Source organism: Mobula birostris, chromosome 2, assembly GCF_030028105.1.
Source record: "Mobula birostris isolate sMobBir1 chromosome 2, sMobBir1.hap1, whole genome shotgun sequence".
Classification (NCBI taxonomy): Eukaryota; Metazoa; Chordata; class Chondrichthyes; order Myliobatiformes; family Myliobatidae; genus Mobula; species Mobula birostris.
In genome coordinates this window covers 225,533,733-225,677,911 of record NC_092371.1, presented here as the reverse complement: position 1 = coordinate 225,677,911, position 144,179 = coordinate 225,533,733, and the positions used below count along the sequence as shown (strand labels likewise).

Genomic DNA, 144,179 nt, shown 5'->3' with positions numbered 1-144,179 from the left:
CAGCACCCTGGAAGCACCCAACCACAGCCAACTCATGAATCCATCCGATATCTTCGAGCCTCCAACCAGTCCTCTGACACCGAGCACCAAGCACCATCTCTGCCAAATGCTTCGACCCCGGCCCCAGCAACGGGCAATAGGCAAAGCCGAGGATTTGGGGCCTTCGTCTCCGGAGATTCTCGATCGCACAGTAGCAGCAGCAGCGAAGCGGGCATTTCAGAAGTTTCTCCAGATGTTCCTCCGTGCTTCTCACGTCTCAAATCAGGATTGTGCACGGTACCTACTTACAAATATGATATCATTTCAGAGCGGCCACGCACGCTGCGTCACGTCGCCATTTTCTCCTCCCCTCCCCTCCCCTCTGAGATAAAGATAAAGAGTCCTTGAAGGTGAAACCATCGATTGTGGGAATATCAGAAGTAAAATGAGTGAGTTATCCCTTTTCATTCAACAGCCCGATGGCTGAGGGGTAGTAACTGTTCTTGAACCTGGTGATGCAAGTCGTGAGACACTTGTACCTTCTACCTGATGGCAGCAACAAGAAAAGAGCATGGCCTGGTGGTGAGGGTCTTTGATGATGGATGCTGCTTTTCTATGGCAATATTTCGTGTAGATGTGCTCAATGGTTTGGAGGGTTTTACCCATGATGTACTGGGCCGAATCAACTACCTGTTGTAGGATTTGCAGCTCAAAGGCATTAGTGTTCCCATACCAGGCCATAGTGCAGTCAGTCAGTACACTTTCCACTACATATCTTTTGAAGTTTGCCAAGGTTTTGAAGACATGCCAAATCTCCGCAAACTCCTGAGGATGTAGTGGCACTGTTATGCTTCCTTTACAATTATATTTATATGACGGGTCCAGGACAGGTCCACTGAGGTAGTGACACCCGGGAATTTAAAGTTACTGACCCTCTCCACCTCTGATCCTCCAATAAGCACTGGCTCTTGGACCTCTGGTTTCCTGAAGTCTACAATCAGTTCCTTGGTCTTATTGACATTGAGTGAGATGTTGTTGTTATTACACCACTCAGCCAAATTTTCAATCTCCCTCCTGTATGCGGATTCATCACCACTTTTAATACGGCCCATAACAGTGGTGTTATCAGCAAGCTTGTATATGGTGCTGGAGCTGTACTTAACCATGCAGTCATAGGTGTAAAGTGAGTAGAGCAATTTCCTGTGGTGCTCCTGTGCTGATGGTGATTATGGAGGATGTCTAATCAGGAGCAAAAATAAACTGCTCATAGAATTCAGCAGGTCAGGCAAGATCTGTGGAGGCAGGAGGGGTGTATCAGTATTTTGGGTCGACTCTGTGTTAGGACTGAGGGGAATGGGTGAAAAAAGATGGGACTTGGTTTATCCTTTCATAATTTCTGGCAGATTCCTCTTACTGACTTGTTGGACTGGGCACAGAATTCTACAAGACCAATATGCTAAAAACTGTTCTGAATGCCCCTTTTTCTCTAGAGCGATGTCCCTAACTTGTTTGAAGGCTCGGGGAGAAGAGAGAGAAGGTTGCTGTAAGAGCAGCAGAGCACTTCATCTGCCCCAGCTAACAATGCCCTGGAGCAATGCTGGAAACTCCAGCCAAGCAAAAATACTGTGAGGTAATAGAATTACACTAGAGGTGTGATAACATCTGTCTTTCTTGTTTCCTCCATGAGTTTATCATTCTCTTGCAAATTCCAACACATTACAGAAGCTCCCTAAAGAATTCCCATCCTGAGAAAATGGGTTGAGATTTTATACAGAGCAAGGCAATGCTATTTCACACCTTGGCATGGTAAGTACACTGTGTAGCTGACATGTTAATAGCCTATTTTTTCAAAGTTTTTTAAAAAGTTGTCATTTTATGTTAAGCTTTCTAACAAATCTTTTATTACACGGTGCAATTTTTTGTATCTGTGCTTATGTTCTCAGTTTGATTTTTATTTACACAGTTTATCTTCTTTTGCACATTGTTTGTTCTTTGAGTGGTCATTGGTCATTGGGCGATCAGTCTCTGCGTGTAGCTTTTCGTAAAATTCTTAACTTCTTTTTCCCCCTGCAAGAAAATGAATCTCAAAGTAGCATAAGGTAACATATGTACTTTGATAATAAATTTCCTTCAAACATCGAACTTAGTATTTCTCAGAGGATTGTCCTAGAGATATGATAGTGCTACATTTACTTTTCAATTGGAAAAAATGTGCATCTAACTCCTCCTCACTGGCAACACACAAAATTTTCCAGTGGTTCCTTGCTGGTTGAGACCTGTATTATTCTGCACGGCACTGAGCTGGCTGTATGTATTTCCAAAGGAGGAGAGGAAGTAAGTGTGCTAAGCCCAATCTTTAGAACTTTTTGGAAAAATCTGGTTGGATTTATTATTTTTCCTCTAATTTTCCTGCAGTGCTTCCTTACAGTGAGTTAGTAAATCAAATTGAATAATTTTTTTCAGGTTATCGTACCTTTTACTGAACTTAGACTCTATCTAAATACCTACTGTTTGTTTAGTATTTTTGGAAGGAAATCAAGAGAGTTCTCGGAAGCTTGGTTCTCAGCAGAAGACTCTGTTAACAAGTATATTGAACTGGATGCAATTCATGAACCTGTGCATCTGTGGGATTGGGGTTGAGGGGTGAGCAGCAGATACCCAAGCAACCAAAGCTCACAACAACCAATAACCAAGGATACGGGCCAAAGGTGATCACTCAGCTATCTGATTGGCTGGGGCCCAGTGGAGACTAGTGGCCAGCCTATCAAACAATAAATCGGACCAACATAAATGCAAGAACTCGGCAGAAACAACACCTAATTGCGCACTGGTGATGGCTCCTCAACGAGTGACAAAACCTCCCAACTTCCCCATTCTGAAGTCCACAATCAGTCCCTTGGTCTTTCTGATACTGAATGTAAAGTTGATATTTGTGACACCACTTAGCCAGCTGATCTATCTCGCTCCTGTACACCTCATCATCATCATCTGAGATTCTACCAACAGCAGTAGAGTTATTATTGTATTTATGGTTTGAATTGAACTGAATTGACTTTATTTCTTACATCCTTCACATACATGAGGAGTAAAAATCTTTACGTTACGTCTCCATCTAAATGTGCAATGTGCAATCATGGTATTTATGATAAATTACAATAAAGAGAACAGTCAATGTAATATAGAGTACACTCAAATCAGTGTGAGTTCATCAGTCTGATGGCCTGGTGGAAGAAGCTGTCCCGGAGCCTGTTGGTCCTGGCTTTTATGCTGTGGTACCGCTTCCTGGATGGTAGCAGCTGGAGTAGATTGCGGTTGGGATGACTTGGGTCCCCAATGATCATATGGGCACTTTTTTACACACCTATCCTTGTAAGTGTCTTGAATCATGGGAGGTTCACAACTACAGATGCGCTGGGCTATTTACACCACTCTCTGCAATGTCCTGCGATTAAGGGAGGTACAGTTCCCATAGCAGGCAGTGATGCAGCCAGTCAGGATGCTTTCAATTGTGCCCCTGTAGAAAGTTCTTAGGATTTGGGTACCCAAACCAAACTTCCTCAACCATCTGAGGTGAAAGAGGCGCTGTCTCCATTCCTCCTGTAATCCACAACCAGCTCCTTTGTTTCTGCAACATTGAGGGAGAGGTTGTTCGCTTGACACCACTGTGTCAGAGAGGTGATTTCTTCCCTGTAGGCCACCTCGTTATTGTTTGAGATAAGGCCAATCAATGTAGTGTCATTGGCAAATCTATTTAGCAGATTGGAGCTGAGGGTGTCAATACAGTCATGGGTATACAGCGAGTAAAGGAGGCGACTCAGTACACAGCCCTGAGGGGCTCCTGTATTGAGAGTCAGAGGGTTGGAGGTGAGGGAGCCCACTCTTACAACCTGCTGGTGATTTGACAGGAAGTCCAGGATCCAGCTGCACAAGGCAGGGTCAAGGCTGAGGTCTCTGTGCTTCTTGTTGAGCCTGGATGGAACTATGAGCTGTGGCTGGCCATGTAGCCATGAGTGTAGAGAAGAGAAGTGGTCTAAACACACATTCTTGAGGTGCACCTGTGCTGTTACCAATTTCCCCCGGGATCAATAAAGTATGACTATGACTACGACTATGACTATGTTAGTCAGTGAGGAGGAGATGTTATCACCGATCTGTACTGACTGTGGACTTTCAATGAGGAAGCTGAAGATCCGGTAGTGGAGAGCAGAACAAGGGCCCAGGTTCTGAAGTTTGGTTACTGGCACTGAAAGAATGATAGCATTGAATGCCACAATGTAATCATTAAACAGCAGACTGACGTATATCTTGCGGTTGTCTAGGTGATCCAAAGAGAGTGGCGAGCCAGTAAGATTGCCACTGGTATGGTGGTAGACAACCTGCAGAACATCCTAGTCATTGTTCAGGCAGGAATTAATTCCAGAAATATTCAACTTCTCAAAGCACTACTTCAGATAAGTAGATGTAAGCTCTTCCAGGTGATAGTCTTTGAGGCAGCTCATCCTGCTCTTCTTGGGCACTGGAATGGTTGCTGTCCTTTTGAAGCTGGTGGGAACCTCAGAGTGCAATAGTGAGAGGTTGAAGATGTCCTTAAACCTCTGGCAGGCCATCTCTTCTAAGACTTGGATGAAAATCTAGGAGCTAAAACCAAGTGCTCACATGGACACACCCTCTATTTTAGTTTTAGTTTCTCCTTCTAGATTGAATAACTACTATCCTAGTAGGACAGAAGATACCTTTATTTGTATGAATCAGTTTCATGTATTTTCTGCAACTATTGGTTCCTCCTCTTTGAGGCAGAGCTGATAAACTCTGTAATAAATCTCAGCACCATGCAAAACTCTTGCTCTTCATTTTCCACTGCACCAACTTCTTTGTCCAAATGGTTACATCTAGCTAGGGATTGGGTGGTTTGCTTATTTTCAAGAGACTTAATCTGCCAAAAATCTCAATTCTTCAGTTAGCCTCCTTGATGGTTTTCTTATAACCAGAGCAGTCCAATTTTTTCATACCTCTAAAGTTCAAAAGGTTCAAAATTCAAAGTAAATTTTATTATCAAAGTACATATATATCATCACGTACAACCCTGAGATTCATTTTTCTGCAGGTATACTCAGCAAATCTATAGAATAGTAACTATAACGGGATCAATGAAAGATCAAATTGAGTGCAGCAGACAACAAACTGTGTAAAATGCAAATATAAATAAATAGCAATAAATAATGAGAATCTCAAGACCAGTTTGATGTGTCCCAGGTAGAGAAACTGAGTTTTAAGACATAAAAAGAAAAAAAATGATCTCTTCCTAGGGATGCTGCCTGGCCTGCTGCATTCACCAGCAACTTTGATGTGTGTTGCAAAAAATGATCTCCATGGTTTTATAGTTCTGAAGACAAAGACAAAACCCAATTTGCGTGAGTCAGTCACTAATTTCACTATAAAAGAACTATAAACTATACATGTAAGTCTTACAGCTGTGTTCAGCTGACAAAGAAACCATTCATACATTGTTTGTAATGACAACCAGGAGCAATAACAGAATGAAAACCATATAACTTAGCTTCCATTTATCACCATAAACACAGGAGATTTGTGCATTAATTCTATTTCTACAGAAGCATGGCTTCCTTGTGGAATCATTGATGAGTGCCACATTTGAATCTGTGGAAGTGAATTAATTTGGGTCTGTTTTTCCTTCCATTTCATGCTCTTTGTCACCTAATAGAACATCTTTTCAAGGCCTCAAACACACCTATTAGAGCTACTGCATCACAAAACCTGAGACTCAAGTTCAGCCTGACCTCAGGTCTCTCTGTATAGAGTTTGCCTGTCGTCCCTGTGACCACATGGTCTCCTCTGAGTGGTCCTGGTATCCCACCACATCTCGTTTGACATTATTTCATTCTCCTTCACACTTGTGTACTGGATCTTGAGTCGTTGCAAATTAGTAGGTAAACTGGCCTCGAAGTTGTTGCTAATGTGTAGAGGAGTGTCAGATCCTGGGGGAAGTTGATATAACGCGAGGAGAATTTTTTAAAATGGCATTAATGTAGGATGACTATGAAGGGGTCAATACACAGTCGGCTGGAAGAACTCGGCAGATCAAGTGGCATCAGCGGGAGGGAAGAAGTAGTCGACGTTTCGGGTAAAAACCCTGCCACAAGATTGAGAGTGGAAAGAGGGTTGGGAGTGGTAAAAAAAAGGATTGCAAAATGAGTGGTAGACTAAGGATGGGTGTAAGCTGATTGGCAGGCAGTGCCAAGTAGATATAAATGGGTGATTGTTGGCCCGTGTAGATGTGATAGTTCGAAGAGCTGTGTTCTTGCCGAATCTGTCAATGATTCTATAAGTCCTACAAAATGGATTGAAAAAGCTTATATTCTGTTTGGTTCTTTTTAAAATTTTGAATAAATCAAGGAACAAAGGGGTACTTAGGGCTACGTAGGGATATGGAGGGATGTGGTGCATGGGACTATACGGAATAACAGTTTGTCTCAACTAGATGGGCAGAAAGGGCTCGCTCCTGTGTTGTAGTGTTCCATGATTGCATGACTCAATGACTCTAACGCACAGTGGATCAGGAAATGTGTCGAAAAAGTTCTACAAACACAGTATATACGATGATAAAATAATTTATATTTCTTTAGCACTTTGATGATCTGACATATCAAAACATCCAAGGTGCCTGTATACCTGCTCATTAATGCAAATAAGCAACCAAGAGACTATGGCAGGTGGACAAATACCTCCTAAAGAGGTATACTTTAAGGGATATCTTAGAAGAAAAGAAAGTGGATATAGCAAAGGAATTCCAAAACAATGGGTCTTAGCAGGTAAAGACAGAAGTAAAGTTATTAAATTCAAGGATAATCAAGAGGCCATGACTGAGATCTCAAATAGAGAATAGGAAAGGGAAAGACAAGGCTATTGAAGTTTATCAGGAAAAGCATAAGAATTTTTTTTTAAAAAAGATGCTGCTCAACAAATTGCCAGTGCAAAAGGGAACACATGTAAATTGAGATTATAAACCAATCAGCCATAATCTTACTAAATGGTGGAGCAGGCATGAGGAATCGAGTGACCTGATCCTGCTCTTAAATCATATTATTGTAAGCCAGAAAACACAAGGGTGAATAGAGAATGACATGAAACAGGCAGCCAGATTCAGACAAACTGAAGTTTACCATCAATGGGATGAGGGAGTCCGGGCAAGAAGGTTGTGGAACAGTCAGATCGAGATGTGGACTTCAGTGGAGCAGTCGTTGCAGTAATGGCAGCAGTCAGTAGTGTTGTTCAGGGGTAGAAGGAGATGTTTCTTGGTCCTGCCGTGGATATATGGATCAAAGCCTATGGTACACTCATAAGACCGTAAAATCATAAGATATAGGAGTAGAATTAGGCTATTTGGCCCATCAAGTGTGCTCTGCCATTTCATCATGGCTGGTCTATTTTCCCTCTCAGCTCCAATTTCCTACCTTCTCCCCATATCCCTTCCTGCCCTGACTAATCAAGAATCTATCAACCTCTGCCTTAAGTATACCAATGACAATGAATTCCACAGATTTACCACACCCTGGCTAAAGAAATTCCTCCTCTTCTCCTTTCTAAAAGGACTTCCATCTATTCTGAGCCTGGGGCCTCTGGTCTTAGACTCCCCCACAATTGGAAACATCCTCTCCACATACACTCTGTTGAGGCCTTTCAACATTCAATGGGTTTCAATGAAGTCACCCCTCATTCTTTTGAATTCCAGTGAGTACAGACCCAGAGCAATCCAACCCTCTTCTTATGACAAGCCTTTCAATCTTAGAATCATTTTCATGAAGCTGATTTGATGTCAGCACAACTGCTCACAGTACTCCAAGTCAAGCCTCAGCAGTGCTTTATAAACTCTCAACATTACATCCTTGATTTTATATTCTAATCTTCTTGAAATGAATGCTAACCTTGCCTTCCTCAACACAGACTCAACCCGCGCATGACATCAAGTTTGAGAACAAGCCATTCTGTTTCATACAGTAGCCAGGAAAACAGACGATGTCAGTAACTAGAGATTGCCAACAAATAAAGTCTTCTATCATCCAAATGCTTTGCTGGAAGAAACTTTGGAGTATGTGATACTGGATTACAGACAAGCAATCTGACGACATAGAAAGAGTGGAGGTGTTGAGAGAACTGCGTGTTGACAGAGTACATATGGAAATCAGCAACTGTTCTGGACGCTGCTGCAGAGCACAGTACAAAGTAGTGTAAAGCCAGTGAGAGTCACTGGATGACATCATAGGAATTTAATGTGAATTTATAAAACAATATGTTCTTGTTTAACACATTGTTCAATTTAAGCTAAAATGAGCTGTACCAAACTAAACATCTTACTTTCATCTACAATAATATGGACATTTTCCACAGGTCTGATGAACTAATCTTTCAGAGAAAGAACAGAAAATGTGTAATTTTTTTTTGATTCCACTCAGAATGGGGGGGATGAGGTCAATAGGTTTGAGTGTGGATATTCTCTTTCCATGAAACTCAGCGACCAGTTTGTTAGGTACATCTTGATTGTTAATGCAAAAATCTAACCAGCCAATCATGTGGCAGCAAATCCATGCATCAAAGCATGCAGGCATGGTCAAGAGTTTAGTTGTTCAGACCAAATATCAGAATGGGGAAGCAATGTGACATTGGCTGTGGAATGATTGTTGGTGCCAAACAGAGTGGTTTGAATATCTTAGAAAATGCTGACCTCCTGGGATTTTCACACACAACAGTCCCTAGAGTTTACAGAAAATACTGCGAGAAACAAAACATCTTTAGCATGCAGCTGTACTGTGGGCAAAATTCCTTTTTAATGAGCGAAGTCATCCCTTTTGAATGAGATTCAGCTGACAGGAGTGCCATAGTAATTCAAGTAAACAGGCATTACAACAGTGGCGTGCAGAAGAGCATCTCTGAATGCACAACATGTCAAACCTTGAAGTAGATGGGTCACAGCAGCAGAAGACTGTGAACATACACTCAGTGGACATTTCCACTCAGTGGAAAAGTGAAATAAAACAGAAGTTTTTGAAAAGCTAAATGACAAACTGCCAATAAAAATAAAATAATACTGAGAACAAATACAGAGTCCTTGATATTGAGTCTGTAGATCATAGAATTAGTTCGGAGAAGTGGTGAGTGAAGTTACCCACTCAGGTTCAGGAGTAGGGTAATAACTGTTGCAGAACCTAGTATTTGGGACCTAAGCCTCCTGTACCTCTTGCCCGATGGTAGGAGCCAGAAGAGGGCATGGACTGGATTGTAGGATCTTTGATAATTTCTTGTGGCTCAAAATCAATGTTCTCAATGGTGGGGAGGACTTTGTCTGTGATGGACTAGGCTGCCTCTGCTTTCTGTAGATTTTCCATTCTTGGGCATTCACGTTTCCATGATGCAGCCAGTTAGGATACTCTACACAGTGCTTCTATAGAAGTTAGTCAAAGTTCTTGGTGACATGCCAAATTTATTTTATTTATTTAGGGACACAGTGCATAATAGGCCCTTCCGGTCCAATGAACCGCTCCACCCAACAACACACCCATTTAGCCAAAGTGTAATCACAGGACGATTTACAAGAACCAATTAACCTACAAACCGGTACATCTTTGGACTGTGGACTTTGGACTTTGGACATCTTTGGAGTTTGGAGTTCAAGGCGAGGTACGTATAGACACCTGACAGATGAAATTGGAATTGAACTCCAAACTCCAACGCCACAAACTGCAATAGCGTTGTGCAAACCGCTACAGTACCAAGGTGCCGTGCAATCTATATAAAGTTCTAAGTAGAGGTACTCTCATGTGATCTTTGTGATGATGCTTATGTGCTTCCCAGCACAGATCTTTGAGCTTTGGACTCTCTCCACCTCCATTCCTCTAATGACCTCCGGTTCTTCCTCTTGTAGTCAATAATCAGCTCTTTGGTTTTGCTGACATTGAGCAAGAGGTTGTTGTGGCACCACTCAGCCAGATTGCAATATATCAATACTGATTAAAAAAAGAGATATTTATGGTCATCATCACCATTATGTGCCGTGTTGTATGACACGGGCAATCGTGGTCTTTCCATGACTATTCTTGGAAATTTTTTCTACAGAAGTGGTTTGCCACTACCTTCTTCTGGGCAGGGTCTTTACAAGATGGGTGATCCCAGCCATTATCAATACTCCTCATTGTCTGCCTGGCATCAGTGGTCGCATAACTAGAACACCAGCTGCTCGTGTGACCCAGATCGGGAGGTTAAGCAGGTGCTACACCTTGCCCAATGGTAACCTGCAGACTAGCAGAGGGAAGGAGCACCTAACACCTCCTTTGGTAGAGACATATCTCTAACCCACTACCCAATATTTATGGTATTGGATTAAAAATAATGATAGGTTTTAGCTTCTGTACCAGTTTGCTGCCTAGAAATCCTTAAAGCATATCTTTCAGGTGGTGTACAGTTATGATAAACTCTGGAAGTCCAACTCTACCTTACTTTCGATCGTCTTGTCTTTGAGGATGTAACAGGTGTAAACCAACTTAAGCTGATGTACAAAATATCTTTATTCATTGTTACCATCTAAGTTCCATACTCCTATGTTCAAGGGAACTTCCCACTAATGCTGAAATTTCTCCTGGTATCAAATACAAAAGAGGTGAAGATTTGGTGTAACAGGTCTACTGTAGAACTCATTCTGCCTGATGGTCTAGAAATAAGTGATTGGTTCCACCACCCAAGGAGGGAAAGCACGAACAGCACGTTTTTGTTTATTTTCAATACCTCTTTGCAATTTCAGTATAATTTCTCATGCTCAGGTTTTATGCATGTTTTTCATGAGTACACTTTAGCATCTGATCAAAATTCAGAAAGCATGAAAATAAAATAAAACATTTTGTTTCAACCTCCCATGCTTATCTACCTCTGATAATCTACTTTTCCATAAAAAGGTGCTACATATAATGAACATAGTGTACAAGATAATGAGAGATATTGGTCATATGGCTAGTCAGCGGCTTTTCCCCAGGGCTGAAATGGCTAGCACAAGAGGGCATAGTTTTAAGGTGCTTGGAAGTAGGTACAGAGGATGTGTCAGGGGTAAGTTTTTTACGCAGAGAATGGTGAGTGTGTGGAATGGGCTGCCGGTGGCGGTGGTGGAGGTAGAAACAATAGGGTCTTTTAGTAGACTCCTGAATGGCTACATGGAGCTTAGAAAAATAGAGGGCTATGGGTAAAGCCTAGGTAGTTTTAAGGTAGGGACATGTTCGGCACAGCTTTGTGGGCCAAAGTGCCTGTATTGTGCTGTATGTTTTCTACGTTTCTATGTTTCTTTGTTTCTAGGAAAATTATAATCCCTATTATAATTCAGTAACTGACACCACATGTTTTGTTTCAGTAAATGTTACACTTTTTTCTCCATCTCTATGTTGATTTTGAGGCACTAGTTTGCTTTAAAAGAATTTTATTTTAATGATTGGAGTATAAAGATGTAGTAAAACACAATGTTTATTACCGGAATCACAAAAGAAATCTATTAAGTAGATGAAATTTGTCAGTTAGCAATTCAGGCCAAAAGTGATGATAGAATTTATTTAGGTTTATTATGCTTATAGCCACAGTTATCAGAATCAGAATCAGGTTATCACCAGCATGTGACGTGGAATTTGTTCTCTACATTTTCTCTATAGTTAATATTGATGGGAGAAAGAATTAGGTAACAAAGTTAATCGCAGTTTATATAATTTATTTCAATCCACAAATAAAGGAAATTGTTAATATGTATGTTCAATGAATTAAGAAAGTAACATGAAAATTAATTACATAATATCTTATTAATAGGAACTAACAGACAAAATAAAATCTGCTCGGGTGTGTTGCTCTGCTGGGGTTGAGTAGCCAAGTATGCGCTTGGGTCCAATGCTGCCGTGCATTGCAGAAGATGAGTTATAGTCATCTTCAAGGAGGCAAGTCCGTTGTGAAACTTCCCTGTTTTCTTGCATGGAGAAAATCATCATGACCCTCCTCTGTGTACTCGAAGAAATAATTGCAATGTAGATCCCATCCAGCTGGAGTTACGCTGTAAAATAAATCCTAGATAAATTGAAACCAGACTCAACCACTGTACATGACATTTTTCAACCTGCTTAAGAGAATTTACGTGATCGAAATCAATATGATTTAAAGGTTGAATCAGCAATGCCCGTTCCATTGCAGCCCAGTTAAATAGAACAACAAATATTAGGAATAAACTCTTCTCGGGCTTCCAGCCAGGTACAGGTATCAATTATCCAATGTTTTGATGACAAACTCTCCCATCTTCATCAGGGATGATGCCTGGGAATGTCTAGTTAGGTGGTATCTATACCCCTGTAGTCCATCCCTCCTGATAAGGTTAGTCCTTATCCAATCAGGTTTCCATTCTCCCGCCTTCTTTATAATCGAATTCCAGTTCTGACTTAGAACGAGACCTTCGCCTTTGTTAAAATTCTTTTCCTTAGTGTTATTTCAATGGCTTCCTTAACCAGGCAGCCCCAAAAGCCACTGGGGCGGCACAATAGTTTTGTGCCATCGAAGTCAATCCTATGGCCATTGAGAATGCAGCCTTCTGCTACTGCCGATTTCTCCAGGTAAACCAAACGGGTACACCTCCTGTGCTCCTTGATGCAGGTCCCATCTGGCCAATATACACCGCTCCACATTCATCGGGAGTCCTGTAAATGCCAGCCAACTGAGTCCCAGGTCACCTCTGACCTGTATAAGCTGTGATATGAACTTCCTTATAAGTTTGTGGATGGGTTCAATCCAGTGTTTCTTCAAGATCCTGTCGATCCTTCCAAAAACTGGAGATATAGGGAAGACAGGCAATAGCGATGGGTTCCTCCTCATTGTTAGTTTCCTGGTTTTTCCGTCGGCCCTCTTAAGGGCCCAATTGATTTTGTTAACCTTGTAGCCATGCTGAAGGAACGTTGTGTGTAATCATCTTATTTTCTTGGAGGGACTCTCCTGGTCCAAAATAGTTTACTCAAGGTTAATCAAAGTAGAAAGAACTGCTCTACATTGGGAGATGTGATGATTGCTGTTATTGTTGAGGTATAAATCCTTGTGAGTGGGTTTCAGATAGATGAATATTAGATTAAAATGCTCCCAGGACCTCAGATTAAAAATGAACATCACAAACCCAGTGGAGTCACTTTCCCTCCAGGTATGCCTCGAGGATCTGAATTAGGGTGTTAACTCTTTTCCGACTTTATAAAATATATTCAAAAGGGAATCTTCTCAAACTAATGAAACAAATATATGTGTATGAGTTCAGATCTTAGATGACAAATAGTTTCCTGTTGTAACCCATCGGGGATTTGTTCTATTGCTGGCAGATGTCTTTCGAGCTGCATCGTTCATTTGAGGAAATGTAATTCCAACAACATAAATTTGTGAACTCAACACTGTGCCATGGGAGTAATCCTAGGGACTGTTGGTCATGAATTACTGACGAAGAACGGCCAATGTCAGAAAGCTGTTGCAAAAGTGAATATGTATAAGGATGTGTAACAAAAGAAGTTCAATATAAAACAAGGTCTTTACCATTTGGATCAATTTGGATTTCCTTATATGTTAGCTATAGCTGCTAAAAGTTGAGACAAGCAACGTGTGTCTAACGTGTGTGTGTGTAGCTGTGCACTCATCTTTTGCTACCAGTACACAAAGAAATTTAAACTGGCCTCAAAAGGTTGTCACCCTCTACCTCATTGACATGTTAAGTATATTTCACGATCGTACACAATCACGTTTCCAGTTTCTGATGCGAACAATGTTGACAATGCGGAGTTTGCAATGATTGTCTGCAGATTTTAGAACTGGCTTATTTATACTGTTTTATTGAAGAAATTATTGATTCGCTATGTCAAATTCCAAAGAAGCAAAGGGCGTGAAACACAAAAGTACTGCTTGTTCATTTAAAGTGTAATGTTTTATTATCCTTAGAATTGCTTCAGGTTTACTTCCACTAAAAAATTCAGTGCACACATGTCATTGTCACCAGGCAAATAAATTGCACAGCCAAAGATTTTTGTACAAATTAGAGGGAACATTGCAGACAAGGACCACTCTTTATTACCAAGCAGGGACTTTGTCATTTGGAAGAGTGCACAGTTTGAGAATCATAGGAATAGATTATTTTCCCAAAATCAAATTATTCTCGGTACATAGATAACAGGAATCCAGAGTTATAGTAAAGCAAAGCTCCCATCACAAAAACAGAATTGGATAATTGCTGTAGGACTCCCAGACAGCTACTAAATGGTATTTATTCTGTAACCTATAACATCCACCTCCACCACTGCATCTCAGAAACTTGGTAGTGTGGCGCTCTGCTCGCGACGATGGATGCTCCAGGAGGCATAGGTACAGAATTTTATCAGATTATAAATGAGAGATAGGAAAAAGCAGGCTCGGGGTGGCTCAGTAGCACAGTCATTAGCACAGTGCTTTACTGCACCAGCAACCTGGGTTCAAATCCCTCCACTGCCTGTAAGGAAGTTGATCACCGTAAATTGTCCTGCAATTAGGCGAGGATTAAATTGGATGATTGCTGGGCAGCACAGCTCAAAGGGCCAGAAGGGCCTATCCCTTGCTGTATCTCAATCAATAGATAGATAGATAAATAAATAACTACAGGCCAAGAGGTCATAGAGGTGATTACAGAGATGCTGGAGCAGAGGGTCAGGAGTCTGGAACAACTGCTGTCTCTGGAGATTTTGCCTTAAAAGGAGTCTTTTGCACTATAGTAATTAAACATAAATTCTGGAAATAGACAGCAGCACACACAAAATGATGGAGGAATTCGGCATGTCAGGCAGCATCAATGGAGGGGAATTAACAGTCAATGTATCACACACAAAATGCCGGAGGAACTCAGCAGGTCAGGCAGTATATCAGGCCAAGTAACTTCATCAGAACTGGAAAGAAAGGGAGCAGGAGCCAGAATAAGAAGATGAAGATGGGAGAGAGGAATAGCAACGCCTCATAATCTATCTGATTAGTCTCAACCTGTTGGATGAACATCAATTTCTCTGACTTGCTGAAATTTTGTGGCCCCCCCCTTTCCTCTTTTTCTCTTCCATTCCCCATTCTGGTAACCCACTTAGCCCTTCTCTTCTCTTTACCCACCCATAACCTGCTTCTGGTACCCCTCCTCCATTTTTCTTCCATGGTCCAGTGAACACTGTCCTCTCCAAAAGACTCCTTCTTCTTTAGCCTTTTACCTCTTCCACCTATCAGCTCCAACTTCTTGGTTCATCACCACCCACCCACCTTCTCCCTCACCTGATCTCGTCTATCACCTGCCAGCTACAGCCCTAGCCCTAATCCTAGCCCTAACCCTAACCCTAACCCTAACCCTAGCCCTAGCCCTAATCCTAGCCCTAACCCTAACCCTATCCCTTCCATCACCTTCTCTTCTGGCTTCTGCACCTTCCTTTCCAGTCCTGATAAACCACCCCAGCCTGAAACCATAGATGCTGCCTGACTTGCTGTGTGTTGCTCAAGATTTCCATTATCTGCGGAATCTCTTGTGCTTATGATTTTCTAGAACTTAGGCAACAGGACTGTGAAGAAAACATAGAATTTTTTTTTGGCTTCAACAACTTTTTCTCTGAACTTCTGTGAAGGTCCACTGATTAGCTACCTGTTCCAGCTGACTTGTTGACACCAAGAGCAGATGTGATGAAATCTTGAAGGAGGGAAATATATACTGCTCCCATTCTGGTACTCAAAAGATGTTGGTTCAATGTTTCCACGAGGTTCAATAGTAATTTATTTAATCCATTAATCTGTCCAAAGTGAATCACTGTGGTTCAGAGTGAAATCTAACATCTGTGTGCAAACCTTATCAGTAGGACTGGTAAGGTCCCATTGTTTATTATTGCGGGGCCCAACCCACATAATCTGTGTAGCAGCTGCACCTCTGTACAAAATAACTCCAGACTTTCTGCAAAGTTGGTATTTTTTCCTGATGGCCTCAAACCAGTTTGTAAGAGGAAAGCAGTTCCCTTCTCATAATCAGACCTATGAGATTTTCCTCTCTGCCCTGCTCCCCAGCTGAGGAAAAAACCTTCAATACAGAATTCTCTTCTTGGTCATTCCTCCCATTCTCACCTGCTACTTCCCACTTGTATTGTTCCTGTATCTCACAAAGTATGACAAGCAGATTGTCTATCTTCACACTGATGTTCATATGACCATTCCTACTCATGAGAATTGCAGGTCTCTAGCTGTGTTCTATAGGTTACAGGCATAGACAGGGACCCAAGGAAAAGAGAATGCAGGCAGGTACTCTGATATCATCAAGATTCCAGTAAAATAATGAATTATATTTAGAACAACACACGTCAAAGTTGCTGGTGAACGCAGCAGGCCAGGCAGCATCTCTAGGAAGAGGTGCAGTCGACGTTTCAGGCCTGCACCTCTTCCTAGAGATGCTGCCTGGCCTGCTGCGTTCACCAGCAACTTTGATGTGTGTTGCTTGAATTTCCAGCATCTGCAGAATTCCTGTTGTTTGCGTTTTTAAATTATATTTAGAAAGCAGTTTCTGCTTTCAGGACATCCCCAAACTTATAACAGTCAATAATGTATCTTGAAAGTGTGAATATTGTGCAGGACTCAATTTACGCACAGTGTGGTCCCACAAACAGCAATGTCAGAATTACCAGGTAATCTGTTTTGGTGATAGTGATTGAGGGAGAATAACTTATTTGCTTTACTTGGAAACAGTGTTTTGTAACCTCTCACAACCGTTGAGAAGACAAAATGATCTCCCCTTCCTTTTGATCAAGGTCAATTCTATCTTTGTCATAGGCATCCATGCAGAGAGTGAAAATGCCATACAGGGTACAAGAGCCTCAGGACTCGCACCAAAAGTTCAAGATCAGTTATTACTCCTCGACCATCAGGCTCTTGAACCAAAGGGGATAACTTCACTCAACTTCACTTCCCTCATCTTTGAAATGTTCCCACAACCTGTGGACTGACTTTCAAGGACTCTTCTTCTCATGTTCTTGATATTCATTGCTGATTTATTTATTATTAATATTTCTTCTTTTTGTACTTGCCCAGTTTGCTGTTTCTACATTCCGGTTGAAAGCCCTAGTTAGGTGGTTTTTCGTTGATCCTGTTAGCTTATTATTCTATAGATGTATTGAGGATGCCCACAAGAAAATGAATCTCAGGGTTGTATTTGGTGACATATATGAATTTTGATAATAAAATTTACTTTGAACTTTGAAATTTAGATTTTGCTGTAGCAATACAGTATATAACAAGAGGAGGACTAAAATAGGTCAACATGAACTTAAACTAATGTAGCTTATACATAACTTATATAATTTAACATAGTGTTTGCAAAATAATGACAAAATAAATCTAATGATACTAGTGCAAGATTGAGAGAGAGAACAATTATATAGTCTAAAGTTTCAAGAACCTGATAGTTGCTGACTGTCTTGAGAATGCAGCTTGGTGTGCATGAAGTCTGCTTGTTCACTGTTTTTGGTGCAGATGAGAATTACAAAGCTCAGTGGTTTAGTTATACGGAAAGTACATGTGAGTGGCTGCTTTGGGATAACTGAAAATGACCACAAGTGATGCACTTAGAGTTGAGAAGTGGGGAGGCCCCACAAACAATGAAAGGGTGTATCATTCTGAGAAGCCACATGAATAGCAATAGTCGCGTGGGGCTATGATGCTATGGCTAAAAATCTGTTGGCCTTATTGATCAAGTGACACAAAGAACCTAAAGAGCTTTGCACTGTATTTTTCTTACATGTTCTCTTATGAATTAAGTTTATTTTTTAAATAAAAATTAAGTGGAAAGCAGCAATGAAGTGGTATGAAGATGTGAAGATGCAAGACCTGTATGTTTGATGTGATGAGGACAAAGTGCTATGAGGTGTTACAGCAAGAGAGTGAAAGGCTGTGAAAAGAGAGTGGTGTTAATGTATGGTGTGACAAAACAAAAGAAGAGGCAAATGAAATGATAAAGAGACGTGATGCGCGTCAAGGGTGACAGAAGTGTTGTCGAGTGTTGTTGACAGCAATGGTAAAATGAAGAAATGAATTCACTCCTGCCATTTGAGGTGTTGAACCACTTATGACTCTAAACTCAAGTCCTCATGATAATGCACAGGTCATTGATATCTTGGGCTATCTCACTCCAGGCCTGTGTTTGTGATGTGAAGTTATTCCTGTGGCTGCTGGAGTAAAGTACTTTCCTCCTTGGCCTGATCTTCTTGTTTAAGACTTCTGGGGAAACATCAGAAATAATAGGGAACTTCCCACCTTTCGTCAGGGTTAACAATGAACTCTGACACCAGAGGATGTACTACTACTACTACGTCGACTCAGGCCTAGGGGGCCAGCGTCGGGCGCCCTCCCAGGACTATGGTCAACACACTCCTAGAAGACAGCGGTGCGGCTAATGTAGGTGAACTGAACACACTGATGAAGGAGAGGGAGAAGTGGAGAGTCCGTCATCGTGCCTGACGCCGGCCAGAGAATGTAACCTTATTAGAAAACATGCATCCTGCTTTAAATTGAACATAAAATACACAGCAGAACAGGCCCATTGGTCCATAATATCTTTGCCAGCCATGATTCCAATCTAAACTAATCTCATCTGCCTGCACACTGTCAATATCCCTTCATTTCCTGCTTATTCATATGTCTGTCTAAATGCCTCTTAACCCCCACTGGCTGAACCTTCTAGGTACTTAGCCGTCTTGGTATAAAAAGACCCTCACTCACAAATGTCATTTAAACTTTCTCCTTCTTACGTTAAAGCTATGCCCTCTACTATTTGTCATGTTCACCCGGAGGAAAAAGGCTCTGTGACTATCTACTCTATCTTTGCCTTTCATAATTTTATATATTTATCAGATTGCTCCTCAGCCTCCTACACTCAGCAAAAACAATGAAGTTTAGCCAAACTCTATTTTTAGCTAATATACATTCCAATACAGGAAACACCCTTGTGAGACTCTTCTCCAAACCCTGCACATCCTTCCTATAATGTGGTAATCAGACTGCTCACAATATTTCAAAAGCAGTCTAACCAAAGTGTTACAAACATCAAAGTTGCTGGTGAATGCAGCAGGCCAGGCAGCATCTCAAGGAAGAGGTACAGTCGATGTTTCAGGCCAGGACCCTTCGTCAGGACTAACTGAAGGAAGAGTTAGTAAGAGATCTCTTACTAACTCTTCCTTCAGTTAGTCCTGACGAAGGGTCCTGGCCTGAAACATCGACTGTACCTCTTCCTCGAGATGCTGCCTAGCCTGCACTAACTCTTCCTTCAGTTAGTCCTGACGAAGGGTCCTAGCCTGAAACATCGACTGTACCTCTTCCTCGAGATGCTGCCTGGCCTGCTGCGTTCACCAGCAACTTTGAATGTGCGTTGCTTGAATTTCCAGCATCTGCAGAATTCCTGTTGTTTGCGTAAACAAAGTGTTACACAGTTTCAATAGGACATTCCAATTTTTGACGAAGCCAAGTGTACACCATCTTTACCATTCTATCTACTTGCATTGCCACTTTCAGAGAACTATGAACTTGCACCAGACGATTCCTCTCAACAGCACACTCCTAAGAGTTTTGCCGTTTACTGTATACAGATAGTTTCCTGTTGCATTTGACTGCCCAAAGTACATCACCTCGCTCTCACCTAGATTAAACACTATCTGCCATTTCTCTACCCAAATTTCCAACTGATCTGAACCCTGCTGTATCCTTTGACGTACTTTCTCACTAACTATAGCTCTACCAATTTTCAAGTCACCTCGTGAAAGAGGGCTGCTTTTCCAAGCAAGTTATTTATTTATTTGCTTGTTTAGCGATACAGCATGAAGTAGAGCCTTACAGCTCTTCAATCCCCACCATCCCAGCAACCTCTGACAAACCTGATTAACCTTAAATTAATCATGGTACAATTTACAATGACCAACTAACTGACCCGGTACGCCTTTGGACTATGGACCCGGGAAAAACCCATGCATTCCACGGGGAGGACGTACAGCGACTCCTTACGAAACAGCGCTGGAATTGAACTGCAAGCTCCGGGACACCCTGGGCTGTAATATAATCATATAACATATAACAATTACAGCACGGAAACAGGCCATCTCGGCCCTTCTAGTCCGTGCCGAACAGTGTCACACTACCCGCTACACTACCGTGGTACGCAATTTAGTGGATAGCTCAGTTAAATTCAACCTTCATGATTGTACATTGATTGAATAGATGTGGGGATGGAGGTGATGCGGGGGGAGGGGGGGTAAGAGATTGTAAATCCAAATTATCTGGACCTGTGACAGAAATCTAGGTGAAGGAAGGTAGAATTTTACAATAACGATTGAGGACATGCACAACTACCTCTCCCACAACAACTTTCCTCAGAAGAATCAATGAAGTATACTAAAAATAAAAATAAATTAATAAAAGCTTATTGCAACCTAACATCCCTAGTATTGTGAGTAATTTCCTTTAATTTCTATTAAAGCTTCTTCAATATTTTAATAGTATCTCCTTTCTCATGAGCCCAATAAAGAGAAAATAATGAAATCAATAGCAAATTGTTCAGAAATTATTATCATTTGGTTCAAATCTCAAGAGGCAAGTGACAGAGGTAATGATTTCTGTATTCCAGACATGAGCTGAAAGGTATCAGTGGCTCTTCAACATTAATAGCAACACACACAAAATGCTGGAGGAACTCAACAGGCCAGGCAGCATCTAGGAAAAGAGTACAGTTGATGTTTTTGGCCGAAAACCTTCAGCAGGACTGGAGAAAAAAACTGAGGCGTAAATTTAAAAGATGGGAGGAGGGGAGAGAGAAGTATAAGAAGTGCAAGAAAATACTTAAGAAATAAATCAGGAGGGCAAAAAGAAGACATGAGGTTGCCTTGGCAGTCAAAGTGAAGGATAATCCAAAGAGCTTTTACAAGTATATTAAGAGCAAAAGGATTGTAAGGGATAAAATTGGTCCTCTTGAAGATCAGAGTCGTCGGCTTCGTGCGGAACCAAAGGAAATGGGGGAGATCTTAAATAGGTTTTTTGCGTCTGTACTTACTAAGGAAGCTGGCATGAAATCTATGGAATTGAGGGAATCAAGTAGTGAGACCATGGCAACTGTACAGATTGAAAAGGAGGAGGTGCTTGCTGTCTTGAGGAAAATTAAAGTGGATAAATCCCCGGAACCTGACAGGGTGTTCCCTCGGACCTTGAAGGAGACTAGTGTTGAAATTGCGGGGGCCCTGGCAGAAATATTTAAAATGTCGCTGTCTACGGGTGAAGTGCGGGAGGATTGGAGAGTGGATCATGTTGTTCCGTTGTTTAAAAAAGGGTCGAAATGTAATCCGGGAAATTATAGGCCGGTGAGTTTAACGTCAGTAGTAGGTAAATTATTGGAGGGAGTACTAAGAGACGGAATCTACAAACATTTGGATAGACAGGGTCTTATTAGGGAGAGTCAACATGGCTTTGTGCGTGGTAGGTCATGTTTGACTAATCTGTTGGAGTTTTTCGAGGAGGTTACCAGGAAAGTGGATGAAGGGAAGGCAGTGGATATTGTCTACATGGACTTCAGTAAGGCCTTTGACAAGGTCCCGCATGGGAGGTTAGTTAGGAAAATTCAGTCGCTAGGTATACATGGAGAGGTGGTAAATTGGATTGGACATTGGCTCGATGGAAGAAGCCAGAGAGTAGTGGTAGAAAATTGCTTCTCTGAGTGGAGGCCTGTGGTGTGCCACAGGGATCAGTGCTGGGTCCATTGTTATTTGTCATCTATATCAATAATCTGGATGATAATGTGGTAAATTGGATCAGCAAGTTTGCTGATGATACAAAGATTGGAGGTATAGTAGACAGTGAGGAAGGTTTTCAGAGCCTGCAGAAGGACTTGGACCAGCTGGAAAAATGGGCTGAAAAATGGCAGATGGAGTTTAATACTGACAAGTGTAAGGTATTGCATGTTGGAAGGACAAACCAATGTAGAACATACAGGGTTAATGGTAAGGCACTGAGGAGTGCAGTGGAACAGAGGGATCTGGGAATACAGATACAAAATTCCCTAAAAGTGTCGTCACAGGTAGATAGGGTCATAAAGAGAGCTTTTGGTACATTGGCCTTTATTAATCGAAGTATTGAGTATAAGAGCTGGAATGTTATGATGAGGTTGTATAAGGCATTGGTGAGGCCGAATCTGGAGTATTGTGTTCAGTTTTGGTCACCAAATTACAGGAAGGATATAAATAAGGTTGAAAGAGTGCAGAAAAGGTTTACAAGGATGTTGCCGGGACTTGAGAAACTCAGTTACAGAGAAAGGGTGAATAGGTTAGGACTTTATTCCCTAGAGCGTAGAAGAATGAGGGGAGATTTGATAGAGGTATATAAAATTATGATGGGTATAGATAGAGTGAATGCAAGCAGGCTTTTTCCACTGAGGCAAGGGGAGAAAAAAACCAGAGGATATGGGTTAAGGGTGATGGGGGAAAAGTTTAAAGGGAACATTGGGGGGGCTTCTTCACACAGAGAGTGGTGGGAGTATGGAATGAGCTGCCAGACAAGGTGGTAAATGCGGGTTCTTTTTTAACATTTAAGAATAAATTGGACAGATACATGGATGGGAGGTGTATGGAGGGATATGGTCCGTGTGCAGGTCAGTGGGACTAGGCAGAAAATGGTTCAGCACAGCCAAGAAGGGCCAAAGGGCCTGTTTCTGTGCTGTAGTTTCTATGGTTCTATGGAGAGAGACACACAGTGATAGGTGAAACCTGGAGAGGGAATGATGAAGTAAAGAGCTGGGAAGTTGATTGGCAAAAGAGACATGGAAGAAAGAAAAGGGGGAAGGAGCACCAGAGGGAGGTGATGGGTGGGCAAGGACCACACCTGGAGTATTGTGTGCAGTTTTGGTCCCCTAATCTGAGGAAAGACATCCTTGCCATAGAGGGAGTACAAAGAAGGTTCACCAGATTGATTCCTGGGATGGCAGGACTTTCATATGAAGAAAGACTGGATGAACTGGGCTTGTACTCATTGGAATTTAGAAGATTGAGGGGGGATCTGATTGAAACGTATAAAATCCTAAAGGGATTGGACAGGCTAGATGCAGGAAGATTGTTCCCGATGTTGGGGAAGTCCAGAACAAGGGGTCACAGTTTGTGGATAAAGGGGAAGCCTTTTAGGACCGAGATTAGGAAAAACTTCTTCACTCAGAGAGTGGTGAATCTGTGGAATTCTCTGCCGCAGGAAGCAGTTGAGGCCAGTACATTGGCTATATTTAAGAGGGAGTTAGATATGGCCCTTGTGGCTATGGGGATCAGGGGGTATGGAGGGAAGGCTGGGGCGGGGTTCTGAGTTGGATGATCAGCCATGATCATAATGAATGGCGGTGCAGGCTCGAAGGGCCGAATGGCCTACTCCTGCACCTATTTTCTATGTTTCTATAAGGTGAGAGAGGGGAAAGTTGGGAAATGGTGAGGGGGGAGGTGGGGCATTACCAGAAGCTCGAGAAATCGATGTTCATGCCATCAGGTTGGAGGCTACCCAAATAGAATATAAAGTGTTGTTCCTCCAACCTAACATCACGATAGTGAAGGAGGACATGGATAGACATATCAGAATGGGAATGGGGAGTGGAATTAAGATAGGTAGCCACTGGGATATCCAGCTTTTTCTGGCGGACAGAGCATAGGTGCTCGGCAAAGCGGTCTCCCAATCTACGTCAGGTCTCACCGATATACAGTAGGCCACATCCGGAGCACCGAACAGAGTATTTGACCCCAACAGGAGAACAGGTGAAGTATCACCTCACCTAGAAGGACAGTTTAGGACCCTAAATAGTAGCGATGGAGGAGGCGAAGGGGGAGGTGTACCGCTTGTTCCGCTTGTAAGGATAAGTGCCAGGAGGGGGATCAGCAGGAAGGGACGAATGAACAAGGGAGTCACATAGGGAGCAATCCCTTCAGAAAACAGGAAGTTGGGGGAAGGAAAAGATGTGCTTGACGGTGAGATCCCTTTGGAGGTGGTGGAAGTATCAGAGAATTATGTGCTGAATGCAGAGGCTGGTGGGGTGGTAGTTGAGGACAAGGGGAACCCTAGCCTGGTATTTTGGTGGGAGGATGAGGTAAGTAAGAGCAGACATGTGTGAAGTGGAAGAGGTGCGATTGAGGGCGGCATTGATGATGGAGGAAGGAAGCCCCTTTCTTTGAAAAAGGAGGACATCTCCTTCGTTCTAGAATGAAAAGCCTCATCCTGAGAGCAGATGCGGCACAGACTGAGGAATTGAGAGAAGGGGGTGGCGTTTATACAAGTAACAGGGTGGGAGGATGTATAGTCCAGGTAGCTGTGAGAGTCCATGGGTTTATAATAGACATCGGTGGATAAGCTGTCGCTGGAGATAGAGACAGTGAGATCAAGAAAGGGGAGAGAGCTGTCAGAAATAGTCTGCCTACCTTCAAAATTAATAGACTCCTTTCAAATTATTTCAATCAAATCATCAGGATATATTCCACCAAGTAAATCAAAACTGTTTTTCCAAAGAAATGGAAACTAACCCCCCAAAAAACTGTGATGGGAAAATGAAAAGTAAATCTTATGGTGTTATTTTTCTCCTTGCCCTAGAATGTATATACCTAAGACAGTAATAGCTACAATTTGAAGAGACCAGTGCATCAGGTGGGACACCTCTGCAATATTATGAAAGGACAAAGAAATATTACTAATATTAGAAAACTAACATCCTCTTCTCTCTACAACACTGGCACCCACAAGCCAGGTGAAAAATTGCCCAGGTAGGACTTGTTCAATGCATTCTGGCTAATCGCTACCCCATCAATCAGTCAATTATCAGCAAAGTGATGGAAGATGCCATGAACGATGCTATGAAGTGGGGCCTACGTGCCAAGAGCCCTCCTAGTCATAGAGTCATACAGCATAGAAATCGGCCATTTTCAACCAAACCTCTTAAATTTGCAATCAAACCCATATCCACCACTTCTGTTGAAAACTTGTTCCACACTCACACCACACATTCTGAGTGAAGAAGTTCCCCCTCAGCTATCCCTTTTCACTACCCTTCATAATTCCATATCTCTCTGTCAAATCTCTCCTCATTCTCACTTCCTGATGCTCTGTGGAGTTTCGCCCGAACCACCTAGACCCAGCCCTCATCATAGCATTGATCCAGAGAAGGACTGAAAACCATTTCCCTTGTCAAAAAGGCAACACTTGACTGAGAGTGGCATTAAGGAGACTGGTAAAATGATGTAAGAGGGCATTAAACTGAAAGATCTGTGCTTGCTTAGCTCACACAAAAGGAAGACTGTAATAACCATTGCAGATTTATTATCCAAGCCTTCGCATACCACCGCAGGAGCTCCTCAGGGCAATGCCCTGGACCATTCTATCTACAGCTTCTTCCTCATTGTCCTTCCTACCATCACTAGGTCGGAAGCGGAAATGCTTGCTAATGATCGCGTAATGTTCAATTTCATTCGAAGCTCCAAGAAAATAAAACAGTCCATGTCTGTGTGCAGCAAGATGTGAACACAATTGTTGGGTAATGACCAATTCCAGCATTAGAGAATATGACGACCAACACGTGGCATTCAATTTCATTTCAAGTAGAGCACCCCTTATCTGAAATGCTTGAGGCCAGAAGTGTTTTGGATTTCAGATGCTTTTGGATTTGAGAACATATAATGAGATAGCTTGAGATTGCCATCATTTCTGGCTTTCTGATACCAGTAAGCAGTCTTTGGTTTACGGTTGTTCATTATACGCATGTACTGATGTAGTATTTGAGAGTATTAGATTTTCATCAGTGATTATCTTGGCAAACTCATCAATTCATTTCTCTGCTGCGTTGTGATCAGCAGATGCTTTATCACCACAAATCTTGAAAAATTTAATGCCATGCCTTCTCTAAAATTTCTGCAACCAGGCTGCTGAATATTTCCAATTTCCTTCAATTTTCAATTTGTCGTGATAGATCTTTGCTTGTTTCATGATCAGCATATTGTTAAGCAGCATATGTTTACTTCAATGCTGACAAATCCACTCTTTCAATACAATATTAAGATCTTCACTTTTCATTTTATGCAGTGGTCTTCTATTTGTCATTAGCTTCTGTTCATTACTTATGTGAGGTTGCTTCTCAGAACTATCTATGGTGCACAGAGACCTGTGGAATTTTCCACTTGTGACTTCAGTCCATGCTCAAAGATGTTTCAGAACTCAGAGGCTTCCAGATTTTGGAATTTCAGATAAGGGGTATTCTATCTGTACTATCACTGAATCCCCAATGATCAACACTTTTGTGGTTATTATTGATCAGAAACTCAGTTGAATGAGGAACATTAATAATGCAACTCCAACAGCAGAGATTGAACTTCCTTCGGCAAGTGACACAGCAACTGAAACTCCTTTCTGCCATCCAAAAGGCACATGTCAGGAATGTGAAGAAGTTCTCCCCACTTGCCTGGATGAGTGCAGTTGCAACCACATGCAAGAAGTTCAGCACTATCGAGGACAAAGCAGCCCTTTTGATTGAAGCCCCATCCACCACCTTAAATAATTATTCCCTTCACTGCTGCCACACAGTGACTGCTATGGGTATCATCTGCAAAATGCAGCCTAGCCTCTGACATCTCCAAACCCATATTTTCGAACACCAAAAGGACAAGCACAGCAGGTGCATGGGAACACCAGCCCCTGCTGTACAAAGTGGAAAAGTGACAGAAACACTCGGTAAGTCACACAGCATGAGTGGAAAGGAACCAGAGTTAATTTTCAAGATGCTGGAGAAAGCTTTTCAGAACTCTACAAGTTCTCTTCATCACACAGATTCCTGACTTGATAAAGATATGCCAGTCCTAAGTTAATGCTGTATGTACCTGGATTTCAATCTCCCATGGTTCAAGCATTCCATTTAATATCACAGAATGTATACAGTACACAACCTGAGATTCTTACTCTTCACAGACATCCATGAAGCAGACAAAAGCCCCAAAGAATGAATGACAGAAAAAACGTTAGTGCCCCAAATCCCTCCCCCCCCCACACACACACACAAGCTGCAGCAAAACATCAACCTTCCCCCCACTTGTTCCAGCAGGAAGCAACAGCGCTGACCACCCACGAAGCATGCAACAGCAAAGCTCCCAAAGAGACCAGGATCTGCAGTCCAACAATTCAACATGCTACAGGTTCTCTCTCTCTCACTAACGAAGGACAGTGAGGTGTCGTTCCACAGCAACAGGGGAGACCAAGGAAACAACTCACTGTTTTGATGCTGCAGTCTGTAGCTTTGCTTTTTATTCTGAGTTTCTCAGACTCGAGAATCAGCAGCAACCTCCTCCTCACCACTGAGAGAGAGAGAGAGAGAGAAGTGATTGCCCAAGTGCAGAGGCCTCCAACAGCTTCAGCAGCTGCCTTGATGTTTCAATCTCCCACAATGCCTCAGTTGCCAACACCCATGAGGAATTGAGTCCACAGGGCCACGCTAGGCCACACTGCCAGGCAGCTGTCTTCCAAGCCGCTCCTGGAGATATTGAAAATGGCTAGTCAGCAGCTCCGGGAACGGGAACCCACCACTGTAAGAACCACATCTGGAGTGCAGCTGCAGATCACAGACACCAACAAAACCCCAGGGTATTGTGAGAGTATCTTCACTGGAAGTCTTCTGTGGTTTAAGAAGGCAGCTCAGCGCCATCTTAGTAACACAACCAAAGTGCAGGAGGAACTCAGCAGGTCAGGCAGCATCTATGGAAAGGAATAAAGAGCCGACATTTCAGGCTGAGTTACTTCATCAGGTCTCACTGTCAACAATACACAGATTCCAAAAATATATATAAAAAAAGAACATGGTTTTGAGAAATGGGGAAATAGAACAGTGAGCCAGAATTCTTTTCTAGGGCAAAATACTGGAATTCATCATTATGCATACAGATACAGGGCACTTAGAAAATCAGAATCATAATTAAGATTAGACAAAATTATTAATATTTCATAAAGGGAAATCTACATTTGCCCAGTTTAATTTTTTAAGGTGGTGAGAAAAATAAGGTGGAACCAGCAAATGTATTTCTATGAGCAGAAATGAACTGGTTGTTTTTAGATTGGCAAATAGTGGAGATAATTTTGGGGATTTTGGCTCACACTATTTACCTTAAAGATTTACACACAGTAGCCACTTTGAGCCCATCCACCTCAAGATTTGACATGTTGTATGCTAAGAGATACTCTTCCGCACATCATTGTTGTAACACATGGTTATTTGAGTTACTGTCATCTTCCTGTCAGCTTGAACGAGTCTGGCCATTCGCCTAGACCACACTTGTTAATAAGTTGTTTCCATCCACAGAGCAGCCACTCACTGATGTTTTATTTTGTTTTTCGCACCATTCTCTGTAAACTCTTGAGATTGCTGCTCGTGAAAATCCCAGGAGATCTGCAGATTTGGAGTTACTCAAAGAACACTGTCTGGCTTCAACAATCATTCCATAGTCAAAATCACCTAGACCACATTGCTTCCCCATTTTGGTACTCGGTCTGAACAACACTGAACCTCTTGGCCATGTCTGTGTGCTTTTATGCAGTGAGCTGCTGCCACATGATTGGCAGATTAAATATTTCTATTAATAAGCAGGTGTACGGGTGTACCTAATAAACAGGCCACTGAGTGTAGGTGATAAAGTAAATTGTAAAGTATTTGAATTTGTTGGTGGTACAAAGGCGGAAGAGTGAACCTTCGGGAGCAGAGAGACTTTCAAGACAAAATAATGAGTTAATTCTTTGAGGGAAAAATGGCAAATTGTGAGGTTAGCCATTTAATTGCAAGAGGAGATTATTTTTAAATGGTAAATGTGCTGTACAGGAGAATGAGGTGTGTTGGCTAATTAGACACAGAAAATTAACATACTTGTACATCAAATAATTAGGGAAGAAATGACACGTTAGCATATTTTATAAGGGGCTGAAGTATATATGTAAGGAAATCTTCCTGTGATTGCACAGGGTGGTGGTGATAGCTTAGTTGGAGATAAGCATGCAATTTTGGTCTGTGCAATCCATGAAGTGTAGATTAACCAAATTAATTAATGGGATGAGGCATTGTCCTACAAGGAGGGTTTGAGTAAACTGCATCTAGAAGTGCAGGAATTCAGGAGAGTGAGATGTTACTGCTCCCAGTACAAGACCTAAAGGGGATCAAAAGGTTAGATGCCAGGAGGCTGTTTCCATCATCTGGGGAGTCTACCATGAGGGACAAAACCTCAAGATAAGAGCTACGTAATATAGAACTAAAATGCAGAAATATCTTTCAAATTATCTACCCTGTGACTTATCAGTGCATTCAAGTCTGCAGTTCACCATTGGACACAATTAGGGGAGATGGGAAAGTGGACAAGGTACTGTTCACTCAGAAATATTGAACAACGTAGTGACCATATACATATTATATGCTAGGGTGTTACATTTTTAAAACATATTTTTTAATCTGCAGGTACAAGAAATAAATGAAGAGATGTTAGTGCACTGAACAGATAGAATAGCATCCACACAGAGAAGAATAGAAACACTCGCCCAGGGATATGTTCTAAAATACTGCTGCACAGGGGCAATTTGTTTTGATATTTTTGGGGGATTATTTTTATGGGTTGACCTTAGCAAAACTTCACGGATGTAAGAATGCAATTCAGCTTCGTATCTCCAGTTGTGCAGTCCATAACTAGGCATGGTAACAAATGCTTAGTTTACCAGACTAGCAGCTAGAAAGAGAGTTCATTTCCCACCACAGAAAAAGGGAATTTTAATTCAAAACAACGGAATGAATCTGAACTTTCTACAAAAATGTTTGCCTCAGTAGCATTACCATGAAATTACTGGAATGTCATTAAAAGCCTATCCAATTCACATGCATGTTTGAAGGTAAGAAATCTGCTGTTCATACCCTGTCTAGTTTATACATGGCTCCAAACCGATTAATCTGATTGACTTTTAACTGCCTCCACAGTTTAAGTGCAATTAGGGATGGACAATAAATTTCCAGTGTTTTCTATACAGTATCTGATGAAAAAATAACTAAGCATATGCAGAGGAAGATATTCTGCAGAGATCTCCCTGAACCTACTAACAGATACTCTGTATTCTCAAGTTTAGGGTAGGATGGTGACTTCTGCTCACTAGAGCACATATGACTCTGGAGTCCAGGCTGCACTAATACCTTCACTCACTACCGCAGTCCAGTGGGGCAACACAAATTTCTTCATATCTTCCAGATCTCATGGTGGGAAATCTGTACACTTAATTGTGGCAAACTGGAAGCAGTGCATGAATGAGAGAAATTGGCCTGCAAGGAAAACGTAGGTGGAAATTTATTTAATTTATTTTTAAGTGCATATATGCTTTCAGCCACTTACTAACTTGCTAAATAATTTTTATTTTTACGTTCACTCCCAAACGGTTTCTGAGTAATTTTGAATGCTTAATTGAACGTTCAATAACAGAACTTTAGGTTGTCAGTGAGCAGGATGTAGATACACTACCAGCTGCTAAAGCCATTATGTCAGTGCATTCAGTCTATTGCACTGGGACAGACCTTGAATTACTGAAAGTTTTGCTGGCTTTACAATGTGCCAGTGACCTACACAAAACGAAACACGCTGGGGCAAGGGCAGGTAGCCACTGATCGCAGGGTCAGTGGGAGGTCTGCTCTGTATTCTCCAGAGACATGCGCAGCATTCTGAACCACCACCGTGGTGATGAGGCGAGAGCTCTTAAAGTGGTAGTACTCAATTGTATCCCTTGCTGGAATCCATTGGATTATGTGAGGTGAGTTATCTGGAATATGTTGAGATGGGCATGGGACCATAGGGATCATTGTAACAAAAGGATCTGGAATGTAGATCAGCTGGCGCAGTGATGACTCCAAACATAAGCACTGCCTTGGAGAGACACAAGAGACTGTAGATGCTGCAATCTGGGGCAACACACAATCTGCTAGAGGAAGTCATGGGTTAAGTAGTATCTGCAGGGGAGAGGTTGGAGAAGGAATTCAGGTTCCTCTCTCACCCCCTCTCTCTGTTCACCTTCCTATCACCTTCCTCTGGTTCCCTGCTCCTCCACTTTCTCCTATCGTCCACTGTCATCTATCGTTTGGAGCTTAGAAATATAGGGGGCTATGCAGCAGGGAAATTCTAGGCAATTTCTAGAGTAGGTTACATGGTCGGCACAACATTGTGGGCCAAAGGGTCTGTAATGTGCTGTGGATTTCTATGTTCTATGTTCAATCAGATTCTTTCTTCTTCTGCCCTTTATCTCTTTTATTTATCCTAACTTTGAGTCCATCTCCCTTCCACCACCCCCTCACTTTCTACCTCACCTCATCTCACCTATCACCTGCCAGTTTGTACTCCTTTCCCTGCCCCACCTTCCTAATCCGGCTTCTTCCCCCTTCTATTCCAGTCCTGATAAAAGGTCTTGGCCTGAAATGTCGACTGTCTAATCACATTCATTATAACAAATTCCTCAACTAAGATCTAAGTAATGGTTTATCACTTTATATCTCAAACAACTGGCACTATTGCCTACTTTTTGGACTTTTTTTGTGTGTTCATGTGGCTCATGTTGTTTTTTTGTCATAGTTGCCTGAGACAAAGCGGCAGCTGCAGTATCCAATATGAACATCTCAGCCTAAAACATCAACTATCTCTTTGCCTCCAAAGATGCTGCTTGATCTACTGAGTTCTTCAAGCAGTTTGATTTTTGCTCCTGGTTCCTGCATCTGCGTTTCTTGAGGGTTCATGTGTGTTATGGGGATTGATGTCATCACTGTGATCCCTATTGGCTCTCCGCGAAAGTCGTAACTGGTTGACTGCTGCATCTTCAATTCTGTTAAACTGTTCTTCAGTTTCTTATAATGGAAGAGTAAAAATGTCTTCCCTGTATGATCAAAGCATACTGTGCAGTCTTTGTGACCTCTGTGTCAGCTAACACTCCCTGTAAATTTTATTACTGCTGTGCAGACCAACCACTGCTCTGAGCAGGAAATTTTTACATGGCCTGAAAACTGCACAGCACTTTTTTTTTGTAACATGCTTACTATGAATATTTAGAATGAAAAATTGAAAATCATTTTATTTATTAATTGAAGGGTATAATGGAATACAGTACAACAAAGAAAATCCTTAACGTTTCGTAAACTTTATCTCGTCTGTCTTTATTCCAGCTGTGTGGCAACAAAGGCTATGTGCGCGATAGCATTTCAGGTACTCCGCAATAGTGCACCCATGCAGCCCAGAGGGAACAGTGGCAGCACATCCATGGGTACCATCATCAATTCATCAATTTCATGAACAAAATGTGTTATGCCATTTGTGACTGACCTGCTGTTATTTTTGTTAAACATCTATGGAAAGGAGTGAACAATGACATTTCAGGTCGCGACCCTTCTTCAGGACGGGGAAGCTGCGCTCCATCCTTTCCGATGCTAGTGAACCGTCTCGGTCTGACACGTCAACTGTTTATTCCCCTCCACAGATGCTGCCTGACTTAGTGAGTTACTCCAGCAATTTTGTGTGCGCTGCTGTTTTCGTAATATTTCTATACCATGTAAAATTGTCAGGTCCCAACAAAGTCGTAATAGGTTGACTTGTGGCATTGTAATTTCCATTTCTTAAAATGAAGAGTAAAAATGTCTTCCTTGTACTCGGGAGGCAAAGGGCATCAAAGCCTATATTGATAACACTACTAAAACTCAGCACACAGGACTCCAAGGCGACAATAACTACACAGGCTTCATAAGCGTTCTGCAAGCCGTATAAACCGTTCATTCACTACATGATTAACAGGCAATTGAAGTGATTGCGGACTGCTGGACAGTATTTGTTCAGCTGTTTGGTATTGTTTTGCTATTACTGCCAACAATTTCCTGTTTCACGAATCCCGATGCATCAAAAAGTTCTACCAGGTGCCCCTTTAACAGGTCAATATTCAAATTTTGAAAAAAAAAGCACGCAACGAAAATATTTCCCCTAAAGCGCACCTTTAATGCTGGTGGGATAATGTGCATCGAATGCACAACCTCAATACCGACTGAATTGATAGTATTTCTTCATTAATTCATTCTTGCTACTTTACTACAGATTCCTTTGCATAGGGCAAGGTTCCCCTCCCTTCTCAATCTAAGGCTGATGAGTCCACTTTACTAATGGTCCCCATCAATTAGAGAGAGAGCTAGTGAATGGTGTCCTGCTGAAGGTGGAATGTTCTGTTAGTTGTGTGACGCTCATGAAATACTACCTAATACTTTCTTAAATGTATGAAACGACCACCATAAGGCAGGATTCCTATTAACAGATTTCCAAGTATGAATGCGTGCGGTATTAGGAGAGTTAATGAAATCAGCGCAGAATTTAATCAGCAGAAGGGGCGAGGCCAGTTGATATTTACTGAAAAAAAAGACAAATATAGTAGACAGAGCCTTATCCTGACTAGTGGAGGTTCACTGCGCTAGTTCACGTCATATGATCCGCCGGCTCCTGTTCCCCTCAGTCATATCGCCCTCAAGAGTGCGAAGGACGGCAGCGCTGTTCTGAGAGAAATCTCAGTGCTCAACTGCATACACGCTTCACACTCACTCTCACTGAACGAAAGCGGCAGCGACTCTGTAAATAACCCACAGATGTCCAGCGATTAGACGCAATGACTGGTGTGGATCCGGAGAAGTTTAGAGCGGCACCGTGAAGCATTATCGAGAGCCTCTGGCACAAGGAGGACTTCGCAATTCCCGTCTTACTGGAAAGGGCTTGGATTGGTTTATCCAGCGTGGGGAAAGTCTGAAGACATTTTCCATTGCCTTTTTCTTTAAAAGTGTTAAGGGGAAATGGCACAAAACCAAATCTGATAAAAAACTGAAAGGCCTGTTTAGTTAAAAAATGGTTCTGTTCTTTGAGTTAGACTGCTGATCTAATATTTTTTTTCTCTGATTTAAGGATCTGGATGAACTGCAATCAGATATCTAGAACATTATTCCAGAAAGACTTACCCAAGTTTTGAAAAAAAAATTGGCATTTGTTCAGACTGCTGAAAACTGGATAGCTGTGAAGGTGTTAAATGTGACAGTTTTTAAGGGGTGTCGGCAGAGCAGATGTTGACGGGACCTGGTCTGGGGCTGTCCAAGGCGTTTCTTTTTAAAGAGGTGAGACCCCGGCTCTCCGAGATCTATGAAGAGGGTTCCAAAACACTTGGCTGCAAGATGTTACATACAACTCGGGCCAGTGATTCCGGGGCCCTCCATCAGATCTGTCTACAAGTTGTAGCATTATAGATTCGACTTTTTTTTTTCGCTCGCATCTGCATCAATAAGTAGTGCCTGTCTGTGCGGCCGAAGATATCCTGGATTTGTTCCCTGCTAGTGTGCTCCCGACTTACTGCAGTAGTTGCTTTCAGGAGCCATCACCCGCAGGTTACTATGCAATTTCAACTGATTTCTGTGGTTCTAATTTTATTAAACTGCATTGGCAGCCAAAACGCCTCCAGAGGAAGGCGCCACAGACGAAGTAAGTTTGATTTTTTTTATTACTGCTACACCTGTTTGTTTCCTGATACGTTTATTTTCTTTATTTCTCCTCCCCCCCCCGTTCTGTATTCTGATTCTCTTTCAAATGTTGTCGTATTAAAACACTTTGAGGAACTTCAATTAACTTTTCTGTCAGTGGACACTTCAATACAATGGATATAATAATCTCTAAGCAGCGTGTAATATTTAAAAGATACCCTTTTCAAAAAATCTTGCGTGCAATTTGTGCCCGTTTGCCGCTCTCCGATCTTCCATTACGTTGAAACGAAAAAAAAGTTAGTGCAAAAAGGGTTTTAATAATTAAAACTTTCTGTACTAAGTTTTTAGAATTTCACCTTTCCCTCTAAACGGCAGGATTCCTATCACAACGAGGTCCTTGTCAATTACAAACAACAGGAATTCTGCAGATGCTGGAAATTCAAGCAACTTTGATGTGTGTTCCTTGTCAATTACAGATCCGTTTCAATGCAGCGAACTAATGAGTCTGGGTAGATATGAAACCAACAATTCGCTATCTTAATACCCATATCTAATCAGCAGATTTGCGGGGAAAATGGCAGAGATACATAGAATCAAGGGGACGATGGGCTGTTATATTGTTAAAAATGTTTAATTAAATAAAATTAGCTGCGTATTGCGGATCCCTATGTTCTTCTCCGGAAGGTTCGATGGGGTGTGAACTGCCCTAATTCGAGACCTTGAGTACCTGAGAAAGGGAGATGTTCCCAGTCCATAGGACACATTGCCACCATCCAAATGCTAAAAACATCCTTTCTCGTCCGATAATAGTTTTTTTAAAAACTTGCAGATCAAAGGTACGGGTAATCAGTTCGCCAAATTCGGACCAATAAGCGTGTACTCCTTCATCAGATGGAGGTCTGCGGCTGAGAGAGTTTTTGTACTTGACACTTCGCTTATCGCCATGAGATCGCGAAGCTAATGTGCTTCAGTTTGACTGCAGAGTATTTCTGTGGTCAACGACATGTAATCTGAAACTTAGTGACAGACACTCCTCGCAGCTGGACTTCTACCCCTTAGTGCAGGGTAGAAACTGAAATAGAACGTGTCTCCAACACGTTTCCATAAAATTAAGATTTTTAGTCGCGATATCAGTTTTCTTTTAGATAGAAATTAATATCAATGTTAATATGCCAAAAGATTTGACTGGACACAATTCATCGCATTGAGGAAGATTCAAAAGAAAAGATTTTACATGTTTAGCAAGGCACACAAAACATGCAATATTAATTCTTTTTAAATAAAATGGCTATAGAGATCGAGGATTTTAGCACGTCTCCACGCATGGCCAACCGAGGAATGATTGTTGTTACAGATTTTACTAACGCTAGGAAGAAAAAGATCCTTAATAATGAAATCAGTGATTGATTAAAATCTTCCTCACTGTTTGAGCTTCCCATCTTTGTGCGATCATTTACGATCACATGGCCCGCTTCGACACATAAACTGAGCGCCTTTCTCGTGTTGCGACTATGACACGAGAAACACCATTGTACAACGAGCGGGCTTTAAAGTATGCGTCTAATCGCGTTCACCCTCCCCCGGAACACATTTTGTTTTTTTTAAAGGCAGTCCATTTGGTGTGTGCACGTTATCCTATGGAGATGTTTTCATTTTCTTTACGTATCTTTGATTTGAGTATCTCGGAATCACGTAACTTACTCGAACGTACCTAGTTCCACGAAAGAAACAGTCCAGCATGCAATTAGCAGCAAACCAGTTCCGCCGGGTAATGTTCTGGGACGTCTCCATCGGGCTGAGATAAGCCTCTGTGTTTAAGATCACCTAATGTTAAAGGGTAACACTGGCAACCGTGTTGTTTCTGAGAACAACGGGGCGAAAGCATAGCCAAGAGAGGCGAAGAGCTAGACCACAGAGTGTGGAATACTCAGGCCAGCACTGGCGTATGTAAGTATAGGTAGCAGGAGGAAAGCAGGTTAAAATATAACTTCACCATTGGTTACTCAAAGTGGGAGACGGTGAGCGTTTGATTCTTGATTTCAGAGAGCACTGGACGGGTGGCATCATGAAATGACCTTGATTTTAGTGGGCAGCGCCCGGGGAGCGATCGGAGGGTGAGAAGTTCACTGACCAAGAGAACAGCAGTGAATGAAGCAAAGAGATGACATTGGACTCAATCAGTCCATCCACAAAGAACCAGTGAGCGATGAGACTATACGCTTACTGAATGTGACATATGGGCCAAAAATCCCAGCTACACTTCAGCTGCCGTAACTTTGGCAACGCCATTCGTATTTCTATGCCATATATCCTCCAAAATAAGGCTTAGTTATGAACACTGATCTGGAGGAATATTTTCTGCCATTCGCGGCGGCTTCCTGTTAAATCGTTACACAAGCGAAACTATATCTCTTCCCTTTACTATTGTTGCATCAGTGTTACAAAGTGTACAAATGGAGTATGGGACCAAGTCGCAGGGGTCCTGTTTCACAATCATCGCCCACGGGCTTAGCCAAGCAGCGGCGAGTGTCGGGAGGAATTCCCGCAGAAAGAGCGAGAGCGCCTGTTGCCCCGAGACGTTCCCGTGGGCTGGCTTCGCCAGCAAACACTGCTTGAAGGCCTATCCTTAGCGCGTTTTCAAACATAGGATCCTATGAAACCAACACCTACTGCGACATCTTGTGTTCTAAAATGTTATTTCTAAACGTGCTTCCGCGACTGCCGAGAGGAGAGCCCAATGTCTGGGGCATGTACAATTACCACGTTATTAGCCACTCCCTGGAAAAAAAACGATCCGTTCATATGGAAACCCGAAATCCCTTTAAAGCTTGTAAGAGGCGTTCTTTTTAATCTACTGTATCTAATTAGTCAATACTGTGTAATCACAGCTCTCAGACTATTGCGATTCCGGTGAGGAAAACTTTATTTTCTCACACATCTAATAGAGATTTATTTGTAATAACGGTATTTGCAGGAAATTTTAACCTTTGTATAGGTAATAGTCATTATTCAGGATCATTTTCTTGTCAAACTAGCAGGATCAAGTGAAAGGCGCACCATCACTTAACAAATTGAGAAATAAATGCGTTAAAATAATAGAAAGTCAGAAAATGGGTGAAATCCTCAAATTCTTATTCTGAGTAGATTAATTCCTTCGAGGTTCGACCACATTGTATCTAATTTTCGCGGAGCGGAATAAAACAATCGTTTTATTTTATGATTTAAAGTTCAGAAAACACACACACACACACACACACACACACACGCTAGTTTTAAAACCCGTCCTTTATCTGCGTAGGTCATCTCACAGAAGAAAAAACTCGTAGGCACTTCTTTTCCTTTACTTGAACTAATTTTCGAAACCAAATCAAAACAAGTTTTTGAAATGCAGTAGATATTTTGACCGCAAGTAGCTTCGGGCACCTTCCCTCTTTGTTATACCTGTGATTGAAGAGGGCGAGGGATACCCTCATTAGAAACCGCTCTCCCAATACTTCACTCATCTAATCTTGTGGGAGTTCACTGGCGGGCGGTCGTTCAGCAGTAATAGATCTGTCTTCTTGTGCTTTGATTGGAGGGCGCTGCAGCTTTACTAGTTACTTGGATTAAAAATACTTAATCTTTAAACAATTCGGCAAAACTCGCGGAAAGGACTGGGCATTTACCAAAGTTTAGATGTAAACATTGCCATTTAATGGTTTCAGCAGTGATTAATTGGACGAGGATACCCTCCAGTCCATTAAGTGTTTAGTGACTATATGGTGGTACTTGGTCGATGTAAATACAATGAGTCTGCGGGCGTTTGAATGATGACACACAGCCTAGGGGGGTAAAAAAAAAGTCACTCCCAAATGGCTGAAGTACTTGATGAGAGGAAATTGTCTCCAATCCCATTGGATGCGCCGACGAGAAGATACATTAACATCACAGCTGAGATTCAATTGTCTTCACAGCGCTGGGAATTACACTGGAAACCCAACGTGTTGAGGCGCGATTCCGTTAGCAAAACGGGAACTTGGTACCCATCTTCTTACGCTCAGAGGCCACTCCATTACCGAATAAAGTGGCCACTGACTGTATGTCTGTGGTGTTCTGCTGCTGTAGCCGGTCCACTTCAAGGTTCGAGGTGTGCGTTCAGAGATGGTCTTCTGCACGCCGCTGTTGTAAAGCCTGGCAAACCCACGAACACTACCTCACTATTTTTAAAATTCAGTTCTGTTTTTGCACTGCTTATTTTAACAACTATTTAATATACATATACTTACTGTAATTCATTTTTTTCTATATTTATCACGTATTGCCCTGTACCGCTGCCGCAAGGTTAACAAATTTCATGACAAATGCGGGTGATATTAAACCTGGTTCTGGTTCTTCCTGTCAGCTTGTGCCAGTCTGGACATTTCCCTCTAACCTCCCTCATTAACAAGGCGTTCTCGCCCACAGAACTGCTGCTCACTGGACGTTTCTCTGTTTTCCGTACCATTCTCTGTAGAGACTGTTGTACGTGAAAGTCCCAGGACATCAGCAGTTTCTGAGATTCTCCCTGTTCCGTATGGCACCAGCATTCAGTTCACGGTCAAGGTCACTTAGATCATATTTCTGCCCCATTCTGATGTCTGGACATTCTTTAATGCATTGAGTTGCTGTCACAAGATTGACTGATAGCAATCTGCATTAAAGAGTAGGTGTACCTAATAAAGTGACCATTGTGTGTATATCTGGGATGGTCAAAAATTGGGTTCAGACTGCATGGAGTCTGAGTCACAGTCGTGTGAAGTAGGGGGTTTACCTAACCTGCCATTTAACTCACTAGTGAGCCAACACCTTGTCCCTCGATACAAGCTTTTAATCTCTTTTTCTATTTGAAACAGTATATTTACATTGGCGCCGTGTGGAGGGTGGCTAAGTAAACTTTCTCGGCTAAGGACTTCCGCGTCTGAGTGAGTGGCGTTAAACCTGCGGGCGCTCTTCGCGTCGTAACTGAAGAGAGTCCATCCAAGTTTTTTTCCCTCTGTAAAGGATGCTGTGTGGTTAGCGCCTGCCAAACCCAGCACTTAGGTGTTGTCGATATCAGAGACGGGTGTTTGAGAAATATTCTAAGATAATGCCCATTTTCTTTCGGCAAGATATCGAACATTTTCTGGTTATCTAAATTGGGCGCTTTGGCCGAATAAGGTTTAATATCACTGACATTACGTCGTGATTTTTTTTTTGCTTTGTACAATACACAAAAAACAAGACTACAATAAGAAATACATAAAAATAAACAAGTAATGCAAAAAATAACGAGGCAATGTTCATGCGTTGATTAATTGCCCGTTCGGAAATTTGATAGCGGAGGGGAAGAAGCGGGTCCTAAAACGCTTGAGTGTGTGTTTTCTGGCTCCTGTACCTGCTCCTTGGTAGTAATAAGAACACGTCCTGGGTGATGGGGCCCTTAATGATGGATGCCGCCTGTTCGAGGCATTGCCTTTTAAAGCTGTCCTCATCTTCAAAGAAGTGACGAAGAAACCAGCAGCCCCACGGTGGCACGCCACCCACACCAGCCCGGAACCTTCTATCCCCGTACCTTTAGTAACAACAAGCTCGTTTTGGTTCGAGTGCGGGGTCTAATTCAGATGCGTTCTTTACAAACATGTGTAAACAGGAATGAAAGGCTGATTAATGAAAAGGCACATTCTCATGTCACAGAGAGAGAGAAAAAACTTCTAAGGAGCTGGACTTCATAAATAGCATACTCACAGCTGGTTTGGTTGTTTAGAAGGAAACGTTTAACGCGCTTTGTTTTTATTTTCTTACAACTAACTTTCAGTGACATTATTTGACACGTAACTTTGTTCAGATGCTATTAGTAACCCGCCCTGCACAAGCACGGATTATTTAGTGTTGTAATTATTTAATGAGTGTAAAAATCCAAACGGATCCCCCCCCCCAACTCACTTTCCCCGTGGGAAAGCCATTTTCAGCCTTTTCAAAACACAAAGGTTGTAATACGTTGTCGTATTTCTTCGTTGTGCTGCATTTTGATCCGGTTATTGCCTCCTCTGACATTTTGGACGATAAAAGTGATTCATAGCGTTCCTCCTCGAGCCCTGGGATGGTGGGGTCCAAACACAACAACAGTTCCTATTACAATAACAACATTGATTTTTTTTACACACAAGCTGGTCAGACAATCTCTGTGGTCTTCTGGGCGACGTGCAGGATTTATATTGATAAACAATCCTGCAATATTAACGTGTTTCATTCCCTCAAAAGTGGGCTTTGGTTTAGATAAATTAATAATTAATGTTGAAAGAGCGAGTAAAGCACACAACAGTCCCCATACATTTTGAGCAGAACTAGTATGAAAGAGAATATGTCTATTCATTGGTAACACAAGTAAATTTGGTGAGTTCCGCTGCCGCGGTCCTGGGCCGGAGAATGCGTGTTTCAATTTGAACCCTGCTTTTCTCACTGGCGTCTTCCAAAGGGATAGCCACATGGGGTTCCTATTGGCTTAGAAAAGGTGATCCTGAGTCAGATGCCAAAACTTTTGCATTGTTACCACATTATTGATATCATTTTCGCCTGTGAGGTAATTTTAGTGCCAATGTGCACTTCAACCAACCAGCGTAAAAGTATATATATGCTCAGAGTTTTAAACACAAGATGCTGGAAATTCAGAGTAGCACACAGAAAATGCCGGAGGGACGAAGCAGGTCAGTCAATATCTACGGAGGAGAATGAACAGGCGACATCATGGAAAGAAAGGACGATGACACCAGAACCAGAAGGTGAGGGAGGGGTGTGGGGGACGGGGTGTTTGTGAGGTGAGAAGCTCGGACGTGATAAGTGGAAAAGGTAAAGGACTGAAGAAGCAGGAATCTGATAGGAGGGGAGAGTGGACGATGGGATAAAGCCAAGGCGGGGTGACGATCAATTTTCTCCTGTTTCAATGTCAGTATATCGACGGGTAAAAACTGAGACAGCAAGCATGACGTTTAAAGTGTTTTGGTTGTGTTTACATTGCTCTCAGTAATAAATACACGTGAATCGCACCGTTTGCAAACAGTGCTGGTGCTTTAAACAACCTCTGCTCTCTGTTGGAACTCGGCAATATAAATATGATGGGTCCACAGAGACCTGGATCCACAAACCGTTTGCTTACTCTGCGCATTCACTTCCAGATATTGCGCTCTCCGTCGCGTCGCATGAAATACCCAGAACAATCGGCCTATTTAAGTATGTCTAAGGTTATCCTGAAAAGGGATATTGGCTGTATATGCCAAGTAACTCTTACCGCAGGGGGACGGGAGAGCCTCGCGTCAGGGAAAATGATGGGTATTTAATGCCAATCTATCTCAAGAAATCGGTTGTCACTGTACAATTACGGTGGGTAGAGATGGACGCAAACGGCAGTAAATTTTGAGACTGTGCGTGATGAACACGACCTAAATGCGCCCGATCAACTGCGTCCAGTTTAAACCTCGAGGAGAAACACTTGAACGGAAATCAATACAAGCTCTCAGCTTTGCTAAAAGATAACTCTCATTTTTTACGCCGAGAGGAACTGGCAAATACGGGTCTGAAACCCTTTACAGAGCCCACTCAAGTAAGCGGCGTGAGACCCCTTCAGGAAACCAATGCAAATTGCTTGAGGTTAGAGCTGAGGAACTCCAGTGTGTAGTGATAAGGTCCTGAAGATACGTTGAAAATTGGCTCTGGATTTGAGGCGTAATGGATTTAGCACCGCGCCTGTTTTTTTTTGTGTCAAGAATATTGTAACGAGGGCCGTACACCCCGTGGAGCTTTCTCTGCCGTTCAAGAAGACCATCTCGGCTTCAGCTCCGATTTCTGGTCTGTTCCCCCAGAACCCTTGACCCCCAATAATCTATCTGTCTCAGTCTTGAATACATTCAATGATTTGGCATCCATAACTCTGAGATAGAGAAATGCAAAGATTCAGGACACTGCAAGAAGTAGTTCCTCCTCATCTCCAGTTTAAATGGACCAACACCTTGTTCTGCCCCTAGTTTTAAATTTTACCATGAGAGGAAACATTCCCCCCCCCCCCCCCCCCCGCCAGCAACCTTTCAAAGTCTGGGCAAACCTATATCTTAATGAAATAATTTTTTCTCTATAAGCACAGTGTGAGATAGTTCCTACTGGCCTTGGGAAAAGTGAAAGTTTAATTTTCCTGGTAGTTTTATCCTGAACTTGCATGACAGGACAGGAGGCTATTTACAAACTACATAATTATTCCAGTGGAAATTTATGACCAGCCATTTAAAATGATATGAAGAGCTAGCTTATTTTAAAATTTTCCTTCAGCAGGTTATCTTGGACCCTCTCTTTGTAGTCCACCAAAAGCTGTAAGACTATACCCAGTGGCCATTTTATTAACAAATCTCAGGAGATGAGCAGTTTCTGAAGCAGTCAAGCCACCCCATCTGCACCAACTATCATTGCAAGATCAAAGTCACCGAGATCACATTTCTTCCCTGTTCTGATGTTTGGTCTGAACAGCAACTGAACCTCTCCAACATGTCTGCATGCTTTTATGCATTGAGTCGATGCCACCCGATTAGCTGATTAGATATTTTCATTAACTAGCAGTGTGCTTAATAAAGTTGTATGTCATGAAATGTTGTTTTGTGATAGCAGTACCATTTAATACATAAAATGTACTATGAGCTATAATGAGAAATATATATATATAATGAAATAAGTAGTGCTATAAGAGCTGAAATAGTGTGGTAGTGTTCATTACTTCATTGTCTTTTCAGAAATCTGATAGTGGAGGGGAAGAAGTTGTTTCTAAAATGTTGAGTGTGTGGCTTCAGCCTTCTGTACCCACTCTCTGATGGTAGTAATGAGAAGAGGACATTTTCTGGATGATAGGGGTCCTTCGTGATGGGTGCTGCCTTTTTGAGGCATTGCCTTTTGAAGCTGATTGACGAATTAGATATTTGCATTAATGAGCAGGTGCACAGCTGTACCTAATAAAGTGGTCACTTAGTGTTTGTGCCAAGGTCCAACAAGGCTGCAGGCTCTGGTTTAAGCTGCATTACAAAAATATTGAATATCCCTTTGTTGTTTGATATTGAAAATTTGTCCCTTTGCATTGTAAGGTGCTACATTATATTTAACTGAATCTTTTTTAAAAAAAAATAGGTTGAAGCTTTATTTGAAAGTTGATTATCTCAGGAGACAGTTCTTTAAAAAAAATCAAACTGAACCAATAGGCTAATGAGGTTCATTGCACTGAGTTTCTGAAACAAAAGTTTTATTTTGGCTTTAATTATCATTTCATTCTTGGGTCAATCTCCAAATTATCCAAAGAATTCAAGGTTCAAAGTACATTTATTATCAAAGTATGTATGCAGTACACAACCATGCAACACTGAGATTCATCTTCCCCACAAATAGTCACGAAACAAAGAAGGAACAGAAAACCAACTCGTTCAAAGAAAAGCATCAAACATTAAACCCCCCTCCCCTCCACGCACAAAAGAAGTGCAAAAACTGAGTGAAAACATAGAATATAAAACACAAAATCAAAAGGCATATTTCAGTACAGTTCATGTAATTCAAAATAAATTTCAAATGAATAGACCAGATAATTATCTTGAAATAATTATAAATATAAAGGAAAACCAGAAAGATTGCAAACTTCAAAATATTTTACATCCTAAATTGTGCATGTATTTTGACTACAGAAAAATCTGGTAACATCTTAAGATACGGATTGGAGCTACTGGTGTGAAGTATGACTGTAACCATTGAAGTGTTTTCCTCCGGCTTTCCGTTCATTTCTGTTTCATCAAAACCCCTAACTCAGCCGATGGCTCCCTTGAGGTTAAGGGCAGTCACAAATCAGAATTCTGATGTGTTGATATCTGTAATTGACTGATCCTGCTGAAGCCCAATATGCACCATGAGCAAATTACTGAAAAGTGAATTCATCTTGATAGCATTGCCAAACTACTCATTGGGGATAATTGTACGGTAATTATTCGACTGGATTTGCCCAGTCCTTTGTGAAACTTCAGCAGTTTCCATATTACAACATAGAACAATACAGCAAGAAACAGACTCTTCAGGCCACGATGTTAGAAACATAGAGTACTTACAGCACAATACAGGCCCTTCAGCCCACAAAGTTGTGCCAAACATTTCCCTACATTAGAAGTTACTAGGGTTACCCATAGCCCTCTATTTTTGTTGTGTCAAGCTACTTAAGCTCATCATCATATGCCGAACTAAACTTATCCTTTATGCCAACACGGTAAATATCCCTCCATTTTCTGCATATTCATGTGCCTTTCTATTCTTACAATACCCCGATTGTGCTTGCTTCCACTACCACTCCTGACAGTGCATTCCAGGCTCCTACCACTGTTGCTATAAACAAATTTGCTCCGCACATCTCCTTTAAGCTTACACCTTCTGTTCTGAAATACATACATATAATGCATACATTTAAATGTATTAGACATGTTGATGCTAGGGAAAAATACTAGTTGTCTATTTCATCTGTGCCTCTCCTAATCTCAAACTTTATCAAGTCTCCACAGCCTCTGCTACTCCAAAGAAAACCCAAGTTTTCCAATCTCTCTTTACAGCATATGCCCTCTAATCCAGATAGCATTCTGCCACCCTCTGCACCGGCTCCAAACCTTCCCCATGCTTTCTAGAACTAAATGCAATATTCCAGATGCAGCCTGATCAGAGTTTTGTAAGATGTGAAATAGACACCAGGGTTGTGATTGTGGACTGTACGTCCTTTAAAAATTGCAGCTGAAATGCCTGACTTAAAGATTATTGAAAATGTTGCTCTTGGACATTCAGTAAGTATTTACGACAGAGATAAGACATTTTCATACACAATTCTCTTTTTGTATTAGAGTAACAACAGTAATTCTGTTGGATATTTTGAAGCCCATCTGGGCCAAAGTGGGGGAATGATTAAATAGATGTATTAAAGGAAACATCAGCAGATAACTAACTGTTGTTTGTTTTAATGATTGTAACTTTTCTATGTAATCTAATTAGGACACTTGCAAACCCATATCCTTTGTCACCAAGATTACCTAGCTCTGCCTCCATAACTTCAACTGTCTCTACCCATCCTCCATTCATCTGCTGCTGGCGACTCTTAGTTTTAATTGCACCCAAGCTCAATGGGCTGTAACATGAGTTAACTATTTTCCAAAACATAAATAACTTCTGGACTCATAAGAACAACAAAGTTTGGGCTAGAAATATCCTTATCACTCCACTAAGATCACATAGCGTCATAGAGCCCTGCAGCACAGAAACAGGCCTTCAGCCCATGTAGTCCATGCTAAACTGTTCCAGTACTCTGCCTCGTCCCATCGACTTGCACCTGGACCATAGCCCTCCATACCCCCATGTACTTATTCAAACTTCTCTTAAGTGCATCCACCACTTCCTCCGGCAGCCTTTTCCACGCTCTACACCACCCTTTATTTCACTTTTCACCCTCTTATGAAAGTTCTACTTTCACCCAGCCTCCTTGGGGAAAAAACTGTTTACATTAGCCCTGTCTATATCCCTCACCTTTCAAAGATCACATCTAATCTTTGACCTTATATATGCTTCCACCCAGTTTTTAAATCCCATGCTTGCCTATGCATCCTTTATTCAGTCTCAACATTGAATGTACACAAGCATTAAGGCCTCACAGGCACAATACTCCAAGAATTCACAACCATCTGAATGAACCCATTTCCTCCTATGGTCTTTAATGGCTAACCACTGATCTTCAGACTTTGCCCCCGGTTCTAGACTTTCCAGCCAAGGGTGTCAACTTTGCAATGATGGCCGTGCTATCTTTCTTGGGAATCTTCTGTAAAATTCTTTTCATCTCTAAAGCAGGTCCATAATAATATGTCCTCAAAAGCCACCCCCTTCGTTTCTGGAATGAAGCTTCATGATATCAAGGCAAATGTATTGCTTTCAGTAGGTGGGGTGAGCTGCAGTTGTGTACACCAAAGGTTATACAATTGCAGCAAGACTACTTTATTCATTAATCACACCCTTTGTAATAAAGACTAAAATAATATTTACATTCAAAATTGCTCATTGTAACTACATGTTCATTATGTTTGTGTACGAACAGATCTAAATCCTTTTGAGAACCATATTTCGTTCTGTTTCTATTTAAATGAGAACCTCACATTTACACTGTGCTATAATTGCCTCCATTACTTAACATCTTACATTGGATCTCAGCCCAATATCAGGTCAGTTTTAGAACTCACACTCCTGCTTTCAGATTAAAGCATGGCCTAATTATTCCTAACCTTATCCAGCCTTATAAATTTGCAAGATCTTTGTAATCCCTCCATGGTAGTAATTGGTAATTGGTTTATTATTGTCACATCAGGTACAGTGAAAAACTTTGTCTTGCATGCCTTCCATACAGATTATTTCATGAAGTCAGTACATCAAGGTAGAATAAGGGAAAGCAATAACAGAAAGCAACCTGCAGTGTTACCGTTACACAGGAAGTGCAGAGCAAGCAGACAATAAGGTGCAAGGTCATGTCAGAGTACATTGTAAGGCCAAGGGTCCAATTGATCAAACAAGAAGTCTGTTCAACCCTTTTAGAACAGAGGGTTAGAAACTGTCCTGAGCCTGGTGGTACATGATTTCAGGCTTTTTTGTATCTTCTACCCAGTGGGAGGGAGGAGACAAGAGAATGTCTGGGGCATTATGTTGGTTGCATTACCAAGGCAATGAGAAGTGAAGACAGAGTCCATGATAAGAGCGGCTAATTTTCTAGATGTGCTGAGTTGTCTTCACCACTCTTTGAAGTTACATTGATCTTGGGCGGGGCAATTGCCATGCCAAGCCGTGATGTATCTGGATAGGATACGATCTATGGTGCGCCTATAAAAATTGGTGGGGGTCACTGGGGACATGCAAAATTTCTGTTAGCTTCCTAAGGAAGTAGAAGCGCAGGTGTGCTTTCTTGGCCCTATTTACTCTGTGGCACTTACCCTGTTACACTTGGGCATTGATATATCCTTAATTGTCATTAATCTAGAATTTAGGATAGTGCCTTTTATAGTGGTAGTGATATAGTGGTAGTGCCTTTTATAGTAGCCTTTTATAGTGATGGTGGTTTTTGATCGTCTGGTGCAACATTGCTCAATGCTGATGTTTCTCTCTTGGTGATACTCCTGTTTAGCACATTGACGTGGTAATAACAAAGGTTCAATGTAGGTGTTTTCTTATTCATTCACCCATACAGATAGACGAACAATTTCTTCCCATAATTTAATGCCCCTTAAACTGAGTGACTTTTGAGGACATGGGAACCTATTTGGTCTGGAATCACAAAGAGTCCAGAATTGTGAAGTTGTTAGAGTATCTTCTCTAAATAATATAAGAAGTTTTTACAACAACGTATTAGCTTCAAGGTCTCCAGTATTGACTTTAGCTATTAATTCAATATTTATTTAATTATTTTAACTTCCATTCTCCTTCTAACCACCCACTATTGTGGGATTTGAACTCTTGTCTCAGAGTTAACAGTTATGCTTTTGGACATTAGTCCAGTAACTTATTTAGCATCTTACTATTCTGAAAATTGTATGGTTTGTTACTCAATGGCAATAATGCTTAAGTGCAATTGTATGCAGTGCTGTATTGAATGTATTTTTGCACAGTGAATACAAAGCTTAGCAGCATTAATACTTAATGAAGAATATTTCAGTAACAAAAGATAAAGGTGAAGGTGACCTATGACTCAAAGTTAATTAACGCTAAACGTAGTTAACCAATGAAGAGCAATAGTCAATTACAGATAAGTTCCATAGCAAACTCGTTAGAAAACAAGTTTTGGTAATATTGTTCAATGCTCAGCTTTTATCTTGAGAATAATATTTAGTTCTGGTCAGCAAGACAAAGGGGAAATATTCAGGGAAAAATTAAAGATATTTGTCTCATCAGGATATTCACATGCTGGAGACAATGGAAGGAAGCGACATAAACAGATCCCTAGAGTTAAATAGCTGTTACGAAGATGAAAGACCTGAATAGTTTGGACTTCCTAGCACAGTAAGGATAAAATGAAGAGCTACTCTTACAATATGATCATTCAAATGCAAAATATTCAAATAACTTGTAAGCACATATTCAAGACAGACATCAGATAATTTTTTTTCCATGAAAAATTATTAAGATACAGAATGACATAGTCCATGTAGTGGAGGTGAGTACAGTGGAATAGTAACACAGACAACATGATGTAAAATATAAAGAACTTCAGACTGAGGTATATGACATTCTGTTGGTCACCTTCAGCCATAGTTGCAAACTAAGCAGCAGAATAGACCAATTCACAAGGGATGTTTTCCGGACTGGAGCGAGTGAGGTAACTTTCACACACAAGATGGAGGGTATAGGGAATGAACTACCAAAGGAAGGTGTAGAGGTGGGTACGGTTACAATGTTTAAATGTGGATAGAAAAGGTCGAGTGGGACAGGCATATGGGATGAGCTCAGATAAATACCTTAGTCAGCATACACATGTTGGGCTATTTCCACGTTGTATGACTTTATATATTAATGTTTTAGAACTAGCAATGTACCACTAAATAGTTATTAACAGCTATTCATCACATTCACAAAGAATGATAACTAATATACTGATAGAGGTTTGATTATAAATTACAATAAGTTAAACATTTTGACAGTGTTAGTAGCTAGTAAGATAATTATTGTTATTTCTTTCCAGTGAATACAGGTGTGAGCCAAAATTGCCCAAAAGGGTGCGAGCAGTGTTCTGATTCTAATGGATGTCTGTCATGTAAACCCAGACTTTTCTTTTCTCTGGAGAGAAATGGGATGAAGCAGACTGGAGTTTGTCTCTCCTCTTGTCCAAGTGGATATTATGGAGTCCGAACACCAGGAATGAACACATGTGCACGTAAGTGTGAAAAAATGAATACCAGGAATGTCATTTATCTCAACTGCTCTTTCCCCAGAACCAAAAGAATTATCAATGCAATGAGGTAGCATTTGGAGATTACATTAACGGGCGAGTTTTGAGAAAGCGGACCGCCGATGTTTTGTCTATCAATACAAGTGATAACTGTTACAGATGAAAAGATTTTAACTACATTTGAGTTCCCTTCATGTATTGTTAAAGTGTCAGCAGAACACTTAGTCCTGGATTAAGAGTTTAGAGGATTGACAGGGTGCAAAGGAGATGGCATTTACCCATACCTTCTACTTTCTGCAAAGTAACTATTAAAAACGTAAACCTTTCAAATTCAACAGTGTCGCTGCCCACTGTGACAGTGCTAAAAAAAACCTTCAAAACAATAGAATGCGCATTTCAAAGCAAAGAAGGTTGATTTATCAGCACCCAGTTTAGAAATACTTTGCTTACTTTTAACAAAGCCACTTTAGTTAAATTTTGCTTTTATTCTGTTAACATGACCATTCTTGATATAGAAACAGAAACTGGGAGATATTCAGCAGGTCGGACAGCATCTATGGAGATAGAAATGCTAGCTGTTTCTCTATTCTCAACATCTATCTTACCAGCTGAATATCTTTAGCATTTTCTGTTCCTTGGATTTCAAATTTATCAGCATTTGTGGTTTTTAGCATTTCAGTGGCCATTCTCTGTGTCTAGAGCAGCACCATGAATGATGGAAGCAATGAAACACAGCCCAGCACAAATATTCCCAATGGATCAAATTAAATCTCCGCAAGCCTGATCATGAGTAGTGATGGACAATTAAACAGTTAACAAGAGGTGGATGCTCTGAGAGATCTTCAAACATAGGGCCCAGCATATACGCACAAAGGAAAATGCTGAAGCATTTGCAGCTATGTTCAGCCGGACCTATCAGGTGAATGAGCCATCACAGCTACATCCTGAAATCCCTGTCACTAGAGGAACCATTCTCCAGCCAAACTGGTTCATTCTGTGCAGGAAGAGTGGGACAACACTTGGGCATGGACTGATAAGTGGTAATTAACATACTCCTCCAACAGGAGATAATCTAACCACCTATCCTTGGAATTGGTGGTATGACAATTGCTGAGTCACCACTGGTGAGAAATTCAACTAGATAGCTACATAAATACAAAGTCTGCAAAAGCATATGGGTGAAACTGTTGGATTGATGGGAGAAGGGGGTAAGACAAGAAGGAAAGGAGTTATATTGACTCAACTTAGAATTGGGCATACTATGCTTAATTATTCCTTATATCCTGTTGGAAAATATCGCCCTGGGCTGTGTAGGTGTTGTCATTATTATGAAACAGTTAAACACATTATCTTACAATGTGAAGCATACAAGGTTGAAAGAAAGCAAATGCAGGATGCACTACTAGCTGTGGGGGGGGGGGTTAAGAGTTTTCAGTTAAAGACTTTACTAAGTTGTGGAAGTGACTTTAATTTAATTCACAATATTGTCTTTCATTATTCACAATCTATAGGGCTTTTGGGGGTAATTTGGTTTTCAGTTGATAAAGAACTAGTGGGGGTTTTATTTCCCAACTCTCTACACCACACTCTAGTGCAGCTGGTGGTGGTAATGCACCTTAAACTGGACTGCCAGCCGCCATTAAAAGTCAGAAGAAGAAGAAGAGGATGGGTATCTTCTTAGTGAGCAACTCATGCCCTGCCAGCCTCAGGTTTTCCACCAGCTACAAGATACAAATCAGAGACATGATGGATACTCTCCACTTGTGAGTTGTATCTCTTGCCCTCAGAACTACCAGTAGTGGCGTCTTAAACAATAAATATGGCTAAAAGCATCATTCATAATACTTTTTTATGAGCTGAATTGTGGTATACTATCACCACAAACAATGAAGAAGTGAGCGTAGGCAAAGCCAATTCGAAGGATCAGCCATGCCGATGTTTTGCAAAGTCAGAGTGCAAAAGTGCAAAGTTCACAGTGGATTCAGGGACAGAGATGGAGTTGGAGCGGGCAGTTTGAAGAAGAGTCAAGGCGTAGAAGTTTTGGTGCACCTAAGCTGGGTGTGAGGTTGGATCACTGTAAGTGCCGAGCAAATTTGGAGAGGTCATGGTCAGCTTCGAGTTGGATGATTAGGTCTAGGGGCATGGGGCACGACCTGCTGTTTAGACGATTAAATGCCGACACAGATAGACTGGAAAGGCAGGGTGCTGGGACCGGAGACCAGGGTCGGGCTGAGTTTGCTCGTTCTCCCACGATGTTCACTCCTCTTTCCGCAGTGCTAAGGCTGCGAGTCTGCTCCTGCTGCTAAGAGCTTCGTGTCCGTGAGCTTCGCAGTGGCTTGCCCTGCTATGTGATGAACCTGAGACTGAGGCTTTGGGCCGACTCTGGCTGCTCCAGGGATTCGGGTGTCTGGACTCAGCTTTGTTTGGAATTTTGTTTGGAACTTTGCTGTTGCTTGCTTCTATTGTTTGCATGATTTGTGCATTTTTTCCTCTTTCGGTTGTGCATTGGGTGTTGGTATTTCTTTTTGTCTTAATTGATTTCTTTCAGGTTTCTTACTTTGTGGCTGTTTGAAAGCAGTCAAGGATTTCAAGGTTGTCTAATTTATACATGCTTTGTACGTTGAATCCTTTGACTGTGACTCCAAAAAGAATTCAAACAGCTCAGTACTATCCAGAGCAAAGCAGCCCACTTGATTAGTACACGTTGAATCCATCTAGACATTCATAGGCGTGGCATAGAAGCCTAGCAGTTAGTGCGGTGTCAATGATAGGGATTCAACTCTCTCTCTTGTCTGTAAGAAGTTTGTATGCATTCCCAGTGACTGCATGGGTTTGCCCCACCTCTGGGCTGTCCCCAGCATAATCTTCGGCCTGTGTTTGTTGTTCATACGAATGATGCATTCCACTGTATGTTTCAGTGTTTCGAAGTACATGTGACAAATAAACTTAATCTTTCAGTTCCTCCAGCAGCACCACCACACAATGGCTGCAAAGTGCACCAGCTGCAAAATACCATTACTCACCCAGTCAAATACAACAACATGGCCTATACCTGCAATGCCAAGGGTAGAGAGTTCCAGGATTTAGTCATAGCAGTGAAGGAGGAACACTAATATATTTCTATGTATTATGTGTGAGCTGGAGATGAACTTGATATTTCCATGCTTACACGCAATGCATAAAAGTGTATTGGTGTTCTTCCGTCATTGCTGTGACTAAATCCCGGAACTCCCTCCCCAAGAGCAATGTGGGAGTTGCTTCACTAGAAGGGCTGCAGTGATTAAGAAGATGGCTTACCACCACCTTCTCAAGGATATACCAACGGGACAAGAAATGCTGGCTTTGCTGATGATGCCCTGATCCCCAAAATGAAGCAAAAAAGACGACTTTTTCAATCAGTCTTCAATCATTGTTTTCTCCGTTATAGTCCACCAGCTCTTTAGTCGGTGAGCCCATGATCCAGAGCACCTAGATGATTCAGCCTGTGGATGCAGAAGCATCTCCCGCTGCATTCCATGGTTGTGCTCCTCCTGCTCTTGCAAGAGCGATGGAAGTGATTAAAGTGCGAAGACCCATGTATGTGTATGATGTGCCTGCGGTGATTGTATAGCTGGAAACGCGTTTAAAGTGTAATACGTGTGATCTGTATTGTGAATGCTGAAATAAGTGGATGAGGGTAGCAAAGTAGTTCTCAAGGGAACCTCAGGGTTTGTTGCTGTTTCCACTGACATTTGACCAAGTCCTTGGTGCATCACCAGGCATATTGATCAATCTGCTCACCTCAACCTTTCGTCGCATGGTGTCCTTCTGGACCCCAACCATGCAGCATGTTTGTCAGTGTGATGATCATGAGATCTACGACAATGACATTGAGTGCTAGTTCCAGGGTCTGCACTTGCCAGAGCTTCTCCAAGTCGCCATTGCCTTTTAGTAGTCTTTGAATTCACTGCTCATCTTGCCTTTGAAAGGTGTAGGTGTGACATACACAGGTTAGTTTCAGATGTATCACAGGTCAACTGAAATTCATTGTGCTTCATGAGAAAGTCTTTGTACAAGGTGTGCACACGAAAATAACAGAATATCACTGCTGGAATAAGTTGGCTCAGGTCTTTAATAGAATAAAAAGATTCAAAATGCATTTATTATCAAAGAATGCATAAATTATACAACCTCAAAATTTCACAAACAACAGGAATTCTGCAGATGCTGGAAATTCAAACAACACACATCAAAGTCGCTGGTGAATGCAGCAGGCCAGGCAGCATCTCTAGGAAGAGGTACAGTCAACGTTTCAGGCCGAAACCCTTCGTCAGTTAGTCCTGACGAAGGGTCTCGGCCTGAAATGTCGACTGTACCTCTTCTTAGAGATGCTGCCTGGCCTGCTGCGTTCACCAGCAACTTTGATGTGTGTTGCCCAACCTCAAAATTTGTTTGCTTACAAGCAGTCACAAAGCAAGGACCCAATTAAAAAATTATGTTCAACCCCCAGTGGCCACAGAGAAAGAAAAAGAAGCACAAAACAAATCATGCAGACAATAGATGCGAGCAACAACAGCAACATTCTGAACCAAATTGAGTCCTTAGATCCAAATCCCTGGAGCAGCCAAGAGTAGGCCCAAAGCCTCTGTATTCAGTTCATCATATTAGCGGGGCAAATCACTGCAATGTTTGCAGGCATGATGCACAGCAGCTGGGGCCAGTCTGATAGCCTTAGTGTCACGCAGAGAGGAGCCCCCAGACTATCTGGGCCAGCGTCTAAATGGTCCAAACCTTGCACTAGGAACCGGGCTCTGCCACAGTGAATTGCTCCAGGCGCTAGATTTTGCTGCAGGAGAAGCCTTAAATGTTAATATTAATATACGGTAGGAATCTTAAATATTGTGCAATGCAACAGAATATTCTATCTTGTATGTGATTTTTCAATGTTTTTAATACATAATTCAATGTACAGGAATGTGAATTCACTCTCTAATGTGCAAGCAAAAATACAGATGGCCATTTCTATTATAAATCGTGATATACATTTTAACATACCTCTGTCAGCTTTGAAGTGCTGTTAATGTGCCCAGCACTTTTCTTTACAGATTTAAGTTGGCAGTTCTATTAAATAACATGGGGAATAACTGGGGACAATTCCAAGCAGTCATCTGAAGTTTAAGTGGGAGTAGGCGATAAGTAAATAATTTATATTGCTAGATTAGATTACAACATTGAATTTAGATCTTGATATATTTTAAACAAGAGATTAACACTTTGTGACTATTGAGGTCTCAAAGATTTTAAAATGCAAGCAACTGAGCAGTATTTTCCTGATGGTTTCAATACAGTTTTAAAGAAATTATCACCAAGATATAACCTCCTATTAGTGATCAGGACTTACTTTCGACAGTGAAGTTAAACTGTAAAATTTTTTTAAATTTCACATTTTATATGATGATATCGAAAAAGGAATGGAAGTTTTCTTATTCAACAAAGTAATCTTATCCCTTGTCATTCATTGTATTCTGTCTACTTGCGTCTCATTTTTTGAAGCTCCTGAATTCATGGCAGTGAATTGAGTCAGATATTAAGTTATGAATTAATTATGCAATTTCAGAAAACTCATTTCAGTTTCCAGCCAGTGCAATCCTGCAAAAATGCATTGGTATTAAATTCTCTTTGAATGTTTGTTTGAATCCAGATTCCTGGCAGCCAAAGAGAGCTATAAATAAGAAGCAAAAGGACCTAATCCCTTTCACAACCTCAAGGCATCCCAAGTACTTTACAGAAAATTATTTGTTTTTGTTTAGAGTGTGGTCACGATTGTCATGCTGTAAAGTACAAATCATATTACACAGTGATCTGAAATATAAACACAAAGTATTGGAAACACTGGGAAATATTTTGCAGCATCTGAGAAAAGAAAATCAAAGGTTAAAAGTTTAAGGTTAATGACCTTTCATCAAACCTGAAAAAAGTTCTAAGCAAAAGTCCTTAACCGGAAATACATTCAGTGGCCATCTTATGGCGTACACCTGTACAAGGGCTCATTAATGCAAATATCTAATCGGCCAATCATGTGGCAGCAACTCAATGCATAGAAGCATGCAGACACGGTCAAGAGGTTCAGTTTAGACCAAACATCATAATGAGGAAGTAATGTGATCAAAGTGACTTTGACCGTGGAATGATTGTTGGTGCCAGGTGGAATGGTTTGAGTATCTCAGAAACTATTGATCTTCTCGGGTTTTCACACACAACGGTCTCTAATGGTGCCGAAAATTAAAAAAACATCCAGTTCTGGGGGTGAAAACATCCTGTTAGGAAGAGAGGTCAGAGGAGAGTGGCCAGACTGGTTCAAGCTGACAGGAAGGTGTCACTAACTGAATTAACCACACATTACAACAATGATGTGCAGAAGTGCATCTTTGAACTGCAGAACCAGAAGACCACGAACATACAGACATGCACTCAGTGACCATTTTATTAGGTACAGGAAGTACTTAATAAAGTGGCCACAGAGTATATAACTAACTGCTGCATGAAGCAGAAGTATTTTAATTGAATGAAATCAGGTGATATATCCTATGCCTAATTAAAGTGGTCGCTGAGTGTACAAGCTCTGTTTCAACATATATGCAGCATTTCCTGCATTTCATTTTTGTTTTATTTCATAGTACAGCCACTTTAAAATAGTGAAATTAACCCAAGGAATTTCACAGAAACTGCATAAAAATGACACTGGTCCTTTCAGAGACACCAGGACAAGGGACCAAAATATTGCTAAAAGAGGGAGTTTTTAAGGAAAATTGTGAAGGACTGGGAGTGAAAACGTTTAGGGAGCCAATGTATGGTATTGAGAGTTGAAGGCATCCAGCGAAATCTGGAGATGTGCAGGAAGTCAGATTTGGAGGAGAGTTAAGATCTCAGAGGGATTTAGGAATGAGGGAGCCCATAGAGATACAGATTGGAGAAGCCACAAAGGAATTTAAAATAATCAATTAGAATATTAAAATCATGCCTTAATATAAAGTAGTGGTGTACCACGTATGATGCTGTACAATGTCTGGCCCATGGGATTCTTCCTTTTTCTTTCCATGGTGAACTGTGTTCTCTATTACCTTAACCACATGATCACCACTTAACTGATGCATAATTTCCAAAGACAAAATAATCTCCAAATCTAATTCCTGTGGGAAAACTTACGACAGGGCTTTCCACTATCCTTGTCCCAGACATGCTTTGGCAGCTTGTTGAAGAACTTGGAGTATTTGTTGAGTGTCCAAACCTGGAAGCAAATTCAAAAACTACTGAAAAAGTAATCATACTTCTTCAACATTCTCAAAAAAAATCAATATTCTTAACATTATTGTTTTGCCAAAAATTAGATCATGAAAAACAATCAGAATTTAGTAGGTGGTTGAACTAGATAATGAAAAAACCGGACTGCGTCTACAGCCATTCATCTCTACATGGAATTAGCACAGGTTCAGCACCAGATTTCACACTGGAATGGCTGGGAAACTGTAGGATGTTGTCTATCTGCTACTTGTCTCCATTTGGACCATAGCCTAAGAGTGGAACTTCTACTTCCATGCGTGAAGCAGTTTGAATTAGCAATTCGGCCTTCCACACAGAAAAAATGTGCAATTAATGTACACTCAGTGGCCACTTTATTAGGTACCCTGTTACAACTGCTCATTAATGTGCTCTAGTGCACATGCGCCGGTCGTGCATGCAGCCTGGTACAGCCATTCCGATCTATTCTAACTTTCTTCTTCATACTTTTTAATTTACGTTATTTTTTATATTTTTTTTCTCACGGTAACACGTCGAAGCTGCACCCTCTCTAACATGCTGGTAGAGAGAGTTTTATTTGGGTTTTCTTTAGCACTGGAAATGGTTACATCCCGACACGCGGGATAGAAGCAAGGTCGCATTGTGTATTCCACGGACCAGCAAATACCGGCCGGCTTAGCGAACAGATCGGTGGACACCCCTGCTGAAATCCGGAGGAAAACACACAGAGGGGGATCACAAAGCCGAGGAAAGAGGACCAGGTCGAGACAACAGAGACTTATGGAGAAGAGGAGTTTGGTGGGTAATACCGTTCCGACTGACCGGAAGTGCACTGAGAGCGGTAAGTGTAAAGGAGTTCGGTGCTTACTGTTCTGGCTAACAACAGATGGTGCAATCCGGGGTATATTACGATCGAGGAACGTGTTTGCAGACTGGATATTGAACTTTTTACTGTTGGACTTCGGCCACATTCCACCGTGATACAACACTTGGCGGCATGGGAGGTCATTTCTGCCTGTGGCCATCGAACGTGCAGCTCCTCCCGTGGAGGGTCAGACACCCTGAGCCAATAGACTGGTCCTGGACTTATTTTCCATCTGGCATAGTTTGCATTTTGTTGTTTGATTGTTGGTGGTTTTTGTGTTGCTATATCTACGCTCTATGCTTGGTTGGTGCGGCTGTAACGAAACCAAAGTTCCCTCGGGATTAATAAAGCATATCTATCTATCTAATTCAAATATCGAATCAGTCAATCATGTGACAGCAATTCAATGCATAAAATCATGCAGACATGGTCAAGAGATTCAGTTGTTGTTGAGACCAAATATCAGAATGGGGAAGAAATGAGATCCAAGTGACCTTGACCATGGAATGATTGTTAGTGCTAGATGGTGAGGTTTGAGTGTCTCAGAAACTGCTGATCTCCTGGGATTTTCATGCATAGCCGTCTCTAGAGTATACAGCGAACACAGTAAACATCCAATGAGTGGCAGTTTTGTGGGTGACAATGCCTTGTTAATGAGAGAGCTCAGAGGAGAATAACCAGACTGGTTCAAGCTGACACGGGAAGGCGACAGTAACTCAAATAACCATGTGTTGCAATGGTAGTGTGCAGAAAAGCATCTTTGAATGCACAACATGTCAGACTTTGAAGTGGATGGGCTGCAGCAGCAGAAGACCATGAACATACAATCAATGGCCACTTTATTAGGTACAGGAAGTACTTAATAAAGTGGCCAGAGTACATATCTAACTGCTGCATGAAGCAGAAGTATTTTAATTGAATGAAATCAGGCAAATTTTCTTGAGTTTATTTGCCCTGGGGTTTGGGATTTAATGTTTTTCTTTAAACGGGTTCCATGGTTTTCAATGTTTCATGGCTGTTTTTAGAGGAAGAAGAATCTCAGGGTTGTATAGTGTATGCATACTTTGATAATAAATGTACTTTGAATCTTTGAATCTGTACAGACTGACAGGGTAGTAAAAATAAAAACAAATGCTGAAAAGCTTATCAGATTAATTAGTATCCGTGGAGATAGGAACAGAGCTTATGTTTCAGGCTGGGTCCTCTACATCGCTTCGTTTATGTTTGAATTAATTTCTATCCATTCCCACATAATCCTGGCAAGATGTTGCAGCAGATTCCTAACAAAGGAACTTCATAATTTTTCTTTGAAAGTTTCATTCAATATACAAAGCTATTTACATTGTGGGTTTTTTGGTTCATCTATGAAACTTCTTTGTTTAAAGTGCTGTGTCAATTGTATATTTATGATCTGCAGCTTTGGTGAAACATTAGCCCAAAATGGTCTTTTAAAATGTATTGCTATGAATATGCCTCATGCCATAAGAGAGATAATTCATGATAGCTTTTTCTTTATTTCTTCACTGAGTGTGGGCATTATCAGCAAGGCCAACCCTTTCATTATTTCTAATTTTCTTGAATCAAGTAGTTTGGTGGGCCATTTTTGAGCTAATTACATTACTCTGGTTGTGAAGTCAATATTTAGGCCAAATCAAATATCTTTCCAGTTGCATTCATAATAAGTTTCATGGCTACCAGTACTGATGTTACTTTTTCTTATTCCAGAAAATTGCCATTGTATAATTCTAATATATTCCAGATCATTATTTAAAATTTCTGCGGCACTTCTAGCTACTGTAGGCCAAGTATAGCATCTCCGTAAAAATACCTATTGTAAAGCTCTGTCTTTATATTAATGCATGTCATGATGACTTTTCTAGGCTTACAATTTATGTTATATCGCCCAATCTAAAGTTATGCAGCAGTTAGTGCTGCTGGCTTACACCACTGCCCATTCTTGTCACGACCGTATAGAAATTCTCCAGTTTTCTCCCACATCTTAAGATGTGCTAGTTGGTTAATTGGCCAGTGTAAGTTGGTTCAGCACAATAACTAGATTAACTGGCTCATAAATCAATACATTTTGAATTGCTTACCAATTATAGTCGGTAAGCTGCTGAAGAATCAAAAGGGCAAAGAAGAAAGAATAAACATTAGAGCCATGAGGAAATAGAGAAAGGGGGAAGGAAATGAGACTGATGGGACCACTCCCCCTAGACTAGCATGGACTCCATGGGCCGAATGGCCTCAGCCTGCATTGTAATATATAGGTAAAATTTATTGGACTTGCATGAGATCATAACTGGAAACCTGGTGCTGTCTCTCATTTTTAAATGGTTGTTTTTCAGAATGTACAGCTGACCACTGTGATACCTGCTTCAACAAAAATTTCTGTACAAAATGCAAACCAGCATTCTACTTGCATAAAGGAAAATGTTTTGATATCTGCCCCGAAGGGTTTGCCCCAAATAATCAGACAATGGAATGCACCACCACTGGTAAGCAAACAGCTACTTCATATACAAAGAAAAAGAATAGCTGATGTACATAAGACATAGAACAATCACTTTCCCCAAGCAGTAAGGCTGATCAACAGCACCACCCACTAACCCACCCTTCTACACCCCCCCACCACCACCACTTTACCACTTCCTGTCTGTCACCTTATGTAGAGCCTAATGTCACTTTATGGACATATGGTCAATCTATGTATATAAGCTATCTTATGTATTTACATTTATTGTTTTTTTTTATTATTGTCTTCTTTATCTTATTGGGGGTTTTTTTTGTGCTGTGTCAGATCCAGGGTAGCAATTATTTTGTCCTCCTTTACACTGTGTACTGGAAGTAACATTAAGCAATCTTAAATCTTCAAAAGGTGGATGTTGGTTTCCCCTTTTACCATCCAAGTGATAAAGTGAAAAATGGTATTTATACAATCAAACGCTGTTAATCAGTTTACAGCAGAGCAGAAGGAAAATATCATAGTTATTGAATCATCAAACACTGACATCCCTAACTGAAGCTATTTCATCCTCTGGGTTTTCACTACCCAACTCATTCTATCTTTCAGCACTAGTACTGTAACCTTGCAGATCATTGGCCTTCAAGTCCACATTTAATTTCTGTTTAAAAGCAATATGTTCTGCAGCCAGTGATTCCAGACCCCTTTAACCATTTAGGTGAAATCTATTTTTCTCAACTCCCCTTTAGTCCATAACACCATAAGACAGGCCGAATTAGGCCATTCGGCCCATTGAGTCTGCTCTGCCATTCCATCATGTCTGATTTATTATCCCTCACAACCCCATTCTCCTTCCTTCTCCTCATAATCAAGAAACTATCAATCTCCACCTTATATATACCAAATGACTTGGCCTGTACAGCCATCTGTGGCAATGAATTCCACAAATTCATCACCCTCTGGTTAAAGAACTTTTTCCTCATCTCTGTTCTAAATGGACATCCCTCAGTTCTGATTCTGTGCCTTCTGGTCCTAGGCTGTCCCACTATAAGAAGCATCCTTTCCACATCCACTTTATCCAGACCCTTCAATATAAGATTTGCTCCTCATTGTGAGTACAGGTCCAAAGCTATCAAATGCTCCTCATATGGATTGGGTGTTGTATATTGATTCAACCCCAGCTGCTCTAAAAAGGCACTCCACAAATTCCCTCTCTTTGGACAAGCACCAACCAGATTTTCCCAATCTATAGTATATTGAAATCCCCCATGATTATCACAACATTTCCCTTTTTACATGCATTTTCTATCTCCTGTTGTAATTTGTAGCCTACATCCTGTCTATTCTTTGGAGGCCGATATATAACTCCCAACAGGGTCTTTTTACCCTTGCAGTTTTTTAACTCTACCCACAAGAATTCTACATCTTCTAATCCTATATTAGCTCTTTCCAAGAATTGGCTTTCAATTTTACCAATAGAGCCACCCCACCCCCTCTGCCTACCTGTCTGTCCTTTCAATACAATGTGTATTCTTATGCTCCCAACTATGAACTTCTTTCAGGCATGACTCAGAGATACCCACAATGTCATGCCTGTGAAACCTTAACTGCACCACAAGATCATTTACCTTATTCTGTATAGTGTGTGCATTAAATATAACACTTTTCGTTCTGTATTCATCAACCTTTTTGATTTTGATGCCTTGTTACACTTTAACTCATTCCACTGACTGAAATTTTACCCTATCACTGCCTCACTGCATATAGCTGTACACCAACTGCCCCACCCTCAGCCCTATCTCTCTGGCTCCCAACCCTCCACCAAATTAGCTTAAACCCTCCCCAACAGCTCTGACAAACCTGACCACAAGGATATTGGTCCCCCTCAGGTTCAGATGAAACCCATCATTTTTGTACAGGTCATACCTTCCCCAGAAGAGAACCCAATGATCCAGAATTCTGAAACCCTGTCCCCTGCTTCCCAGCCATGCACTCATCTGCCAGATTGTGCTATTCTTATCTCACTGGCGCATGGCTCAGTTAGAAATCCAGAAATTACTACCCTGAAGGTCCTGCTTTCCAGCTTACTGCCTAATGCCCTATATTCTCTCTTCAGGACCTCCTTCCTTTTCCTACCGTCTACGTACCACGACTTCTGACCATTCACCCTTCCCTTTTAGAATAGAGAGGACCTGATCCAAGACATCCCTGACCCTGACACCTGGGAAGCAACATACCATCCAGGTGTCAATTCCACACCCACAAGAGTCTGCTGCTTTCTACTCCTCTAATTATGGAATTCCCAATCACTACTGCACTCCTCTTCGCCCCACTTCCCTTCTGAGTCACATAGCCAGACTCAGTGCCAAGGACCTTCTTGCTGGGGCTTCCCCTTGGTAAGAACCCCCCCACCCCCCCTCCACAAAGTGGTATATTTATTCAGGGGAACGGCCAAAGGGTACTCTGTACTGGCTGCCTATTCCCAATTCCGCTCCTGGCAGTCACCGAGGTACCTGTCTCCTGCAACTTGCGGGTGATTCCCTCCCTGGAGCTCCTATCTTATCACCTCATTTTCCTGTATAAGCTAAAGGTCATCCACCTGCAGCTCTAGTTCCTTAAAATGTTCTCCTGAGGAGCTGCAGCTCAGTGCACTTGTGCAGATATACAGTAGTTATCAGGAAGATGGGAGGTCTCCCAGAGTTCTCACATCTCACACAAGGAACATACCACTAACTCTGAGCCTTTCTTAGTGTCCTAGGTATGTACTGATGGAGACAAAAGAAACTTAATAGCTGTTTACTTAGAATCTCTGCCTGTGCTTGCCCAAACCTGTTGAGCCAGACCTCTTTAACAAAGTTCAGAGTTCGAAATTTTGAAGTAAATTTATCAGAGGTAGTTGGAAGTCTCCCAGATTTCCAACATCTTACACAAGAAACATACCACTACCTCTGGATCAATTCTCAGTGCACTAGCTATATACGAAAGGAAAAAAAAACTAGAAACTAGAAACTTTCTTATTTACTATTCCTACTTAAAACCTTTGCCTGTGCTTGCCCAAACCTGTTGAACCAAAGCCAGACCACTCTAACACTGGCCCACTCATACAATGGCCATTCCAGCAATGGCCGCTCCATTTACACCTCCTTTCTTTTTATTGGCCTTGCACTGACTTCAGCCTGTCTTCTAGTGCATTCCTTTAAATCCATCCTATCTGGCTTTTGACCCTCCTAGTGAGGGATTATGTCAATCTAACTTATTCTTTTTTGAACACCCCATAGTTTTATGCACTTCAATTGTGTCCCCTTGCCTGTCAATCATCTTTACTTTTTTTCATGCTTCATATATGGCCCTGCAAAGCCTTACTCAAATTTGTGTAAGCTACATCAAGTGCCTTTATCAACCCTCCTTGTGACCTCGCCAAATAACTTAATATAGTTAGTCAGGCACAATCTTCTGTTAAAGTTCTAAACAAAGGTTAATGCTGTCCTTCAAAATTGATTCTTTTAGCTTACCCAGCAATGGACTTAAATTAATTGGCCTGTTTTTAAAAATATGACACTGGTACCTTTCCATTTCCCTGGCAGTACTCCTGTAGACAGGGATAATTGAAAAATGGTAGCCAGATCCTTTGAGATGGCTTCCTTTGCTTCTGTTTACAGCCTGGGACGTATACCATCCAGTCGGGACAATTTATTCATTTTCCTCTTGTACTAAGGTAGACAGTTTCAGCTGTGAACATCGTACTGAACTGTGCGGTGAGATGAAGCCACCGTTGGTCAGAGTTGACCATGGATATGCGTCTTAACAGTCTAGATATACAAGCCTAGGCAGTACAATATGGAGAGCAAACTGTTGCCCATGTAGCAAGCTCCCTATCTCCACACACCTGATGAACCCAAAGGAACAGCAGAGACTGATGCAGTTAGGTACCAGCAGCACTGCAGGAGTATCCAGTCAGCATTGAACTCAATGTAGGACTGCCTTAGGGACTCCAGCTCCAGATTTTTCCCTTGGGATTTGCTCCCTTCCGCCTGAGTGGGTATAGCTGCAAGGCAGCAGAGGTTTGTGATCAGAGTTTTCCTTCCCTTAGAACAGCTGCCAACCACAGCCAATAAGCCCCATCTACCCAAAGCGACTGGTTTTAAGGTACCAGTAACCTGCCTCTGCACCTTCTCCTGTCAGTAGAAACGGTAGTAGCTAAGCCACACACGAAGGCCAGGAACTGGACTTGGTTGTCAGAGGCTATTTCAGGCGCACGTCATTAGGAGCTTTTAATAGGTAGTGGGAGCTTGTCCCCATTACCACCCCTGGCTATAACAACCTTAAGGAACCACAGAACTGTACAGGCTGAAAATACATAATCCTTGGTTGGCTGCATTTATCTCATTGTGCATTGGTAACTGTGACATTATTATTAAAGTCAATGTAGTACTACAGATTGTACTACACGTGTGAGATGTGGGAAATTGTCTCAGACACTTCACTTGCCACCTTGTCTGGTGGGGAGACAGATGACATGGGAGCTGTGTAGCCTTGGTTGTCTATCTGTCTGTATCTTGTTTTACGGCGGTTGGCATCCAGCTTAATGGTGCATTACCGCCACCCTCTGCTCCAGAATGTGCACTAGACATACATTCTAAATCCCTTCACCCAATCACACACACACACACACACACATATATATATATATATATACACAAACCTACACTTCACCCTCCCATCTTTGACCATCCTAGTATCCTATTCCTGTTTATTCGTCATATTCTATAAAAATGTACCCAGCCTCGGTTGTGGCGAGGACTAGGCCTTAAGCCTTCACATGGCTTCTGAGCTGGGCTGGGGTGTGGTCTCTCCCATTGGTGCTGCGGCCTCCCCTGTTTGCGCGGTGGAATGACAGGCTGGACTGCGTGCATCTGCACACTGCTGGGGGACTGTACCACCAATTGCCAGACATTGTCACTCAGAGACTTGGACTATATATATGTTTTTTTTCTTTGCTCGCTATTTTGATTATGTTACTCGCTGTTTTTGAATGTTTGCTTGCTATTTTGATTGTTTTGCACCTTGGCCCCGGAGGAACACTGTCTCATTCAGTAGTATCTATTTATGGCTTGAATGACAATTAAACTTGATTTCATTTGATTTGATTTGAATTTCTGCTCCTTGTCATCGTTCAGTGACCCATTGTAAAAGAAAAACTCTGATGTGCAATATCAGCAATAGATTTTAGCTGAATAATCTATTCAATGCCGTACCTTACCTTCTGGTAGAGGCATTGGGTCCATACAGTGAAACGACACAGAAAAGAGGCCACCTCCATAGCACCTATCAAATATCCATTCCCACTCATCCTACTCTCATCCCATTTTATTCTCAAAACATTCCCATCCGTTGTACGTAAAGCTGCCAACCCAGTATCGATGAGCAGGTTTAGCAATCCAAGGAAGTTGAGGGAGGGGAGAATGTTGGTGGTAAAGTAAATTTGACTGAGAAAGAATAAACAAATAGGATATGGAACAACTGGGGAGGCACAGTAGCATAGTGGTTAGCACAACGCTTTACAGTACCAGCGACCCAGGTTCAATTCCTGACCTTGCCTGTAAGGAGTTTACACATTGTGAGTTTCTTCTGGTTTCCTCACACACTTTAAAGACGTACCAGTAGGGAGGTTAATTGGTCATTGTAAATTGTCCCATGATTAGCCTAGGGTTAAATCGGGGGTTGCTAGGCGGGAAGGGCTAGAGGGGCCCATTTCACGCCGTATCTCGATGATTGGTTATATGTTCACAGTGCACTGTGAAGTAAGTGAGTGGAACGCTTGGGGTCCCTGTACAAAGCGAGGGAAGACGTGTGGTTTCCGCAAAGGCACTGAGACAAGGAGTCGGGACATCCTGCAGGAGCCCTCAGCACACGGCAACCTTTGTCCAAAGACCACCGAGAGAAGGAAGTGTACGGTGCAGAAAAAGCGTTGTCCTCCAGGACAAAAAGGTAAGACTATTTCTGTGAGTCCATTATCACTGTAACTAACTCCATAATTTTAAAATATTACAACCATGTATGTCTCAAGTAACTGAATATACCATTCATCACTGCCAGTGATTATTACAGAATAATTATTATCAAGACTGCACGCTGTGTTAATTGTCAGTCAGTTAGGAAAGTAGCTATTTACTTTTTCATGTGAATATCTAGTAAACTATTACTCTTTCAATATTTAACTGTAATATTCTTTTGCTGATGAAAGACCACAGAATCCCAGGCTTATAGCAAACATACGTCAAATGATAGGCAAAGTAGGAATCCTGTTGAAGTGGCCTCAGCAACATCTGAAGTGACTATAAAAAGATGAAGTAACCAACAAGTTACTAACTTTGAACAATCAATAACACATGGTATAATTATTCAGTATGCAAGCCCTTCTGTGAAACCAGACAATTAGCATCATGCCTCTCTGAATAATCATAAACACTTTGTTGTCTGTGTTCGGATAATCCAAAATCGTTCGGCTGCATTAGAGTGTTGTGGAAAAAAAAAGGCCAGGAGTAGCTTTGAAAAGAATTGTGAGGTTCCTGGCAATAGCAGCCAAGAAGCATGTTTTGTGATCCGCCCCACCAGAATACAGGAAAGCAGAATGCAGTCAAGTCAGCGTTGAATCTGAGGGACATTTGAAGAAGAACACTGATGCTTCCCTGTTACATGCAGTTTTAATTCAAAAGAATTGCACCTGGGGTTCAGATAACGGAATTGCACCCGGGGTTCAGATAACGGAATTGCACCTGGGGTTCGGATAACGGAATTGCACCTGGGGTTCGCATAACAAAGTTGCACCCAGGGTTCTGTTAATGGAATTGCACCCGGGGTTCATATAACGGAATTGCAGCCAGGGTTCGGTCAACAGAATTGCACCCAGGGTTCTTTTATAGTACACCCCTGAAGATTCTGCAGACTCGCTCTCCCTAATTGTTCAATGTGCTTTTCCTCTAAGCAGCCTGACATCAATGTTTGTGGCCAGCCCTATGGTCCTGTGACAATCAAGTCACCATTTACATGTTGCCTTTGAACTTGAGCTACTCACATAGGACAGTCTGTCACTGATCCCAGATTCAGACTGTCTTCCTCTCTAAGCTAACTGCTATATTTCTTTGGAAATGTCATGGTTGACTCTACAGGCTATCCCAGTAATCTGCCACATCATGAAAACCACTAGAGACAGAACTCCTGGACTGCGGACTTGACTGGCAAAATAGTTCAAAATTAATATAGATTTTTTATTACCAACATTCATTTGAAAAAAATCAGCAAGCATATTCACTTTTCGGGAGATAATAAACATAAGCTTTAAGTATGGTTGTTAAAACATAACATACCCAATAAATAATGGCTGTCTCTTGTTGAGAGGTAGATCTTGACCTTCCTTGGCCACCAATTATCATCCTTCAGTCAGGACTGAGGAAGGAATGGGGACAACTGATGCTGAGGGCTTGAAAGGTGGGGAAGAAGAGTACTGTTTCATTCACTCTTAGACCACATTGATCCAGGTTACACAGCTGCCCTCTACCAATGGGGTGAGCTAACTTTCCTGGACCTCTGCAGGCAATTCAGCCATTGGTAAAGGGCAGCTGTGACCATCCCCATTTCCCCCATTCTCCGACTTCAGCGCTATCCTTACCGTAGTTCTCCATGATATATGTCTCTCCTCTCTCTCTCTTTCTCTCTCTTCCTCCCTCTCCCTCACCCCCACTCTCTCCCTCTCTCTCCCTCTTCTTCTCTTCCCCTCTCGCTCTCCACTCCCTTCATTCTCTCCCCTTCTCTCTCCCACTCCCCCTCCCCTTCTCCCCTGCTCTCCCCTCTCTCCCCTCTCCTTTTCAGACCAGCAGCCAGTAAAAATGAATATTACTGTGTGTGTGAGAGAGGGAGTGTGTGTGTGTGTGTGTGTGTGTGTGAGAGAGAGAGCCTGAGTCTGTGTCAGAGAGAGAGGAGAGAGAGTCAGAGTATGACAAAAAGGCAATATATTTGAAAAGAGAATTGGTGGATTTCTGTCTGTGTACTAACGTGTGCAAGACAGTGAGTCAGTGTGAGAATCATGTGTGAAAGAGAGTCAGAGAGAGAGTCATTAATGTGAGAGAGAGAGAGAGAGAGAGGCCATGTCAATGTGGGATAGGGAGACCATGTCAATGTAGGAGAGACCATGTCAATGTGAGAGAGAGAGGCCATGTCAGTGTGGGAAAGCGAGATCATGTCAATGTGGTGGGGGGGGAGAGAGAGAGTGTCAGTGCGTGGAGGTTGATAAGTGTGCATGAGTGCATGCAAGTGTGATGTGTGTGCAATGAGTCAAGTATTTTGAGAAAGTCAGGAGTGTGTGTGCAAGAGAGTAAGTCCGTGTACAAAGGAATCAGTGTGTAAGGGAATCAGTGTATGTGCAAGGTAACTGTTGTACAAGAGGGAGTCAGTGCATGTGAGGGGGTCAATATATGTGAGAGAAAATCAGTGTGTGTGTGTGTGTGTGTGTGTGTGTGTGTGCAAGGGTCAGTGCTTGTGGGTGTGCGTCGGTTTACTGAGACTCGGCACTGATGGCCCAATACCGTGCATTGGATCCTTCGTACCAGGTGGTGATGTAACCAGTCAGAATGCTGTTCTCAGCATATCTGTAGAAATTTGCTGGAGTCTTGGGTGACATATCAGATCTCGTCAAACTCCTAATGAATTAAAGACACTGCCATATCTGTGATTCACAACTTGCTCCACTCTCATGGCAGCTTCCCTTCGAGAGAGAGCAGCCTGTATCCTTTCCACTCTCAACACAAGCTGTGCTTCCATCGCACGGGTGGCAGGAATCAAATCCCTGTTTGTCCATACAGCCTCTCATCCTAGTAAGTCTGTGTCTGATAGCTGAAAGACTTCTTTATCCCTTGCAAGCCCATCTAACCATTGTTTATCAAGTGCAATGGAGTCCTGGACTAAAACATATTGAAAGTTGCTTCCTTCAGACCACAAAACACAGGAGCAGAATTAGGCCATTTAGCCCATCGGTCTGCTCCACCATTCCATCATGGCTGATTTATTATCCCTCTCAACCCCATTCTCCTGCCTTGCTCCTGTAACCTTTGATGCCCTGATTAATCAAGAACATTTCAACATCCCCCTTAAATATACCCAATGATTTGGCCTGCAAAGCAGTCTGTGGCAAGGAATTCCACATACACACCACCCACTGGCTAAAGAATTTTTTCTGTATCTCTGTTCTAAAGGCAGTGAGGTAGTGTTCAGGGGTTCAAAGTCCATTTAGAAATCAGATGGCAGAGGGGAAGAAGCTGTTCCTGAACTGCTGAATGTGTGTCTTCAGGCTTCTGTACCTCGTTCCTGATGGTAACAGTGAGAAGAGGACATGTCCTGGATAGTGGGGTCCTTAATGATGGACGCTGCCTTCCTGAGGCACCGCAACTTGAAAATGTCTTGGACACTACAGAGCCTAGTGCCCATGGTGGAGATGACTAACTTTACAAGTTTCTGCAACTTACTTCCTGTGCAGTACCCTCCCATACCAGCCGGTGATGCAGCCAGTCAGAATGCTCTCCACAGTATATCAAACTCCTAATGAAATATAGCCACTGTCTTGCCTTCTTTATAACTGCATCAATATGTTGCGACCAGGTTAGGTCTTCGGAGATATTGATACACAGGCACCTGAGATTGCTCGCTTTCTCCATTTCTGACCCCTCTATGAGAATTGGTTCGTGATCCCTCATCTTACCCTTCCTGAAGTCCACAATCAGTTCTTTGGTCTTACTAATGTTAAGTACAAGGTTGTTGCTGTGGCACCACTCAACTAGCTGGTATATCTCGCTCCTGTACGCCCTCTTGTCACCACCTGAGATTCGGCCAACAATGGTTGTATCATCAGCAAGTTCATAGATGGCATTTGAGCTGTGCCTAGCCACACAGTCATGGGCATGGAGAGAGTAGAGCAGTGGGCTAAGCACACACTCCTGTGGTGCCTCAGTGTTGACTGTCAGCGAGGAGGAGATATTGTTACCAATCTACACAGATTGCGGTCTTCCAGTTAGGAAGTTGAGGATCCAGTTGCAGAGGGAGGTACAGAGGCCCAGGTTCTGTAGCTTTTCAATCAGGACCCTGGGAATGATGGTGTTAAACGCTGAGCTATATAGTCAATGAACACAATCAACATAGGTGTTTGTATAGTCCAGGTGTTCTAAGGCTGTGCATAGAGCCATTTGGATCATGTCTGCGATTGACCTATTGTCACAATAGGCAAATTGCAGTGGGTCCAGGTCCTTACTGAGACTGTTGATTCAATCTATGACCAACCTCTCAAAGCACTTCATCACCGTAGATATGAGTGCTAATGGACGATAGTTATTAAGGCAGCTCACGCTACTCTTCTTGGACACTGGGATAGAATTGTTTCCCTTTTGAAGCAGGTGGAAACTTCCAACCACAGCAATGAGAGATTGAAAATGTCTTTGAATACCCCCATCAGTTGGTTGGCAGAAGTTTTCAGGACCTTACCAGGCACTCCATTGGGACCTGCCACCTTGCAAGGGTTCACCGTCCTGAAAGACAGCCTGATGTTGGTGTCCGAGAAAAAGCTCACAAGGTTACCAGGTGCTGCAGGGATCCTCATAGCTGTAGTTTTATTCTCCCTTTCAAAGCGTGCATGAAAGGTGTTGAGCTTATCTGGTAGTGAAGCATTGCTGCCATTCATACTGTTGGGTTTTGCTCTGTAGGAAGTAATGGCCTGCAAACCCTGCCAGAGTTGACGTGCATCTGACATCACCTCTAAACTCTCTCAGAATTGTTTCTTAGTCATAGTCATACTTTATTGATCCTGGTTTTCATTACAGTTGCACCATAAATAATTAAGTAGTAATGAAACCATAAATAGTTAACTCTTAGCTCTTGAAATAGCCCTCTACAACTCTACCTGGTTCCCTTGTACAGACCTGGGTCACCAGACTTAAATGCCACAGGTCTAGCCCCCAGCAGACTACGAACCTCCTGGTTCATCCATGGCTTTTGGTTGGGAACGTACAGCAAATTTTCGTAGGTACTCACTTATCCACACAGATTTTATTGACGTCAGTGACAAATGGAGCATATTCATTCAAACGAAGATGAATCCCTGAATATGGTCCAATCCACCAATTCAAAGCAGTCCTATAAGCGTTCCTGTGCTTCCCTTGTCCATTCCTTCTTGTCCTCACTACTATTGCCGCAGTCTTCAGTTTCTGCCTGTGCTCAGGGAGTAGAAGTACAACCAGGTGATCGCAGGTGATCAGGCTTTCCAAAGTGAGGGTGTAGAATAGCACGGTGGGCATTCTTCATCTCCCTGTAACAGTAGTCCAGTGTGTTGTTCCCTCTGGTGCTGCAAGTTATTTGTTGATAACCTAGTGACTTTATCAAGCTGACCTGGTTAAAATCCCCCAAAATGGTGGAGAAATTGAGGCTGTGACCCTGAACTGAATAGTTGTGTCTGATGTAATAACGTGTAAAAGTCATACCATATGTACACAGTCATACATTCCCCCATTCATTCAGCAAGCCAGTCACCATATTCCCAATGACCTTAGAGGTTCTGTAAACAAAAGTCCCATCCAGAGGCCACCATGTGCCTTACAAGGTGTTGAGAAAATTCTGAGAAGTAAACAAGAACTAGCACAACTGCATTTTTTTTTGGCAGTTCCACTGGTTCCTTCAATAGTTCACACAAAAAATCTTAGAGCTTTCTAAGAAATTTAGCAAATGTTCATTGGCATTCAATTTCTCCTGTGGAGCACTGAAGAATTGTTGCACTATTGGGAATATTACACATGCAGTGCTAAAGCAGGGTCATGTCTACAGTCTCTACTTCAAATAAATCTCGTCACACTATTTCAAAGCAGACAGGGGAGTCCAACTTGGTGAACACCTCTCAGTCAACAGTACCATCACATTCTTAAATGAGAGAGTGAACGGCCAGAAGTTGTGGTCCATATAGGTACCAATGACGTGGGTAGGGACAAGTGATGAGCTTCTGCATAGAGAGTTCAGGGAGTTGATGCTAAATTAAAGAGTTGTGACCTCAGGATTGCTACTAATCCCACGTGCTTGTGAGGCCAGAACTGTATAGTTTAATACATGGCTGAGGAGTTGGTGTAGGAGGGAGGGCATAAGATTTTTGGATCATTGGGCTCTCTTCTAGGGAAGTTGGGACTTGTACAGATTGGATGGTTTGCACCTGAACTGGAGGGGGTCTAATATCCTAGCGGGGAGGTTTGTTAATGCTGCACAGTGTTGGTTTAAACTAGAATTAAGGGGATTGGAACCAGAGTGTCAGAACAGTTAGTAGAGGGGTTGTGGAGGCAGATGTTGATATGACCTCAGACAGAGTTAGGAATCAAAAGTTTGAGCATGGTGCGACAAATTTGAAAAGGGTGAATACAGGTGTTGTAACTGAATGCACGCAGTATACAGAATAAGGTAGATGAACTTGCAGCACTGTTGCACATTGGCAGGTATGATGTAGGCAGGCATCACTGAATCATGGCTGAGAGGTAATAGCTGGGAGCTTCATGTCCAAGAATACACATTGTATTGAAAGAATAGGCAGGAAGGCAGAGGGGGCAGCGTTGCTCTGTTGATAAAAAATGAAATCAAATCGTTAGAAGCAGGTGTCATCATGTCGGAAGGTGTTGAATCTCTGTGGATAGAGCTAAGGAACTGCAAGGGTAAAACGACCCTGATGGGAGTTGTATACTGACCCCCAAACAGTAGTAAGGATGTGGCCTACAGATTACAATGAGAGATAGAAAATGTATGCCAAAAGAGCAATGTTACAATAGTCATGGGGAACGTCAATATGCAGATAGATTGGGAAAATCAGGTTGGTGCTGGATTACAGGAGGGGGAATTTCTAAAGTGCCGATGAGATGGCTTTTTAGGGCAGCTTGTGGTTGAGCCCACGAGAGGATCAACTATTTTCAATTGGGTGTTGTGCAATGAACTGGAATTGACCAGAGAGCTTAAGGGAGAAAAGATCCCTTAGGGGTAAATGATCACAATGTGATTGAATTCACCCTGAAACTCGAGAAGGAGAAGCTAAAGTCAGATGTATCAGTATTACAGTGGAGTAAAGGGAATTACAGAGGCATGAGAGAGGAGTTGGCCAGAATTGATTAGAAAGGAACACTAGCAGGGATGATGGCAGAGCAGCAATAGCTGGAATTCCTGGAAGCAATTTGGAAGACACAGGATATATATATCCCAAAGAGGAAGAATATTCTAAAGGAAAGATAACACAGCCATGGCTAATAAGGGAAGTCAAAGCCAACATAAAAGCCAAAGAGAGAGCATATAACAGAGCAAAGATTAGTGGGAAGTTGGAGGATTGTGAAACCTTTAAAAACACACTGTGAAATTTGATCTTACAGTCTTTGGTCTAGGTTCTTAAAACGTTGGCTATTCTTTTCACACCATAGATGCTGCTTGGACAGATGAGTTCCTCCAGTAGCTTGCTTTTTGCTTAAAATTAACCTGCCATTCTTAAATGTATAGTGTGCACTATATTCTGCCATCATAGTTGACCTACCAAAATGAACAATCTCACACTTACCTGGGTTGAACACCATCTGCCACTTCACAGCCCAATTTTGTATCCTATTGATGTCCTGCTGTATCCTCTGACAGCCCTCCACACTATCCACAACACCCCCAATCTTTGTGTCATCAGCAAATTTACTACCCCATCCCTCCACATCCTCATCCTAGCCATTCATAAAAATCACGAAGAGAAGAAGGGGTCCCAGAACAGATCCCTGAGGCACACCACTGGACACCAACCTCCACAAAGAATATGACCCATCTACACCACTCTTGCCTACTGTATGCAAGCCAGTTCTGGATCCACAAAACAAGATCCCCTTAGATCCCATGCCTCCTTACTTTCTCAATAAGCCTTGCATGGGGTACCTTATCAAATGCCTTGCTGAAATCCATGTACACTACATCTACTGCTCTACCTTCATCAATGTGCTTAGTCACATCCTCAAAAAATTCAATCAGGCTGGTAAGGCACGACCTGCCTTTGACAAAGCCATGCTGATTATTCCTAATCATATTATTCCTCTCCAAATGTTCATAAATCTTGCCTCTCAGGATCTTTTCCATCAACTTACCAACAACTGAAGTAAGACTCACTGGTCTATAACTTCCTGGGCTATTTCTACTCCCTTTCTTAAATGAGGGAACAACATCTGCAACCCTCCAATCCTCTGGAACGTCTCCCATCCCAATTGATATGTAAAGATCATTGCCAGAGGCTCAGCAATCTCCTCCCTCACTTCCCACAGTAGCCTGGGGTACATCTCGTCCGGTCCCGGTGACTTATCCAAGTTGATGCTTTCCAAAAGCTCCAGCACATTCTCTTTCTTCATGTCCATAAGCTGAAGCTTTTTAGTCCATTGTAAGTCATCCCTACAATTGCCAAGGTCCTTTTCTGTAGTGAATATTGAAGCAAAGTATTCATTAAGTACCTCTGCTATCTTCTCCAGTTCCATACATTTTTTCCACTGTCACACTTGATTGGTCCTATTCTCTCACGTCTTATCCTCTTGTTCTTCACATACTGGTAGAATGCCTTGGAGTTTTCCTTCATCTGCTCAGCAAGGCCTTCTCTTGACCCTTTCTGGCTCTCCTAATTTCATTCTTAAGCTCTATAATTTTCTAGATCTTTATCATTACCTACTTTTTTGAACCTTTTGTAAGCTTTTCTTTTCTTCTTGACTAGACCAGATTTTCAACTGCTTTGGTACACCACAATTCCAGTATCCTACCATGTTTTCCCTGTCTCATTGGAACATACCTATGCAGAACACCACGCATATATCCCCTGAACATTTGCCACATTTCTGCCGTACATTTCCCTGAGAAAAACACTGGACGTCATGGGAGGTTAATCCTGCCTGTGGCCATCGAACTTTGCAGCTCCTCCCGTGGAGGGTCAGACACCCTGAGCCAATAGGCTGGTCCTGGACTTATTTCCATCTGGCATAGTTTGCATTTTGTTGTTTGATTGTTTGTGGTTTTGTATTGCTATATTTATGCTCTATTCTTGGTTGGTGCAGCTGTAACGAAACCCAATTTCCCTTGGGATCAATAAAGTATATCTATCTATCTATTCCTATACTCACTGTCGTGTGGCATAGGCAGCAATCCCGAGATTACTACCTTTGAGGTCCTGCTTCTCAGCTTCTTTCCTAACTCCTTGTAGTCTGTTTTCAGGATCTCCTCCCTTTTCCTACCTATGTTGTTGGTACCAATATGTACCACGACCTCTGTTCTTCGCACTTCAGGATATCGTGGATGTGATCAGAAACATCCCAGACCCTGGCACCTGGGAGGCAAACCACCATCCGTGCTTCTTTCTTGCATCCCCAGAATCGCCTGCCTGACCCCCTAACTACAGAGTCCCCTATACTGCTGCCTTCATCCTTGCCCTACCCTTCTGAGCCACAGGGCCAGACTCTGTGCCAGAGACGCGGCCACTGTTGCTTCCCCCAGGTAAGCCATCCCCCACCAACAGTACTCAAACAGGAGTACTTATTGTTAAGGGGTTAACCACAGGGGTACTCTCTAGTATCTGACTCTTGCCCTTTCCTCTCCTGACTGTTACCCACTTATCTGTCTCCGGAGGTCCCGGTGTGACTACTTGCCTGTAACTCCTCTCTATCACCTCCTCACTTTCCCTGACCAGACAAAGGTCATCAAGCTGCATCTCCAGTTTCCTAACCCAGTTCCTAAGGAGCTGCAGTTCAATGCACTTGGCGCAGATGTGGCCATCCGGGAGACCGGGAGGCTGGGACCCAAGCATCCCACACCTGACACCCAATACAGAACACCGGCCTCACAGACATACTTCCTGTTTCTATTCTTCACAAGTAACTTACCTTGCCTCGACCCATTATTGCCGAAGCCCCGTTGAGCCAAAGCCCTCCTTCTCTTGACTCCCTCTACTCTTGTCACCTGCTCCTCTGTCGCCCACTCTACAAAGTTGTCTTCTTTTTAAGTTGTCTTCCTGCCGGTCTAACTCACTGACATCTACACGCCTGCACCGTTGTTCCTCGATCAAACTGCTGAAGGAAAAAACGCTCTCCTTTTAAATTCTTCCCGCCGGTCTAACTCGCTGATGCCCACACACCTGCGCAGTCGTGCCTCAAAATGAATACAAGCATAGACTATTTTCTAACTGGAAGGAAAATTTAAAAAACTGAGGTACAAAGGACTTGAGTGTCCTTGTGCAGAATTTGCAGGTTGAGTCTGTGTTGAGGAAGGCAAATGCAATGCCAGCACTCATTTCAAGAGGACTAGAATATAAAAGCAAGGATGTAATGTTGAGACTTTATAAAGCATTGGTGAGGCCTCTCTTGGAGTATTGTGAGCAGGTTTGGGCCCCTTATCTTAGAAAGGTCGTGCTGGAACCGGAGAGGGTTCAAAGAAGATTCACGAAAATGATTCCAGGATTGAATGGTTTGTCATATGAAGAGCATCTGATGGCTGTGGGCCTGTTTTCACTAGATTTCAGAGGGATGAGGGCTGACCTCATTGAAACCTATCGAATGGTGGAAGTCCTTGATGGTGTGGATGTGGAGAGGATGTTTCCTACGGTGTGAGAGTCTTTAAGACCAGAGGACACAGCTTGAGAATAGAGGGGCATCCTTTTAAAAAAAGATAAGAGCATCTAGTCGTGCTGGTTCTTGGAATTTCCACAATGCATTATGATGAAAGCTATATGAATGTAAATCTTTTTCTCTTACTGTACACCTTATCTTTTAGCTGCTTAGTTTCTATTGAGGTGGAATCGAATTTAATTAGGAAGAAATGGGTGAGAAGTAAAGAACCTCTGTACTAACATCTCATTTCATTCAACAACTAGCCTGTGTATGCTAGATGTGATGATAACATCTTAATTAGTGGGCAGGATTAGTGATGGAGGAATGATCAGGCTGTTGCACAAATGGAAATAGACTGTGACAAAGCTGCAACAGGATAGGATTTTTAGGTGTTTCATAACTATCCTGCAAGCAGGATAACTTTGTTTCAAAATGTCTTCACCTTATAGAAGTACAATTAATTGCATTGATTTAAAATTAATGACATATTGCCTGAGATTCTAATATTGCTCAACCCAGTTAACTCTTAAGCATGGATGACAATGCATCATAAAACTTTACAAATGTAAACTCACAAATATTTTAAGTTTAGCCTAATTGAAAGAATATATTTGGCACTTGTGTAGGAAGTAAATCTCGAAAATGTAAATCCCATTGACTGAATTCCCCTTTTGCCATTCAAAAGCTTTTTTTTTGAACAGCTTTGGGATGTTGTTATATTCTCCTCTGGAAACTCAGTGCTACTAATCTGCAGCAACTCTAGTCCAGAGCAATCTCAGCATAATTTACTTTCTCCATTTGGGATTGTCTCCGAGGTTTCGAACTGACACCAACTGAAATTATTTCAAATCCAGGACATGTAGGTCATTCAGGTAACAGTAATTTGCCCATGCAGCATTCACAAATCACTACTCCAAATTTTTAGAAATGGAATTAAGTTCAATTTCACAGAGTTTATGTGAAACAATGTAAATAAATAAACATTTTTCCAGCTCCCATTTTTAAACAAGCACATATGACACAACTCCACATTATGTAAAATCATAATATGAATCATTTTCTAGCAATGCAGCCGCTCCGCCCCCCCATAATACAGAGGTCGACTTACACTAAACAACCAACATACAGTCTCATTGGAACTTTAGAGTTTTGACACAAATTATTTAGGCAATTAGCAAAAATGAAGAATTGCCTTCTGAAGCCTCCTGGGGCAGTTCTAATTTAATTCATTACCAAATTTAGAAATACACTACATTCAAAAAGGCTTCATGTAAATATGGCTGATGCAATTAATTTCTTCCTGCACAATCTGTGTTCTAACTTACCAAAGAAATAAAAAGAACAGGGACTTGTCTGGTCAAAGCCAAGCTGCATCTTAGTAATCTAATACTTTTTGATAAAGAGTGTAGATTACTTTTTGCCTCAATAAGATTTGACAAATGGGTCCCTGGCTTATATTCCTAGTACTGTGTCAAATATTGCTGGACGAGCCAGGGAAGCTGGCCAACAGCTCTCAAACCTCATAAGTCATACATTAAGGTAGATCCTATTCAATCAAAAAAGAAGTGTGTAGTATAAGGCTGCAGCCTACAAAATCATAACAGTAAGAAATTGCAGTTTGATTGTGCAAGTTTGAAATATAATGAATTAAATAAAAACAGCCACTGGCAGAGTTCAGCTGAGTTATTTCCCAAAGGTGGAAAAGAAAGTTAATAAATCTTGCAGCTGCATTGCCCAGTGTTGAACTTTTTATGGTGTAATTGGCAATGAATTGTAAAAATACTAAAGGGTGTTTTATGTCTGTAATTTAACCTTACTGCAGAGCAGCTCTTGTCTTAAATTTCTCCTCAGCATAAAAGAAAAACATTTCAATTCCCAGCCGAGACACTGGTCCAGTCAAATTATGATTAGGTCAGAGTGCTTACAGATTGGAACTGGGGTGTACTGGTAGCACAGATCAGTATGGCAGCTGTAGGCATAGGTAATGGACACCAGTGTAGCTAATGACCTTTCTCTCATGATTATCCAGCAGGCTGCAGCCTTTTAAAATTAACTCAAAACTAATTACTGTATCCTTTGGGCTGTAGTGTTTATATTTCACATACGCGGAAGGGTCAAGGCTTGAACTCGCCAAAAGTGAACTGCGCACAATTTAAACTCAGCATGTCCTCAGGGTTCTGCTGTTTACCTCTTATTATTTTTATCCCAAATATGCTTTATTAACTTTGGCCTGTTTTAAGTTTTGAATCTAATTATCTGAAAAGTCACTTAGACCGGAACAGATCTCAGTGAAGTCCTTCTGATGGGGCTAAAAAGGGGTCAGCGGGCTGATTCTTTTTCTCTTCAAATTGTCCTTGGAGTTATCCGTTACATGGTGAGGTGGAGATTTCTGCATCTTGACAAACCATGTAAAAACGAAGTTAAGCATTCAAACTTTTAAAATATTCTCTCCTATCACTTAGACTGTATGTCCAGGGATCCCAATAAAGAGAGACAAAATATACATTATTTTCTTTTGTCTTGAAAAGATTATTGCAAAAATTCATCAAAAAAAAAATCCAAGGCAAAATATCATGGTTTGGAAAACTGAAGGATTCATTCTTGGTAATTGGTGGAACGAGCTCCCAGTGTAAATGATGGATGCAGGTTTGATTTCAACAGTTAAGAGAAGTTTAGATAACTACAGTACTTAGATGGGAGGAGAATGGAGAGCTATGGCCCAGGTGCCGGTCAAAAGGAATAGATAGAATAATAGTTTGGCACAGACTAGATGGGCCAAAGGGCTTGTTTCTGTGCTGTAGTGCTCTATGACTCTAATTATTTATACCAGGCATTGTTAACAGCCAAGTACGACTACCCCAGAGCTTTCTGGATAACTGTGTTTAGGAACAGGAAATAAATGTTTATTTTTATTAATTTTAATAAAGAAGGGAAACACTTTGATCATGTTACTGGTTTCTGTAAGAATTACAAACAGAGAACACATTCAGTGAATAGGAACTAGTATGGTTTGAGTTAGAGCATCAAATAGACTACCAAGTGTTTACATTAATCCCATTTATTCATCCCACATTCTTCTCTACACCTCCCAGGCTTACCACTCATGCACACACTAGGGACAGTTTATAGCGGCCAATTAACCCATCACCCAACATGTCTTTGGAATGGGGGAGGAAACCCGTGCAGTCACAAGGGGATAGTGCACACCCTACTTTGTCAGTACCAATGGTCAGTATTGAATCCTGTCTACTGGACCTGTGAGGCAGTAACATTAACTGCTGTGCCACTGTGTCAAGCTGCCATGAGAAGATACTTCAAGTTATGGGTGAAGCTCTGATGTACAATAGCAAAAAGTTCAGAGTTCAAAGTAAATTTATTATCAAATTACATATGTCACCACATATTAACCTGAGATTTATTTCCTTACGGGCATTTACAGTTAATACAAAGAAATACAAAACAAACAAATAAATATTGAGAACATGAGTTGTAGAGTCCTTGAAACTGAGTCCATAGGATATGGAATCAGTTCAGTGTTGGGGTGAGTGAAGTTGTCCACTCTAGTTCAGGAGTCTGATAGTTGAGGGGTAATAACTGTTCCTGAACCTGGTGGTGTGTGACCTAAGGCTCATTTTGCACATGGCAGCAGTGAGAAGGGAGCATGGTGGTGCGTCCTTGATGATGGATGCTGCTTTATTGCAACAGCGCTCCTTGGAGATGTGCTCAGTGGTGTGGAGGGCTTTATCTGTGATAGACTGGGCTGTATTCATTACTTTTTGCAGGCCTTTCTGTTTGAGGGTATTGATATGTCCATACCAGACCATGATGCAGCTAGTCAGTATACTCTCATCTATGCACCTATAGAAGTTTATCAAAGTTGTGGATGGCATGCTAAATCTTCGCAAACTACTAAGAAAATAGAGGTGCTGCTGTGACTTCTTTGTAACATGCTGGATACTGGACAGGTCCTCTGAAATGATAACACCGAAGAGTTTAAGCTTACTAACTTTACCCACTGTACGAAGATAATCAAGCATGTAACGTAACCTGAGAATGCTGGAAACACTCAGCAGTGCAGGCAGCAGCCATGGAGAGAGAGAGAGTTAATGAAAAGGGTTTAGTTAATGTTTCACATCAAAGACCCTTCATCAGAGCTGTGTGAGTGGTTAATTGTTAGTTCATCCAATAAGCTATGAATTTGACCCCTATGCAGTTTACAAGACATATTTACTATAATAAAACCACGTGTTCGACCTTGTGCATTATGAAAGAATGAAAAATATAAAGAAATTGAACTATTTTATACTAATGCTTTGCAAAACAATATGTGATGTTTATGTGCTCAAATTTAACCTTTCTGCCCACTAACTCCTTAAGACCATAAGATATCGGAGCAGAATTGGGCCATTTGGCCAATTAAATCTGCTCCTCCACTCAATCTTGGCTGATTTATTTTCCCTCTCAGCCCTATTCTCCCGCTTTCTCCCTGTACCTTTTGACACTTTACTAATCAAGAGCCTATCAATCACTGCTTTGAATATACGCAATGGCTTGGCCTCCACAGCCTCTTGTGGCAATAAATTCCACAGATTCACCACCCTCTGGATAAAAAAATTCCTCCTCATTTCTATTCTAAACGGACGTCCGTCTATTCCAAGGCTGCGCCCTCTGGTCCTATCACTATTTGAAACATCCTCTCCATGCTCACTTACCCCTTTCAAAATTTAGTAAGTTTCAGTGAGTATTCTTCTTATTCTTCTGAACTCCAGTGAATACAAGTTACTAAACACTCCTCCCTTTCGTTCCTGGGATCATTCTTATAAACCCCCTGTTGTTTAATCAACAAACAAAAGAAAATCTGCAGATGCTGGAAATCCAAGCAAAACAAACAAAATGCTGGAGGAACTCAGCAGGCCAGGCAGCATTTATAGAAAAGAGTACAGTCAACATTTCGGGCTGAGACCCTTCATCAGGACTGGAAAAAAAGATGAGGAGTCAGAATAAGAAGCTGATGAAGGGTCTCGGCCCGAAATGTCGACTACTCTTTTCTATAGATACTGCCTGGCCTGCTGAGTTCCTCCAGCATTCTGTGTGTCTTTGTTGTTTAATCAAATATTATTTGTTGTTTACATAATACATTGTGTGTTTTATGTAAAAGTACATGAATGGCATACATCGTCATGCCACCACACCATGGCATACACGTTTTCCCGGTCTACCCATGTTTTCCTTTTGATTAGTTTTATGTTTTGGAGTTACAAAACATAACACCCCCTCAGGATCCTCTCCATTGCCAGTTCGTCCTTTCTTACATATGTTGCTAAAACTGCTCACAACTGCATTATGTCGTCCTGCAACAATATCCTTCCTGGTGTGACAGTGGTGGTTGGATCCATTGCTAACTGAAAATTAGAGAATGATATTAAAGACAAATAAATGTAATAAATTAAATTGGGTTTGTCCTAGTCTTTGTGAGGCTTCATAAGCCACTTGCAGAGATGATGGTATAATCCTGGCTACTGCAGCCATTAATATTACTCCCAGACAATGGCATAGCAGTTAGCACAACACTATTACAGCTCACGGCAATCTGGAGTTCAGAGTTCAATTCTGGCACCATTCTGTAAGGAGTCCCCGTGGAACGTGAGGGTTTCCCCAGGTGCATAGGTTTCGTCCCACAGTCCAAAGGGGCAGGTTAATTGGTCAAAGAGAATTGTTCATGACTAGGTTAGGGTTAATCGGGGTTGCCGGGGTGGTGGGGCTCGAAGGGTCTACTCCGTGCTGAATCACTAAATAAGATAAACAATTAAAATAAACTCTTCTGACCCTGGTTTAATCTGACCTCAGGTGTTGCCTGTGTTCAGTTTGCACATTCAGCCTGTGTCCATAAGATGCCCTACTTTACTCTGCACAGATGGGTTAATTGGCGACTGTAACTTGTGCCCTGTGTAAATCAGTGGCAAAAGAATCAAAGAAGAATTGAAAAGCATGTGAGATGGTCAATTTTCAGAGGTGCAAGAAAATACACATATGGGGAGTGGGGACTGAAGGGATTCCTTTGCAGGGATATAGCAGAGCATGATGGGAAAATGCCTCCTTTGTGTTGTATTAAGTAAGTCTCTATGCACGCTAACAAACTGCCCTTGACAAGAACATAATAGTTAGCATGGATAGGGTGAGCTGAAAGGTTATAAGTTCAAGGTAAAATTTATTATCAGAGTACATACATGTCAACACATGCAACCCTGAGGTTCTTTATCTGCAGGCGTACTTGGCAAATCTATAAAACAGTAACAGCAAACAATGGACCACAAACTGAGCAAATGCAGATATAAATAAATAGAAACAAATAATAAGCATGAAATAACAAAATTGCAGAGTCTTTAAATGAGTTCTTAAATAAGTGTAATTATTTCCTTTTGTTCAAGAGCCTAATGGTTGAGGGGTAGTAACTGTTCTTGAACCTGGTGATTCAACTCATGAAGCACTTGTACCCAGGGCCGGACTTTAGGCAGAGCCAGAGCTGCAGAGGGGCCAAAAATAGGTAGCTATCATCATGGCGGACAAAAAAAATGTACGAGAGTGGAGCACAGAAAAGAAAAAAGAAGCAAGAAAAAGAGGACCGTGAGAAAGAAGCATTAAAAAAGACATTGAAATTGACAGAATTTTTTAAACCTGTTTTCGGTGATGCAGCAGTACCATCGCTCTTGTCACAGTCTGAGACCGGTGGACAAATGGACACTTGTTCAACAGCTCGTGCTAGCACCAGCGTTAGCACAATGTTGGCCACAGTTAGCAGCTAACGTTGAGGAGGCAGAGAGCATGACTTTGGGATTCCCGACCACAGAGGCCTCTGAACAACCAAGTCTGGCCACCATTAATGTTAACGTTACCGCTACTGAGGATCCTTACAGCACTGATCCTGCTCGCTGGGGAAAGGAAACGTTAGATGATTCAGTCCGAGTGTACTGGGCTAAGAAAGGGCCGGAGTCCTGCCAGAATAAGGATGTGGATATCAAAGCTTCGGAACGAGTATACAAACAGCAGAGACGTTTTTTCCTTCAAATTTCACTTCAAACGCAAGCTCATGAATGATGAGTACATATCAAGGCAGTGGCTCTTATATTCCCCTTCCACTGGCTGTGTGTTTTGTTTCGCATGCCGCATCTTCAGTGAGAACTGTCAGTCCATCTTCGAAACTGGCTTTAGCGACTGGAAATAAGCTGCTGAGTGCATAGGAGAGCATGAAAATAGTGAACACCACGGGAAAACGATACTGACCTACGTTACACTAGCGTCTGACAGCAGAAGAATAGATACAGAATTGCAAAAACAGTTCAAGTCAGAGTGTGTCTGCTAATAAGTGGTCTTTACTCTGCAAGCCACACAGCACAGCAATAGGTTAGTATGTGCTAGATCTCATTTTTCAAAACGATTGTTGGAGTGTTGTCAAGTTTCCTAGTTTGCCATAGTGCCATCTCTCTTGGACTTTTTGTCTCTCATTTCCATTTTACTTTCTCAGAACACACGGTTGAGAAAAATACCTAGATAAAAATGCTTTGGCATTGTTTGAAACATAAGGCCTATGGTATGTGCAGCAATAGCTAAATAAAAATTTAAGATTGGGTACATCATACTTCGTCTCTTTCATAACTTTACTAAGCCAACTAAGTCTAGGTCAATTTTTGAGTGCTTTAGATGCTATCCTTCAAACTAAGAATCCGCATTACTTTCTGTTCTCCCTCTTAAGGCCTGTAAGTTTATAGCCTACATATTGTACTAAACCAATATCTTGGTCCACAGCTTTGATATTTAAACCAGTACGACCCTTGCTCTTGTTCTTGCCTTTTTTTGGCTTGAGACAGCAGCATTTTACGGTGTCGGCAGGGGCCCATGAGGGCCTCCAGCCCAGGGGCCCTGGCCCCACTAAATCCGGCCCTGCTTGTACCTTCTACCTGATGGCAGCAGTGAGAAAAGAGCATGGCCTGAGTGGTGAGGATCTTTGATGATGGATGCTGCTTTTCTATGGCAACGTTTTATATAGATATGCTTATGGTCTTATGTTATGCTCTAATGTTCAGGAGGGTTTACCCATGATGTACTGGGCTGAATCCACTACCTTTTGTAGGATTTTCCACTCAAAGGCACTGGTGTTCCCATACCAGGCCTGTTTCTGGCCTTAGAAATTGACTGGGTTGTTAAGAAGACATATGGTGTGTTGACCATCATTAGTTGGGGGATTCAGCTCAAGAGCTGCAAGATAATTTTATACAACTCTGGTTCAATCACACTTGCAATATAGTGTTCCGTTCCGGTCACCTCAATATCGGCAGGGTATGGAAGCTTTAGAAAGGGTGCAGAGGAGATTTACCAGGTGCTGCCTGGAATGGAGAGCACGTCTTATGAAGACAGGTTGAGTAAGCGAGGGCTTTTCTCTATGGAGCGAAGGAGATCTGATAAGAGGTGTGCAAAATGATAAGAGACCATTTTAGGCAACATCTAAGTGTTTTCAGTGGAAATGCTAAAACCTCCCCTCATGGTCTCATGTAACAATCTTTGAAAGGTTTCCAGCCACCTGTGACTGTTTGTTTCACTTCCATTCCCTCCGGGGATATATTGTTTAAGACATATACGCCAATTTTAACAGATTTTCTTAAAAGCATTACACTGCAGTTAAATAAAATACAAATATATTTCTTACAAATACAAAAACCTGAAGGAATTCAGCAGGTCAGGAAGTATAAACAGTCAATATATAAGGCCAAGACCCTTCATCAGGACTGGAAAGGAAGGGGGAAGAAGCCGGTATTCTGATGAAGAATCTTGGCCTGAAATGTCCATTGTTTATTCATTTCCAGAGATGCTGCCTGGCCTGTTGAGTTCCTCCAGCGTTTTGTGTGTGTTGCTCTGGACTTCCTGCATCTGCTGAATTTTCTGTGTTTATATAGTTCATCAAAATACTTTTAAGCAACATAATATTATGGAATTTTAAGTGCTTGGAATTTGGACCTGAGAGACATTGCTAAGAATATTCATGAAAGGTGCCCCCAATCTACTTTTTGAATGAGCCATTCAACCTTCAAAGCGGATATCAAAGATTACACTACTACAGAGGAACAAAACAAGGAAATTCCTCGAGTTTCCTGGCCTTGTACCTTAACCTAATTATCTGTTCATTTATCTCAGCCTAACAGTGTGTAAATTGGGTGCAATGGTTCCAAGATCACCGGTATAAATACTCGTCAATAGTACTTTATGGGCCACAAAGTGGTTTGGAATGTTTTGAAACAAAAGGTTTATAAAACACAAGCTTGTGTTTCTTTCTTGATTTGTTTAACTATGGTTTAAGAATCTCTTAGTGCATCAGTCCAGGGATCCCTGCTGACCAATCTACTTAATTCAATACCTCGCAATTGCAGTAATTATATTTACATTTGTTCCAGTTAAATTGGATAGCCTTTTGGCACAGGTGAAAGAGTCACTCTCCCATAGAGTCAGGATGCTCAATTCCACCCTGACTTTGGGTGCTGTGTGTGGTCTGCATGTTCTCCCAGTGACCACGTGGGTTTCCTCTTGGTGCTCAGCTTTCCTCCCACCTCTCAAAGATAAACAGGTTGGTAGGTTAATTGGCCTCGGCAAACTAGCATGAGTGGTAGAATCTTGGTTTAGTTGATGAGTGGAAAAGAAAACAGAGGATGAATGTAGGATGGGTGTGGTTGGTGATCAGCGCAGACTTGCTGTGCAGAAGGGTCTGCTTCCTTGCTGTTTCTCTATGAATCATAAATAGGCATCTGTTAGTCTCATGAGACCATGGATTTGTGCCTTGGAAGGTTTCCAGGGCGCAGACCTAGGCAAGGTTGTATGGAAGACCAGCAGTTGCCCATGCTGCAAGTCTCCCCTCTCCACGCCACCGATGTTGTCCAAGGGAAGGGCTCTAGGACCCATACAGCTTGGCACTGGTGCCATCGCAGAGCCATGTGTGGTTAAGTGCCTTGCTCAAGGACACAACACGCTGCCTCAGCCAAGGCTCGAACTAGCGACCTTCCAATCAGTAGACGAACGCCTTAACCACTCGGCCATGCGGCAACACTATGAATCATATAAATAAGAACATAAGAAATAGGAGCAGATGTAGGCCATCTGGCCCATCGAGCCTGCTCTGTCATTCTTTTCAAATCTTTTTGTTGTTATTATCCAAAATTAACAAGAGTACATCGAAGTAGGCAACACTTACAATGTCTCAAGAAAAAAAACATTGCTTTAAAGATTGAAGAAATTTTGGTGACAAAAAAAGGTGAAAAAAAAACATACTAAAGCAAAGAAAAGTGAGAAAAAAAACCCATTAGGTGTTCAACCCCGGAGCCATGCGTCATACAAAAAGCTTCCAAAGACCTGCTCTGTCGTTCAGTAAGATCATGGCTGGTTAGTGGCGATGGAATCCACCTACCTGCCTTTTCCCCACAACCTCTAATTCCCCTAGTTAATTCTCCTAAATCCTATAAATTTAGACCATAAGACCATTACATATAGGAGCACCACAGCTGATCCATTTTCCCTCTCAGCCCCAGTCTCCTGCCTTCTCCCTATATCCCTTCATGCCCTGACTTGCAGAATATAGTATTAATGGTAAGACTCTTGGCCGTGTGGAGGATCAGGGGGATCTTGGGGTCCGAGTCCATAAGATGCTCAAAGCTGCTGCGCAGGTTGACTCTGCGGTTAAGAAGGCGTACTGTGTATTGGCCTTCAATAATCGTGGAATTGAATTTCCAAGTGGTAATGTTGCAGCTTTATAGGACCCTGGTCAGACCCCTCTTGGAGTACTGTGCTCAGTTCTGGTCGCCTCACTGCAGGAAGGATGTGGAAGCCATAGAAAAGGTGCAGAGGAGATTTACAAGGATGTGGCCTGGATTGGGGAGCATGCCTTATGAAAACAGGTTGAGTGAACTCGGCCTTTTCTCCTTGGAGCGATGGAGGATGAGAGGTGACCTGACAGAGGTGTATAAGATGATGAGAGGCATTGATCGTGTGGAGAGTCAAAGGCTTTTTCCCAGGGCTGAAATGGTTGCCACAGTAGGACACAGGTTTAAGGTGCTGGAGAGTAGGTACAGAGGAGATGTCAGGGGTAAATATTTACTCAGAGAGTGGTGAGTGCATGGAATGGGCTACTGGCAATGGTGGTGGAGGCGGATATGATAGGGTCTTTTAAGAAACTTTTGGATAGGTACATGGAGCTCAGAAAAATAGAGGGCTATGGCTAACCCGAGTAATTTATAAGGTAAGGACATGTTCGGCACAACTTTGAGGGCTGAAGGGCCTGTATTGTGCTGTAGGTTTTCTATGTTTCTATGACTAATCAGGAATCTATCAACCTCTGCCTTAAATATGTGTAAATATTTGGCTTCCATAGCCACCTGAGGCAACATGATCCACAGATTCACCACACCCTAACTAAAGAAATTCTAATGCATTTCCGTTCTAAAAGGACACCCTTCTATTCTGAGCCTGTGTCCTCTAGTCTTAGTCTCACTCATCAGAGGAAGCATCCTGTCCACATCTACTCTTTTGAGGCCGTTCACCATTTGATAGATTTCAATGAGGATCTCCATCATTCTTCTGAATTCCAGCGAAGAGAGGTCCAGAGCCATCAAACGCCCTTCATATGATTAGCCGTTCAATCCTGGAATGAATTTTGTGACCCTCCTTTGAATTCTCTCTAGTTTCAACACATCCTTTGTAAGATAAGGGGCCCAAAGCTGCTCACAGTACTCCAAGTGAAGCCACACCAATGCTTTATAAAGCCTCAACATCATATCCTTGCTTTTATATTCTAGTCCTCGTGAAATGAATGCTAACATTGTATTTGCCTTCCTCATCACTGGTTCAGCCTGCAATTAACCTTTAGGAAATCCTCCACAAGGACCCCCAAGTCCCTATACTCCTCAGATTTTTGAATTTTCTCTCCATTGAGAAAATGGTCTCTGCTTTTATTTACTCTGCTGAAGTGTATGCCCATACGTTTCATGACACTGTCTTCCATCTGCCACATCTTTGCCCATTCTCTTAACCTTTAACTCCTTCTGTAGCCTCTCTGCTTTCTTAAAACTACCTGTCCCTCCACCTATCTTTGTGACCTTTGCAATTTTCCATTCCTTTGGAACCATGCCGGAATTAATTGATTTTTTGAAAGACCATTACTAATGGCTCCGCAATCTTTCCAGACACCTCTTTCAGAACCCTGGGGTATACACCATCTAGTCCAGGAGACTTACCTACCTTCTGACCTTTCAATTTCCCAAGAACCTTCTCCCTGGTAATGGCAACTTCACACACTTCTGACCCCTGAAATTCTTGAACTTCCAGCATACTGCTAGTGTCTTCCACAGTGAAGACTAATGCAAAATATTTAATCAGTTCATCTGTCATTTCCTTGTTTCCTATTATTACCTTTCCAGCAGTCCGATATCTACTCTTGCCTCTCTTTTATACTTCATTTATCTGAAGAAACTTTTGGTATCCTCTTTAATAGTATTGGCTAGCTTAATATTATTGGCCCTGTATTCCATCTTTTTCTTCTTTATGAATATCCCTCGGCCTGAAACGTTGACTGTTTACTCTTTTCCATAGATGCTGCCTGATCTGCTGAGTTCCTCCAGCATTTTGTGTGTGTTACATCTCCAGCATCTGCAGATTTTCTCATGTTACTTGCGTTCTGCTGCTTTTTGAAAGTTTCCCAATATTAACTTCTGACTAATTTTTGCTCTATTAAATGCTCCTTTCTTTGACTTTTATGTTGGGTTTGACTTCTCTTGTCAGCCACAGTTGCATCATCCCGCCTTTAGAAAACTTCTTTGAGATTTGTATATCTTGTACCTTTTGAATTGTTCCCAGAAAATTCCAGTTATTGGTTCTCTGCAATCATCCCTGCTAGTGTTCCCTTCCAATTGATTTTGTCAGCTCCTCTCTCATGCCTCTGTAATTCCCTGTACTCCACTGTAATACTGATACATCTGACTTTAGCTTCTCAAAATGCAGGGTGAATTCTATCATACTATGATCACTGGCCCCTTTGGTATCATTTGCCTTAAGCAATCAATTCCAGTTCTTTGCTCAATGCCCAATCCAGAATAGCTGATTCCCTTGTGGACTCTACCATGAGGCGCTCAAAAAAGCCATCTGATAGGCATTCTAGAAGTTCCATCTCTTGGGATCCAGCACCAACCTTATTTTCATAATTCTACCTGCCTATTGAAGTCCTCCATAACTATTATAACATCACCCCTTCGACATGTATTTTCTATCTCCCATTATAATTTGTAGGCCACATCTTTAGTACTGTTTGAGTCTGTATTTAACTCCCATCAAGGTCTTTTTACCCTAGCAGTTCCTTAGCTCTATCCCCAACAATTCTACTGCTTCCAATTCTAGGTCACCTTTCTAATGATTTGATTTCATTTTTTACCAACAGAGCTATCCCATCCCCTCTGTCTACCTGCCTGTCCTTTCAAAACAATATGTATCCTTGGATGTTAAGCTCCCAGCTATATAATCTTCTTTCAGTGTCATATATGCCAGTCTGTAACTGTGCTACAAGTTCATCTATCTTATTCTGTATACTGTGTGCATTCAAGTATAACGGCTTCATCACCCTTTTCAATTTTGTCCGCCTTTTACATTGCAACTCATCCCTTCAACTGCAATTTTGCCCTATCATCAGCTTCTCCTTGCTAGCAGTCTCACTGCACACTTCCTGTTTGTAAACCAATTACCTCATCCTCAGCATTATCGTTCCAGTTCTCATTCCCCTGCCAAAATTGTTCTAAAACCTCCTGAACAGCTCTAGCAAACCTGCACGCACGAATATTGGTCCCACTCAGGTTCAGGTGTAACTAGTCGTATCTTCCGCAGAAGAGATCCCAATGATCCATAAAACTGAAACCCTGCCCCCTGCACCAGTTCCTCAGCCACACATTCATCTGACAAATCATCCTATTCTTGCCCTCACTGGCCCGTAGCCACAGGCAGCAATCCAGAGATTACTATGCTGGAGGTCTTGTTTTTCAGCTTTCTACCGGGCTTCCTAAAAACCTTCTTCAGGAACTTATCACCTTTCCTACCTGTGTCATTGATGCCAATATGTACCAAGAATTCTGGCTGCTCATCCTCCACTTTAGAATGCCATAGACTCGATCCGTGACATCAAAAGTCATAAAGCGTGAAATGATCCCTTACAAGGAAATCTTTTCTCAGAAATTGCAATTCACATTTGCATTTATTTCTGAAGTTTCGTATGAGTTTATACTTGATAGAAAAACTTGTTGATTGGTTTGTTTTTGCTTCCAGTGTAAGTTAGAGTTCTTGTGATTTTCTTCCATGTGTAAATTAAAGTTTTCAATTTTGTGGTAGCTAAAACCTGTGTCATTTCATGCATAACCACAGGGGATTGAACTATCTTCGTCCATCTGCTACAGTAAATAAATCAGGGAGCAGATATGGAAGGGGAAATAGAGTTAATGTTTCAGGTCTTCCACAGATGCTGCCTGACCTACTAAGTGTTTCCAGCATCCTCCATTGTTATTAGTGAAGCATCCAGTTCTGTGCTGGATCTTTTAAATTTAGTGGCTAAGATGATCTTGTTGGCAATGAGATGTTTCAGCTGATCTCTGCCACATGCTCTTCAAAATTTTTATAAATGACCTGGATGAGGAAGTGGAGGGATGGGTTAGTAAGTCTGCTGATGACACAAAAGTTGGAGGTGTTGTGGATAGTGTGGAGGGCTGTCAAAAATTACAGCGGGAGATTGATAGGATGCAAAACTGGGCTGACAAGTGGCAGATGAAGTTCAACCCAAATAAATGTGAAGTGGTTCATTTTGGTAGGTCAAATATGATGGCAGAATATAGTATTAATGGTAAGACTCTTGGCAGTGTGGAGGATCAGAGGGATCTTGGGGTCCAAGTCCATAGGACACTCAAAGCAGCTGCACAGGTTGACTCTGTGGTTAAGAAGGTGTACGGTATATTGGCCTTCATCAATCGTGGAATTGAATTTAGGAGCCGAGAGATAATGTTGCAGCTATATAGGACCCTGGTCGGACCCCAGTTGGGAGTACTGTGCTCAGTTCTGTTCATCTCACTACAGGAAAAGATATGGAAACTATAGAAAAGGTACAGAGGAGATTTACAAGGATATTGCCTGGATTGGGGAGCATGCCTTATGAGAATAGGTTGAGTGAACTCGGCCTTTTCTCCGTGGAGCGATGGAGGATGAGAGGTGCCCTGATAGAGGTGTATAAGATGATGAGAGGCATTGATCGTGTGGATAGTCAGAGGCTTTTTCCCAGGGCTGAAATGGTTGCCACTAGAGGACACAGGTTTAAGGTGCTGGGGAGTAGGTACAGGGCACATGCCAGGGGTAAGTTTTTTACGCAGAGAGCGGTGAGTGTGTGGAATGGGCTGCCGGCAACGGTGGTGGAGGTGGATACGATAGGGTCTTTTAAGAGTCTTTTAGATAGGTACATGGAGCTTAGTAAAATAGAGAGCTATAGGTAAGCCTAGTAATTTCTAAGGTAAGGACATGTTCAGCACAACTCTGTGGGCCAAAGGGCCTGTATTGTGCTGTAGGTTTTCTATGTTTCTATTCCACACTTATGTTGGGGCAGTCAATGAAAATCAAGAAGAGATTCCATCTTGCTGCTTTGTCAGCTCACAGGAGCCACCAGAATAGGCACAGGCTTTATGGTCTTCCTTGCGGCAGAGGTATTCATAAGCACTGCAAGTCAGGCAGCATCTATGGAGGAAAACTGAGAGTTGACATTTCATGTCCTCTTTGAGATCTTTCTGGCAACCTGCTACTGGGAAGACAGTGCCTATAAAAAGTATTTACACCCCTTGAAAGTTTTCATGTTTTATTGTTTTACAACATTGAATCACAATGATTCAACATTGATTCTGATCAACAGAAAAGGTTTCTTTCATGTCAATGTGAGAACAGATCTCTACAAAGTGATCTAAATGAATTACAAATATAAAACTCAAAATAATAAGTATTCACCCCCATTTAATGTCACACACTAAATGATCACTGGTGCAACCAATTGATTTTAGATGTCACATAATTAGGTAAAAGGAAATCTGTTTTTGGAGACCTCTGAACAGTCAAGGCATTTCAAACTGATTGTAGTAAAAATACACCTGTATCTGGAAGGACCAGCTGCTGGTGAGCCAGTATCCTGGCAAAAACTACACCATGAAGACAAAAGAACACTCTAAGCAACTCCACAAAAAGGTTATTGAAAAGCACAAGTCAGGAGATGGACACAAGAAAATTTCCAAGTCACTGAGTATCCCTTGGAGTACAGTTAAGTCAATCATCAAGAAATGGGAATATAGCACAGTTATAAATCTGCCTAGAGCGGGCCATATTCAAAAACTGAGTGACCGTGCAAGAAGGGGACTAGTGAGCCAGGCCACCAAAAGACCTATGACAAATCTGGAGGAGTTACAAGCTTCATTGGCTGAAATGGGAGAGACTGCAGGTACAACTGTTGCCCCGGAACTTTATGGGAGAGTGGCAAAGAGAAAGCCTCTGTTAAAAAATACTGCTAGAGTTTGCCAGAAGGCATGTGGGAGAGTCTGAAGTCAGCTGGAAGAAGGTTTTATAATCTGATGAAACCAAAATTGAGCTTTTTGGCCATCAGACAAAATGCAATGTTTGGTGTAAGCCGAACTCATCATCAAAAACACACCATCCCTAACAGGAAGCATGGTGGTGGCTGCATCATGCTGTGGCGATCCTTCACTACAGCAGGCCCTGGAAGCTTGTGAAGGTAAAGGGTAAAATGAATGCAGCAAAATACAGGGAAATCCTGGAGGAAAACCTGATGGCAGTCTGCAAGGGAACTACGACTTGGGAGATTTGTTTTCCAGCAAGACAATGACCCCCAAGCATAAAGCCAAAGCTATACAGGACTGGCTTAAAAACAACAAAGTTAATGTCCTGAAGTGGCCATGTCAGAGTCCAGACCTCAATCCAATTGAGAATTTGTGGCTGGAATTGAAAAGGGCTGTTCACTCATGTTCCCCATGCAATCTAATAGAGCTTGAGCAGTTTTGTAAAGAAGAATGAGGAAAAATTGTAGGGTCCAGATGTACAAAGCTGATAGAGACCGATCCACACCAGTTCAAGGCTGTAATTGCTGCCAAAGGTACATCTACTAAGTATTGATTTGAAGGAGGGTGATACCTATGCAATCAATTACTTCGTGTTTTATATTTGTCATTAATTTAGATCACTTTGTACAGATCTGTTTTCACTTTGACAGGAAAGAGTTTATTTGTTGATCAGTGTCAAAAAAAGGCCAAATTACATCTACTGTGATTCAATGTTATAAAACAATAAAACATGAAAACTTCCAAGAGGAGTGAATACTTATTATAGACACTGTACCCAGGTGTTCTTCTAGAATGTCTCTGTGGTTCCGCTTCACAAACATGGAGGTTGCTCTTTACATACCTGTCCAGATCCCCTTGGGGGGGCACAGACCCACCTTTTCCCATCAACGCACATCCATTCATTCAGCAGCAACACTTTAGTTGAAGTTTGTTGGCTGTAAAGATTGCACCTGAGGTAGCACAGCATATTCATAGGGCATGCCATGCTGAAACCAGCAAAATCAGGTCCATTTCAGGAAAACCTTCCAATTCCATTCTGTGATTCTTGCAAATGAAGTTCTCTCTTTCACAAACTCTATTATGCTGACTTGAAATGCTACTTTAACAAAGGATTTAACACAATTTACAAGGATGTCACTGGGTCTGGAGGACCTGAGTTATAAAGAAAGACTGATTAGTCTAGGACTGTATTCCTTTGCGTATAGAAGAAAGATTGAGAGAAGATTTGTTAGAGGGATACAAAATTATGAGGGGTATAAGTAGGGTTATGCAAGCAGGCTTTTTCCACTGAGGATAGTGGTACTACAACCAGAGCTCTTGGGTTAAGGGTGAAAGGTGAAAAGTTTAAGGGGAACACAAGAGAAACCTTTTTAACTCAGAGGATCATGAGAGTGTAGGATGAGCTGCCAGCGCAGGTAGTGCATGCGAGCTCGATTTCAACATTTAAGAGAAGTTTGAATAGGTACATGGATGACAGGGGTATGGAGGGAAGGTCAATGGGAGTAGGCAGTTTAAATATTTTCGACACGGACTAGATGGGCCAAAGTGCCTGTTTGCACTATACTCCTCGATGACTCTGTAACACAAAATAGTGCCATTTTTAGGCTAACAATCCTGTGCCAAACAGAGCTGAGCATGTTTTCTGTAAGTAAATGTTGAGGAATTATTTTGGGTACTAGTGCTGGACTCTGTGCAGAAATCAGTGTTAGTTATAATGCAATTAGGCACATGCTAGCAAATATATGCCAAAAAAAATTTGGGACTTCCTGTTTGAGTTCATTTTCATAGGAGTCCCAAGCTATATTTCACCTCAAAAATTGGGCCTGTGTCTCACCTAAATGTGCCAGCAGGGACTATGTACCCAACTCCTTCCAGTGGGGCTTGAACCTACAGCTCCCTTAATTAGAGGCAAGAATGCTATAACTGAGCCAATAAATGTTGAATCTTAGCAAGTTAAATAATTTTGACTGGAATTCAGATACCCTAATCCTTTATTATGCAAGAATAATGCTGGTATGATAAACTGGGTTGCAGAAATAAGTTAGCTAGTTAGCTGCTAAGTTATCTATCCATCTATCTAGCTATTTCTTTATTTAAAGATACAGGCCCTACTGGACCCCATGAGCCTTTGCTATCCAATTATACCAATTTGATTAATTGACCTACCAACCCATACATCTTTGGAATGTGGGAGGGAACCAGAGCAACCAGATAACTGGAAATAGTCTAAGATTTATGCGGAGATTTAATACTGCAGCCAATTAAATATCCGTACTCTATACTCTTTATAGTAAAAAAATCAAATATTTGTTTGGGTTATCTACCTTTTTCACAATTTATATAGGCATCCGTTAGTCTCATGAGACCATGGATTTGCGCCTTGGAAAGTTTCCAGGGTGCAGGCCTGGGCAAGGTTGTAGGGAAGACCAGCAGTTGTCCATGCTGCAAGTCTCCCCTCTCCACGCTACCGGTGTCCAATGGAAGGGCATTAGGACCCATACAGCTTGCCAGTGGTGTCGTCACAGAGCAATGTGTGGTTAAGTGCCTTGCTCAAGGACAGACACGCTGCCTCAGCCAAGGCTTGAACTAGCGACCTTCAAATTACTAGATGAACGCCTTAACCAATTGGCCACGCGCCAACACTTTTTCACAATATAACTTCATATATACATATTTGTGGTGGAAATAAGCTATGTGAGTACTGGGCGCTTCAGTGACTTTCCTCACTCAGTAGAAGCTCTTTACCTCCACTGCCATCAGTTACTCTTACTGTGTGACAAAGGTAAATTAGCTCTTTCCACTGGTAATGCACACAGAAGAAATTATAACAGAAATAGAAAAATAAGGATAGAATGTATTTCTTTAAATTGATCTATATTCTTAGGATAATTATACCATTTCTAAAATTTGGCTTTGTGCAAAGCCAACACTGGGTCCAGACTCTCTTTGTTCAAAGAAATATGTTGGTCAGTATAAAAATATTCTCAATCAAAATGACTAGTTTGGAAAGTAGTATCCATATATTTCACTTTTAGGAATGTATTTTGCCCTGAAAGTTTACTTTATTAAAGGCTAATGGAGTATTTATGGCTCTATGACGATCATAGGTTGTCAGTCTGTGGTTAAGTTAATGTTGCAGTTATTCAGATTTTGCATTATGTCCCTGCAAAGCTAATTTTAAAGCCAAAAAAATCCTAAAGCTAGACATAATCATGGGCTATAATCAATCTGATGTGGACCATGTGCTTCACTAAACTGAGAATCCAATTGGGATTAAAAGGCGAAGTGCCCAGATGTGGAGGTCATGATTAAAAGTGTGGCAAGATCACTTTGAACGATGGATGGGATGTTTCAACAGACTGTGAATGTGCACGTGTTAATAGGAACTTCACTTCAAATTGTTCTATGGCATATATTAACTGTCTTGGACTCTGTTCATATCCTTTAGTAGTACTTGTGTTGCAAGGAAGATGGATAGCAAATAAATCACAAGGTTGTCCAAGCATTTCAATATTTTGTTTCAATTTCCAAAGGATTTTATATTACTTTTGCATTTGATATATTCCTGTACCCACAGAATTACCTAGATTTTCCAATAGCTCATTTAGTTTAAATAACTGTCATTAAAGTAACACTGAGAAGAGAGTTGACCATTGATGTTGGTCTGTCTACGTTCAGTCAGTATGCAAACCAGTACACAAGCCAGGGCAGTATGATGTGAAAAGCAAGCTTTTGTCCATGTAGCAGCCACCCCCTCTCCACGCAGCTGATAAATCCAAAGGAATGGCAGAGACTGATACAGTTTGGCACCAGCGGCTTCACAGGAGTCACCAGTAGTCAGCGTTGAACTCGACGTTGGGGTCTTAGGGTCTCCAGCCTTAGGGGTTCCAGCTCTGGACTTTTCCTTGGGGTTTATTCCCAAAGCCTTCCCCGTGAGTGGGTATGGCCGCAAGGCAGCAGAGGTTTGAGATCAGCAATTACATTCTCCGAGGTAAGCTGCCAACCACGGCTGACGAGCCCCATCTGCCCAAAGCAACTGGGTTTAAGGCGCCAATAAACTTCCTTTGCTCCTTCTCCTGCCAGTAGAAACAGTTCTGCCTGATTTAGTAGCTAAGCCACATGTGACTTGATTGTCAGATACTATTTGCGATTCACACCATTGGGAGCATTTAATAGGTAGTGGGAGCCTACATCCACCCCTACCCCAGCTATGGCAACCTTAGGGAACCAAAAAACACAAATTTGAAGAAAAAAGACTTTTTAAACTTGTCCCGTTCTGTGCACTAGTGTAGCCTTGCTAAGTTGAGAGCAGGGTTAACACTCCACAGAGGAACATTTTTCACTATTCAGGGTATTACACTAAAATCTACTAAATCTACACTAATTTTTTTTTTGCTTCCCTGTTCTCTTTAATTTTGGTTTTGGATCATCAATGTAGCCAAAATATTAACAGCGTGTCATGGCCAGGCTCAATCTTGGCTTGTAACACAGTAAAAAATACTTTATAAAGGAATTTCCACAGAGTGGTTTGAAGTGGACTTTATTTCCCTCAACAGACAAGAGACACTTATTACCTCTTGACTAAACAGAGATAAGTTAATTTGGTATCTGTAATGTTCTGTTCCTGAGCACTGCATTTAACCAATTTCTCCATAACTCACAAATGCCACTTTCTCTGGCTGCCAATATCATATGTTCTAGAAATCCCTGTTTTTATTCTCTCATTTCATCATAATCTTTTGAACATTATCTGTAATTAAACAGATGGAACATATACTGTATCCAGCCATTGATGAATACCATGAAACATTTTGTCATTATAATAATAATAATTATTATTATTACTAGCTTAAAAATACTTTAAAATTGTTTGGGAAAATTCAGATCTGAGGAGCCCCAGTACAGGCGAAGATATTTCCATGAAAATTGCTCTTCATGCATAATTGGATGCTTGTAGTTTGATAAAGTGTCATCTGGAATATTATCTATATCATCAGGGCAACTATCTCCTCACAAGAACTTTCTAGTGTTGACAAGTTAAGGAAATGTGGACTGTTTAAGGGTTTAAACACTCCATTAAATTGGACATTGGTCAGCAATGCAATGTCCCACAAATCATTGAGCATCTGCCAAATTTTTGTTGTGTCTCCAAGGGCAAGGGATAACCAAAGGCTGAAGACTTTTACACATTTCATTCCACATTCACATTTTCACTAACGTTTGGGAAGAAGTTGTTGAAAATTTGAAATTAAAGATTGTTCTATGTACAAATGCATTGTAAGTAGAGTATATCGGAAGATTTTCCTGAGTGTTGCTGGAAAAGTTATCTTTGCAAGACTCTGTGTAAATGTAGAAAGCTCGGTCAGCCATTTGCTGGCTGAGGACTTCCACTGCACTCTGCAGGGAGCCGAACAATATAGCAGGAGTTTGCTGAGATAGCCCAGCATTTATGGGCATTCAGTCCATTTGTATGATCCTCCAGGTTTAGGGTTTCAGCTCAGAGCTAACAACCCTGACTGGTCAAAAGGCATTTGTTATGGAAACAGCAATGAAAAATTCTTCTATACAGAGAGATGGAGGGCATTCATTGCTGCCGAAAATGCCAGCAGTGTAATGGGCAGTATGTAAGGCTGTTTGTGGGGAATTCTTACATTTATGAAGAAGAAAGGTAAAAATAAGAATTTGTGTTTGCACCACACACAAAATGCTGGAGGAACTCAACAGGCCAGGCAGCATCTAGGAAAAGAGCACAGTCGACGTTTTGAACCAAAACCCTGTCCACCCTGTCCTGCCGAAGGGTTTCGGCCGGAACGTCGACTGTACTCTTTTTCTAGATGTTGCCTGACCTGCTGAGTTCCTCCAGCATTTTGTGTGTGTTGCTCAGATTTTCTCTATGTAGCCTCCCCGGCCAGCCTCAGTGTCGCTCGGCTCACTGTCGTCTAGGGAAACAGCCCTCGGCCCTGGCAAACTGGGTAATTAGTTTGTGTGGATGCTGTGTGATGTACCCCACCCCGCCCAAATAACAGACAATACACCAGATACGATTAAATGTTTTACAGTTTATAGATATTACTGGAACTATATAATTAATAGAGAATAAAATATAAAAGGAAAATAAAAGGCGCCACACTTATCAAAGTTCAATCTCTTCGTGCACAAACAGTTGGAGCTCAGGACCCTTCTTCTTCACCCCGCGACCCCTCGGACCACCTCGACTGGCAGCCTGGGACCAACAACGGTGGTCGACGAGACGCTCCACACGAGTCCGTCTCCGTCTCCTCTCCTCGCCGAACGCCCTTCTCGGGGTCCGACCCCGTTAGCAGACATCACAGCACCTGGTCCATCCTCTGTCCCTCTCTCCCACCTTCTGCCTCCAAAATCCCACACATACAAATTTTCCAGATACACCAAAAGTATAACAACCATCCCAATTGTTTCATAACATCTTCTTATGACAGCCTAACCCAAAACAAGCTGCTAGTGCAAGAACTTTCTCAGCGTTTAACATAACAAAGAAGCATTCCCAAGTATAACATAACAAAGAAGCCATTTTAATTAGTCTACGCAGTAACATAAAAGACAAAACCCCCTTACATCTAATTTGTGTTTGCAGTAATTTTTAATCATTTAATCATATTTTCACTTATTAGTATAATTTTCCAAATTACTTATTTCATTTTAATAATTTTTAATTGTTTCTAAATGCCAGGAATATTTAAAGGCATTGGAAAAACCGTGACAGTATGATAACAAGTGGAGCTATGGGGTGGAGAGGGTACCTCTGTGTTTTCAGAGGAATTTCGAGACTGGGTTTTGTTTAGGCTCAGCCACATTACTTGAGGCCCAAATACCACGTAGGGCCTTGCCACCCACTTCCAGGAATGTCTTGGTTGGCAAGGTTACCTTTCCAAGTAACAAGTAATCCTGACACGAAAGTCACACAATATTGAGATAATTCAACAAAAAGTGTAGTGCTGGGCCTGACTCAGCCTGTTAATTCACACACCAAAAACACACCTAATGCCTAGGATGGCTTCTTCCAACATGAAGCCAGGAATATTTTAATTCAAATTGATATCAGGAAATGCTCCCAGTGTATTGAAACATTTTATACTAATTCTTGATTATCTGTATTAGAGATTAAAAATATAGCCCTTTGAATAGTTGATAAATAAAACCTCTGAATCTGCATTATACTCATAAATATATAAACAGTTTAAATCCTGATGCATCCCAGCTGCCTGTTTGGAAATTATTATTCATAAACTTTATTTAAATTATGCCTCTTTATGTCATGTTACAGCTGTTCACTGCCCTATTGACATTTAATTTAAATAAATAATGACAGATATCAGGTTTTTTACCATAATGCTGTCTCCAATATAAGGCATTGTTTACGATGATCTCCTATTTAGACCATTGTAAAATATTTGCTTAGGCCAGCTGAATGAAAGTTAGTAAGAATTCTAGGTGGAAAAATTATGTTTGTTTTCAATCAAGTTTTCATTGTAGGGGAATCATCCTAGTGTGAAGACCATTTTGCTTAGATGTCTTGTCACTGACACGTAATTATTTTGTAGTGGTGTCTATGCTTTGGTGTACAAATCTGAAATAACTTACAAGTAACAAATCACAGACTACTTCACTTGCTCAATGGTCACTTGCTGAGATGAAAAATTAAACAATTTCCATGAGTAGTTATAATCTGGTTTTTGACTTCAGGACTTTGCTCCAATAATGGAAGTCTCCATCTGATCAGAGATGTTGAATATAAGGGGACACTTTCTTTTGTTTCTTCTGTTAGACAGAAGTAACATAGTGTGGACTAAAATTTGTTTGCGGATATATTTGCAACATCTTTGTCCAACTCTACAGAAAGAAAATTATCTCGATTCATGATGGCTTTGTACGTGACCGCAAGAAATTGTGGAGAGTTGTGGACACTACTCATCACTTCACAGAAATCAGTCTCATCTCTAGATACTGTCTATACTACTTGCTGCCTCAGTAAAACAGCTAGCGTAATCAAAGACTCCACTCTAACTGGATATTCTTTCTTGATCCCTCTTCCGTTGGGTGGAACACCAGGCTCGAGAACAGATTCTACCCACTGTTACAAGACTATTATAAGACTATAAGATTTTAAGACCTGTTCTAATATGACTGCTATAATATTAAATTAATAGAATGATATATGGACTTTAGACTTCACAATTTACCTCATTATGATCTTGCACTTCATTGTTTTAGCTGAACAGCATTTTCTAGCTGTTTTACCTTATTCTGCATTGTTATTGTTTCGCCTTGTGCACCTCAGTGTGCTGTGTAATGATTTGATATGTATGAACAATATGCAAGCCAAACTTTTCACAGTGAATAATAAACCAATTCCAAGTCAGGCATTGGAGATATTTTTGGTCTTGTGGAGAAAGCAGGATGGGACAGGGCAAATTTGACATCTGTCCTGAGGCCAAGCCCACAAGATTTTCAAGGTAAGTATTACAGTGGAGTAAAGGGAATTACAGAGGTACGAGAGAGGAACTGGCCAAAGTTGATTGGAAGGGGAGGCTAGTGGGGATGATAGTAGAACAATGAGTTCCTGAGGACAATTCGAATTTGGAAGTCGCAGCATAGATGCCTCCCAAAGATGAAGAAATATTCTAAAGGGAGGATGAGGTAACAGTGGCTGACAAGGGAAGTCAAAACCAACATAAAAGCAAAGGAGAGGGCAAATAATAGAGCAAAAATTAGTGGAGATTGAGGATTGGGAAGCTTTTAACAAACCAGAGGCAACTAAAAAAGCCATAATGAGGGAAAAGATGAAATATGCAGGGAAGCTAGCCAATAATATAAAAGAGGATACCAAAAGTTTTCAAATATATAAAAAGTAAAAGAAGGCAAAAGTGGACATCGGACCACTGGAAAATTATGCTGGAGAGATTGTAATGGGGGACAAAGAAATGGCAGAGGAACTTAAGTATTTTGTATCCATCTTCACAGTGGAGGACACTACCAGTATGCCAGAAACTCTCGTGTCAGATGGCTGAAGTGACTGCTATTGCTATTACGAAGGAGAAGATGCTTAGGAAGATGAACGATGTGAAGGTAGATAGGTCACCTGGATCTGATGGACTACAACCCAAGGTTCTGAAAGAGGTGGCTGAAGAGATTGTCAGGGCATTAGTAATGATCTTTGAAGACTCACTAGATTCTGGAATGGTTCCAAAGGACTGGAAATTTGCAAATGTTACTCCACTCTTCAAGAAGGGGTGGGGGGGCAGAAGAAAGGAAATCATAGGACAATTAACCTCTCATCAGTGGTTGGGAAGATGCTGCAGTCCTTGGTTAAGGATGAGGCTTCAGTGTACTTGGAGACACATGATAAAATGACCAATAGGAAAATCTTGCCTGACAAATCAGTTGGAATTCTTTGAGGAAATAATGGGCAAGACAGAAAAAAGAGAGCCAGTGATATTGTTTATTTGACTTTTTAGAAGGCCTTTGATAAGGTGCTGCACATAAGACTGCTCAACAAGATAAGAACCCATGGTATTACAGGAAAGATACTGGCATGAAGAGAAGATTGACTGACTGGCTGGAGGCAGAGTGGGAATAAACAGGGTGTTTTCTGGTTGGCTGCCAGTGACTCATGGTGTTCTGCAGGGGTCAGTATTGGGACAACTTGTTTTCACATTACTTATGAATGATTTGAATGATAGAATTGATGGCTTTGTGGCCAAGTTTGCGAACGATACGGAAATAGGTAGAGGAGCAAGTATTGTTGAGGAAGTAGGGAGTCTATAGAAGAACTTGGATAGATTGGGAGAATGGGCAATGAAATGACAGATGGAATATAGAGTAGGGAAGTGCATGGTCATGCTTTTGGAAGAAGGAATAATGGCATAGACTATTTACTAAACAGGGAGAAAATTCAAAAATCAGAGGTGCAAAGGGACTGAAGGTTAATTTGCATGTTAAGTGGTTGGTAAGGAAGGAAGTACAAGGCTCGTATTCATTTCAAGAGGACTAAAATACAAGAGCAAAGCTATAATGCTGAGGCTTTATAAGACATCACAAACAAGAGAAAATCTGTAGACAAAGAAATCAAAGTAACACACACAAAATGCCAGAGGAACTCTGCAGGCCAGGCAGCATCTATGGAAAAAAATACAGTCGACATTTTGGGCCAAGACCCTTCAGCAGGACGAGAAAAAAGATGAGGATTTAAAAGGGGGATGAGGGGAGAGAGAAACACATGGTGATAGGTGAAGCCAGGAGGGGGTGGGGTGAAGTAAAGAGCTGGAAAGTTGATTGGTGAAAGAGATACAGGGCTGGAGAAGGGGGAATCTGAAAAGAGAGAACAGAAGGCCATGGAAGAAAGAAAAAGTGGGGAAGAGCACCAGAGGGAGGCAATTTGTGGGCAAGGAGATAGGTGAGAGAGGGAAAAGGGGATGAGGAATGGTGAAGTGTGGGGGGGCATTACCAGAAGTTCAAGAAATCAATGTTCATGCCATCAGGTTGGAGGCTACCCAAACGGAATTTAAGATGTTGTTCCTCCATTATGAGTGTGGCCTCATCACGACAGTAGAGGAGGTGATAATTCACCTGTTGAAGTCCCATGAAGCAACACTTCACCTGTGAGTTTGTTGGGGTCATATACTACATCCGGTGTTCCTGGTGTGGCCTCCTATATATCAGTGAGACCCAACGTAGATTGGGAGACCGTTTTGCTGAGCACCTATGCTCTATCCACCAGAAAAAGTAGCCACCCATTTTAATTCTATTTCCCATTCCCATTCCAAAATGTCAATCCATGGCCTCCTCTACTGTTGCAATGAGGCCACACTCAGGTTGGAGGAGCAACACCTTATATTCCATCTGGGTATTCTTCAATCTGATGGCATAAACACCGATTTCTCGAACTTCCAGTAATGTCCACCCCCCCCCCCCGCCTTCACCATTCCCCATTTTCCCTCTCTCACCATATCTCCTTTCCTGCCTATCGCCTCCCTCTGGTGCTCTTCCCCTCTTTTCTTTCTTCCATGGCCTTCTGTCCTCTCCACTCAGACTCTACTTTCTCTAGCCCTGTATCTCCTTCACAAGAATACAAGAGCAGGAATGTGTTGCTGAGGTAAGACACTGGTGAGTCCTCACCTTGAGTATTGTGAATAGTTTTGGGCTCCTCATCTAAGAAAATATGTGCTGGCATTGGAGAGAGTTCAGAGGAGGTTCACAAGGATGATTCCAAGAATGTAAGGGTTATCATACGTTTAATGGCTCTGGGTCTGTACTCAATGGAATTTAGAAGCATGAGGGGGTCCTCATTGAAACCTTTCAAATGTTGAAAGGCCTAGAAAGAGTAGATGTGGAAAGGATGTTTCCCATGATGCGGGAGTCTAGGACAAGAGGGCACAGACTCAGGATAGAGGGGTGTCCATTTAAAACAAAGATCCAAAGAAATTTCTTTAACCAGAGGGTGGTGAATTTATGGCATTTGTTACCACAGGCAGCTGTGGAGGCCAAGTCATAGGGTGTACTTAAGGCAGGGATCGATATATTCTTGATTGGACATGGCATCAAAGGTCACAGGGAGAAGGCCAAGGAGTGGCGGGGGAGGGGGAGGTTGCTCAGGGGGCGGAAAAAAGGTTGAGCCATGATTGAATGGCAGCGCAGACTCTGTGGGCCAATGACCTAATTCTGCTACTATGTCTTATGGTCTTAGACCTCAGACAAAGTTAAGGAATCAAGAAGATGAGCATGGTGCGAATAGAATCCTGAGCTGCCTATATCTTAAAGCCAGAAGTATCGTTGGAAAGTGCTGAAGATGAGGTAGCTGGTTGACAAACAATGGTAATGCATGGTGAGGAGCGGCTGTTGATAGGGCAAAATTGCAGTCAACAGGATGAGTTGCAACGTGAAAGGAGGACAAAATCGAAAATGGTGAATACAGGACTGAAGGTGTTATATTTGAATGTGCGCAGTATATGGAATAAGGTAGATGAACTTGCAGCACAGTTGCAAATTGGCAAGTATGAAGTTGTAGACATCGCTGAATCATGGCTAAAAAATTATAGCTGTGAGCTTAATGTCCAAGGATACACATTTTATTGAAAGGACAGGCAGGAAGGCAGAGGAGGCGGCATTGCTCTGTTGATAAAAAATGAAATCAATTAGAAAGAGGTGACATAGGGTCAGAAGGTGGAAAGTGTATGCCAAATGGGCAATATTACAATAGTCATGGGGGACTTCAATATGCAGATAGATTGGGAAAATCAGGTTGGTGCTGGATTACAGAAGGGGGAATTTCTAGAGTGCCTACGAGACGGCTTTTTAGAGCATCTCATGGTTGAGCCCACTAGAAGTTCAGTTATTCTCGATTGGGTGTTGTGCAATGAACCAAAATTGATTCGACAGCTTAAGATGAAAGAATCCTTAGGGACAAGTGATCATAATATGATCCAATTCACCCTGAAATTTGAGAAGGAGAAGCTGAAGTCAGATGTATTTTTTATGGTGGAGTAAAGGGAATTACAGAGGCATGAGAGATGAGTTGGCAGGAGTTGATTGGAAAAGAAGACCGGCAAGGATGATGGCAGATAGCAACGGCTGGAACTTCTGGAAGCAATTTGGAAGGCACCGGATATAAACATCCCAAAGAGGAAGAAGTATTCTAAAGGAAAAATAGCACAGCCGTGGCTGACAAGAGAAGTCAAAGCCAACATAAAAGCCAAAGAGAGGGCGTATAATAGAGCAAAAATTAGTGGGACATTAGTAGTAGAGCAGAGCTACTAGGACTTGATGTTTCAATCCCTATGGTAAGTTGGGACTCTTGATGTTGGCAGTGGGCTTGGAGTGGTGACAAGGAGGGAGGGTAGGTACATCATCGGGGTCATCAGGTGGGCACCCTCCTTCTTTGATGTTTCGTTGATAAGCCCACGACATCTCCAGAGGGCTCAACGGTGTTACCTGGCATCCCAGATACACCCCACTCAGTTCCATACTCTCCTGTCTTCATCTTGCAGCCCAGTTGTTGTCTTTCCTTTTAATCTAAATCCAATTGCTACTTTCTTCTGCTGCATTTGACAAGGACTTGATTGCTTGTTGGAGGGAGCAACCCCTCACCCCCATCTTCTTCAATAGACTGGTCGTAGATGTAGCAACGAATCCCCTGCATTCCACTTCTACGGGGAAAATCTTGGTCTTCCAGCCATTCTGGGCAGCTTCAGTTGCCAGTTCAGAGTACTTGGTCTTTTTCCTCTCATAAGCTTCTTCGACACCATCTTCCCATGGTACCGTCAATTCCACAACATATGCCAGCTTGGCTGTTGTGGACCACAGGACCATGTCTGGCCGGAGTGTTGTAGCTGCAATGTCTGGGGGAAAGAGGATTGGGAAACTTTTAAAAGCACACTGTGAAATTTGATCTTACAGTCTTTGGTCTAGGTTCTTAAAATAATGGCTATTCTTTTCACATCACAGATGCTGCTTGGACAGATGAGCTCCTCCAGTAGCTTGCTTTTTGCTTAAGATTAACCTGTCATTCTTAAATGTGTAGTGTGTGCTAGATGCATTCACCCATGCACAATTTGGTGAAATTCTGCTCCTATGGCTTATGGTCTTAGGGTCTTATATGGCAATTTGCTGGCAACATTGGCAAAATAATTGGAGAGTCAGTTCTAACAAATGGCTAAGTATCTGAAGCCCTTGATCCCTGAGATGGGTACAAGGACAGCTTTATCCCTCAAGCATGATTGCCATAAAGGGAGATCTCCACAAATGTTTCATGTTCACTCCTGACTGGCCCATGCTGCTGCAAATCCTCAATAAAATTTGTTCTTTTATTATTTATCAACATTGATGAGCTGTGGGAAAAGCCTCACGAATAAATATGGACCCCATATATTGCAGATGAGGAAAGAGGTAGCATGTCAGTGATGAGGTGGAGATCGAGATACTCCAGGTGACACAAATCTATGGCAAAGTTACCCAGTCCTATAGGCCTAACCAGCATTTTCCTTTATATTGCATTTTCACACACTACTCTCCACTACGGTATTACCATAAGCTTCATTCATCTCCTTCCATTTACACTGTCCCAGACACATCAGCAATGATTAACAAGCAGTGATTGATTAGCTACAAACACAATCAAGGCACTTCAAATGCCTTATAGATACAATTACATGTTGGATGATGCTTGTGACTGGTACAATAAACACAGTGAGAGGAAATTGAGAAGTGACCAAGTCGTGCAAGCCCTCCAACTTTCATCTAACATATAGCCAAATAATGTTTCTACTGCAAGTGGTGGAGGTGAGGTGGATTGTTGTACTTTTCTTCATTACTGAAGGTATGAGCTAGGTTCAAAGCAGATGCAAGTTCAGCACATCAATAGAGTTTCACATAAGGCTGTAACTAATAGGAGCAGATTTAGGCCATTTGGCCCATTTGATCACGGTTGGTTTATTTTCCATCTCAATCCCATTCTCCTGCCTTCTCCCCATAACCTTTGACACCTTTGCTAATCAAGAACCTATCAACTTTCACTTTAAATATACCCAATGACTTGATCTCCATAGCCTTCTGTGGCAATGAATTACACAGATTCATCTACTTCTAGCTAAAGGTTCTTTTCTGAAATTGTGCCTCTGGTCCTATGTTCTTCTGTCATTGGAAACATACTCTCCACATTCACTCTTATCTGGACCTTTCAGTATTTGGTAGGTTTCAATGAGGTCCTCCAGTATAGGCAGCACTCAGAGAGGAGATCCTTTTGGACAAAAGACAATGAGCATTGATCTTCATCAAACACCAAGCGGTGGACACTATGAACTTTGCTGTCACACCACATGGAACGCTGTCACAGAGCCAAATTTCAGACCAGTAAAATCTCACTTGGGCCAGCAGGTCTCTGCTGCTACCAGCTCTTTAACTGGAGCTGAATTTTTGATTCCCCTGCCCTTCACCTGCAACCATATCTGTTTTTATTAAGACCATAAGACCATAAGACAAAGGAGCAGAAGTAGGCCACTCGGCCCATCGAGTCTGCTCCGCCATTTTATCATGAGCTGATCCATTTTCTCCCATTTAGTCCCACTCCCCCGCCTTCTCACCATAACCTTTGATGCCCTGACTACTCAGATACCTATCAATCTCTGCTTTAAATACGCCCAATGACTTGACCTCCACTGCTGCCCATGGCAACAAATTCCATAGATTCACCAGCCTCTGACTAAAAAAATTTCTTCGCATTTCTGTTCTGAAAGGGCACCCTTCAATCCTTAAGTCATGCCCTCTCGTACTAGACTCCCCCATCATGGGAAACAACTTTGCCACATCCACTCTGTCCGTGCCTTTTAACATTCGAAATGTTTCTATGAGGTCTCCCCTCATTCTTCTAAACTCCAAGGAATACAGTCCAAGAGCGGACAAACGTTCCTCATATGTTAACCCTCTCATTCCCAGAATCATTTTAGTGAATCTTCTCTGTACCCTCTCCAACGTCAGCATGTCCTTTCTTAAATAAGGAGACCAAAACGGCCCACAGTACTCCAAGTGAAGTCTCACCAGTGCCTTAGAGAGCCTCAACTTCACCTCCCTGCTCCTATACTCTATTCCTCTAGAAATGAATGCCAACATTGCATTCACCTTCTTCACTACTGACTCAACTTGGTTAACTTTAAGGGTATCCTGTACGAGGACTCCCAAGTCCCGTTGCATCTCAGAACTTTGAATTCTTTCCCCATTTAAATAATAGTCTGCCCGTTTATTTTTTCTGCCAAAGTGCGTAACCATACACTTTCCAACATTGTACTTCATTTGCCACTTCTCTGCCCATTCTTCCAATCTATCCAAGTCTCTCTGCAGACTCTCCATTTCCTCAGCACTACCGGCCCCTCCACCTATCTTCGTATGGTCAGCAAACTTAGCCACAAAGCCATCTATTCCATAATCTAAATCGTTGATGTACAATGTAAAAAGAAGCGGCCCCAACACTGATCCCTGAGGAACACCACTGGTAACCAGCAGCCAACCAGAATTGGATCCCTTTATTCCCACTCTCTGTTTCCTGCCAATCAGCCAACGCTCTATCCATGTATGTAACTTTCCCGTAATTCCATGGGCTCTTATCTTGGTTAAGTAGCCTCATGTGTGGCACCTTGTCAAAGGCCTTCTGAAAATCCAAATATACAACATCCACTGCATCTCCCTTGTCTAGCCTACTGGTTGTATGTATTTTATAAAATTTAAATTACGTTATAGTTCTCATAACCATTTGCAAGGAAGCAGTCCTCATTCTAATAATGTAAATGGTTCCAGTCATGATAATCCCATGTCTCTTGCCTTTGCTTTAAATAGGATAAAATTTAAATGAAATTACTTTAAGTTTAAAACTCCACAGTTTGTTGGTATCATATATAAATAACAATTTGAAGTTATTCTCACTAACATCAGAAACAAAGCAAACCAAGAGTAGAGGAGTGGAACTTGGTGTAGCCTGCTGCTGTATCCCATCCGCTTCAAGGTTTGACATGTTGTGCATTCAGAGATGCTCTTCAGCACACCATTGTTCTAATGCACTGTTATTTGAGTTGCTGTCACTTTCCTGCAGGCCTGAACCAGTCTGGCCATTCTCCTCTGACCTCTCTCATTAACAAGTTGTTTTCATCTACAGAACTGCCATACGCTACACGTTTCTTTTTGTTTTCTCACTATTCTCTAGAAATTGTGTGTGACAATCCCAGGAGATCAGCAGATTCTGAAATACTCAAACCACCCACAATCACTCTATGGTCAAAGTCACTTAGACCACATTTCTTCCCCAGTCTGATGTTTGGTCTGAACAACAACTGAACCTCTTGACCATGTCTGCATGCTTTTATGCATTGAGTTGCCGCTACATGATTGGCCGATTCAATATTTGTACTAACAAGCATGTGTATGTGTACCTAATAAAGTGGCCACTGAGTGTTTATCAAATTAAGGCTTAGTGGAATTTCTTTCAAACTGATTTGTGTTGCAGTTGCAAGAGATGTTCAGGAAATTTATATCAGTTATTATTAATACATGAAGTTATTAACTTCCTGTTGTAATGTTTGAAACTCCAAAAGTATTGCAGCTAATGCAATAGGCTGCCCAGACAGTTTCTTGTGAGGTATTCCCTCCTGTTGTTTTAACCTGATTGTTTTTATTAATTCTTTACTACAACGCAAATAGTAAAGCTCATCATAATTTGCTCTGATGTATGTTCAAATTCATCTTCCATTTCCATCGAAGAGTGAGTTTGCCACGGGAGAAATATGTTCATAAATAGTTAAGCGGTTCAAGGCAACAAGTGCCCCTGAGAGTGGCTAGGCATAGGCTGAAGGGCTGAACTGGCAACCATCCAGTCAAAATGTATAACAACCTGATGGTTGTCCAAACAGACAATGGGCAAGGATAAGCGGTTTCTTGTGTTACAAGTACGCTATCTAGTGGAGCAGCATGAAATTGAGATAGCAAATGAATATGCTATTGCAACCAAAAATTTTCTGAAATTTTGTAAGTACCGTTGATTGTTAAAATACACAAATAACACATACAGGTAGAGAGCATTCTGACTTCTTCCCCCTTTCTTTCTAGTTCTGATGAAGAGTGTTGTCCCGAAACATCAACTCTTTATTCCTTTCCATAGATGCTGCCTGACCTGCTGGGTTCCTCCAGCATTTTGTACGTGTTACGGTAGATAGCATAGATAAAAGGACATCTTCGTGTATGCTGCAGACTGCACAAAGAGGTGAAAAAGGATCAGAGTACACCACAGCAGGGAGATGGGCTGGTGTAGATGTGGGGATGTGTTGCAATTTCCTGGATGGAAGCACTTATGAGGGCTTGGATTGTAGCAAAAGAAAATATCCAAAATCCTGTAAGATATCTTCAATATTCAAACTCCATGGAGTCCAGATTTGATTTATATACACAGAACTGTGCAAAAGTCTTAGGCACACATATACAGCTATGGTGCCTAAAATCTTTTCAGTGTACTGTGTTTGACAACATTGAGTGGAGTGAGTTTGTAAATCTGGTGGAAGCAAAGGCTGTCGGGAATGATAAGGGTGGAGCACTGCAAGAAGGGTGTGGGTCAGGTGGCAGAGAAGAACTGCCAGGAGCGGGATGTAGACTGGGTGTCAACACCCCCAGCCTTGACACACCAACTAAGGTAATTTGATTCCAAACAATTGGTTTGTTGATCATTACAGACTGTCTCTCTGCAGCTTCCCACTCCTCCAATCTGACTTCTCCTTTTTCCAAGCATAATTCCCCTCTCCCTGTCCCCTTCCCATTCTCAGTCCACAGTAGAGACCCATATCAGAATCAGGTTTACCATCACTCACATATGTCATGGAATTTGTTTTTTTTTGTGGCAACAGTACAGTGCAATATATAAAATTTCTACAGTACTGTGCAAAAGTCTGAGGCACTATGACTATACATACATATATTTATTTATGTATTTATTTGTATTTATATATACATGCCCTAGACTTTTGCACAGTATTGTACATTTCTATTTAAATGCATTTTTTGTTTCTATGTTGTGTATTGTAAATAATATATATATTTAAAGATAAAGGTTATAAAGATTAGCTTTATTTGCCACATGTACATCGAAACATCAAAACGCACAGTGAGATGTGTCATTTACCTCGTGTTTGCGATATGCCCGCAAGTACCGCCACAACTTACTAACCCCAACCAGCACACCTTTGCAACGTTAGCGGAAACTGGAGGACCCAGAGGAAACCCACGCGGTCACAGGGAGAACGTACAAACTCCTTACAGACTGCGGTGGGAATTTGAGCCCCGAACCACCGCCATAAAGTGCTACGCTATGTTGCCATGCCACGGCACTGTCACAGATCTGTCTGTTTCACATTCAGATTAGGATGAAGTACATTGTAAGGAATCTTCAGACTAAGTGGCAGCCCAAAAGGAAAATGCACAAACCAAACATTGAGCAGGTTGCCCGAATCAAGCTGTCTGATTACAGGGCAGATTCGTTGTCATCATTGAGTCATGTGGAGCAGCCAGTTAATCCTTCTGGAGTGTTCATAGACTGGCTAATTATGTAGGCACACCTCCGTGGTTTCATTCACCCATCACTGATGAGCAAATCCTTCTTCAGGTAACTAGCTCAACTCTGCTGCAATATCAAGCAAACCAGCTGGATACACTGACCAGCTGGAAGTTGGGCTGGATGGGATCACAGAGAGCGTGGCCTAGGTCCACAGTGCTCTAAGTTGTTCATGTGCAGACAAGAGAAACAGAGAGTCAGTTTACAAAGTCAGTGCATTTTGGATTACAAGTTCAAGTTTAATTGTCATTCAGCCGTACAAATGAATGCTGCCAAACGAAACAGCGTTCCTCCAAGGCCAAGCTACAAAACATAATACAACAGTCACGCAGAGCGCATATAACTATGATAGCAGAAAGCAGACAGTCACAGTATATTATTTATATTTAGCCCAAGCCTCTGAGTGTCCTGACCTGTAGACTGATGGTGCTGCTGTCCTCACTCCTCATCGTGCATTAGTGCAGCCACAGGTGAATGCAGAGGAAAAGAGGCCAACATCCAATCAGTTCGAATAAAAATGACCACAGGGATTGACCCATTGCAAATACCACAGTGTTAACACAAGGGACAGCAGATGCTGGAATCCAGAACAACAAATGAGATGCTGGAAGAAATCCACATCACTTTAAAAACTGCAACATTCTGTTCAGAGTAAATGAGAACTGGAAGAGTTAGCATTGTGGTAAAAGAACGTGGCTGGCGCGTGGCCAAGTGGTTAAGGCATTCGTCTAGTGATCTGAAGGTCGCTAGTTCGAGTCTTGGCTGCGGCAGCGTGTTGTGTCCTTGAGCAAGGCACTTAACCACACATTGCTCTGCGATGACACCGGTGCCAAGCTGTATTGGCCCTAGTGCCCTTCCCTTGGACAACATCGGTGGCATGGAGAGGGGAAACTTGCAGCATGGGAAACTGCTGGTCTTCCATACAACCTTGCCCAGGCCTGCGCCCTGGAAACCTTCCAAGGAGCGAATCCATGGTCTCATGAGACTATAACGGATGCCTATAAAAAAGAACATGCTGGAGGAACTCAGCGGGTTAGGCAGCAACTAGGGAGGGGAATGGACAGCTGACAGTTCAGATCCAGGTGAAGAGCCGCGACCCAAAACGACGATGGTGGATTTCCCTTCACAGTTGCAGCTCAACCCTCCAGCATCTTATTTTAACCACTATGTTAACCCTTCTTTCTCTTCTTGTTGGCTCTGAGTAGAAATTTATAGTTTTTAAAGTGATACAGGGAAAGACCATAAACATTGATGAAGGTCCCATTGAAGATTAAGTGAGCACAACAGAATACAGCCTGAGAAAGTGTGATGAAAGAGAAAGCAAAAGAGGATGTGGCAGGTTAACAAGGAGTGAAAAGGAAGGGAGAGAATGCATCTTCAAAGGATTCAAAGTACATTTATTATCAAAGTTTGTATGCAGTATACAAGCCAGTGGAGATTCATCTTCTGCACAGACAGCCACAAAACAAAGAAACCATGGCACCCATTCAAATAAAAACATCAACCCCCCCCCCCCACTCCCCTGTGCAAAAAAACAATTGAACAAACGGCAACAAAAACATTGAGGGTTATGGGGAAAAGGCAGGTAGGTTGAGATGAGTCCATGGCCAGATCAGCCTTGACCTTATTGAATGGCAGAGCAGGCTCGACAGGCCAGATGGCCTACTCCTGCTCCTATTTCTTTATGTTCTTATGTTGTCCCCACGTGCAAAAATACATATCGTATAAATGGCAATAAGAACATCAAACCCCCCACTCACATGCAAAAATATAAATCACGCAAACAGCAACAAGAACATCAAACCCCCCCACGCGCAAAGATAAAAGTCATGCAAAAGTCAACAAAAATATCAAAGTCCCCCCGTGCAAAAAACAAGTTGCACAGATGACAAAAAGAAAAAGACGAGTATAAACACAAAATCAAAAGAGTCCATATTCTCTCCAGCTCAGTGTTCATCACCTGCAGGCTGCACGGACTCAAAGTCACCCAAAATAACAAAACAGCAACCGAGGAGGGAGCAACCAGGAACTACAGCCCATCTATGTCCTCTGATCTTTGAGAGTAAGATGATATTTAGATAATTAAATTTATTAGTCAAAGCACAGATTACTCGGAAGTCTTGCTGGAACGTGTTGGACCTCAAGTAGAGTGAATCATCACTATAGAAAGTACATGAAAGCACAAGTGGGAATGCAGAGATTTACAAAAATGATGTCAGGCAGGAAAATTATAGTTAAGATCAAAGTCTATCTAGCCTGGGATTGTTTTCTTTGGAACAGCAATGAAAATTAATTGAGATATATAAAATTAGAAGAAGCATAGGTCGTAGAAGATAAAGGTCAATTTCCCTTAGCAGGGAGGATAGATTTAATTAATTGGTAAGAGCTTCACAGGGTTTTGAAAAAGAAATATTTCATTCATTAAGTAACACACAAAATTCTGCAGATGCTGGAAATCCAAATCAACACACACAAGGTGCTTGTTTGTGAGGCTGCTTGCCGAGCCTGGAGGTTAGGTCGCAAACATTTCATCACCAGCCGAGGTGACATCATCAGTTCGCAATCGAGTGTTGTTTCTGCCGAGTGCTCGCACTTATATTGATGCTACTCGTTTTCCTGATTGGTTGGCTTTCGAGCTGACCACTAGTCTCTACTGGGTCCCGGCCAACCGGATAGCTGAGTGATCTCTGCTGGCCCGTATCCCTGGTTATCGGTTGTCGTGAGCACTGATTCCTCAGGTGACCACGGCTGTTGTGCATTTTGGGTACATTGCATTCATTAAGTGTTGGGGGCCTGGAACTCACTGTCTGAAAAAAAAACATCATTACATTTAAAATAGTACCGAGGTAAAGAGTTGAAGAGCCATAATGTGCAGGTTCATGAACCATGAGAAATGGCATTTTGCCTGACATTCATTCTGTTCACTGATAGTCATGACAGATCGAATGGCTTCTTTTCATGCTATAAATTGTTATACTTCAATGAATAAGATAAATAAATAGGTCAACAGTTTAATGACGTTGGTTGATGGAATCTTGATGGGCCAAATGGCCTAATTCTGCTCCTATATCTAATCTTCTCAGTCATAATCGAATGTGATGTCACTGAGCTAACACACATCAAAGTTGCTGGTGAACACAGCAGGCCAAGCAGCATCTCTAGGAAGAGGTACAGTCGATGTTTCGGGCTGAGACCCTTTGTCAGGACTAAATGAAGGAAGAGCTAGTCAGAGATTTGAAAGTGAAGGCTCTTCCTAGAGATGCTGCCTGGCCTGCTGCGTTCACCAGCAACTTTTATGTGTGTTGCTTGAAATTCCAGCATCTGCAGATTTCCTCGTGTTCACTATTCAGCTCTCTTTATTTTTAAATTTCTTGTTGCAACTTACAGTACATGTATTGCACTATACTACTGACATAAAACAAATTTCCTGACATATCAGTGATACTATATTTGTTTCCGATTTTGATGTTGGAAATCACTTGGAAGGTGACAAGGAATGAGAAGGAAGGGGCAAGGAGATGGAACACTAAATTTACAAAACAGTGGTTTGCATGCATAAGTGAACGTAGGCAACTGACAGAAAGATCAATTGAGGCAGAGTTGAAGCAGTGAAAATATTTTTATGAAGATAGGGTAAAACATCTCTTTGCAGTGACAACTTGAGTTGTCAACCTATGAGGTGGTGGGCTTTTACCTTTGGATGTAGGTTCTGATTTCTCTGAATTGCTTTCTCTTTCCATTATCATCCCCAAATTTCCTACAGCAGTAATGTTCCTTCTTTTGTGTTCTTGATCTCCAACTCTCCTTACGGCTAACGTACCACTTGACAGTGCCAGTGATCGGAAGATCGGGATTTAGTTGTTGCCACTGTCTGTAAGGAAGTTGCACATTTTCCTGTGATTGCTTGGGGTTTCATCTGGATGCTTCAGTTTCCTCCCACATTCCAAATCCGTACAGGTTAGGGGCATGCTATGTGGTCACCAGAAGAATGGAGACACTTGCGAGCTGCCCCAGCACATTCATGGACCGGACATAGATGTAAACAACACATTTCAATGTTTCAATGTATATGTGACAAATAAAGCGAATCTGTAATATTTTATTTTTCTCTCTCTAACTGCTCTCATTAACCTTTCAACAGAGTGAGGTCATCTACAGCTTATCCCCATGGCAACCTTTACCTCGGCCTATCAGAGATATGCCTCCTCCAGCAACTTAAAACTTAAATTTCACTCTTTTCCAATTCTAAGAAGTGTCCTCAACCTTAAGCCTTATCTCTGTTTCTTTTTACCGTGGATGCCGCCTGACCTGTTGAGTGTTTCCAGCATTTTCTGTTTTAAGCACAAGAAATTCTGCATATACTGGAAATCTAGAGCAACATGTACAAATTGTTGGAGGAACGCAGCAGGTCAGGCAGCATCTATGGAAAGGAATAAGAATTCCACGTTTTCAGTCGAGTCTCTTCATCAGGACTGGAAAAGAAGGGAAAAGAAGCCAGTAAAAGGTGGTGGTGGGAGGGGAGGGGATGTATTACAAGCTGGCCAGTGATAAGTGAAGGAGGGCGATGAAATGAGAAATTGGGAGGTGACAGGTGGAAGAGGTAAAGGGCTGAAGAAAGAACCTGATGGGAAAAGAAGCAACGCACATCAAAGTTGCTGGTGAACGCAGCAGGCCAGGCAGCATCTGTAGGAAGAGGTGCAGTCGACGTTTCAGGCCGAGACCCTTCGTCAGGACTAACTGAAGGAAGAGTGAGTAAGGGATTTGAAAGTTAGAGGGGGAGGGGGAGATCCAAAATGATAGGAGAAAACAGGAGGGGGAGGGATAGAGCCAAGAGCTGGATAGGTGATAGGCAAAAGGGGATACGAGAGGATCATGGGACAGGAGGTCCGGGAAGAAAGACAAGGAGGGGGGGGACCCAGAGGATGGTCAAGAGGTATATTCAGAGGGACAGAGGGAGAAAAAGGAGAGTGAGAGAAAGAATGTGTGCATAAAAATAAGTAACAGATGGGGTACGAGGGGAGGTGGGGCCTTAGCGGAAGTTAGAGAAGTCAATGTTCATGCCATCAGGTTGGAGGCTACCCAGACGGAATATAAGGTGTTGTTCCTCCAACCTGAGCGTGGCTTCATCTTTACAGTAGAGGAGGCCGTGGATAGACGTGTCAAAATGGGAATGGGATGTCGAATTAAAATGTGTGGCCACTGGGAGATCCTGCTTTCTCTGGCGGACAGAGCGTAGATGTTCAGCAAAGCTGTCTCCCAGTCTGCATCGGGTCTCACCAATATATAAAAGGCCACATCGGGAGCACCGGACGCAGTATATCACCCCAGTCGACTCACAGGTGAAGTGTTGCCTCACCTGGAAAGACTGTTTGGGGCCCTGAATGGTGGTAAGGGAGGAAGTGTAAGGGCATGTGTAGCACTTGTTCCGCTTACACGGATAAGTGCCAGGAGAGAGATCAGTGGGGAGGGATAGGGGGGACGAATGGACAAGGGAGTTGTGTAGGGAGCGATCCCTGCGGAATGCAGAGAGAGGGGGAGAGGGAAAGATGTGTTTAGTGGTGGGATCCCGTTGGAGGTGGCGGAAGTTACGGAGAATAATATGTTGGACCCGGAGGCTGGTGGGGTGGTAGGTGAGGACCAGGGGAACCCTATTCCTAGTGGAGTGGTGGGAGAATGGAGTGAGAGCAGATGTACGTGAAATGGGGGAGATGTGTTTAAGAGCAGAGTTGATAGTGGAGGAAGGGAAGCCCCTTTCTTTAAAAAAGGAAGACATCTCCCTCGTCCTAGAATGAAAAGCCTCATCCTGAGAGCAGATGCGGCGGAGACGGAGGAATTGCGAGAAGGGGATGGCGTTTTTGCAAGAGACAGGGTGAGAAGAGGAATAGTCCAGTTTGCTGTGAGAGTCAGATGGGAATCTGGTGGGAAAAGAGATAGGACCATGGGAGAAAGCAAAGGAAGAGGGGCATCAAAGGGAGGCAGTGGGCAGGTGAGAAGAGATTCTGTTTTGATTTCAGATTTTCAACAACTGCAGCTTTTTAAATTTATTTTCATGTTAAGAACAGGAGTATGTAAAAATTCAGTATGTAAAAATAACCACAATGAAAGGAACAGGGTAAAAAGCATCTCAATAGTAGAGAGAAACACTTAGAAAGTGTTTGGAAAGTGTTTCAAACTACAGAAAAGATGAAATTGAAGGAGTACAGAGAAAATTTACAAGGATGTTGCCAGGACTTGAGGACCTAAGTTATAGGAAAAGATTGAATAGGTTAGAACTTCATTCCCTTGAGTGTAGAAAATTGAGGGGAGATTTAATAGAGGTATACAAAATTATGAGGAGTATAGATAGGATATATGCAAGCAGGCATTTTCCACTGAGGTTCGATGAGACTAGAACTAGAGGTCATGGGTTAAGGGTGAAAGGTGAAATGTTTAAGGAGAACATAAGGGGGAACTTATTCATTCAGGGGGTGGTGAGAGTGTGGAACGAGCTACCAGTGGAAGTGGTGGATATGGGTTTGACTGTAACATTTAAAAGAAATTTGGACGGGTACATGGATAGAAGGGTTATGGAGGGATACGGTCCAGGTGCAGGTCGATGGGACTAGACAGATAAATAGTTCAACATGGACTCATCATTCATCATTCAGGTGCCTTGCCGTTCGGCGTGGGCGATCATGTCTCTCCATCCATCACGGTCCCTGACCCTCCAAATTGTAGTTGTTGCCTCCCCTGTTTCTAACCATGATGTTATTCCATCTATCATTTTCATTCTCTGTCTGCCTCTGCTTCTTTTTCCTTCCAGCTTTCCAGTTGTAACTAAATGTTCTAATGTTTTCATTCCCTGTAGAACTTCTTCGTTGGCTATCCTGTCCATATATGATATGCATAGCATTCTTCTGAGGAACCACATCTCTGCTGCATTGATTCTTTTTTCCACTGCATTTGTGATGGTCCATGACTCGCAGCCATACATCAATATAGGAAGAATGTAGCAGCTGAGAGTTCTAAGGCGGATTGTCAACATGCACTAGATGGGCTGAAAGTTCTGTTTCAGTGCAATATGACTCTGTTATGATTCTAGGACATTGCAAGTTCCGGAGATGGTCATTTAAAACTGAGATATGTGTGGGTATTTTCACAGAGATAGTGGAATTCTGGAATCGTGAAAGTTTACGGATGTGACATCGTTGGGATACTTGATAACGTAGCAGTTATAATTCTGAAAGATTGGCTAATTGAGGGCCGTGGGGAATTTTCACAATGAAGATGATGTGTGGAGCAGATCAACCACGATCATATTGAATGGTAGGGCAGGTACGAGGGGTCGAGTGGCCTACTCCTTATCCTATTTTCTTATGTTCTTATGCTGTAATTGACTGGAGGCTAGGGCGTAGTAATCATTATACTGAAAATCCATTGAAATTCAGAGCAGTAGCTGCTCCAGAGAAGAGAACAGTGAACTAGAAATTCTACCACATAGCTTAAAGATTTTATCCACCAAGTTATGGAATTTTATCTGGAGTCTTATCTGTAAATGCGGTTCAATCACACATCTCCACGCATATGACCCACTGACGCTAAAAGACCATAGAGCGTGTTTTAAAATATCTATCAACACACATTATAAAGGTAAAAAGCAGAAAATCTACAGATGCTGGAAATCTGAAATAAAATCAGAAAGTGCAAGAAACACTCTGCAGTTCAGGCAACACCTGCAGAAAAAGAAACAGAATTAAAGTGTTTTCATCGGAACTGATCAGTAATGTTAAATTTTCCTCATAAGTAATTTCTGAACTGCTGAATATTTTGAGTACTTCTACGACTCTTTGCTCAATGCCGTGAAATTCTACCAAATGTTGCGTGATGAAACCCCGCCCAGAATTGTTTCAATACTCCACATTTATCTGATGCAGAGGACCTTGAATTAGGAAGAGAATTGAGCCTTTCATTCAGCAGCTATTAGCAAGACTTTTAGCCATACTATGCTGGGATTCACCTGGCACCATTTTCCTTCCACAGATGTCATCACCTCTGATGTCATCAAGAAGCACATGATGTCAATGAAATGCCATTTAAGGTCAAATATCAGAGTCATAACAGTACTACAGCCCAGAAACTGGTCCTTTGTCCCATCTAGTCCATGCTGATTTGCTTTTCTAACTAGTCCCATCAACCTGCATCTGGACCATAGCCCCTCCCATCCGTGTACTTTTCCAAACTTCTCTTAATGTTGCAGTCAAGCCTGCAACCACCACTTCCGCTGGCAGCTTATTCTGCACTTGCACCACTCACTTAGTAAAGAAGTTCCACCTCGGGTTCCCCATAAACATTTCACCTTTGAGCCTTAACCTATGATCACTAGTCCTAGTCTCACCTAACCTCTGTGGAAAAAGCCTATTTATATTTACCATATCTATAGGCCTCATAATTTTGTATTCCTCTATCAAATCTCCCTTGATTCTCATACCAGGGAATGAGGTCCTAACCTACTCAGGTCCTTCCTCCAGTTCTCGCAACATCCTTGTAGATTTTCTCTGTACTCTTTCAATCTTATCGATCTTTCCTGACCAGAAGGTGACCTAGGTGACCAGAAATACACACAATACTCCAAGATCTGGTCTTACCAGCACCGTATACAACTTCAACATAATGTTTATTGTTTGTATTTATTTATTGGGGTACAACATGGAATAGACCCTTCGGCCTTTGAGCTGCGCCACCTAGCAACCAAAATTTAACCCTAGCCTAATCACGGAATGATTTACAATGACCCATTCGCCTACCAACCGGTACATCTTTGGATCATGGGAGGAAACCAGAGCACCCGGAGGAAACCCACGCGGTCATGGAGAGAACGTACAAACTCCTTACAGGCAGCAGCGGGAATTGAACCCGGATCACCTGCACTGTAAACCGTTGTGCTAACCGTAACTACGCTACCGTGCCGCCCCAAAGAGGAATACCAGAAGAAATGATGGTTCAGATCTTCCTTTTTAAAGGTCTTTACCGTGATGGGACGTCAGGCAAAAAAGGTTCCTGTTGAAGCAGATACTATGGAAGTTGACCTCTGAAGACCTGGGATTCATGTGCATATTAGAATATTACTCCGTGTCTCAGCACATCAGGCTGACGCGGGTCTACCTCACAACTCGATGTTCACACATTCAAGAATTTCTCCCTCAAAGTGAGTGAGTTATTAAACTGGAGTCACTTGTGCCTGAAGGAAAAGGGAACGCTGCCAAGTTATTTTACATGCTAAAACTGGTGGTGCGCACTTCATAACCTGGCAGAGCTGCTGACATGGATGAACGCATGATCAGAGGCACAGACAGAAAGAAAGAAGTTCTGAACATGGTGGAATGACCTAAACCCGATAGGTGTGAAGTACTGGCATACACCAACTCCAGCTTGACACAAATAGGCCAAAGTTGATTTAGGAGCAAGTCTGCATACAGCTGGGCTCAATTATCATAACATCAAGCAAACAGAAAAATTACAGCCGTCAAAATTACAAGCCTCCAGTGACAAAGAAAGTTAGAGCTATGATGCTCACAGAACCAGTATCGATAAAGGTGGCTGTACACTATCTTATTCACTCTTTTATTTAAAATGTAATAGCTATAGCTTCGTACAGACTTCCTACTTCAAGCTAGGAAATCAGGAGGCTTGGGTCAGAGGGGTGGGTGTGCTCTATCTGCCTAATGATTAGGTGGGAGTCACTAAGGCACCAGGAAGTGCCAGAGTGCTTTAATTTTGTCATGAACTTCCATTGTGTTATTTCTGGCGCCTGCCTGAAGTGGGCCCCAGTAATGTAAATCTGTGAAAAGTATCTCAGAGACCTCTGCACCCAAACTTCCCGCAACAACATCAGCTAAAGAGGAAAGGCTTAGCATGCTGATTCCAGGGCAGCTGTTTCAATGCTATTAGCCTTAAAAGATGGGTTGTTTGCCAGGGAAGATCTATTTTTACAATTTGGAATAAAAGTCTGCTCCCTTTGCACAAATTGAAGGAGATTATGTCTTGCACTGTGTCACGCTTCCTCTAGTTTCTGATTGCAGTGTATTTTGAGACTGATCAGGGGAAGTATCTATTTCTTTACCATACAGTAAGAATCTTTCTCACCATTATATCAAGGTCAGTCCAGTTATCCTCCTCCAGCAGCTCCTTCACACCTAAATTTGTTTCCCTTGTTCCTTTATCAAATTCTTGGCACTGTAGCATTAACCTCTTAAACCAACGTTCTTCAAAGCAGATTACAGGAGATCTGGACCCCTGCTTGGGATGTACTTCCTGCACCAATCACTGCACAACAGCACTGACTAATACAAGGGAGGTGTAACAATGACAAGCATTCTGCACATCCATTAGTGGAATCTCTAGAGGTTACAGAATGGTGCAAAAAACAAAAAAAAAAAATCCGGTGAGCAGCAGTTCTGAGGGTGAAAATGTCTTGTTAATGAGAGAGGTCAGAGGAGAATGGTTAGACTGATTCAAGCTGACAAGAAGGTGACAGTAACTCAACTAACCACGTGTTACAACAGTGCCGTACAGAAAAGTATCTCTTAAAGGCTGATTTATACTTGTGCGTACTAGCTTACGTAGCCTGTGCAAGTGGGCTACGCCATTGTGAGCATTTATACTTGTTCAACTCGTGTTGAAACTCAACACGAAGAAACGCAAACTTCAAACAATGGCGAATGAAACTGAAGGAGGGTGAATTTTCTGTGCTTATCCGGCCACTGAGAGACATGGACGAGGAAATGCATTTCAAATATTTTCAGATGTCGGCAGGTAGATTTGACGATTTGGTTCATCATCTCTAACCATTTATTTCACACCAGTGTACGCACAGTATACTCAGAGACTGGCAATCACCATTCGAGTTTTAGCTTCAGGTGGAAGTCAACAGGCTGTAGCAGCTAGCTGCAAACTGGCACAGGGTCCTCCATCATTTCGGAGGTCTGTAAAGCTTCATGGAAAACATTGCAGCCAGAGTTCCTTCCCTGCCCTTCAGTCGCCCAATGGGAAGCTACCAGCGTAGGAGGAAATGCGAGGCTACCAAGCAGACCAATCACAGCTGTTGCGGTCTGCGTCGCCGTGACACGTAGTTACATTTTGGGAGAGGTGCGTGTTAGGCTACGGCGTACGGTTGGCATAGAGTGCAGCGTAGGGTATGCTGCTACGCCGTACCTACGGCGTAGATTTGACGCACAAGTATAAATCTGCCTTTAATGCACAACACATCGAACCTTGGAGTGGATGGGCTACAGCAGCAGAAGATGACCATACCAGGCCGAAAGGTGTTAAAGTGGCCACTGAGTGTGTATTCATTTAAAGATTCATCATTCATCTGAAAGTGGGCAGACAGTGGTCCTACCACAATACATCGACATAAACCTTCTGGTACTTTCTGGGCCTTTAGGTATGGCTCCCACTCTAATGGCTTTAAAATTGTTAAAGACCTGGAAGGTGGCTAAGGAAAATCAGTTATTTATTACTTGAGGCTTTATGACATGGAGATTAGGTCAGGGGACATAACATCTTGGCCTTGTGATATGGAGTCTAGGCTTCTAATTATGCCTGGACAATATGAGGAAAAGGCCAGACCTGTAGACTAACCAACAATTTGTGAAGAATTTGCATGAACTCCACTTTTAAATAATGCATTCCTTATTTGCAATAAGAAATACAAAATGATGAGTAAGATACAGAGAAAAATAGTAAAGATAGATTAGAACAGAAGCAGCGCAGGTGAGGAAAACGGTTTTTCTTTAATTGCAGATTTTTAACTGTTTGATAGGTTATTAGAATCATTAGATGCTATTAAGAAAACTTAGAAGGGCTTTTTTTCTTGAATGTCAGAAATCCGTGTGATGAAAGTAGACACCCAGAATGTTGTCAGGGTATATTGAGCCACAATGAAAAAACAAGGAAATTGCAGAGAAGAATCGATGAGCTGAATGGTCTAATTCTGCTCCCATGTCTTATGCTGTTATGGAAATATGACCAACTCCAGATTATGAGTGATTTAAGTGGGATTTTGATGTAATTGCATTCCCACGCACCTGCTACACCTGGCCATTCAGAAGATTGGAGGAAAATTATCTTGGAGCAATAGTGGGAAAATACTATGCGATGGATACTCACTGTCCTTGGCTGTGGAGGTGCTGGGCTTTTTGCCGAGCTCAGCTTTCTAACACAGCAGCTAACTCTTCCTGGGACCAAAGAGTTGTTTGGAGTAAGTTAAACTTCCAACTGATATTCTTTGCTCAGCCTCTTGTCATAAACAGGTAAACAATAGGGCCCATTATTTAATTACAGGTTTCCCCCGCCATCCGAAGGTAGAGCACTCCTATGAAACGGTTCGTAAGCCGGAGTGTCGTAAAGCAAAGAAGCAATTACCATTAATTTATATGGGAAAAATTTGTGACCGTTTGCTGACCCAAAAATAACCTACTAAATCATGCCAAATAACAGATAAAATCTAAAATAACAGTAACATATAGTAAAAGCAGGAATGATATGATGAATACACAGCCTATATAAAGTAAAAATACTTTTCCACAATCATTGCCACACTGTTCTCTGTTGCGAAAATCTCACGCAAGCACTCTCGGCAGAAACACGGCGCAAGCGCTCTCCAGTAACCTTTAAGCTATGAAGCTGCCAAATCATACCAAATAACAATTAAAAATACACAGCCTATATAAAGTAGAAATAATGTATGTACAATGTAGTATCACTTACCGGAATTGGGACAGCGCCGAGCACACTGATGATGGTGTGTTAGGCTGAGTCGTCGGAGGTTGGGGTGATGCAGTGGCCCCCACCCTCCGGGCAGCAAACCAATACCGATCCTCGAAGCATGCAGGGGTACAGTGGTAGCCAGGATGCACCCAGCACACCTTTAAGAAAAAAGCCAAATCAAACAAACTAGTTAATTAGATGCCGCCTGGCATGAAAATGTCGGCCCAGATCAGAGACGACGCAATCGGCAATCGCCTCTGATATGGGCCGACATTAGGCGGCACCTAATTAATTAGCTTGTTTATTTCGGCTTTTTTTCTTAAAGATGTGCTGGGTGCGTCCCGGCTACCACTGCATTCTTCACAGATCGGTATCTGCGGCCCGGTGGTTGGGGTGGTGGGACACTGGGGTGTCATCTCATCGTCTGTTTCCATCTTCTATGCCTGCCTCGATGGCGAAGGTTGGGGTTTGTCGTCTGCTGTGGCTGATGTGGAACGCTTGCTTGACTGCTTAGCCTCATGCATTTTTAGACCATACAGTTCTTTGTAAGCACTCAAACCATCCTGCAAATATGCCCTAAACTGACGCACCCTTTCAAAATTAAAGTTGTACTTTATCATTGCAGGGAAAATCTCACGCAGTTGCTTCACGTTCAGTTCCTGGATGGCTTCACGTTCAGTTCCTGGATGACTTCACTTTTGGTCCGTTCGCTACTGCATTTGGTTTTGATTGTTATCCTTTCCTCTGCCAATTGCATCAGCACTTCATCTATCAGTTCGTGGTCATGAGATGCCAAAACCTCTTCAACATCATCTTCGTCAACTTCCACAAGCCAAACTCACTTTGTCCTTACTTCATTCACCACGATTGAAACACTTAATTATGTCTAGTTTTACACTAAGTGTAATACCCTTACGAGCACTTTCAGGCTTTTCTGATACCTTAGAACTCATCTCGCTCACGGGCACATGTTTAAGCAAGGCCGGTGAGAATGCCGTTCCGAATCCGGGGGAGAACGGCTGCTCGGGGCACGCGCTGCTTTTTATCGCGCGCTGCCTTTTTTTGTAACAGTGAAAACACCTTCTGTTAGCGAAAACAGGTAACTAATGTAGGTCTTTCGTAACAGTAAGATTTCGTAAAGCAAGCGTTCGAAAAGCAGGGGACACCTGTAATAGAAATCAATGGGGTCCGCTTCAGCTGAATTAAACAAGGCATTGACAAATATAACTGAAAAACATCATGTGTGTGTGACGTCACCAAGCAACAAAAAACAGTATAAATATTAGAGAGCAGCGTTGTTAGGAATGGTCAAGAAATGACAAGAAGGCTGACAAAAAGACAGGATAACTAGAATCCATTCCTCTACCTTCAATTTGTGATGGACAACTCGTTTGTCTGCAACTCATCAGTATGTCTTTTTAAATTATAGGAGTTGTACCTGTGTTTTGGAAATCCGAGAAGATAGAAATCCTCTGAGAGCTTTAAATGTGTTTAAAGAATTTTACCTAAATTTAAACATGTATCACTAAAAATAAATGAACTACATTTAAACTACTTTGTTAGCAAGAAGTATCTCCTCCTTGATAGGAAGGGGGGTACCCAGTTCTCAAACAGCGGGAATTGGCAGCTAAACTCACCATGGAGGATAAACAGGGAAGTGATCTAGCACTTGAAAAGTAGATGGGAGTGCTGTCTATATTGGATACTGCTTAACATCTTCATCTGAGTTCTGAACTTCATGAAAAGTAAGCCCAATATTATCATAGCTGGGAATGATAATGCTTTCTCAAGGCTGCTGAAGAAGCCTCAGCAAATATTTGCAGTGTATTCTGTAAAATGCATACACTCTGCAGTGAGTTTGCTGATAGGTGAAGGAGTCAATGACTATGAGGAGGATAGATGCCAGTCAAGCATATTACTTTAACTAGATGATATTGAACTTGTTGACTGTAGTTTAGAACTGGAGGGTGTTTCATTATATTCAAGGTAGATTCATTATCAACGTATGTATGTCACCACAGCAACATACACAAAATTTTGGAGGAACTCAGAAGGTCAGGCAGCATCTATAGAAAGGAATAAAGAGTCTCATTTCCAGCCGAGACCTTTCATCAGATACCTTCTTGAGATACATTTTCCTGCAGAGAAATACAATAGAATCAATGAAAAACTAACAAAGACTGTTGACCAATGTGCAAAACAAGACAAACTGTGCTAGATAGATAGATGGATAGATAGAAAGATGGATGAGTGAATGGAAAGTCAGGCAATAAGCCACAGACTACTGGCCTGTCCAGGTGGTGATATGATTTATAACCTGCTGCTCCAGCCAAGCTTTTGATCATATGGAAACTACCAGAATATTGAAGGTGATGAAGCTGGTAATGGCAGGCAATTGATTAGCAAAGAGAGATGGTAAAATGCATATTGTTGAAGATGATTTGAATAACACCGACTCCCATCACCTATGGACTTGTTTTCAAGGAATCTACAATACAATATTATTTATTCAGTTTTTATTATTATTTCCACAATTTGTTTTCTTTTGCTTGTTGTTTGTTTGGCAATCTTCTGTTACGTATAGTTCTTCAAAAATTCTATTTATCTTTATTTTACTGTAATGCTTGCAAGAAAATTGAATCTCAGAGTAGTATATGGTGACATAAAACTACTTTGATAATAAATGTACTTTGAGCTTGCTATTTACCATTTGGGTGTTGTTCAAATCTTGTTGCTTATTACCCATGGAACTTTTAATGGAGCTCTATTATGTACCATTAACCTTCTGATCTTATGATGGAGAGAAGAACTTGGATGAAGATTGTTGTCTTTTGAACAATGCCTTGAGAAATTCCTTCTGCAATGACTTGGGCTGAGGTGGTTGACCCCCATTCAATACAGCCATGATTTTCTGTGTTAGCTTTAACGGCAGCTTCAGAAAGTTCCATGCTGCACTCTCCGACTCTCAGATCTGTTGATTGCTAGGATTTCTTGATGCCACACCCAGCCAAATGATGCCTTGATGTATCAAGGACAATTGCTTCTGGCTCATGTCTGGTGTGTAAAGGAAGGAAGGTTAGAGGCAAATTGAAGTTGGGTTGAAGGAGATGAGGCCGGGCATTGCAGCACAACTGAAGTAGGTGAAGAAATGCAGGGGGAAAGGGGCAAAAACAGGGACTGGAAACATGAGAAGCTGGAAATCCAAGCAACACACATAAAATACTGGAGGCAGCATCTATGTAAAAGAGTACGTCAATGTTTCAGGCTGAAACCCTTCAGCAGATCCGGAGAAAAAAAGATGAAGAGCAGATTTAAAATGTGGGGGGAAGGGAGGGAGAAACACAAGGTGGTAAGTGAAACCCGGAAGGGGAGAGGTGACATGAAGAGCTGGGATTTTGATTGGTGAGAGAGATAGAGAGCTGGAGAAGGGGGAATCTGATAGGAGAGGGCAGAAGGCCATGGAAGAAAGAAAAAGGGGTGGAGCACCAGAGGAAGGTGATGAGCAGGCAAGGAGATAAGATGAGATGGGGAACAGTGAAAGGGAGTGGGGGCTGGGGCAGGGGCATTACCGAAAGTTCGAGAAATCGATGTTCATGCCATCAGGTTGGAGGCTACCCAGACGGAATATAAGGTGGTGCTCCTCCAACCTGAGCGTGGCTTCATAACGACAGTACAGGAAGCCATGGATAGACATATCAGAATAGGAATGGGAAGTGGAATTAAAATGGGTGGCCACTGGGAGATTCTGCTTCTGCTGGCGGATGGAGTGTTGGTGCTCTGTGAAGTGGTCTCCCAACCTGCGTCGTGTCTCAGGTTGGCTGCATAGGGAGCACCAGACACAGTAATTTCTCGAACTTCTGGTAATGCACCCCCCCCCCCGCCTCCTTCACTGTTCCCCATCCTCTTTTCCCTCTTTCATCTTATCTCCTTGCCTGCCCATTGCCTCCCTCTGGTGCTCCTCCCACTTTCTCTTTCTTCCATGGTCTTCTGTCCTCTCCTATCAGATTCCCCCTTCTCCAGCTCTGTATCTCTGTCACCAATCAACTTCCTGAATCTTTACTTTACTCCTTCTCCCACCCCCCTTCACCTATTATCTTGTGCTTCTCTATCCCCTCCTCCTACCTTTTAAATCTATTCCTCATCTCTTTTTTTGTCCAGTTCTGCTGAAGGGTTTCGGCCCAAAACGTCGACTATACTCTTTTCCATAGGTGCTGCCTGGCCTGCTGAGTTCCTCCAGCATTTTGTGTGTATTACAGGGATTGCAGATAGGATTTGGAAAAGGATAATCATACAAATCATAGAAAGGATGAACAATAAGGAAATAAACTGAAAATGACATTTAAATGAGTGAAAATGTTATTATAATGTTGTAGAATTGATAGATACTATCAAACCAATGTCTATACTCTGAGCATGGGAGGGTGTCAGATGCCAATAATCACCTGACCATTAATATGATGACTGAACTTCCAGCAACTTCTGATCATAATAGAGAGTTTCTGAAATAATTTAATGAAAGCAAAGGAGGAGAGGGCAAATGTCCACTGAGTCTCTTCCAGTAAATTACAATAACTGAACAGACTACAAAGGGAATTTAGACAAAGTGCTATCCTCTTGAGCAAGAAATTTGGCTGATTTCCCTCAACTCTAGCCCAGAAACATTGAGGCCAAGTCTAATGTCACTAGATACATAATCATAAATTCCCTCTTGCTATGACTAAGAATCAAAGTGGAAATTTGAAACAGAGATTATAAGTCTTTTTATGACAAAAATTTGCAAGGATTACCAAACCAAAGTAAATCATGCTGTAATTAAATACCAGAATATTACTGAAGGCCAGAATGACCGACTCCCATTTCTTCATTCTGCATCTAAGATCGAATGAGATACTTTCATCAGCTCTCTGATTTCAGTACTATCAGCTTTCTTTCTGTGTGATGGAATAGACTCACACTTGAAAATTAGATCCCCATGAGAAATAACAGAGATAGCACGTCGTGAGGAACACGTGATCTCATTGAAACCTATTGAATATTGAAAGGCCTGAAGAGAGTGGATGTAGAGAGGATGTTTCCTATAATGGACGAGCCTATGACCAGGCGGTACAGCCTCAGATTAGAAGGATGTCCCTTTAGAACAGAAATGAGGAAGAATTTCTTTAGGGTGGTGAATCTGTGGAACTCATTGCCACAGACAGCTGTGGTGGCCAAGTCATTGGGGATATTTACCCAACAACTTGGCCAATAGGTTCTTGACTAATAAAGGCATCAAAGTTATAGGGAGAAGGCAGGAGAATGGAGTTGAGGGATAATAAAACAGTCATGGTGGAATTGCAGAGCAGACTTGGTGGGCTGAATGGCCTAATTTTGCTCCTATATCTTATGGAGAAGAATATTGGAATGGTGGGAGGCGGATTATTGGGCATCTGACTCCAAACACACGTGCACCTTTCTTGTGCAAACTGCGGCCTTCAGTTGGTTATGCTTTTGGTGCTTCTTGGAGCCTTTCTGATACAGTTTATTCACCGCTACAGCCGTGCAAAAATAAGCTTTGAGCCATATAATGGAAGTGGTATTGAAACGTTGCAGGAATTCATAGCTCTTTCACAATAATTCTGATGGAGAAATAGTTTGAGGAGACAGGATGGAAATGGAAAGGAAGAAAGGAAAGAGGAAGCTGCTGATAAGATTCAAATGGAGGACAAGGACATATCGGCTATGACTATAAACCTTCTCCTTTATCTTGACTGTTCTAAATAGTTTGCAGTATGCTAAAAGTCAGAAGTGCAATGATCTCCGGGTCCTTTTATCATTAATGACTAAGAAATGCCAAAACCCACCCGAGGGCCTCAGGATGCGCCATTCGCTGTGTTTGGCATTTCTTCCCTTTTTCTGTCGTGCAGCTGTGAAATGTAATATCATCATTATACAAAAATGTCAAACAATAACTAGCTATGTCTGAGTTTCCTTCATTGTTGAGTAATTATCAAGGTATTTGGGTTTCTTTACCGTGGGACATGGGTTAAAGATTCATTCTTTTATTAAAATGACCTGACAGCTGCTAATTTGCACAACATGATATTAATTACATTTGCAAACAATTGTCTTACAACACAAAAAGTTTCTTTTCAGCAGAAAATGCAAATATTTATTGTTAATTACTCTCTTGCATATCTCCCGTCCTTGAAGAAGCACGGGCATTAGCTCTGTGGACTAAAGCCAATTCTGTTGCAGTTCTTGATCCAACCACCAGAAGACTATAATCAATAATAATTGTAGACCAGGGAGAATGTAACATGCTTACTTGGGATGTTGAAAATAATGTTAAATTGCCCATTTGTTAATATACTTTCTAACTGGTTATATTGTTCAGTGGCTAAGCACATTCAATACTTGAATTGTGTGAAGGTGATTTCACTTTTTTCCAAAAAGCCTCATTTAAATGGTGTCTACCTAATCCATTTGACTCAATAACTGTCTCTGAACCCAAACAAATAAATTTATCACATTTAAAGGAACACTCACAATGTGCTGGAGGAACTCAGCAGGTCAGGCAGCATCTATGGAGATGAATAAATAGCTGAGAAAGAAGGAGAATCTTAGTCCAAAACATCAACTCTCTATTCATTTCCATTATTGCTGCCTGGCCTGCTGAGTCCTGCAGCAGTTTGTGCGTGTTGCTTTGGATTTCCAGAACTTGCAGACTTTCTTGTGTTTGTGAATCTTTAGATGTCTCTTAAGTATTCAAGCTAGAGAATTGATAGACGTTTTATTTAATATGAATGGAATGAGAAGAATTGGAGATAGTGTGGGATTATGAAACTGAGGTAGAATATAAAGCCAGAATCTCTTTGATTGACATCACAAAATTGTATGGAAACCCTGTACTACTTTGATTTATTATGTGCTTACGTAAAAATTTCATGCTCTCTAAATACATTCTTTCCTCATGATGTTAATAGAATTCATGATAGAGTAGTTTCTTAATGGTTTGATAACAGAATGTATGGAATGTTCCATTCATGAATTCCCTCTTTCAATACTCATCCATGCGCTTTTATTCTAGGAAATAAAGGTAAAGAGCTAAAGAAACCAGAGAAAGAAATGACACAAGACAAACAAGGCAAAGGTAGCAGAAGAGGCAAAGAAAATAAAAGAAATAAAGAAGGACGAGTAAGGAAAGAAAGACCTGAAAACAAAAGGAGGAGGGGGCCAAATAAGAAACAGGTCCACACAACCGTGAGCACTGTTCCATAAACCTCACCTGGTTACTGAGAGATTTCTGATGCTGCTATGTATTAACAAGCTAACCTATAAAGGTGCACTGTATTATGGATCCATCGCTGGACTCCTATTTCTAATCCATATTCCTGGTCTTTGTGGACATTGCTAATCATTTCAAGGACTGCAGTTGAAGCTGAAAGTGTAGATATACTTAAGTTTATACAATATTATCCATAATTAACCTCTGCCCTGCGAAATAAATTAGAACTCCAGATGATTAGCACAACAAATATCATGACTAGCCCTTTAAGGGTTAAAAAAACAGCCAATTATGCTGAGAAAAACTATTACATTTAAAAGAGATAATCTTTAGCTTCTGCGCCGGAGGCTCCTCATCAAATGTGATATGCAGATGTGCATGTACTGGTTTCTGTATAAAATGACAACAGGATACTGTTTTTTTTTCTTTTAATTATTAACAGATTGCTGCCTTGTAATATAGAGGAATGTAATAAATGTCATTTGAAGCCCAGAAAACCAACTGTTACTTTTCTTTTAAAATATTGTTTTTAAGTTTCTGTTTATGACCTCTGTAAGAAACAGTGGACACACCTAAACAAGTGTCATTGTTGTCAACAGATGCCACTAAACTGCTTAAAAGCACCTGTATTTCAAATAAAAAAATATATTTCCTTTACTGAGTCCTCAGAGTATATGTTTATGATGTGGAGTGTTTTCTATATGTAGCATTGCAGTATATATTTTGGGGATTTATTATTTATTTGCTAGTTTATTGCATGTGTTTTGGGAACATGTAGGTGAACAGATGTGTTCATCACGCCAATCGAACTACAGTGGATTCCAGTTAATTGGGATACATCAGGACCAATTTTGGCCCAATTAAGCAGCTGCCCCATTTAGCCAAAGTTTCATGAAAAGACTTAATAAGGTATAAAAAGACAAATCACCGTTTAACTTAGTTAAAAGAATGTCTTTAAGTGAAATACAGAACAAATTAGAACACTACAAATCCTACTGCAGTACTATAAAATTGTGTACTAGTTCATAATAGTTATCGACAGAGGAATTCAACCAGTGTATGCTGCCATGTTGTTTTGTTTGCTCTAAATTAAAATAAATCATCGCAAGTAACTAGGGTAATTTTTTTTTTTGGCTAATCAAATCTTTTCAGAGTGACCTGGCAAGAGTGTGAAGTTTTTTGAAGTCAAAAAAGAAAACTATCAAAATTCCCTGCTTCTCGAATGGGTGTCCATAAGCCCAAATAGATAACATAACTCAAGCACACACAACTAAGCTATTTAAAAACTGTATGCTCTAAGCACGGTGTAGCATCTAATGGCCACAAAAGAACATGCGACTGATGCTAGTTAGAAATGTTCAGCAAAAGTCTCCTGTCCCAATTAGGTGACATGGTACCCCAAATAAATGAAGGGAATCCCAGCTATTTCCTCGATTAGTTTTTGGTCTAACTGTCCCAAATAAGTGGCTGCCCCGGTTAACCAATCGTCTAATTAATCGGAATCCACTGTAATGATGCCCAGTGAGGATTTTTAAAAGCCAGGTAGAACGCATGTATTTGCCAACATTGTTTTGTTTGTGCATTTCAGCCTTTTCTCAATTGGCATTTTGTTTTTAACTGAAAAAAAATAATAGAAAAGCACAAATATCAAAATTATAATTAAAGGAAAATAATCAACGTTTTGAAATAATCCACAACAATTAACTGCAGATGTTTATTTCTCGGTTGAAAACACATTGTATTATATTGATAACATTGCTGTTCTAAGATGAAATTCTTTGAGATGCTGCTTTAAATGAAAGTATTTTAAATATCAACAGAATCATTTTATATCAACTAATGAATCATTTATTACTAATTCTGCAATGTAGCATGTCATGCTGATATGAATATCTCACTTTACAGTTTCTAATGGAGTAACCCAGAGGCATGGGGTAAAGACAGTATTCTATGTACAGCTAAAACATTTTTCACTGACGGGGAACAAAATTACCAAAAGATAATCAATGTGTTTCTTAAATTCTTGTTTTACAAAAAAAAGAGAACAAAGACTTGGAGATGCTGGTTGATCCCATCCATTGAATTTAATGGAAAAACTGCCAACACCTTAACATTGCTAAAAAGAAGCACACCATAGACTTTCACCATGAAATAAGCAAGATGGCCAATTTTCTCCATTGTCTCTTTCTATATATATTTTTTATTACAAGAAATAAATAAAATAGATTATTTTAATTCAATAAAATAGATGATTCTTAATCCAGAAGTTATTGCTGAAGTATACTCACAGTGGTAAAGAAATTCTTCTTGATTTTAGTTTTTTCACTTCAAACATAAACATCAGTATGATTACATCGGCTCCCTAATATCTCATCTTCAAGGGGCAAGTCTTCACTTATGCACGAGTGACTCTATCCTAAACAAAATCTAGTCCGATATCAATTCTGTTCAAAACATATACAGTAGATCTCTGTCTCTCACAGTTGTGTACATACATCTATTGATGCTTCTGGACACATCTTCGGTGATGTTCCTGGAATCATCGGGTGTTTCGGGTCTTTCAACATCATGCAACCTCCTCCAGGTGACCCAGCTGGGGCTGATCAGACCCCAGCTTGTGTCCAGATGGCTAGCTACTTATGACTCCATGGCTCCCCTCTTTTGAGCCACAGCCATCTTGAGGCCCTCTCTGCCGCATCGGTGGTACTGCAGGTGGCTGTCCTCTTCCTCTCTCCCTCGATGCTCAAAATGCTGAAGGCTCTAACTAAAGAACAGGCTACGAATCCCCTACAACCAACCTCCACTGGGAGACACCTCGCTCTCCATCCAGCCTGCTGACAGTTGCTGACCAGTCCTGCGTACTTGGAGAGCTTCCTTTCAAAGGCCTCCTCCAAGCTATCTTCCCATGGGACTGTCAGCTCCAGCAGCACCACTTGCTTGGCAGACTCAGACACTAGGACAATGTCTGGTCGCAGGGTGGTGGCTGCGATATGGTTGGGGAACTTCAGCTGCTCTTCGAGGTCCACCAACAGCTGCCAGTCCCTTGCAGAGATCAGAATGCCTGCAGATATTCTTTTGGCAGGTATTGGCTGCTCCCCAGCTCTGACAAAGGCAATATACAAATCTCAAACAAACATATGGATAGGCAGGTGCACACAGCCACAAACGCACAAATACATATCCATACAAAGGAGCAGTAACTGACCTACAAAGGTGAAAGAGTAAATGCACTAAAGTATATGGTCACATACACTTGGTCCTTCATCAACCATCAGCTAGATCAGACCAGAATTATTAGATTTTGAGTATTTAATTTACCAAATATCACCACTGATACTTTATTTAAAAGTTGAGTTTTCCACAAAATGTAGGATTACTTTCTCAAATAAACTTGTTTTATTTTTATCATTATCTCCCATGCTTCCTTTTTATCTAGAAAAAAATGTATTTGTGTGCCTTTAATATTATATTATTTTAAATATTTAAATCTACTTTTATCATTTACCTTAAATCTATTTTAGGACACTTATTTTGTGCCATTCACAGTTCATATGTTTATATAACTGTAGGGTTCTCAGTAATATTAACCGTAATGTTAACTAACTGCTAATAATAAAGTAGCTTCTCTGAAGTGTTATAATGAAATGGCTTCTCTGTAATGTTAACTGATGAGGTAATGTTCGTTGTAGCTGAAATGTTTGGGTTATAATTGTAGATAACGGGGAATTAACCAATGGAAGTTATGTTATTCTATCTGTATGTGTGGGAACCTGAGTGAGTGCATGGGAAGTTTCGGCGAGGAGAGGCGAAGAGGAAGGACATGCTGAAAGCGCTCTGGTAGACCACTGTGGTTGGTCCCAGTCTGAGGGTTGCGGAGTTCGGAGGAAATCGAGTGGTGGACCGAGGATATTGTGTGAGCTCCAACATTGTGTATGAACTGTCTAATTATTATTCTTGGCACCTTTTTATTTTATGTTTTGTTTTTCTACTAACCCCATAGTCACAGTAAGATTTATAAAGTGTAATTCTTTAATTGTACATTGTGTACTGTCTGATATTTTGCATTGTGGGTTTGTCCGGGGGCCATTACACAGCATTCACACAAACTTGCTTACCCAGTTTGGCAGTGCCAATGGTTGCTCCCCCTAGACGACTGAGTTGAGCGAGCCGAAGGCTTACATTGTGGGGGCTCGTCCGGGATTCGATTCTGTTGGATGCTGTGTGCTTACCCTGTTTAAAATTAGTGCCGAGATGGACCCGGCTAAGATTGCACACTGGTGTGAGTCCGGGGAATTACCGGTTAATCATGCGTGCGTATTAAGTGGGGTGGATACGTGTATCCCGGAGGAAGTGTTTCTTCGAGGTCTGAGTATGGTTAAAACTGTTGGCAAGGTGGAAATTGTATCATGATTTTGAGTCGAGCACAGCCCTAGTGTTAGTACAGACAAGCACGGACCTATGAGGGGCGGAGTTGCCAGAGGCAATTGGCATCATGGAAAGTGCTTTTGGGTTGACTGGGAGCTCCTAGGAGCTGCTCAGGGAGTTTCAAAACATGGGTCAGGAACAGGGTGAGAAGCTCTCCGCGTACCTTTTTCGGCTAGAGAGACAGCTTAATGGGCTGCTGCGCCAGGGGATCATTCAGGCTGAACAGGTGGATCAGTTAAGGATGGATCAGGTAACTAGAGGTACCCAGGCTGAGGACAAGATTGTTGGAGTCTCTGGCAGTCCTATAAAACGCGACCTCCTCTGACGTTCATTCAGCTGATCAGAGACATGAGGGGGGATGAAAACGCATTGAGGCCGTGGGAGGACGCTGTCAGTGGGGTGAAATCCTCAGCTGTAGACCCTGGTGGGGAAGTGATCGGAGCCGGGTCCACCCGGAAATTGATAAAGGGAGGTGGTGGCCAAGCTGAGAACTGAGGGGTCGGTAGGCAGGGCCCCCCCCAGGGGATGGACAGCACAGAGGGCTGTGAGTGGTGGGGGGTCCGCGAAGAATAGGGTGGCCGGTAGCATGTGCTATAACTGTGGGAAAGAGGGACACTTCCGGCGGGAATGTGAGCAGCAAGGAGCCCCTCGGAGGGGGAGTCCCCGGGCATCCAAGCACGGAGAGGTGTCGGGAAACTTAGAGGAGACCCAGTGAGGGAATGGCCTGGTGTCTCTGGGGGAACACATTCCCAGCAATGTACCAAGGAACCCCAGAAAGCAAAAGACTCTATTCCGGAAGGATTAGTGGGACCCCGCTCCAGTGTGTCGCTACGGATAGAGGGAATCTATGCTAAAGCCATACTCGACACCGGGTCGCAGGTCACATTACTATACCGTTCGTTTACAACTGGTATTTAAAAGCATTTACCCTTGACCCCATTCAGTGCGCTAGAGATTTGGGGCGTCAGTGCGGGTGATTATCTGTATTACGGGTATTTGTCAGTGAGACTGGAGTTTTCAGAAGCTGATGTGGGAATGTCTGAAGTTCTGGAGATGTTAGTGCTGGTTATCCGGACCCGGTTGAGACAGGCGGTACGTCAATTCTGGTGGGGACCAACACCCCTTTGATGTGAAGGCTCATGGGGGCCTGTAAGGAGAGGGCAAGTGAGAACTTTTTGGGGACCCTGGTTGTGCACCCAGTGCTTCGAGCTGCTTTTGAGGAAGTGCGGAGCTGCCCTGGGCCAGATACTGAGTTTAAATGGAGGACTGTGGTTCACCCAGTTGAAGCCTAAGGTAATAAGGCCCGGGGGAAGTAGCAAGAGTGATGGGAACCCCCAGATTTCCTGGAGTGCCTGATGGTGAGGCCCTTTTAGTGGATGCCTCAGAAGACCTCAAGGGGGAATCACGATTTCTGGCTGGGTTGCTGGTGAGGCCCGAAGTGCAGAGGCCCTCGGTGGTACAGGCGAGCAGGATGGCGGTGATTTTCAGGAACAACACGAAGAGAGACATCACCTTTAAGAGAGGGATGCCCCTGGCGCATTTGTTCCCGGTGACGGTAATGTCTAGCGCCCCCGTGAGGCCTGCTGGGTGGAAACTATTGGAAAACAAGGGAAAGCTGATGGCTGAGGCCTTTAACTTTGGGGACTCTCCTGTGTCATCTGGTTGGAAGCAAAGGCTGGTGGAGAAGATGTTGAAGCTGGAAGATGTTTTTTCCCTTGGTGAGTTTGACGTGGGTTGTTCCAAGAGCATCCGGGTGACTGAGGACACCTCATTTAGAGAGAGGTTGCAGTGACTGGTCCCTGCAGACATGGAAGATGTACGGCAGCACTTGTGTAAGTTGATGGAAGCTGGGATCATCACTGAGTCCTGAAGCCCTTATGCATCCCCAATAGTAGTGGCCCAGACGAAGAACGGAAAAGTACGCATGTGTGTGGACTATAGGACCCTGAACCGGTGCACCGTTTCTGACCAGTGTACAGTCCCGAGGATCAAAGACGCTCTGGCCTGTTTGAGTAGGGCAAGGTGGTTTAATGTGCTGGACTTGAGGAGTGGATATTACCAGATCCCGATGAGTGAGGCCGACAAAGAGAAGACGGCATTTATGTGCCCTCTGGGATTCTTCCAGTTCAAAAGGATGCCCCAGGGCATATCAGGAGCCCCTGCCACCTTCCAGAGGGCCATGGAGAAGATGGTGGGAGACATGAATTTGCTTGAAGCGTTGGTGTATTTGGATGACTTGATAGTATTTGGATCCACCTTGGAAGAACACGAAGCGAGGCTACTGAAGGTGCTAAGCCGACTGAAGGAGGAAGGGTTAAAACTTTCCCTGGACAAGTGTCAGTTCTGCAAGGCGTCTTTTAGCTATGTTGGGCACATAATCTTGCGGATTGGAGTAGCTACAGACCCGGCTAAGATAGAAGAGGTGACCATGTGGCCAAGGCCCCAGACTGTGAGCGCTCTGCGCTCGTTCTTGGGGTTCTGTGGTTATTATTGGAGATTCGTGAAGGGCTACGCCAACGTGAGTCACCCCTTGAACCAGCTTCTGCGTGGTTACCCTCCCTTGGGGAAGAAAGGGAAAGGGAAAAGGGGACGGGAGGTTGGAGACTATCTTAACTCATCGAAGCCCTTCGGACAGAGATGGGATGCAAAATGTGAGGAAGCATTTAAATCGCTGAAAGAGTCGCTGACCGAGACACCTGTGCTGGCTTTTGCGGACTCCCGATTGCCCTATGTACTATACACCGATGCCAGTCGAGAGGGATGAGGGGCCATCCTGTATCAGGATCAGGGCACTGGGTTGAGGCCTGTAGCATCTGTCAGCCGGAGTTTGCCACCCTCCGAGAGAAACTATCTCACCCACGTTGGAGTTCCTGGCGTTGAAATGGGCGGTGGTGGATAAACTGAGTGACTATCTTTATGGGGCCAAGTTTGAGGTGAGGATGGACAATAACCCATTCACTTACATCCTGACCTCAGCTAAACTGGATGCTACAGACCATCGGTGGTTAGCGGCATTTTCGGTATATGATTTCATCCTGAAGTGCCGACCAGGGAGCCGGAATGTCAATGTGGAAGCGCTGTCCCGAGAGGGGTATAAGGAACTGGAGAGGGATGAGGAGTGGGAGAGCGTCCCTGCCTCTGGGTGAAGGCCACATGTCAGCTTTCTATCACCGTGAAGGCCGAGGAAAAGGAGAGGCCAGATCGCGCAGTGGACCCGTTGGGGGGTTTCTGATAATGCCCTACCCCCAGTTTACTGTGACCTGACTGCTCTGAAGACCAAGCAGCTGCCGGAATTGAGTCTGGGGGAAGTGGCAGCTGCTCAGCGAGATGACCCAGGCATTGGCACTATTTGGTACGCAGTGGAAAAAGGGGATATGGTGCGGCGGCGAAGGCGAATCACACTTGAGTGTCTCCATTACTGAGGGAGTGGCCTCGCTTGAAGTTGAAGAACCAAATTTTATACCGGGTAATGTCACCCCTGGACTGACCTCGGTGTTGGCAGTTGGTTCTGCCTGAGAAGTATCGGAAGATTGCGTTGAATTCACTGCTCGATGATTCTGGATATTTGGGGATGGAGAAGACCTACGGATTGCTCAAAGACAGGTTTTACTGGCCTTGAATGAAGTCAGAGGTTGAAGAGTACTGCAAGTCACGCATTCACCGTATACGCCGGAAGACACTGCCTGTGCAGGCCACTCCTTTGTCACACCTTCAAAGTGCAGGGCCCCTGGACCTGGTGTGTATGGATTTTCTGTCCATAGAATCCGATGCCAGCAACACAGCGATTGTCTTAGTCATCACGGTCCACTACACTAGATATGCTCAGGCTTTTTCTGCCAAGGACCAGAGGACGACTATGGTGGCAAATGACTATTATGGGAGAAGCATTTTGTGCATTATGGCCTTCCCCGGCAGATACATAGTGACCAGGGATGGGACTTTGAGAGTAAGCTCATCTATGAGTTACTGGGCATGCTGGGAGTTGAGAAATTGAGGACCACGCCCTATTATCCGCAGGGCGATCCCCAGCCTGAGAGGTTTAAGGGGACCTTGCTGGACATGCTCGGGACTCTGGAGATCAGCAAAAAGAGCAGATGGAGTCAACATATTGGCCATCTGGTTCACTGTTACAACTGTACACGCAATGAAGCTACTGGGTATTCACCCTATTATCTGATGTTTGGGCACGAGACGAGGTTGCCCATTGACCTGTTTCGGGACTGTTGCAGGTGACGTACAGCCAAAGTGTTATCTGAAGTATGTGTCTGACATGAGGAGAGGGCTGAAAAGGGCTTACGAGTTGGCTGGGGTGGCAGCCGCCAAGCAAAATCGGGGAATTAAGAGGAGGTATGACCGGAAAGTGAGGTTCTCCCAACTCCTGCCGGGAGACCGAATCCTTATAAGGAATTTGGGATTACCTGGAAAGCACAAGCTGGCTGACCGCGGGGCGGCCACACCCTATGTGCTGGAGAGTCAGATGCTAAACCTACCGGTTTTCCGGTTGAGGCCTGAGGAGGGGAAGGGGCCAGTCAGGATTCTCCATTGGAACCACCTGTTGCCCCTGGGACAAGAGGTGCAGGTAGACCTAGAGCCCGACTTGGAGTCTACACCTAGCAGGAGGACTCTGCGGAAGCGAGGGGCAATGGAAGAGCCCACCACGAAAGAAATGGGGCCGGGCTCAGCCCCGGAAAGGGATACTGATTCAGAAGATGATGATTTGGATGAGTGGTACATGCTGCCGTTCGCTAACTTCCCCATGACGGAGGAAGAGACTCCAGGCCCTTCTCCCACTGCGTCAGGTGAGGTGAGGGGGGCTATTGGTAGGCAACGGGGCCCGAACCTGAGACAGGGGGCTCTGAGTTGCATAGGGGTTTGAGTGACAGATCACGGGAGGTTTCGCCAGGTAGCCCCAAAGTGTCTCCAGTAGTGACTGAGCCGGAGGAGCTGGAAGAGGGGGTACGGAGGTCTCAGCGGATTAGGAACCCCCTGGAGAGTTTGGCCTATGTAGCGCCTGGGGAGCAGGGTGTGATCTCTACTGTTTTGGGGAGTTATGTCACTGCTTTCTGCTCTTGGGTTGGGCTCTGTGTTTTGCAGGAAGGGTTGGCAAATTATCTGAACGTCATGGGGCATGACTAAATTCGGTGGGGGAAGAATATAGGGTTCTCAGTGATTTTAACTGTAACGTTAACTGTTAACTGCTAATAATAAAATAGCTTCTCTGTAACGTTAACTGATGAGGTAATGTTCGTTATAGCTGAAATGTTTGGGTTATAATTGTAGATAACGGGGAACTAACCAATGGAAGTTATGTTATTCTCTCCGTATGTGTGGGAACCTGAGTGAGTGCACGGGAATTCGACGAGGAGAGGCGAAGAGGAAGGACGTGCCGGAAGCACTCTGGTAGACTACTATGGTTGGTCCCAGTCCGAGGGTCGTGGAGTTCGGAGGAAATCGAATGGTGGACCGAAGATATTGCATGAGCTCCAACGTTGTGCATGAACTGTCTAATTATTATTCTTGGCACCTTTTTATTTTATATTTTGTTTTTCTACTAACCCCATAGTCACAGTAAGATTTATAAAGTGTAATTCCTTGATCGTACATTGTGTACTGTCTGATATTTTGTATTGTGGGTTTGTTCTGGAGCCATTACACAGCATTCACACAAACTTGCTTACCCAGTTTGGCAGGGCCGATGGTTGCTCCCCCAGACGACTGAGAGTTGGGCGAGCCGAAGGCTCACATAACCATGACTTTCATTAAAAGTTTCCATAAAGATTTCTTGTGGAGCGGGTCAGAAAAAAATGTTATTTTCATCCTTCTAGTATCTAGCTGAATTGATACATCTGTATGTTTGATGCAGTTTTGTTATTTATTGCAATCTGTGCTTAAGAATAAAGGGAGGCGGGGAACATCGACTCAGACCATGAGAGGCCTGCGTCGGGCATTTTCATGCCTACAAGGCGCAGATTGGAAGTCTGTGTGGGGCGCCACTCCTTGCACAAACACTAGAACAATGTGTGATTAAGTGTCTTGCTCAAGGACACAAACACGCTGCCACAGCTGAGGCTCGAACTAGCAACTCTCAGATCACTAGACGAATGCCTTAACCACTTGGCCACGTGCCCACACATAAGAATAAAGAAGGGAAGAAATCCAAACAATATTTCAAGAAACCTCTATAAAATAAAATTTGCAATTTGTTTCTTTCTTCTAACCTGGCAACTACCTCAGTTTGTTGCCAAACAAATAATAATGAGGCAGCCTACAGAGAAGTCATCACCCTGACACAGTGTTGTCAAGAAAACAACCTCTCCCTCAACGTCAGAAAAACAAAGGAGTTGGTTCTGGACTACAGGAGGAATGGAGACAGGCATTGACATTAATGGATCTGGGGTTGAGAGGATAAACAACTTTTAGTTCCTTGGCATATGCATCACCGAGGATCTCACATGGTCTGCACATACTGGCTGTGTGGTGAGAAAAGCACAACAGCGCCTCTTTCACTTCAGACTGTTGAAGAAGTTTGGTATGGGCCCCCCAGATCCTAAGAACTTTCTATAGGGGCACAATTGAGAGCATCCTGACTGGCTGCATCACTGCCTGGTATGGGAACTGTACTTTCCTCAATCGCAGGACTCTGCAGAGAGTGGTGCGGACAGCCCAGCACATCTGTAGATGTGAACTTCCCGCTATTCAGGATATTTAGAAAGACAGGTGTGTAAAAGGACCCAAAGGAACATTGGGGACCCGAGTCACCCCAACCACAAACTGTTCCAGCTGCTACCATCCGGGAAACGGTACCGCAGTATAAAAGCCAGGACCAACAGGCTCCAGGACAGCTTCTTATTTCTATGTTATATTGACTGTCCTGTAGTACATACTATAGGTCCATAATCCCTCATCCGAAATCCTTGGGGCCAGTTGCATTTCAGAATTCAGAATTTTTCGGATTTCAGAAAATTGATAATTATATTGATAATTAACCTGTCTCAGTGCGGTGGACTTTAGGACCCAGGGGAGCTCCAGACCTATGCACACCCTCCAGTATACTTCAAATCATCTCTAAATTATTTATAATACCTAATACAATGTAAATGCTATGTAAATAGTTGTTATTCTGTATTGTTTGGGGAAT

General features: G+C 42.2%; 1 protein-coding gene and 1 non-coding gene across 2 annotated transcripts; one reads left to right on the top strand and one right to left on the bottom strand.

Annotated features, from left to right (window-relative positions):
- Positions 1–33,546: 33,546 nt before the first annotated feature.
- Positions 33,547–133,203, top strand: rspo3 (R-spondin 3). Its single transcript, XM_072251559.1, has 5 exons — positions 33,547–34,592; positions 49,344–49,535; positions 60,042–60,191; positions 65,948–66,145; positions 132,419–133,203. The coding sequence occupies exons 1-5, from the start codon at positions 34,505–34,507 to the stop codon at positions 132,607–132,609; spliced, it is 819 nt and encodes a 272-aa protein (XP_072107660.1). The 5' UTR covers positions 33,547–34,504; the 3' UTR covers positions 132,610–133,203.
- Positions 86,834–86,907, bottom strand: trnas-acu (transfer RNA serine (anticodon ACU)). The gene has a single exon. It is a non-coding gene; the product is annotated as a tRNA-Ser (tRNA).
- Positions 133,204–144,179: the final 10,976 nt, after the last annotated feature.

What these genes read in the sequence shown, in the direction of transcription:
- rspo3 (XM_072251559.1), top strand. Translation starts at nt 34,505, where the DNA reads ATGCAATTTCAACTGATTTCTGTGGTTCTAATTTTATTAAACTGCATT. An exon ending in AGGAAGGCGCCACAGACGAA is followed by an intron (nt 34,593 to 49,343) that starts GTAAGTTTGATT and finishes ATTTCTTTCCAG; the next exon opens with TGAATACAGGTGTGAGCCAA. An exon ending in AATGGAATGCACCACCACTG is followed by an intron (nt 60,192 to 65,947) that starts GTAAGCAAACAG and finishes ATATGTTCACAG; the next exon opens with TGCACTGTGAAGTAAGTGAG.